Raw genomic sequence first — 144179 nt, 5'->3', positions numbered from 1 at the left:
TCCCAAATCTAGTCCGCTGATGTTCTGAAAGAGCTGCAAAATCTGGACCCCTACAAATCAGCCAGGCTAGACAATCTGGACCATTTCTTTCTAAAAAATTATCTACCGAAATTGTTACAACCCCTATTACTAGCCAGTTCAACCTCTCTTTCGTGTCGTCTGAGGTTCCCAAAGATTGGAAAGAAGCTGTGGTCCTCCCCCTCTTCAAAGGGGGGGGCACTCTCGACCCAAACTGCTACAGACCTATATCTATCCTACCCTGCCTTTCTAAGGTCTTTGAAAGCCAAGTCAACAAACAGATTACCGACCATTTTGAATCCCACCATACCTTCTCCGCTATGCAATCTGGATTCAGAGCTGGTCATGGGTGCACATCAGCCACGCTCAAGGTCCTAAACGATATCTTAACCGCCATCGATAAGAAACAATACTGTGCAGCCGTATTCATTGACCTGGCCAAGGCTTTCGACTCTGTCAATTACCACATCCTCATCGGCAGACTCGATAGCCTTGGTTTCTCAAATGATTGCCTCGCCTGGTTCACCAACTACTTCTCTGATAGATTTCAGTGTGTCAAATCGGAGGGCCTGTTGTCCGGGCCTCTGGCAGTCTCTATGGGGGTGCCACAGGGTTCAATTCTTGGACCGACTCTCTTCTCTGTAAACATTAATGATGTCGCTCTTGCTGCTGGTGAGTCTCTGATCCACCTCTACGCAGATGACACCATTCTGTATACTTCTGGCCCTTCTTTGGGCACTGTGTTAACAACCCTCCAGAAAAGCTTCAATGCCATTCAACTCTCCTTCCGTAGCCTCCAATTGCTCTTAAATATAAGTCAAACTAAAAGCATGCTCTTCAACCTATCGCTGCCTGCACCTACCCGCCCATCCAACATCACTACTCTGGACGGTTCTGACTTAGAATATGTGGACAACTACAAATACTTAGGTGTCTGGTTAGACTGTAAACTCTCCTTCCAGACTCACATCAAACATCTCCAATCCAAAGTTAAATCTAGAATTGGCTTCCTATTTTGCAACAAAGCATCCTTCACTCATGCTGCCAAATATACCCTTGTAAAACTGACCATCCTACCGATCCTCGACTTCGGCGATATCATTTACAAAATAGCCTCACAAACCCTACTCAATAAATTGGATGCAGTCTATCACAGTGCCATCCATTTTGCCACCAAAGCTCCATATACTACCCACCACTGCAACCTCTATGCTCTCGTTGGCTGGCCCTCGCTTCATACTCGTTGCCAAACCCACTGGCTCCAGGTCATCTACAAGACCCTGCTAGGTAAAGTCCCCCCTTATCTCAGCTCACCATAGTAGCACCCACCTGTGGGACACGCTCCAGCAGGGGTATCTCTCTGGTCGCCTCGCCTTCCAGTTCTCTGCTGCCAATGACTGGAACGAACTGCATAAATCTCTGAAACTGGAAAAACTTATCTCCCTCACTAGCTTTAAGCACCAGCTGTCAGAGCAGCTCACAGATTACTGCACCTGTACATAGCCCACCTATAATTTAGCCCAAACAACTACCTCTCCCCCTACTGTATTTATTTATTTATTCTGCTCCTTTGCACCCCATTATTTCTCTCTACTTTGCACTTTCTTCCATTGCAAATCTACCATTCCAGTGTTTTACTTGCTATATTGTATTTACTTCGCCACCATGGCCTTTTTTTGCCTTTACCTCCCTTATCTCACCTCATTTGCTCACATTGTATATAGACTTATTTTCCGACTGTATTATTGACTGTATGTTTGTTTTACTCCATGTGTAACTCTGTGTTGTTGTATGTGTCGAACTGCTTTGCTCTATCTTGGCCAGGTCGCAATTGTAAATAAGAACTTGTTCTCAACTTGCCTACCTGGTTAAATAAAGGTGTAATAAATCAAATAAAAATTGCTTTATGCCTCTCTCTAATGTCAATATGCCTTGTCTACTGCTGTCTTGGTTAGTTCTTATTGTTTTATTTCACTGTAGAGCCCTCAGTCCCGCTCAACATGCCTTAGATAGCACTTTTGTCCCACCCCCCACACATGCGGAGACCTCACCTGGCTTAACTGGTGCCTCTAAAGACGAAACCTCTCTCATCGTCACTCAACGCCTAGGTTTACCTCCCTGTACTCACATCCTACCATATACTTGTCTGTACATTATGCCCTGAATCTATTCTACCACACCCAGAAATCTGCTCCTTATATTCTCTGTTCCCAATGCACTAAACAACCAGTTCTTATAGGTCTTAGCCATACCCTTATCCTACTCCTCCTCTGTTCCTCTGGTGATGTCGAGGTTAACCCCTGTAGCCCCCAGTACCACACCTATTCCCCAGGCGCTCTCATTTGTTGACTTTTGTAACCATAAAAGCCTTGGTTTCATGCATGTTAACATCAGAAGCCTCCTCCCGAAGTTTGTTTTATTCACTGCTTTAGCACACTCCGCCAACCCTGATGTCCTAGCCGTGTCTGAACCCTGGCTCAGGAAGGCCACCAAAAAATCTGAAATTTCCATCTCCAACTTAAACATTTTCCATCAAGATAGAACTGCCAAATGGGGAGGAGTTGCAATCTACTGCAGAGATAGTCTGCAGAGTTGTGTCATGCTATATAGGTCTGTGCCCAAACAATTTGAGCTTCTACTTTTAAAAATCCACCTTTCCAGAAATAAGTCTCTCACTGTTGCCATTTGTTATAGACCCCAATCAGCCCCCAGCTATGCCCTGGACACCATATGTGAATTAATTGCCACCCATTTATCTTCAGAGTACGTACTGTTAGATGACCTAAACTGGGATATGCTTAACACCCCGGCCGTCCTACAATCTAAGATAGATGCCCTTAATCTCACAAAAATGATCAAGGAACCTACCAGGTACAACCCTAAATCCGTAAACACGGGCACCCTCATAGATATCATCCTGACCAACTTGCCCTCTAAATACAACTCTGCTGTCTTCAACCAGGATCTCAGCAATCACTGCCTCATTGCCTGCCTCCGTAATGGGTCCGCGGTAATTTGTAGATCTTTCAGTCGGCAGCCATCTGCACTGTCGAACAAGACCGTTCACTTCGCCTAGCCGAGTTCTGCTAGGACCATACCAAACCTAGTATGCAGACGCCTTAACCCCTACACTTACCCTTAACCATAACCCTTACCTAACTCTAACCCTCACCTTAACCATTTTAAATGTAAACTTCAACGACGTGATGTCAGAGTTGGACATTCCAAGGACCCCGGATAGCAGGACCCGACCGTTAGACCGATGACATGTTTCTGCACATGAGCTTAAATAGGGTGGCAGGTTTCCTCTCAGTTAGAGGGGTGAGCAAGGAACCGGAGGGTTGCCAGTTTGAATTCCGAATTCTGGGGCGGCAGGGTAGCCTAGTGGTTAGAGTCCCAGGGTGTCCAATGTAGCAGCCCCTCGCATTGCTCCAAAACCTGTCTTTCGGATCTGTTAGGTTAAAAACGGAAGTCACATTTTGGTTGAAGACCTTATGTGCTATTGACCAATAAAGTGATCTTAAACATTGCCTTCAAGTGTGAGCTAGGATTTATATTGAAGAAGCAGTTTCTATATATACAGCTCATTTGGAAAATACTCAGACCCCTTCCCTTTTTCCACAGTGTTACGTTACAGCCTCAATCCAAAATTGATTAAATAAATACCAATCCTAATTAATCTACATACAATAGACCATAATGAAAAAGTGAAAATGTATTCAAAATAAATACCAGGTGCATCCTGTTTCCATTGATCATCCTTGAGATGTTTCTACAACTTGATTGGAGTCCACCTGTGGTAAATTCAACTGATTGGACATGATTTGGAAAGGCACACACCTATCTATATAAGGTCCCACAGTTGACAGTACTTGTCAGAGCAAAAACCAAGCCATGAGGTCGAAGGTATTGTCCATAGAGCTCCAAGACAGGATTGTGTCGAGGCATAGATCTGGGGAAGGGTACACAAACATTTATGTAGCATTCAAGGTTCCCAAGAACACAGTTGCCGCCATCATTCTTAAATGGAAAAAGTTTGGAACCAACAAGACTCTTCCTAGAGTTGGACGCCCGGCAAAACTGAGCAATCGGGGGAGAAGGGGGTTGGTCAGGGAGGTGACCAAGAACTCGATGGTCACTCTGACAAAGCTCCAGAGTTCCTCTGTGGCAATGGGAGAACCATCCAGAAGGACAACCATCTCTGCAGCACTCCACCAATCAGGACTTCATGGTAGTGGCCAAACGGAAGCCACTTCTCAGTAAAAGGCACATGACAGCCTGCTTGGAGTTTACCATAAGGCACCTGAAGGACTCTCAGACCATGAGAAACAAGATTCTCTGGTCTGATGAAACCAAGATTGAACTCTTTGCCTGAATGCCAAGCATCACGTCTGGAGGAAACCTGACACTGTCCCTATGGTGAAGCATGGTGGAGGCAGCATCATACTGTGGGGATGTTTTTCAGCGGCAGGGACTGTGCTGTGGAATGGCAAAGATATTTACAATCACACAATAGCCTAAAGTAAGTGAGACAGCCACTGGTGTTTCTGGAGAGACCCACTGTCTTTCCATATCGTGTGCAATCAATTGACTTTACCACAGGTGTAAAAACATCCCAAGGATGATCAATGGAAACAGGATGCACCTGAGCTCAATTTCAAGTCTCATAGCAAAGCATCTGAATACTTGTGTTAATTTATAAAAATAAATTATTATTATTATTTACATATCTGTTTTTGCTTTTATGGGGTATTGTGTGTGTAGGTTGAGGCACTTTCTTTATCCATTTTAGAATAAGGCTTTAAAGTAACAATGTGGAAAAAGGGGTCTAACTACTCTCAGAATGCGCTGTATGTGGTGCTACAGGTCACATTGGAAATTGAGATGAGATATGTTTTACTTCATGTTCTGTATTTGCATTGACTGCCATTGAAATATATTGGTAATAGGAAGACTGTAAAGTTGATATTGTGATGTAGCCTAAACAAGCTGACCCCAAATCTATCATGTCTTGTCCTGACCTATATAGCCTGAGTGAAGCAGAGAATGATCTGTGGATAATCACTTCCAAAGCCTGTATTCTGCCTGGATACAGATGCGACTCTCAAACAGCTCAAATAAACGTCTATACTACACATTCTAGCTATATACTGGAGTAATATCCCGATAGGGATATAGACTACAACCAAACTGGACTGTTGAAAATGTGCATGTTCTGTGGTTGATTTGGTCTTTTAATATAGTACCACTTCTGATATCAACCGTCACAAGTCATTTTTGTGATCTTTAAATGTTTTAATAAAAAAGACAAATTACTATTGTATATTACGAATCCATTCACAAATTACTGTCATATGTTACGGTTTCCTCTACACATATGTTACTCAGTATGTTATACGTTGTCTATTCTTATTCTTGAATAATGTATGTCCTGCAGAACTAGCTTGTGGCCTATCTGGCACTCAATGAGATATCCACAGACGCTGGAGAACAGTGCGTCGCACAGCGAGAGAACAGTGCGTCGCACAACGAGAGAACAGTGCGTCACACAGCGAGAGAACAGTGCGTCACACAGCGAGAGAACAGTGCGTCACACAGCGAGAGAACAGTGCGCCGCACAACGAGAGAACAGTGCGTCGCACAGCGAGAGAACAGTGCGTCACACAACGAGAGAACAGTGCGTCACACAGCGAGAGAACAGTGCGTCGCACAGCGAGAGAACAGTGCATGGATTCTGAGCAGGCAGAAACAATAGTAACTTTAGTTCTCTTTATTGTCCTATTTCTGCTTAAAGCACAAAAGTCCCATAAGTCTAAATGTAGAAGCTTTCACATAGCGCCGAATACATGCTTCAATTAGTATTTAAAATTAGCTTGCAAGAATACAAAACGCCTTGCAGTAACTCCGTAACAGTCTGTTTCCTACGTCTGTACATAAGAAAAGCACAGCAGAAGAATTCAAATACTTCCCCAAGCAATAAATGAACGGAATGCGCCTTAGCATTTGGCATAAAGTTGATACATAAAAAATTGGACAAGATAAATTAGCAATTGATATTTAATCTGCCTGTTAGTGCCTTGGTGGTTGTGTAACATTACATAATATTGTCAAGCATTAGGGACTCATCTAGTTAGGAGCGGGGTCGGGAACTTTGAACTCATGTTCCATTATGGACCAGATAATAGTCCGGAAAAGCAGCATTTCAAGCATGACCAATTAATGAATGACCTAAAATCCTAAGAGCTCATGTGGTCCAGACAGTCGTGAGCTCTCCCAAACTGGGTCACAATCTGAAGAGGAATATGCTGGGAAAAGGGGTCAATGGAAAGAGAATGTGTTCAACATCAAATAAAAGAACACAAAATTCTAGTTTCATAGCGAGTAAACATATGTAGCCTTTTCTCCATTTCAGAGTCCAGAGTTGGAACTCAACTCTTCTTCTACTCCATTAAATTACAGTATGAACAAATAAATATACACAGTGTACAAACCATGTCGGACTGACCAGGTGAATCCAGGTGAAAGCTATGATCCCTTATTGAGGTCACTTGTTAAATCCATTTAAATCAGTGTAGATGAAAGGGAGGAGACAGCTTAAAGAAGGATTTGTTTTACTGTGACTGACTAGGTGCCGAATGTGTTCATTAATGAAATTAGTAGATGTGTAAATGAGTTACATTACAAGATGTGAAACTATGTGCCTACAGAACAGAACTCTACTAATAGGTCCTGTTGTGTAGCGTGCCTGTGTGTTTATTGTCTAACTAACACATACATCATGTACCTCATATGTTAAGCATTCAACAGACTGCCCTTTCTATTATGTTCAGGATTAAGTTAGCTACATGACATATTGATCCCATAAACACACAGTGACACACTCAAAGCTCAGTGCACGTGACTGGGGTGAGACCATGAATCAAGAGGGTTGGGCCTAAACCGTGAGTCACAGCTTCCAACTGACTAAGGTATTGTTGTGATTGGCCAGAGTGAGTAGGGGGGCGTGGTAAATACAGGAAGCGGACAGCAGCCTGAGCACTGTGCTCCATCAGCAGGCAGTTGACTGCAGACAAGAAGTCCTCTGAGAGGGCTGGGGCCGGCCTCGTCAGGCCCAGCTCCCCCAGCTCTGTGTCCTGTGTCTGTTTCTGTCCGTACAGCTGCACCACAGAGTCCCAAGGCACTATCTTGATGGAGGCCCTGATCCTCAGCTTCCTCAACAGCTCCCGGAAGGTCTCCTCTTTAACCACCCAGCCCTGGTCGCTTGACTCTGCCTCCACACACAGAAATATTCTCATTCTGGCATGGCGCCATCTGCTGGCCATGTTGAGGACACACGCCATCTGCAGCAGGAAAAGGCTGCACACGTCAACAGAGGCTGCTGAGGTGCTGCCCGGACGCAGCAGGTTGAGGGGCCACACGTCGATGATCCTCTCAGCCCCGTCCATCTTGGTCCCCATGCTCTCCCCCTGCAGCTGGAAGAAGTAGCGGCCCAGACACACGTTCTTACTCATCTTGATGGCATCCGAGATGATTCCCACATACTCCTCTGGCGTGAGCCAGCGTGGGCTCTCCACATGGCGGACTGGAGGGAAGTGGGCTTGCAGAGAGGGCAGATCTACACCAAAATCATCCCCTCCAGCCTCCTCTGACTCATAGAAGGCAGGGTCTTGGAGGAAGTAGTCCTCAGGGGTGCAACTGTCGTAGAATCCCAAGACCAGAGTATTGGGCTTCATGCCGCCTTGAAGAGGTAAAGAGTGGAGGAGGATAATCAAATGGATTAAAGAGTACATTGCTTGACGGGTTAAACTGTTATGTTCCATTTTCCAAAGTAGTAATATTATTTTTAATACAGTATGTCATTGCTCTTTACGACACAGTTGTGTGTGAAGAGAAGGAAAACAACAAACAATGATCCAGAATGGTAAATAGGAGGTTGTGACTCACCCAGGCCAGTGATGCGCAGCAGATGCTGTGTGCCCTGCCTCACAGAGGAGGACAGAGTCAGGTCCACAAAGGCCTTCACCCCCAGCTTATCCACCAGACTCAACCAGAAGTTATACTGCTGCTGGACAGGGTCAGAGGGCAGGGTGTCTGAAACAGAAGAGAGGCTGGAATGCCTGGATTCCCAAACAAGAGCAGAGACAAACTAGTTTCCCTTAAAGTTTCTATGGGGTCTGAAATGATTGACACACTTGATAAAGATGAGCAAAAATGACTGAATAAAACAAATAATTCATATTCCTACACTGAGTATACTAAACATTAAGAACACCTCTTTCCATGACATAGACTGACCAGGTAAATCCAGGTGAAAACTATGATCCCTTATTGATGTCACTATTGGAGACAGATTTTAAGATATTACAAGGGTCATTTATACAGCTGAAACTTGTTTTAAAATGCAAACAAAACACATTTTATGATTTTTAATAGGTGAAGAAAGTTGGTTGAAAATACACTTGCACTTACGAGTTTAGGTGGTTTTCGAATGAATCAGGTCTCTGCATATAAATACTTAGGGATATGGTTGGATGATGAACTGTCTTTTAAAATGCATATTGATGAACTTTGTAAACAGCTAAAAATCAAGCTAGGCTTCCTCTATAGAAACAGGACATGTTTGTTCTCGGCAAATAAAAGACAAATTGTGCAAGCTACTTTTATGTCTGTTATAGATTATGGGGATATTATTTACATGCTACGGCATCAACACTTACATTGCTGGATGCTCCTTATCATTGCGCACTTATTACGGGTGCTAGCTACAGTACTAACCACTGTGTTCTATATAAAAATGTGGGTTGGACTTCGTTGTCTGTGAGATGAGAACAACATTCTCTCGTGTTTTTCTATAAAGCACTTCTGAATCTTATTTATAATCACTCATCAATATTAGAATTAGAATTCCTAAAACCAGGTCTCAAGCATGGATTATACTTGAGACCCATGGGATTTCCACAGAGTTGGGTATGGCTGCCTTTTCCTGTTACGCTCCTTGCCCATGGAATAGCCTGCAGACTAAAGTTAAACTTGAGACTCTTGTCCCCCTGTCGCCCATTTTAAATATTTAATGGAGGATTTTTATTTTTGTATTGCTTGTAACTGTTTCAGGTAATACAAGTTCTTATGCTGTTAGGGGAATAACCTATGTAAATGTAATAATCTGTTTGTCTTGTTTAGTTTCTTAATCATTGTACCTAAACTGTATGTGTAAACATGTATATACAGGGCCCAGCTGTAAAAGAGACCTTGGTCTCAGTCTGTGTTCCTCGTGGAAATAAAGGTATAATAACTTGTTAAATCCCATTCAAATCATTGTAGATGAAGGGGAGATGGGTTAAATAAGGATTTTTAAACCTCAAGACAATTGAGACATGGATTGTGTATGTGTGCCATTCAGAGGGTGAATGGGCATGATAAAAGATTTAAGTGCCTTTGAACAGGGTATGATAGTAGGTGCCAGGCGCACCGGTTTGTGTCAAGGACTGAAATGCTGCTGGATTTTTGATGCTCAACAGTTTCCTGTGTGTATGAAGATGGTCCACCACCCAAAGGACATCAGCAAATTTGACACAACTGTGGGAAGCATTGGAGTCAACATGGGGCAGCATCCCTGTGGAACATTTGACACCTTGTAGAATCCATGCCCCGACGAATTGAGGCTGTTCTGAGGGCAAAAGGAGTTCCTAATATTTGGTATACTCAGTTTACATTTTATGCTCCCCAGAAAATGTGTAAATTATAGCATTTTAAACTAATGCAATTGCTCAGATGGTAGGGGTCAATATGATTGACACCACTTTTTTCAATGCCTGACCTTGTGACCTTTTCAATGAGCCTTTTCTCAAAATGTTTTATGAGTTGGAGAACACTTTGGAAGGGATCTTAGACCATTCCTCCATACAGAATCCTTCCAGATCATTGTTATCCTTCGTCTGTGCTTATGGACTCCCCTCTTCAATTCAAACCACAGGTTTCCAATGGGTTTCAAGTCTGGCGACTGAAAAGGCCATGGCAAAATGTTGATGTGTGCTCTGGGTTACTGTCGTGCTGGAAGATCCGAAAGCGGTCAAGGTTCAGCCTCTGTCCTGGCACTGGGTAAAGTTTATGATGCCATTGACCTTAACAAGGGCCCCACAACCACATTTTAAAGTAGATATGGGTTTCTTTTCTGTTTATGCATTCTTATTATGAAGCCAAACCCACCACTAGTGTGCGTGGCCTAAAAGCTAGATTTTTATGTCATCTGACTGTTTCCAATCCAAGTGCCAATGTCATTTATCAAACTCCAGGTGTTTACATTTGTTGGATAACATTAAAATAGAGCAGCTCTTAGCATTAGTATAGAATAATGTTTTGGAGCAATATAGCTCAGTATTTGAACTATTTATTTTATACAGTATGTGTTGCACATCTTTTAGCAAGGGTGTCAATCATTTTGGACCCCAGAAATATCACACTCCGATTACTCCTTTTGTAATCAAATAGTGGAAGCTTTAGGTTTCATACAGTCATAAAAATTACAAGCATTTATTGTAAGAATCATATGATACCACTGGTACCAGAACCCCAGTCATTGTCCCTATAATGTTACCCAGATCTCCCAGCTTCACGTGTCCCAGCACAAACAGGCCGCCCTTCTTCAGCTGATTGACAAAGTTGATGAGCTGGCAAGAGGAGCGAGGGTTGGCCACCATCAACAACACCTGGGGCCTCCAGAACTTCACATGGTCCTTCCTCACGTCCAGCATCAGCAGATACTTACGCACCTACAGGAGAGGGGGAATGGGGGAAAGTAGATTCAAAGCACCAAGAATGACAGCGGTGACACACCACAGGGTCCTGTTTAGTGGGGAACACCATAGCAAAATATTTTGCATCAGAAAACCTACATCTGTTTTCTAAACTGAACACCTTCAGATAGTTCTTCACCGTTTCAAAATGTTTCCTCCCTGCTGAACATGACCCAGGAACTGGCCCATGAGCGCATGTTTGCTTTGGTACAAGTATATGCGTGTGGTGTGTGTGCGCACGTCTCCATGTGTGGGTACCTGATGGAAGATGAGAGCCTGGCTGATGTATCCCCAGCTGCTGGTGGGTGATCTGTAGTGCAGGAAGAGCAACAGCAGCAAGAGGAGGATGATGCTGGCTGAAGAGTAGACAGGATTAATGACAAACATCATCACCAGACAGCTCAGAATGCCCAGCAGACATGTGTGCCAGGAGAACACCTGGAAGGTGGGCCTGGGGAGATAGAATGGCAAGGAAAACCGGGGAAAGGTGAAAGACCGGTAAAAACTAGACTGGACAATGAAGGTCAAAAGAATTCCAGATAAACGCTACTTCACTAAGGACAATGACATCCAAACACAAAAAGAGGAACATCAGCGCAAGGTCATTGTCTTCTTTTTTCTTTTTTTTTTAATCGGATTGTACAGCATGATACTAGGATCTGATTACCTGAAGTTGGGGGCTGATGCCCATTCCAGAGCCAGACAGGCCAAATCGACAGCAGCATAGGCCAGCAGGTAGAACACTGTCACAAGGCCAGCTATTGCATTAAGTTGGCCTGCAAACACCACACACTGCAACACAGTCACACCAAATATACTGTCTCAGAGCCTGTTTAAAATGCCCAAAGTAGCACTCCACAGCTCAATACAATACACCCATGCCCTCTCATCACCTGTGCCAACCCCCAGGTGTACAGCACTGCCACCCATGGGTTACCAGAGCTGGAAGTGATAGCAGCAGGAGCCAATGGAAAACCTATGGGTAACATCAACATTACATCAACATTATGCTCCTTATACTGTGTCAGGCCAAAACATGTCCTTTACTCTGTTACTCTTTGCGAAACAATTTCAACAACATCCTTACCAAACAGCTGGTCCAGTGCAAGGGCATGGAGGATCCGGGACGCCCCAATCAGAGAGCACATGGCTGCTGATAGGGCAGAACAGTAGATCCCAATGGTTACAAATGGCGGCCAGATGTTTATACGCTGGAAGAACCCGTAATCCTGAACCAACAGGGTCCTAAACAAAATACGTTAATTAGTTAACTATTTTAAAGTATATAGTAGCTACAGTATGATGAATAGTCAGGCAGTCAGTTATGAGCAAATTAGGGATGACAGAGTTCCCACCACTCCTAGCGTCATCCATTCAGACCTTTCACATGTGGAGCTGGCCAGGATGAAGAGCAGGACATAGACTATGCAGGTGTAGAGGACTGCAATAATGGTGCCTTTGGGAATGGCAGCACTGGGGTTCTTCAGCTCTCCTACAGAGAACAGATTAAGGGAAAGATCGTTGAACATGTCAAGTTTGAGTCTGTATGTGAAGCTTAATAAGATGTTAACGGAGCTAAAATATTCCATTACCTTTAGTCAGAATGCATATGGCACAGGTAAAGTAACAGCTACACTGAGTATACAAAACTTTAAGAACTGCTCTTTCCATGAAAGACTGACCAGGGTAATCCAGGTGAAAGCTATGATCCATTATTGAGGTCACTTGTTAAATCCACTTAAATCAATGTAGATGAAGGGAAAGGGACAGCTTAAAGATTGACTTTCAAGGTTGTGTATGTGTGCCATTCAGAGGGTGAATGGGAAAGACAAAATATTTAAGTGCCTTTGAAAAGGGTATGATAGTAGTTTGAACAGGGTATGATAGCAGGTGCCAGGTGCACCAGTTTGTGTCATGAACTGCAACATTGCTGGGTTTCACCCTCAACAGTTTCCCGTCTGTATCAAGAATGGTCCACCACCCAAAGGACATCCTGCCAACTTGACAACTGTGGGAAGCATTGGAGTCAACATAGGCCAGCATCCCTGTGTAATGCTTTAGACACCTTGTAGAGTCTATGCCCCAACAAATTGAGGCTGTTCTGAGGGCAAAAGGGGGGGTTATATGATGCGTGTGGAGAGTACCTGACATGTTGGCTCCGGCCATGATTCCGGTACAGCTGGTGAACATGACAGCGAACACGGAAGCGAATGACATGACTTTACCAGTGCTATAGTCCACAGTGTAGCTCGCTGAAGAGGAAAAAGAGGAAGAACACTGTTGCTATAACAGCTCTCTTTCAAACCATAAAACTAACAACTCTATACATGTACAGTTTCACCTCCCCATCAAGGCTTACTATGCCTATAATGCATCTGAAATATGACCCCAGCCAGACAGTACTCACAGCCCAGGTTGTCCCTCAGTGTTGTGCTGTTGAAGCCTGTGTAGCTGGCATTGTAGGTGAGGGTATGGTTGCCAGGGCCCTGGTGGGAGATGAGGAAGTTTAGGGGCGTGGTCAGCGCCAGGGGGCTGATGTAGATGGACAGCAAGGAGATGGTCACCACCAGCAGGATGAGAAAGGAGGTGCGGGCGAAGATGTGGGCGCCCACTAGGCAGACCAACAGAACCAGCAGGAGAACTATGGAAGAGTACAGCACTGTGTACCAGTATCCCTGGGGAAGCACCCGCAATGCAGAGGAGGACGCTAGAGTGGGAGGTGGACAAAGAGGACAAGATAAAACACTGGGTGGAATGACTCATTTGAATGCATGTGGCCCCAACATTCTAAGAAATATTATATATCATTTGTTTTCAGCAGAATTACAAAATCTTGGCATGCATGCTTGGAATTTTAAGTATTAGGGCTTAAACTAGTAATTCTAGAATGTCAAGACTAACCTGGATCCTGACCAAATATGTCAAGTATGGCCTCTACCAGACCAAGCACATACACTCCACACGCGCACACCTTGGCAAGGAAGAACATGAGGCCAATGCTTCCTCCAAACTCTGGGCCCAACGATCGACTGATCATGACTGGCAGACATTAGGTCAAGGGGTTAAATATTACTGATCTGGTGTGCTTCGTTAATAAAGGTTAGCAAAGTCACTCTGCTCAGCTGGTTAAATCACATGATGCACACCAGCTGTTGTCATCAGTGTATTCAGATTCTGTAATCCAAAACACTTATCTATCTTTTTGACTACAAAACATAAACACCCGCTGGCACTATGATGATGTTAGGGTGGTTCTGGACATGATGAATATGGGGTTGAAAATTTATGAAATTTCCCGTTAGAGATATAAGGGCTAGAATTGTCTATAAAATAATATGGCATCACGTTTGACTAGTAAGAACTTTTAAAAACTTCACTCATACTTCAGACCAATACACATTTGCAAAATACAATACCTTCAGAAAGTATTCACACCTCTTGACTTTTTCAACATTGTTGTGTTACAGCCTGAATTTAAAATTGATTATATTGAGATTTGTTTTGTCACTGGCTACACACAATGTCAAAGTGAAATTGTTTTTAGAAATGTTTACAAATTAATACAAACTGAAAAGCTGAAATGTCTTGAGTCAATTAGTATTCAACCCCTTTGTTAGAGCAGTTCAGGAGTAAAAATTAGCTTAACAAAATAAGTTGCATGGACTGTGTGCAATAAGTGTTTTAACGTAATTTTTTTATGACTGCCTCATCTCTGTACCCCACACATACAGATAATTGTAAGGTCCCTCTGTCGAGTGGTGAATTTCAAACACAGATTCAACCACAAAGACCAGAGGGCTGCCGTGCTTCTAGCGCTTATAAAAAAATCAAAATACTTTTCTGTGTCATTTCTTACATTATTAACCCAGATATATTTTGGTGTTATTGCATACAGCCGGGAAGAACTATTGGATATCATAGCGGCGGTAACTCACCAGCATTACCAGCTATACGACCAGGAATACGACATTCCTGAATCGGATACTCTGTTCGTAGCCCCCAGGGCAATTGAACTGATTCCAGAGGCCAAAACACCGCTGGAGGAGAATAGGCACTCGGAGTGGTCTTCTAGTCCGACTAAGGAGGCGCACACATCACCCACCGCTTCCGAGTATATTACCCGCTAATGTTCAGTCTGGATAATAAAGAGCTCAGGGAGAGGATTTCATTCCAGAGAGACATAAGGGAGGGTAGCCTAGTGGTAGCCTAGTGGTTAGAGCATTGGACTAGTAACCGGAAGGTTGCGAGTTCAAACCCCCTAGCTGACAAGGTACAAATCTGTCGTTCTGCCCCTGAACAGGCAGTTAACCCACTGTTCCCAGGCCGTCATTGAAAATAAGAATGTGTTCTTAACTGACTTGCCTGGTTAAATAAAGGTAAAATTAAATTAAAATACTCTTTTTCACGAAAACATGACTCTCTCGGGATATACTGTCCGAGTCCGTTCAGCCAGTTGGGTTCACAATTCATCGAAACAGACAGGAATAAATATCTCTTCCGGAAGAAGGGCGGAGGTATATGTTTCAAGAAGAACTACTCATGGTGTGATTGTGATAACATACAGAAACACAAGTCATTTTGTTAACCCGACCTAGAATACTTCACAATCAAATGCCGACAGTATTATCGCCCAAGAGAATTCTCTTCAGTTATATTCACAGCCGTGTATAACCCCCTCAAGCCGATGCCAAAGGCCCTCAAAGAACTTCACTGTATTTTATGCAAACTGGAAACCATATCCTGAGCCCACGTTTATTGTAGCTAGGGATTTTAACAAAGCAAATTTGAGAAAAAGCCTGCCGAAGTTCTATCAACACATTGACTGTAGTACTCGCACTGCTCAAACAAGCAACCACTGCTACTCCAACTTCCGGGATGCCTACAAGGCCCTCCTTTCAGCAAATCTGATCACGACTCCATTTTGCTCCTCACTTACTATAGGTAGAAACTCAAAACAGGAAGTACCTATGCTAAGGACTATTCAACGCTGGTCTGACCAATCGGAATCCACACTTCAAGATTGTTTTGATCACGCAGACTGGGATATGTTCCAGGTAGTCTCCGAGAACAATATTGACGAATGCACTGACGGTGAGTTTATTAGGGAGTGTTTGCGAGATGTTGTACCCACTGTGCCTAATAAAACATACCCCAACCAGAAACCGTGGAGAGTTTGCAGCATTCACACAAAACTGAAAGCTCGAACCATCATATTTAACCATGGCAAGGTGACTGGGAATATGGCTGAATACAAACAGTGTAGTTATTCCCTCTGTAAGGCAATCAAACAGGCAAAACGTCAGTATAGAGACAAAGCGGAGTTGCAATTTCAATGGATCAAACCTGAAACATATGTGGCAGGGTCTACAGAAAATCACGGACTACAAAGGGACACCGAACTCTTGCTTCCAGACAAGTTAACACCGTCGCCCGCTTTGAGGATAACAGTGCCACCGACGAGGCCCGCTACCAAGGACTGTGGGCTCTCCTTCTCCGTGGCCGACGTGAGTAAGACATTTAAGCGTGTTAACCCTCGCAAGGCTGCCGGCCCAGATGGCATCCCTAGCCGTGTCCTCAGAGCATGTGCAGACCAACTGGCTGGAGTGTTTACAAACATATTCAATCTCTCCATTTCCCAGTCTACTGTCCCCACATGCTTCAAGATGTCCACCATTGTTCCTGTACCCAAGAAAGCTTAGGTAACTGAACTAAATGACTATCGCCCCGTAGCACTCACTACTGCCATCATGAAGTGATTTGAGAGACTAGTCAAGGATCATATCACCTTACCTGCTACCCTAGACCCACTTCAATTTGCTTACCACCCCAATAGATCCACAGACGATGCAATCGCAATCACACTGCCCTGTCCCATCTGGACAAATGGAATACCTATGTAAGAATGCTGTTCATTGACTATAGCTCAGCATTCAACACCATAGTACCCTCCAAGCTCATTAAGCTTGAGGCCATGAGTCTGAACCACGCCTGTGCAACTGGGTCCTGGACATCCTGACAGGCCGCCCCCAGGTGGTGAAGGTAGGAGAAAACAAGGATGCGTGCTTAGCCCCCTCCTGTACTCCCTGTTCACCCATGACTGCGTGGCCACGCACGCCTCCAACTCAATCAAGTTTGCAGACGACAACAGTAGTAGGCTTGATTACCAACAATGACGAGACAGCCTACAGGGAGGAGGTTTGGTTTCACCCAACGTCAACAAAACAAATGATAGGTTATTTTGGACTTCAGGAAACAGCAGAGGGAGCACCCCCCCCCCCCTATCCACATTGACGGGACAAGGTAACTGAACTAAATGACTATTGCCCCGTAGCACTCACTTCTGTGAGTGGAGAAGGTGGAAGGATCCTCGGCCATCAGACTGTTGCATAGCCACCACTAGCACATTAGAGGCTGCTGCCCCATATACATAGACTTGGAATCACTGGCCACTTTAATAATGGAACACTAGTCACTTTAACTTCACTAGGGTAGGGGGCAGCATTCGGAATGTTGGATGAAAAGCGTGCCCAAATTAAACTGCCTGCTACCCAGGCCCAGAAGATAGGATATGCATATAATTAGTAGATTTGGATAGAAAACACTCTAAAGTTTCCAAATCTATTAAAATAATGTCTGCGAGTATAACAAAACTGATATGGCAGGCGAAAACCCAAGGAAAATCCAACAGGGAGTACTATTATTTTGAAAGGCTGTTTTTCCATTGAAAGCCTATTCATACAAAGACTTAGGACCCAGTTCACAAGCTCAATGGCTTCTTCTACATATGGCCAGTCTTTAGGCATTGTTTCAGGCTTTTACTCTGAAAAATTAGGGAGATACAGCACTTTCAATCAGTGGCCAGTGGAAATTTCCAGATATCAGCCATGCGCCTGATCGGGAACGCGCCTTTCTTGTTTCTTTTTTTCTATTGATGAAGCTTTTGTCAGGTTGAAATATTATTGATTATTTATGACAAAAACAACCGGAGGATTGAGTTTAAACATTGTTTGGCATGCTTCTAATAACTTTTATTGTACTTTTTAAAAACTTTTTATCTGGACTTAGTGCACGTGCCTTGAGCATTCAGATTACTGGACATAACGCGCGAACACAAAGGACGTTTTTAGTCATTAAGAGGGACATTATCGAACATTATTGTCTAACATGGAGACCTGGGACTGCCACCATATGAAGATCATCAAAGGTAAGTGATTAATTTTAATACTATTGCTGACTTGTGAGCCCTCTCATTGGCTGGAAAATGGCTGTATGGGTTTCTATGGCTAGGTGCTGAACTAACATAATCGCAAAGTGTACTTTCACAGTAAAGCCTTTTTGAAATCTGACACAGAGGTTGCATTTACAAGAGGTTTATCTTTAAGAAGGTGTATAATATTTGTATATGTTTGAGGAATTTTAATTATGGGATTTCTGTTGTTTTGAATTTGGCGCCCTGCAATTTCACTGGCTGTTGTCAAGGTGGGAAGCTAGCTTGTACCAGAGAGATTAATAAGGTTTACGTATTTTGCATTACCCATCTCCAGTGGCGTGTAAATCGTAGCATGTAAATCTTGTTGGTTTCAAGACAAACATTTTGTGGGATGCATGCCAACAAAGCCACTACACAACACGAAACAATACATTAATTGCACTATACCACTGCTACCACCCCAATAGGTCCACAGACAATACATTCGCCATCACACTGCCCTATCCCATCTGGACAAGAGGAATACCTATGTTAGAATGCTGTTCATTGACTACAGCTCAGCATTCAACACCATAGTACCCTCCAAACTCATCATTAAGCTTGAGACCCTGGGTCTCGACCCCACCCTGTGCAACTGGGTCCTGGACTTCCTGGTGGGCCAGCCCAGATGGGGAAAGTAGGAAACAACATCTCCACTCTGCTGATCCTTAACACTGGGGCCCCACAAGGGTGCGTTCTCAGCCCCTCCTATACTTCCTGTTCATGCACGCCTCCAACTCAATCATCAAGTTTGCAGACGACACAACAGTGGTAGGCTTGATTACCAACAACGACGAGACCCTCGGAGTGTGGTGTCAGGAAAATAACATCTTACTCAATGTCAGCAAAACAAAAGAGATGATCGTGGACTTCAGGAAAAAGCAAAGGGAACACCCCTCTATCCACAATGACAGGACAGCAGTGGAGAAGGTGGAAATTATTGTGGACTTCAGGAAACAGCAAAGGGAACACCCCTCTATCCACAATGACAGGACAGCAGTGGAGAAGGTGAAAATGTAAGTTCCTCTGTGTTCATATCACAGACAAACTGAAATGGTCCACACAGACAGTGTGTTGAAGGCGGCGCAACAGCGCCTCTTCAACCTCAGGAGGCTGAAAAAATGTGGCTTGTCACAAAAAACCCTCACTAACTTTTACAGGAGCATAATTGAGAGCATTCTATCGGGCTGTATCACCGCCTGGTATGGCAACTGCACCGCCCACAACCTCAAGGCTCTCCATAGGATTGTGCTGTCCGCACAACGCATCACCGGGGGCAAACTACCCACCCTCCAGGACACCTACAACACCTGATGTCACAGGAAGGCAAAAAGATCATCAAGGACAATAACCCCCCGAGCCACTGCCTGTTCCCCCCGCTTCCATCCAGAAGGTGAGGTCAGTACAGATGCATCAAAGCTGAAAAACAGCTTCTATCGCAAGGCCATCAGATTGTTAGACAGCCATCACGAGCACAGAGAGGCCGCTGCCTACCTACAGACTTGATATAATTGGCCACTTTAATAAATGGAATACTAGTCACTTTAATAATGTTTACATATCTAACATTACTCATCTCATATGTATATAATGTACTGTATTCTTCACTATCCTTTCTTTACTATCTATTGTATCTTAGCCACTCTGTCACTGCTCATCCATATTTTTTATACCTATATATTCTTATCCCATTCCTTTACTAGATTGTGTTTATTAGGTTTTGTTGTGTAATTGTTAGATCCTGCTGCATTGTCAGATCTAGAAACATAAGCATTTTGCTACACTCGCAATAACATCTGCTAACCATATGCATGTGACCAATAACATTTTATTTTATTTGATACACCTGGCTATGAGTGGAGCCTTGTCTGGCAGAAAAACAGTTCATTCAGCCTCATTTATTGCCTTTAAAAAAACATGGCTAATATTGCCGACTTTCTTAATAAACAAACGTGGTTTCTACTGACAATTGAGATGCACAAACTATGTCAGCAGGGGACAACAAGCAGATAAGAGGCAATCCGTCATTTCGATTAAGACAATGAGCGAGCTAGGACGGACGTAGTCAATTTAACTATTTGTTCAGCACTTTTCAAATGTACAGCGACAGAATTCAGAACATGGGCCGTTCTTACAGTGTTCTCCCTGTACACCAAGTCAGAACCGTAGGATAAATTAAGGTGGAATATAAGCAGACAATGAAAGCTATTACAATATTCGATGATGACATTTCTCACAGACAGGTTATAGGCTACATGTACACCACCAAGTCAGAACAGTAGGTGAAATGAAGAGGTGAAATTAGACCAAATTATTAGGTTGAGACACAAGGGATACGAACAGGTTTACTACACAACATACACTTTGTATTACTTTCTTAACTACAGTATACATATCTCCCTGACATATTACATCATTTTTGCAGCAGCATACAAGACATTTTTGGACTCAACTTGTGCTGTGCTCACTTGAAAAGGAAGGTGGTGTGGCGGTCCTTCGTGGGCCAATTTTGTCATCAATGTCTGGCATTCTCTGGATTTATGGTGCTTTCAAGACAACTTGGAACTCTGAGAAAAAAAGTTTAACCATGATGATGTCAATGATCTTCAGGTCGTAGCTCTAGAAAGAAGCCCGGGTTCCGATTTACAATTCCGAGTTGGATGAAAAATCTAAACATATTTTCCCAGTTGTAGCTCGTTTTCCCCCGAGTTCCCAGTTGTCTTGAACTCACTAAAGTCAAACTTTGCAATTCCGAGTTAACAGTTATTTTGAGCGCATCACAAATCATGCTTCATTGACAGCATGGCCAATGTTGAATGTTTATAATAGGAAAATATACCCTTAATCCTTGATTTGGGACAACACAGCCACTCCACTGTGAAAAGCTGGCTAATGATTGCGGCTCAACGCTCCTTACTTTCTGATGGCTTGCACCCCTAACACAGAAAGCACTGAGCTAGGCTGAAACACCTGCATGTTGGAGCTGCCTTACTCAGAAAACAAAAAAAATAGACCATGTTTGTATGCATTAACTATTATATATTTGTAATTGTTTTACATTGTTGGCAAACTGATGTGTAACACGTATTAATGCCAAAAGAACATGCAAAACAGGCAAGACCCCAAACATTTATTATTATTTATTTTTTTAACAAAAAATGTGGGCCTATAACAGAGCCCCACCTGCCCTGAATGATGGGTCGCCACTGCTCACCTCATATGTATATACTGAATTCTATCCAACTGTATCTTAGTCTATGCCGCTCTGACATTGCTCGCCCAAATATTTATATATTCTTAAATCCATTCCTTTACTTTAGATGTGTGTACTGTGAAATTGTTAGATATTACAGTTAGATATTACTGCACTGTTAGAGCTAGAAACACAAGCATTTCGCTACACCTGCAATAACACCTGCTAAACATATGTACGTGATAAATAAAATGTGATTTTAATTTGATTTACAGGCATCCTTCCTAACTCAGTTGCCAGAAAGGAAGGAAACAGCTCATGGATTTCACTGTAAGTCCAAATGGTGACTAAAACAGTCACAGAGTTGAATGGCTGTGACAGGAGAAAACTGAGGATGGATCAACAACATTGTTGTTACGCAACAATACTAACCTACTTGACAGAGTGAAAAGAAGGAAGCCTGTACATAAAAATATTCAAAAACATACATCCTGTTTGCAACAAGGTACTAAAGTAATACTGAAAAAAAAAATGTGGCAAAGAAATTACGTTTTTGCACTGAATACAAAGTGTTATGTTTGGGCCAAATCCATACACTCTCCATATTTTCAAGCATAGTGGTGGCTGCATCATGTCTTGGGTATGCTTGTAATTGTTAAGGACTGGGGAATTTCTCAGGGGAAAAAATTAACAGAATGGAGCGAAGCACATGCAAAATCCTAGCGGAAAACCTGATTGAGTCTGCTTTCCATCAGACACTGGGAGTTGAATTCACCTTTCAACAGGACAATAACCTAAAACACAAGGCCAAAATCTACATGGGAGTTGCTTACGAAGAAGACAGTGATGTACCTGAGTGACCAAGTTATAGTTTTGACTTAAATCTGCTGGAAAATCTATGACAAGACCTGAAAATGGTTGTTTAGCAATGATGGACAATGCATTTGACAGAGCATAAAATAATTTTGACAAGAATAAATGGGCAAATGATGCACAATCCAGGTGTATAAAGCTCTTCGAGACATACCCAGAAAGACTCACAGCTGAAATTGCAGCAAAGGTGCTTCTACAAAGTATTAACTCAGGGGTGTGACTACTTATAGTACCAGTCAAAAGTTTGGACACACCTAGTCATTCAAGGGTTTTTCTTTATTTTACTATATTGTAGAACAAAAGTGAAGACATCAAAGCTATGAAATAACACATATGGAATAATGTAGTAACCAAAAAGTGTTCAACAAATCAAAATATTTTAGATTCTTCAAAGTATCCACCCTCTGCCTTGATGACAGATTTGCACTCTTGACATTCTCTCAACCAGGTTCACCTGGAATGCTTTTCCAACCGTCTTGAAGGAGTTCCCACATATGCTGAGCACTTGCTGGCTGCTTTTCCTTCACTCTGCATATGTCCAACTCATCCTAAACCATCACAATTGGGTTGAGGTCAGGTGATTGTGGAGGCCAGGTCATCAGATGAAGCACTCCATCTCTCTCCTTCTTGGTCAAATAGCCCTTACACAGCCTGGAGGTGTGTTGGGTCATTGTCCTGCTGAAAAACAAATGATAGTCCCAATAAGACCAAACCAGATGGGATGGCGTATCGCTGCAGAATGCTGGGGTAGCCATGCTGGTTAAGTGTGCCTTGAATTGTAAATAAACCATAGACAGTGTCACCAGCAAAGCACACCATCACACCTCCTCCTCCATGCTTCACATTGGGAACCACACATATGGAGATCATCCGTTCACCTACTTTGCGTCTCACAAAGACACGGCGGTTGGAACCAAAAATCTCAAATTTGGACTCATCAGACCAAAGGACAGATTTCCATCAGTCTAATGTCCTTTGCTCGTGTTTCTTTGTTGTTTCTTTGCAGCAGTTCGACCATGAAGGCCTGATTCACGGAGTCTCCTCTGAACAGTTGATGTTGAGATGTGTCTGTTACTAGAACCATTTATTTGGGCTGCAATTTCTTAGGCCGGTAACTCAAATGAACTTATCCTCTGCAGCAGAGGTAACTCTGGGTCTTCCTTTCCTGTGGCGGTTCTCATGAGAGCCAGTTTCATCATAGCACTTGATGTATTTTTGCAACTGCACTTGAACACATGATTCCATGTGTTATTTCATAGTTTTGATGTCTTTACTATAATTCTACAATGTAGAAAGTAGTAAAAAATAAAGAAAAAACCTGGAATGAGTCGGTGTGTCCAAACTTTTGACTTGTACTGTATGTTAATTACATATTTCTGTAATTAATTTTTAATACATTTGTAAACATTTATAAAAACATGTTTTCACTTTGTCATTGCGGGGTATTATGTGTTGATGTGTGAGACAAATAAAATCAATTGAACCTATTTTAAATTCAGGCTGTAACACAGCAAAATGTGGAATAAGTCAAGGGGTATGAATACTTTGAGGGCACTGTATGTTTTTTTGCAGGGTGCGAAAGAACCAGAGTTAAGGATACAATAGGCCCCGCCTCCCTGCACAGCACCATTGGTGGAAATAGCACATATGGACAAGATGGTGAGGGAGATAATGATGTAGGCTACAAGCAGCATCACAAGACCCTGCAAGAGCCCCGCATGACCAACCACAAACCCTATGGGGAAACATCATTATACAGTATTAGTATTGTTACAGGAACACAATACAGTAGACTAATGCATTCACACATACACCTTCTTAAAAAGATGTATCATGGCTTGGAGCCAACAGCAGCTTGACTATCAACAAGCATCACTGTATGTTGCATGGTGAATAATTCCACATTCACAGCCTATATTTGTAATTGTCTGTCATCGATGCTGCACTCACCAGTTCTGAGGAAGAGGACTATGCTGAACATGGAGAGGACGGTGGGCACTATCACCCCGAAGAATGTGTTGAGTTTTCGGGGTACAGCATTAGGAGTGCTGGCCTCCCCAGTGCCCTCTGACCCCCCCATGCCACATACTGCGGTGTCTACAGACAGACCACACACCCCATGGGCGAGGAGGGGTGCGTGTTCATCAGACATGGCCTTCGGGAGAAGCCTATTGTATATTTAGATGGTCTAGACGTCCTTTTTTGTAACCCTGTTAAAATGTTGACATTCTTTGTATAAATTAGATCATAAAAATAAGTTGGTAACAAAACTGACAATTTGACAGATTCTTGAAAACACAGTATAGCTTTATATTTACGAAAAATAGTAGGTTCTGCAAACAAAACAATAACGGGAGGGGGGAGGGTTTTCCATTGGAAAAACAACATCTTTAGACTACGATCCACCAGAAAAAAAGTCAGGCATTCAAAATAAATAGCATACTTCAAAGACGCGCGAGTTAAAACACTTGACTACAACACATCATGCAACATCATATTGCATTTGTTACAATTTAACAAGAGTTGAGTTTACGTTTCTTTCATGTATCCAAAAAGGGGAAGTGGAGCTGGGACACAGAACGGTTTTTGGTGAGGTCATTCAACAATTCAAACTCGCAATTCCGTAAACTTGTTGTTTGACTGATGATAACATTTTTGTTTACTTTGCAATCATGGCTATTGTAGCTATAGCCAGATGAAAACAGCCACTCACCTATTCTCCGTCAGTGGGAATAAGCGCGCGCACTTCCGGTTGTTAAACACTCACCGTCTGCATCTGGCTGCCTACTGTAGCCCACTGCTCCGTTATTTCAGTTTACAGCTGAATGATCTCTGCAAGTTTTCACAAAGTAATATAAAAACATACACAACTGTGCTTTGTTAGTTGATCTAACTAGATTAGAAAACTACTGGCTATAGTTAGCATAGGCTACAGATACATTCTCCAATAGCTCATAAAAGGTAGAAATTATAATGTCGCAATCTGACCAGTTTTCATTCAAATCTACATGTGTATTCTCCCTATTACAATGAACATTGACCTACTTGCACACTCATCTAGTTACTTGCTATTTGTAATGTGCTGGTCACGGGACAGTAAAAACTGTTCATGTGACTGCCAAAAAGGGGAGGGTGAAAATCTGTCTGTAGCTAGGTTTTCATCCAATTGGCGACAGATTTTCATGGGAATATTCAACTGCGCATAAAAACAATATGCGCATTTTCCCACCAGAGATGTATTTCTATTAAATTGATAGAACATGTGCGTGATGACGTTGTGAACATACAAATACCATTTGCGGTTAAATGGGGTTTCCAACTCAACTGATGGTTTTCTCACAAACGTGCGCTCGAGCTAACAATTGCTGCTAACAAATAGCTAATCTGCACACTTTTGGCTAAAGCGCATGTGTAACCTACATGAGATTATTATGGCCAAAAGAGCGAGATGTTATATTTTTCTTAAACGGCAGCAAAACATCGATTATGTCACCAGAATACAATCATCACCTTCACCACCCTGTGAATGTCATCATCATGTATTTAATCTGTAGTGGTGGAAAAAGTATGCCGTCAGTAAAAGTCTAAAAGTATTACATTTTGAACATAAGTATAAAAGTATAAATCATTTCAAATTCATTATATTAAGCAAAACAGACAGCAACATGTGTTTTTATATTTATGGATAGTCAGGGGCACACTCCAAAATTCAGACATAATTTACAAACAAAGCATGTGTGTTTAGTGAGACCACCAGTCAATGGCAGTAGGGGTGACCAGGGCTGTTCTCTTGGTAAGTGCGTGTATTGGACCATTTTCCTGTCCTGCTAAGCGTTCAAAATGTAAAGAGTAGGCCTACTTTTGTGTGTCAGGGAAAATGTATGGAGTAAAAAGTCCATCATTTTGTTTAGGAATCTAGTGAAGTAAAAGTTGTCAAAAACATAAATAGTAAAGTACTGATACCCCCCAAAATTACTTTAGTACTTTAAATGATTGTGACATTCACTATATATACAACATTATGTGGAGGAATAAGCAGCCTGTAAGGTACAAAAAGGAAGGGGAAGGGGAAGAAAAAAGGGGAAGTGGAGCTGTGATGCAGAACGGTTTTTGGTGAGGTCATTCAACAATTCAAGCTCTCTTGATAGGTTTACCTATCAAATTCTAGATTTACAATTACTTTATTTCCCCAAATGGTTTAATGTGAGTGATGTCAATTCAGGTACATACAAATCCATTGTGCTGATTTTACAATATCCTTTTAAGTGAAATACAGTAAATTAGATGTTTTTTTCCACAGATGTGTGGTGTTGCCCAGTCCTCCACCTACCTGTTGGAGTTAAAGACCAGAGAGGTGAATAGCGCAGGTTGGTAGAGAGGAGAGGATGGGTTAGGGGTGCGTTTGACAGAGAGTCTGTCGCATCCCCCCATGTGTCCTGTCACGAGTGCTGATCCACATTGCACAAATAAGCCAAAGTCGGAGAGACACTGTCTGTCTTCAACACATTCCATTTGTTGCACAGAGCAAAGATAGTGCCAAGCAAAGGTTTTCATCCCACCTTGGCGTTTTTCCTATTTTGTTGCATTATAACCTGTAGTTTAAATAGATTTTTATTTGGATTTCATGTAATGGACATACACAAAATAGTCCAGATTGGTGAAAAAAATCACTTGTTTAAAAAAGAACAACAGAAAAGTGGTGCGTGCATATGTATTCACCCCCTATGAAGCCCCTAAATTAGATCTGGTGCAACCAATTACCTTCAGAAGTCACATAATTCGTTAAATTAAGTCCACCTATGTGCAATCTAAATGTCCTGTCACATGATCTCAGTAATTATACACCTGTTCTGAAAGGCCCCAGAGTCTGCAAACCCACTAAGCAAGGGGCACCACCAAGCAAGCGGCAACATGAAGACCAAGGAGCTCTCCAAACAGGTCAGGGACAAAGTTGTGGATAAGTACAGATCAGGGTTGGGTTATAAAAACATGTCAGAAACTTTAAACATCCCACAGAGCACCATTAAATCCATTATAAAAAATGGAAAGAATATGGCACCACAACAAAGCTGCAAAGAGAGGGCCACCCACCAAAACTCACGGAACAGGCAAGCAGAGCATTAACCAGAGAGGCAATAAAGAGAACAAAGAGACCAAAGATAGCCCTGAAGGAGCTGCAAAGCGCCACAGCAGAGATGGGAGTATCTGTCCATAGGACCACTTTAATTCATACACTCCACAGAGCTGGGCTTTATGGAAGAGTGTCCAGAAAAATGCCATTGCTTAAAGAAAAAAATAAGCAGACATGTTTGGTGTTCCCCAAAAGGCATGTGAGAGACTCCCCAAAGATATGGAAGAAGGTACTCTGGTCAGATGAGACTAAAATGTAGCATTTTGGCCATCAAGGAAAACGTTATGTCTGGCACAAACCCAACACCTCTCATCACCCCGAGAATACCATCCCCAGGGTGAAGCGTGGTGGCAGCATCATACTGTGGGGATGTGTCTCATCGGTAGGGACTGGGAAACTGGTCAGAATTGAAGGAATGATGGATGGTGCTAAATACAGGGAAATTCTTGAGGGAAACCTGTTTCAGTCTTCCAGGAGGTTCACCTTCCAGCAGGACAATGATCATAAGCATACTACTAAAGCAACACTCGACTGGTTTAAGGGGAAACATTTAAATGTCTTGGAATGGCCTAGTCAAAGCCCAGAACTCAATCCAATTGAGAATCTGTGGTATGACCTGAGATTGCTGTACACCAGCGGAACCCACCCAACTGGAAGGAGCTGGAGCAGTTTTGCCTTGAAGAATGGGCAGAAATCCCAGTGTTTAGATGTGCCAAGCTTTTGAGACATACCCCAAGATGCTGTAATTTCTGCAAAAAGTGGCTCTACAAAGTATTGACTTTTGAGGGGTGAATAGTTATGCATGCTCAAGTTGTTGTTTTGTCTTATTTCTTTCACAATAAAAAATATTTTTCATCTTCAAAGTGGTAGACATGTTGTGTACATCAAATGATACAAACCCCACAAAAAAATATTTTTAATTCCAGGTTGTATGGCAACAAAATAGGAAAAATGCCAAGGGGGTGAATACTTTCGCAAGCCACTGTACATTTAAATAAGAGTTTAAATGTACTGTAGAGCATATGTGGGAAACAGTATGGATAAATAAAAGGGTATTAATCATATACCAAATACACTTCAAATCAGTGGATATTGCCAAATGCTGAAACGCGTAAAAATATTTTGTTCTCAGTAGCAACCATCATTACAGTTACAAACTGCCTCTGGAAGCAACGTCAGCACAATAACTGTTAATTGGGCGCTTAATGAAATGGGTTTCCATGGCCGAGCAGCTGCACATAAGCCCAAGGTCAACATGCGCAATGCCAAGCGTCAGCTGCAGCGGTGTAAAGCTCACCGCCATTGGGAAAGGGGGATACCTAGTCAGTTGTACAATTGAATGCCTTCAACTGAAATGTGTCTTCTGCATTTAACCCAACCCCTCTGAATCAGAGGTGCGGAGTGCTACCTTAATCGACATCCACATCTTTGGCGCCCGGGGAACAGTGAGTTAACTGTCTTGCTCAGGGTCAGAACAACATATTTTTTACCTTGTCAGCTCAGGGATTCGATCCAGCAACCTTTCGGTTACTGGCCCAACGCTCTAACCAAGTCTCATTGTACTCTGGAGCAGTGGAAACGTGTTCTTGGGAGTGAAGAATCAAGCTTCACCATATGGCATTCCGATGGACAAATCTGGGTTTGGCGGATGCCAGGAGAACGCTACCTGCCCGAATGCATAGTGCCAACTGTAAAGTTTGGTGAAGGAGGAATAATGGTCTGGGGTTGTTTTTCATGGTTCGGGCCCCTTAGTTCCAGTGAAAGGAAATCTTAACGCTACAGCATACAACGACATTCTAAACGATTCTGAGCTTCCAACTTTGTGGCAGTTTGGGGAAGGCTCTTTCCTGTTTCAGCATGACAATGCACAAAGCGTGGTCCATACAGAAATGGTTTGTCGAGATCGGTGTGGAAGAACTTGACTTGCCTCCACAGAGCCCTGACCTCAACCCCATCGAACACCTTTAGGATGAATTGGAACGCCGACTGTGAGCCAGACCTAATCACCCAACATCAGTGCCTGACCTCACTAATGCTCTTGTGGCTGAATGAAAGCGAGTCCCCGCAGCAATGTTCCAAAATCTAGTGGAAAGCCTTCCCAGAAGAGTGGAGGCTGTTAAGGCAGCAAAGGGGGGACCAACTCCATATTAATGCCCATGATTTTGGAATGAGATGTTCGATGAGTAGGTGTCCACATACTTTTGGTCATATAACATACTTTACGCCACTGTTCATCTGTAGTCTAATAAACTGCACGCTTTCCAGACGACTCGTAGTGGGAGGACCACACACCATATCAAGTTTACTTCGATATGATGGTTATTATATCAATATATGCACTTAAAGGCTTTTCCACTGCCATTATTCGCATAATTAATTTTACCGACACAAAGATCCTACTATCTTGAATAAACAAATGATCTGTCAGCATTTATAAAATTGTACTAAAACATCCTGTTTCCATCGCAGCTGTCGTGATTATTTTTTATATGGTATGACTTTACCTGCATAAATACTGTGGATGGAAATGTGGTTTATGAAAACACAACAAATACAGTACCAGTCAAAATTTGGACACACCTACTAATTTAAGAGTTTTTTTCTTTATTTTTTACAATTTTCTACTTTGTTGAATGATAGTGAAGACATCAACACTATGAAATAACACATATGGAATCATGTAGTAACCAATGAAGTGTTAAACCAATCAAAATGTATTTTCAGATTCAGTCTCCTCTGAACAGTTGATGTTGAGATGTGTCTGTTACTTGAACTCTGTGAAGCATTTATTTGGGCTGCAATCTGAGGTGTGGTTATCTCTAATAAACTTATCCTCTGCAGCTGAGGTAACTCTGGGTCTTCCTTTCCTGTGGCAGTCCTCATGGAGAGCTAGTTTCATCATAGTACTTGGTTTTTGCAACTGCACTTGAAGAAACTGTCAAAGTTTCAGGATGGACTATTAGTATTTTTATTTAACTAGGCAAGTCAGTTAAGAACAAATTCTTATTTACAATGATGGCCTCGGAACAGTGGGTTAATTGCCTTGTTCAGGGGCAGAACAACATATTTTTACCTTGTCAGCTCGGGGATTCGATCCAACCTTCCGGTTATTGGCCCAACTCTCTAACCACTAGGCTACCTGACTGACCTTTGTCTTAAAGTAATGATGGACTGTCGTTTCTCTTTGCTTATTTGAGCAGTTCTTGCCATGGTACGGAACTTGGTCTTTAACCAAATAGGGCAATCTTCTGTATACCAACCCTACCTTGTCACAACACAACTGATTGGCTCAAATGCATAAGGGAAAGAAATTCCACAAATTAACTTAAGGCACACCTGTTAATTGAAATGCATTCCAGGTGACTACCTCATGAAGCTGGTTGAGATAATGCCAAGCATGTGCAAAGCTGTCATCAAGGCAAAGGGTGGCGACTTTGAATAATCCTTAATCTAAAATATATTTTGATTTGTGTAACACTTTTTTGCTTACTACATGATTCCATGTGTTATTTCATAGTTGATGTCTTCACTATTATTCTACAATGGAGAAAAATCTTGCTGTTACATGATTGTACAAAACACAGGGCTCTAGATGAGCAATGCCAGACAGCAAGGACGGGTAGTATAGTTATCTGCGTTTTATGATGTGTCGAACATATTGTAATAACTATATTTTATCATGAATAAACTTGGTGTCTTGGGTACTGTTTATGAAGTCATATTTTACTGTAACAATATTAAACAAAATAATCCAATACCACTCCGAAAATGTGACTTTTTTAGGTAAATCAAAAACGTACAACATAAATTCATTGCTGTTCAAAATGAACAGGCTAATGCAAACAATATACAACAGAAGCATCACTTTAAATACATATTTTCCCTTCAGTTTTGGCTTTATAATTATAGTGTTAAACTGTTGATAAAGATCTGCATGTAATACCAACTGAAATACACTATTAATTTCTGTATTGTGCTATCAACTCAGCCAAAGTGTTCTGCATTTCCATTTTACCAGGTGTGTAGTTAATGAAAATCAACCCTCGATGCCAAACTGTTGTGGCCCGGGTCTGTAGTAACACCTCTAGCACCGCGATGCAGTGCCTTAGACCGCTGCGCCACTCGGGAGGCCCAGAAAAGGAAAGGGTAACTAACCACTAGCTTACCTGCAATATATGATTGTTACATGATCAGCTTGTGTACATTGTCAATTAAATAATATTAACTTTGATTAGGGTGAACTTAACACACAAAATGAGTACCATCATATCATGTTTACAAAATATGTTTGTATGAATGTGTGTACCAAATCCATCCTGATTAGGAATCCAGGGACTGTGAGTGGAGGTGTGGCCATGTATAGGAGGGCCCTGCTTGGAGTAGAGACAGTGCCACTACCGGGTGGGGTGTGGTGGGAGCAGGTGAGTGGGTCAGCCTGTGTTTCTTGAGCTGGCCTAGCTCCCTGAAACAGCAGCCACACTGGGCACAGCGGTAGGGCCTCTCCCCAGTGTGGATGCGCTGGTGCTTATGCAGACTGTCCAGGTGTCGGAAACGCTTCTCGCAATACCTGCAGGGATATGGCCGCTCACCCGTGTGAATGCGCTGGTGTGTCTTCAGGCAGTAGAAGCGGCGGAATCCCCGGCCACACACATTGCAACGATGCACCTTATCCGAGCTCTCCCTTCTGACTTCAAAAGCCCCTAGAAGACCAGCGTCCCCTGCAGAGGGTGGGACAGACCCCATGAAGTTACCATCATTGTCACCATCATTATCAATGTGAGCTGGCATCTGTGGCAGTTGTTGTGATGACCCAGGGAGGTGGGACTCCAGCATACTTGGGACCTCAGGGTCATTTTCAATTTTAACTGTTCTTTTAACTTCATCCACCTCATCGAGCACCTGGATCAGGCCCAGGTCATTCACATTGCCTGCTGGGTGACTCTGGCCCATCTCCAACTCAAAGTTGGTAATAGAAGTTCTGTGAGGGTCCTCTGCTGCCACTGTTCCTCCCTCCTGCTCCTGTTGAATTATTCCAGAGTCCTCTCCTCCAGTTGCACGGACTTTGTACTCTGAGATAGATAAATGATATCATCATGATCAGTAGGAGACTTTTCATTTGTTGAGTACGGGAAAATAGGGGAATTCCATGCCAGCATAGCCTGAATATATTTTTGGTATCTCAGATTGTTCTGACAATTATCACATAGAAACTTACTTGGGAAGATGGATGTTTGATATGCTTTTTACATTTGTAATCATGATTTTAAAAAATAAGTGGCAATTTTGGGCCCTTTTAGACCTATACATGGACCCAATGATCCATGAACCGTACATGATACAGACAACAGCGTAATGTCGTTATACTCATTTACATTACATTTAAGTCATTTAGCAGACGCTCCTAATAGAGTGCTCGAAAATATGGAAAATCATCATATTATAAAATACAATTTTACACATGCATTTATTCAACATTAAAACTAATATTAATATTTCAAAAGTACCCTTTTTGATTTGGTACATTTTTAGACATTGTTTTAAACAATATACAAGTATGTCACATTTCCTGAGTGGGAACTGTTACTTTTAAAGTTCTGATCAATGTTATGAAAAATACAGTGAATGAAAAAACGGATTCAAGGGGAACACAGTGGTCCTCTGTACCTCAGTTGGTAGAGCATGGCGCTTGTAATGTCAGGACAGTGGGTTAGAATCCCGGGACCACCCTCATGTAAAATGTACGCATGCATGACTGCAGGGTGAATTGGATAACAGCATCTGCTAAAAGGCATATATTATAACTCCCTCTGATGGTGGGAGGAGGGCGGTGGTTGGTTAATGAACTATAATGTCAATTTCTATGTATAAAAAGTGGCAGAGCCCACTCTGGAAATGTGATGTGTTTGATGAGTATATTGTTGGAAACAATGTCTAAAAAATAAGCTAAATCAAAAAGGGCATCTTATGTTGAATACATTTGTGAATGTCTGAATCGTGTTGTGGTTCACAAATCAGCAGTCTTTCAGGAACCATGTGTCATTTTTTCTCAAATTGTTTGTGAAAAGAGTCAAATGCATGTTAAACATTCTTTTTCCCAATGAAGTTGTGAGAATTGACTATAAAATCTGAGATACCCTAAATATTTTTGGGCTGAGCTGGAGTGGAATCGCCCAGTATAAATGTCTGTGTAGGGCGTAAGCCTACCTTTCTCTGCAACCCCATCGTCTGTAATGTAGAATTGACCCTCTGTATCCTCCTCAATGTGATGAGATGAGTTTCCAACCTCTAATTGTGGCACTTTGGATGTTTGTGAGGGATTGGTAGAAGAGACAGTGGAGGATGTCCGTATTCTTCTCAAGTTTTCGCTGCTCCTGGGCCATTCATGCTGCACTGTTGGTAAGCAAAGACCGACACTGGGGAGTGACTTAGAAAACTGTGATCGTGTGGATGAGGCTCGAAACGACTTGGGGCCACGGGTCGTGAGCATATTGGAAGGACTCCCCGAAGCAGTGGGGGGAAAGAGAAAAGGAGACTCTTCCGAACCAGGTCCTAAAGCACCCGATCTAGGCTGGTTGTGATTAAGAAGTAAACACTGTTTGATGTTCTTCTCGGCTGCTGTTATGTAGTACCGTGTTGCTTTGAGTTCACCCTCTGATACGTCAAGTCTCTCTCTCAAACTTTGGTTCTCACGATGAGACTCAGCAGCAGCAGTCCGAGCTGCGGCCAGTTTGATACTGACTACTCTAGCAGTTTCCTTCAAAACGGCTTCTACTGCACACCTCACTGCCTGTTCGATGGTCGATGCAAGTTCATATTTGAGGAAAGAGACACTGGTCTCCATCGTCAAACTCATGATAGTGATTAGCTTGATGTTATGTTATCAACAGTTCGAAAAAGTTTCAAATGCAAAATAACAGAAGCCTTGGGATTCAGTTCTTGTTGTTTGGTAACTAACGTTAACTGGCCACCGTGTTAGCTAGCTAACGTTGGTTCGATAGCAAGCCGTCTAGTTAGCCTCTGTTTGTAATTCTTAAGAAAATAGCTTTTAAATCAAACAAATAAACAGCTAAACGAGTCAACTTGTTCCTCAAACAATCTCACTCAAAAACGTGATTTTTTTTTCTCCGCCAACTCACCTCCCCACGTATCAGTTTTTGAGTGTCGCATGGTTATGACGTCAAACGGTATATTCTTCTTCCTTAACAGCGGTTGGCATCCAACGTTATGATGCATTACCGCCACCTACTGTACTGGAGTGTGGGGCAGAGACAGGGAGAAACTGAATCCCACCTGCCGGCCCCGTTGCTATTAAAAAAAAGATAACAAAATATTTGAGACTTTATCTAATGACGTTCTACTCAATATACTTTTAAAACTAATTTCCTGTATCCCCTTCTCCCTCATACAAGATCTCAGCCTCTCTTTCTCTGTGATACTGCCCACACTGGGGCGGCAGGGTAGCCAAAAGGTTGCAAGTTCAAATCCTCCAAATTGGCCCTCCATTCTGCCCCTGAACAGGCAGTTAACCCATTGTTCCTAGGCTGTCATTGAAAATAAGAATTTGTTCTTAACTGACTTGCCTAGTAAAATAAAGGTAAAATAAAAAACTGTAGCAATACATGCACGTATGTGTTTCATGTGTTTCACCACACTTTCCTGTTGGATGCTGTCCTATCACATTTAAGGTGTTATTCAACTGGCTGTGTCCCACCCTTAATCTTGTAAAAATAGCCTCCTCTCTTCTGTAGCCATGAAGTGCTTTGAAAGGCTGGTCATGGCTCACATCAACCCCTAGACCCACTCCACCAATCAGATGGATCAACATCCTCCCTATCTTTCTGTAGTATCTCAAAAACTTCTAGATCAAATACTAGCCATGTTGAATTTACAGGAATATCTTGGACTAAACTCCCTTCCATACAGTCCCATCTCCTTCGCTTAGGCATTACCCACCCAAAACTTATGTTCTGCCTTCGCTTATGTACCCAGCATGCCTCTAAAATCCCTTTCACAGGATGAGACACCCCATGTCCCTGTAGGTTGACCCAATAATTCATTGCCAGCTGCTGTCTCCTAATCTGCAATGGCATATCCCCCATCTCCACCTGTAGTGTGTCTCATCACTAAAATGGGCCAACATAACATAGTACACCTCATCTTTCCCAGGTGAAGTTAACCCTGCCTTACCTATTGCCCTTTTCACCTCTGCCATGGTAAATGGTGCATTCAAGGCATAATGTACATTCTCCTTCCTATCCAGCACTCCAGGATGCTTTTCTCTCGTTCTCTCTCTCCCCCTCTGCTCCAGAGCTATTCACTTGGACAAACGCTTAGGCCATCATCTCTGCCTTCTCCTCATCTGTTACTGCCACATCCTTCCCACTCATCAACTCTGGATAATCCCACTCTCTTCTGACCCCACTCATCCTTTTAATCATCCCCAACACTTCTCCCACAGGTGTGTCCTTTTCAGTACTCTAAATGCCCTGTTCCTGCTCCTCACAATATCCCCACACTCCTCCGTCTACCATGGGACTCTTTTCCTCCTCCTCCTCCCCCTTCCCTGAACTCTTAGGTACAGCCTCAGTAGCTGCCTCCATTAATACAGTTCTCACCCAGTTATTCATACTATCCACATCCCCTCTCATATCCACCTGAGCAATCATCTGCTCACTCAGCTCCTGAAACGAATCCCACTTTGCCTACTCCATCCACTGACACCTCCTCCTCCCTCCGGCCTACTGTGCACACTATGGGGTAATGATCACTCCCTACTGTCGAGGTCCAAGGCAGACTTCACCCCCCCAAATCCCCACACCACATTACCTTAATTCTATCTTGGCCCTCCACCTTCTCCAGCACCTCCAGGTCCAATATCTGACATTATAGTAGTTCACTACCAATAGCACCCCTCCTCTCATCCACACCTCCACCATCACATATTCCTGTTCAATTGCACTTGGCAACCAACTTTAAGGTGCCTTACCGCCATCAACTGGACTGGAGAGTGGACCAGAGACAGTGAAGGTCTAAATCCTACCCAATATTCTTGTCTCCATAAGGAAACAAAATACATAATTAAATAATACATCCCCTGAAGATTTACCCAACAGTACACTTAATCCTGGCTCTTCATCCGCATTACTCCTCAAATATAATAACAATCGCTCACTTTCCTAGCATATTTCTGGCACTGAACAAAAACAGGTTCCATTGTCTCCATCTTCTCCTCCCAGTCGGATGTTTTCTGACCAATTTCAATGTACTATTGAGCCTTGTGTGTCCCAGTCTTAGCCTTGTGTTTACACTTTCCTCCCTTCTCTCTTGGCCTGAGGACATCTTGCCCCCACCTCTTCCCGTATCTCATACAGGTGTCTTCCCTTTCTCTCCATGTGCCAAAACTCTTGCCATTTGGTTTTAACCACTGTTCTAATTAACCCCTAATCTCTGCAGCATTCCACCAATCAGGCCTTTATAGTAGAGTGGCTAGAAGGAAGCCACTCCTCAGTAAAAGGCACATGACAAACCCGCTGGGAGTTTGCCAAAAGGCACCTGAAGGACTCTTAGATTATGAGAAACAAGATTATCTGGTCTGATGAAACCAAGATTGAACTCTTTGGCCTGAATGCTAATTGTCAAATCTGGAGGAAACCTGGCACCATCCCTACGGTGAAGCATGGTGGTGGCAGTATCATGCTGTGGGGATGTTTTTCAGTGGCAGGGACTGGGAGACTAGTCAGGATCGATGGAAAGATGAACAGAGCAAAGTATAGAGAGATCCTTGATGAAAACCTGCTCCAGAGCTCTCAGGACCTCCGACGGGGTCAAAGGTCCACCTTCCAACAGGACAATTACCCTAAGCACACAGTCAAGACATTGCAGGAGCTGCTTTGGGACAAGTCTCTGAATATCCTTGAGTGGCCCAGCCAGAGCCTGCACTTGAACCCGATCTAACATCTCTGGAGAGACCTGGATATAGCTATGCAGCGACACTCCCAATTGAACCTGACGGAGCTTGAGAGGATCTGCAGAGATGAATGGGAGAAACTCCCCAAATACAGGTGTGCCAAGCTTGTGGAGTCACAACCAAGAAGGCTCGAGGCTGTAATCATTGCCCAAAGGTGCTTCAACAAAGTGCTCAGTAAAGGGTCTGAATATTTGTGTAAATTGGATATTTTCATTTATTTATTTTTATAAATAACACTGTTCACTTAACCTGGAAGCCAGCCGCTCCAACGTGTCGGAGGAAGCATCATACAACTGGCGACCGTGTCAGTGTGCATGTGCCCAGACCGCCACAGGAGCCACTAAGGCGCGATGGGACAAGGTAATCCCGGGCCTACCAAACTGAGATGCAGTACTTGAAAATTAACCCAATAAAATAAAAAATAACGAGGCTATATAAAGGGGGTACCGGCACCAAGTCAATGTGCGTGGGTACTGGTTAGTCGAGGTAATTTGTACATGTAGTTAGGGGTAAAGTGACTATGCATAGATAATAAACAGTGAGTAGCAGCAGTGTAAAAAACAAACAAATAGTCTGGGTGGCTATTTGATTAATTGGCTTGGGGGTAGAAGCCGTTAAAACCTCTTAGGGCTAGGGGGCAGTGTTCGGAAGTTCGTATTAATGATTTGCCCAAAGTAAACTGCCTGTTACTCAGGCCCAGAAGCTAGGATATGCATATGATTGGCAACATTGGATAGAAAACACTCTGAAGTTTCTAGAATTGTTACAATAATGTCGGTGAGTATAACAGAACTGATATCGCAGGTGAAAACCGAAAGAAAATCCATCTGGAAAATTATTTTTTTGAGGTCACAGTCCATTTCAATGCTTGTCTATGGGATATACAAATAAATAGCTCCCAGATTGCAGTTCATATGGCTTCCACTAGATGTCAAAAGTCTTTAGAAAGGGATTCAGGTTTGTTTTTTGAAAAATGATTAAGTCGTTGTAGTTTTTCCAAGGTGTCTCTCATTAGAAATATAGTTTTGTTGCGCGTGAATGAGGTGGACGCTCTTCGTTATTTATCTTCCCTATTGAAAATAATATTGTCCGTCTTAAATTTGATTGTTTATTTAGATTAGAGTACCTGAGTTTTAATTAGAAACATCATTTGACTTGTTTGGACGAACTTTACTGTTTACTTTTTGGATTCGTTTGTATGCAAGTTGAAAGAGTGGATTACTGAATCAAGCGCGCCAACTAAACTGACATTTTTGGGATATAAAGAAAGACTTTATCGAACAAAATGACCATTTGTTGTGTAGCTGAGACCCTTTTTGAAATCTGACAAAGCGGTTGGATTAACAAGAAGTTAAGCTTTTAAACGATGGAAGACACTTGTATTTTCATGAATGTTTAATATTACGATTTTGTAAATTGAATTTGGCACGCTCCAGCTGAACCGGATGTTGTCAATTTTGAACCCGCTAGCGGGATCCGTGCGCTAAGGGGGGCCTTTTGGACCTAGACTTGCTTTGAGGTAGCAGAGAGAACAGTCTATGAATAGGGTGACTGGAGTCTTTGACAATCTTTTGGGCCTTCCTAGTATATACAGTTGAAGTCGGAAGTTTACATACACCTTAGCCAAATACATTCAAACTCAGTTTTTTTGACATTTAATCCTAGTAAAAATTCCCTGTCTTAGGTCAGTTAGGATCACTACTTTATTTTAAGAATGTGAAATGTCAGAAGAATAGTAGAGATAATGATTTGTTTCCACTTTTATTTCTTTCATCACATTCCCAGTGGGTCAGAAGTTTACGTACACTAATACACTAATATTTGGTAACATTGCCTTTAAATAGTTTAATTTGGGTCAAACATTTTGGGTAGCCTTCCACAAGCTTCCTACAATAGGTTGGGTGAATTTTGGCCCATTCCTCCTGACAGAGTTTGTGTAACTGAGTCAGGTTTGTAGGCCTCCTTGCTCGCACACACTTTTTCAGTTCTGCCCACAAATGTTCTATAGCATTGAGGTCAGGGCTTTGTGATGGCCACTCCAATACCTTGACTTTGTTGTCCTTAAGCCATTTTCCACAACTTTGGAAGTATGCTTGGGGTCATTGTCCTTTGGGAAGACCCATTTCCGACAAAGCTTTAACTTCCTGACTGATGTCTTGAGATGTTGCTTCCATATATCCACATAATTTTCCTACCTCATGATGCCATCTGTTTTGTGAAGTGCAAAAGTCCCTCCTGCAGCAAAACACCCCCACAACATGATGCTTTGTGGTTGGGATGGTGTTCTTCGGCTTGCAAGCCTCCCCCTTTTTCCTCCGAAACATAACGATGGTCATTATGGCCAAACAGTTCTATTTTGTTTCATCAGACCATAGGACATGTCTCCAAAAAGTACGATCTTTGTCCCCATGTGCAGTTGCAAACCTTAGTCTGGCTTTTTTATGGCTGTTTTGGAGCAGTGGCTTCCTCCTTGCTGAGCGGCCTTTCAGGTCATGTCGATATAGGACTTGTTTTACTGTGGATATAGATACTTTTGTACCTGTTTCCCCCAGCATCTTTACAAGGTTCTTTGCTGTTGTTCTGAGATTAATGTGCACTTTTCGCACCAAAGTACGTTCATCTCTAGGAGACAGAATGCGTCTCCTTCCTGAGCGGTATGACGGATGCGTGGTCCCATGGTGTTTATACTTGTGTACTATTGTTGTACAGATGAACGTGGTACCTTTAGGCATTTGGAAATTTCTCCCAAGGATGAACCAGACTCGTGGAGGTCTACAATTTCTTTCTGAGGCCTTGGCTGATTTATTTTGATTTTCCCATGGTGTGAAGCAAAGTGGCACTGAGTGTGAAGGTAGGCCTTGAAATACATCCACAGGTACACCTCCAACTGACTCAAATTATGTCAATTAGCCAATAAGAAGCTTCTTGAGCCATGACATCATTTTCTGGAATTTTCCAAGCTGTTTAAAGGCACAGTCAAATTAGTGTATGTAAACTTCTGACAAGGTAGATGTCCTAACCGACTTGACAAAACTATAGTTTGTTAACAAGAAATTTGTGGAGTGGTTGAAAAACAAGTTTTAATTACTCCAAATTAAGTGTATGTAACTTCCGACTTCAACTGTAGGTCCTTGTTGGCAGTAAGCTTAGTCACAGTGATGTACTGGGCCGTACACACGACCCTCTGTAGCGCCTTACGGTCAGATGCCGAGCAGTTGCCATACCATATCACATACACATGGTTAGCAGATGTTAATGCAAGTGTAGCGAAATGCTTGTGTTTCTAGTTCAACAATTCCCCAACAACTACCTAATACACACAACTCTAAAGGTGTGAATTAGAATGTGTACATGTAAGTTGATGGATGAGCGATGGCTGAGCGGCATTTACAAGGTGCAATAAATGGTCTAAAATATAGTATATACATGTGATATGAGTAATGTAAGATATGTAAACATTATTGAAGTGGCATTATTTAGTGTGCATTATATAAAGTGATTAGTGATCCATTTATTAAAGTGGCTAGTGATTGGGTCTCAATGTAGTGATTGGGTCTCGAACTAGACACTAATGCACTTGTCATCTTGCTCAGTTGTGCACCGGGGCCTCCCACTCCTCTTTCTATTCTGGTCACCTCCCTGACCAAGGCCCTTCTCCCCCAATTGCTCAGTTTGTCCAGGAGGACAGCTCTTGGAAGAGTCTTGGTGGTTCCAAACTTCTTCCATTTAAGAATGATTTAGGCCACTGTGTTCTTGGGGACCTCCAATGCTGCAGAAATGTTTTGGTACCCTTCCTCAGATCTGTGCCTTGACACAATCCTGTCTCAGAGCTCTACGGACAATTCCTTCAACCTTATGGCTTGGTTTTTGCTCTGACATGCACTGTAAACTGTGGGACCTTATATAGACAGGTGTGTGCCTCTCCAAATCATGTCAAATCAATTCAATTTATCAAGTGGTAGAAACATCTCAAGGATGTTTCATTTTTTTTATATACATTTGCAAAAATGTCTAAAAACCTGTTTTCACTTTTTCATTATGGGGTATTGTGTGTAGATTGAGGAAAAAATGCATGTAATCAATTTTAGAATAAGGCTGTAACGCAACAAAATATGGAAAAATGGAAGGGGTCTGAATACTTTCCGAATGCACTGTATATGGAATTGTTTTCAATTGATTTTGAATTTTAAGACCTCTTAAGGCATAAAATAAATATATACAAAAATGATTTGATACATATTTTGGGTCCGTTACTGCTATTAGCCAAAGTAAACGCATTGAATAACAGATTCTCTACATTGAACAACAGATATCCCCCCAAAGCAATCTAAAGGAAGTTTCTATCCTATATCTGATAGATATTAAAAAAAGATCAGGAAACATTTTATTCATTTTTTTTTTTACATGTATGTAACCCCTTATTTTTTACACAAAACAGTCTCCATAACTTTCCATATTTTTTTTGACTGGTTACCGGGAGACATTCAGACAACTGTACGTGTTCGTGAGAGAGTCTCACCTTTACACAGATGGGTCATTTTAGTGTGTAGTAGCCCAAACTGTTCGGCCGCTACAGGCAGAAGTTGGCAGATCGGCTGTACCGACTTCAGACGAGTCCCAAGACGCTTGTGGGGGTCGTAGACTTTAGAGCTGTTATGTAAAATAGATTTTTTTTTAAATGCTTGATTATATACAAAGTTCAATTTCTGAACCATAAATTATCTTTCCTGGTCAATTTCCAAATGTACTGTACTTATGTATTTCTTCTTCTTAGAATTAGTTCTCTCCCCTATAACACAGATGCAACTTCAAGGGGCCAAGGGGTTGAATACAAGTAAGTGAAGCATTATTCATGACAAAATCCATTGGAGGATGTATTCTCTCCTGCTAAGTACTGAATGAATTTCAGAGGTGAAACAAGCCCCTTTATTGTAATCATTCTTTCAATTAGGACAAGCATCATATTCCCCAGCATCATATTCACCACAGCAGCATGTGGAGGACAGCCATGGATGTAATTCATTCACTTTTCCCAGATGACTTATCCTATCTGTTCTTTTGTGCACAGTATTTCATTTCAATGTACTGTTTCAAACAGGGCCTACATTGAGACACTTCAACGTGCCAAATTATGGCGGTAGACATGAAGGTAAGAACATGAAAGAAAACAGAAAGAAAACAGAGCCCTTAGGGAAGTAGTTAAGGTGTTAAGGAGTGGGCAATCAGTTGAGAACATAACTTGCATATCTACTTTTGGTGTATAATTGTTTTTAGGGGTGTGACAGTGATTAAGTGCTTATTTTTTTCTATAGGTCCGGGTTGTATTGGACCGATGGGCCAATGGGTCGGTGGGAGATTTGTCCTTGCCTGATGATTTCAATCTCCCGATGGGGGACCGACAAGGACTGGAGTTGCTGGAGACCAGGCTGAGCCAGGACACCGAGCTCCAGGAGAGACTGTGTGCTCAGAAATGTATATAGCCATTGCTTTTTCCGGGAAGGAGCAAGAGACGTTGAACTTTGACCCTGTTGTTGCGACCGTTGTCTCGGATTTACATTTACTATGTTACTTCTACCCCTAAGTCCAGGTTGGAAATGTACATTTGTGACTGCACTGGGCCATTAAGGGTAGGTTTAGTGTAGCTTAACTTCTTCCTGTGAGAAGTAATTGGTAGCTTGGTAAACTATATTTTCAGAGTAGCTTCACCAGCACTGTTCCTATCCTACTCTTACAGTCAGTGTCATTAGGAACTGGGCTTCATATTGATGTGACCCAACAATGTATCCAAGGACTTCATGGCCATAGTAGGTGACATTTTCATAAAATAGGAATACATTGCATTTTATGAAAATGATGGTCTCTGTTTTGTTGAATGTTCACTGCCACCCACTGTTTAAGCAAAGAACTGAGCATCAAATCAGCATCAGCCTCTCTTGCTTGCAAAAAATAATGGAGAGTGAAATGCACCATTGTGTTTATCTAAAGGTTTAATCAAAGCTTTATGGTGAAAAGATAAGAGCGGTCACCTGGTTTTGGAATTTAATCCAGTTAACAATGCCCTTTTAAGTAAAGCATATTAAATGTGGACTTTGCTCTGATTAGGGTAGACCCTATTGGAACAAAAACATCTGATAATTTATGCTTATGTGTAGTTAAGGAAGAGATTTTTAGTGGCATGTATAATATTTGCATGCATGTGTATTTTCAATCTGTGGATGTATGGCTCCTTGTGTCCATCTCTTTGCTCAAGCCCTTGCTGTTGCTAGGCAACCTATCCTCATTTACTACAGTCCCTTATGGCCTGCAGAGGGACAGGGCAGGTGGGATATACCATTGCCTTACTTTGTGTAGGGGATGGATGCTTGTCCCTGCCTATAATATTGCAGCCTCGCTGTTTCACTTCCTTGGATGTCCAAGCCCTATCACCCCTTTGTCTGACAGAGTGCACTGCAGCCAGATCCAGAGATGGTAGAGTCTACTTTATTCTGTTGAACTTCAAAGTACACCTTTCGACTTTTCCAATGACCTTTTGCAATACACTGACACACAGAGTGTCAACAAGAGCAAATCATGCATTCTCTTTAGATGTGTGTTGATCATTTACCTATCCACAGACTATGGCAGATCCTGACTCCCATTCAACCAAAACCAGTCACTAGATTTCTGGGGTCAGCCCCCCAAATCAGATTATGAGTTAGCTTTTTTGACTGATCGAGGGCCTAGGTAATCCCCCACCCTAGGGTCATTATTATAAATTATCATTAATGGTATGTTTGGTTAAAAAATGGTCTGCTCTAGTCAAACCATGGGAATATATTTCTCAGGCCCATATGGCCATTTAGTACCAGCTGTTTGGTTCTGGTTTACTCCTGTCTTATAAATGCATTAAAATATAAGAATATAATTATTATGTATATATTGTGTGTGTGTGTTATGTGGGTCTCTAAGTTTAATGACAGTTTAAAAATGCATTAGATATAAGAATACTGATTATGCATACTATGTATTGTGTGTGTGTGTGTGTGTGTGTGTGTGTGTGTGTGTGTGTGTGTGTGTGTGTGTGTGTGTGTGTGTGTGTGTGTGTGTGTGTGTGTGTGTGTGTGTTCATGCACAGGCCTCTGACCTTTTTATCACACTGTAACCTTCACACAGTCTTTTGACAGTAAATAAAGACCAAGGTTTTAAAAAATCTGGACAGACAGAGGATTTAGAAATGAGCGGATTACTCACTATCATGAATATAAAACCATGGCTTGATAAAAACCCATCTCTCACCAGCCTATGGCCTTGCTCTCTCACACCCACATCTGCTAATTATTAAATAATCCTTAGGTGTATAGCCTACATCTCCTGGGATAATACAGTGCTTCAGAGTAATTAGTCTACTATGAGGTATTAATTACACAAGTAGTTTAATCAAAACGTGAAGGGGACGAAGTAAGAAATCTGCTATGAGTGATGAATTGAGGCCGATTGGAGCCACTTCAACAGTTATTTTTTTCTAGGTGGGTGGGCTCTTGTAGTAATTTTCCTACACTAGAAGTAGTTAACGCTATAAGTGCACACTGTACTGTGAGATATAGTCGTAGGCCTAATCAATAACTAAGACACGAAAGGGGTTCTCATAAAGGAGACAAATGCGGCCCTGTGATGTTCAAGATCTGCAGTAGATCGAGGACCATCTGAGAGTCATCCCACCCGTAGCCTATCGAGTAGACATCAGAGGGGGGTTCTAAAATGGTACAGTCTCTCCGAAATGGGTGTGGTTGAATCGTGTTTACGAGATCTAACGTTAGCAAGCGCAGACCGGGTGATTTAATCTGAAACTACGTTATTTTATTATAATACTGCAATTTAGAGCTTTGAATACAAAAACACCTCATGCGAATATGCATTAGGCCTATTGCATGTTTAAAAAAAAAATTGTGTACCAATGGGTGGGTTTCCTGCTCCTCCGGCAAGATAGCCCAGTCGCTTTTAAATTATAATTTAAAAATTTCTCTCAAGAGTTTAAGACTCTGTGTTTGGCAATTTATTTAATAATTCATTTTTTGACGAGGAGGCGACGGTCATTACGAAGCGAGGGAGTGAGGGGAGAGAAGGAGGAGGAAGATATCCGCGAACGAGCAGAGGAGGAAGGAAGCGAGGATCACGAAAACCACAATCAAGAGAAAAACTGAGTCACAAAAAAGCTATTTACTAATTTCATATGGTTCAATGCATTTTCTTTGATGCGTGGACAGATTGCAATTGTGTTCAATCGGCTCCAACAAAGATGTTTTCGAGTTTATGAAGGTCTCGGGCGTAGAAAGGCAAACCATTCTGAAGAGGAAACGGGAACACAACAGCAGAACTCATCTTTTCAAGGGGTCCAGTCAAACGGAGATATGGTGTCTCTGTACTTCGATCTAATATTTATTTGATGTGTAGCCTACATTGGAGATTCACTGAGCAAAAATCTAGAGAAGACAAGGAGCCGAGAGGATATTGAAAATATCTGCATATTTCTGTCCCTATATTGTTTTATTTTCTAAGGAAAAAGGGGCCAATAAACATCCCCAGCCTTTTTGAAACATTAAATCCAGACTGTATTCGAGAAAGACTACCAACCTCATCGGAAACATTACCTAACAGGTAGCCAGCCATCCATTATAAAATGCTGTCAGAATTGTCATGGATGTAAGATGGCTGGATGATGTAGCCTACCAGTGATGGGCCTATTCATGACTAGGCTCATCATTTCGCTGAAATTATATTTCAACTGTATGTTTTGGTAGCCTAAATATAGACATATGGACGAACATCCCCACTGTACCAAATGTTTTTCTATTTGCATATAGCATAGCTTGCTGTACATTCTTGCGATAACCTATATTAACACAGGCAACCCCGTAAAGTGTTTGCATATTTAGCGGCTTGGAAAAATTACACGGTTGCCAGGGTGTCAGTGCCATTAACCACGAATGCCAGGGGTTTACTGCTATAATCGTGGAATTATGGCCTTAAATTCATCAAGTAGCTTAACAGCTATCTATATCAAGTAGCCTCCATACATTTGTGGGTACTGGGTAGGCTACTGTTGCTTGTAGTGAGGGAGTAGCCTAGCCGTCTGAGCTGCGCCCCAAGGCCGATGTAAGCAACCTATTTGTTGATGAGGGAGGGCTATTCTACAGTGTCTATGCTGCAATTTGACCTTAAAATGGATTTGACATTTTATGCAAGGAATTTATTTAGAATTATATTATAGAAAATGATGCTGCAATGCACTCAATCCAATAAGGCTAATATAATGTGCTTATTACTTTAGCACTCTTGGTTCGCTGTGAAATGTCAAGCGACTAGACCAAGCAGGCTATAGTTTACTGAGCATGAACATAAGGGGTGGGGCCACACTGTATTTTGCATTAATTTTTTCCAAATGAGAAGCAAGTCTTTGACCTATAGTTTAGGTAGCTTCTGTCTGTCAGTTGTCATGGGTAATATATTGTCTTTGATCTATAGTTTAGGTAGCTTCTGTCTGTCAGTTGTCATCTGTAATATATTGTCTTTGACCTATAGTTTAGGCAGCTTCTGTCTGTCAGTTGTCATGGGTAATATATTGTCTTTGACCTATAGTTTAGGTAGCTTCTGTCTGTCAGTTGTCATGGGTAATATATTGTCTTTGACCTATAGTTTAGGTAGCTTCTGTCTGTCAGTTGTCATGGGTAATATATTGTCTTTGACCTATAGTTTAGGTAGCTTCTGTCTGTCAGTTGTCATGGGTAATATATTGTCTTGGAGAAAATGCTTAATAAGCTATTATGGTGACATTGATGGCCACCTATTCAGCACAGGACATGTGCTGAGGTCCACAACCACATATAGTCAATAAGGATCATTTACATCCAGCACTGCCCTGTGCTTTGCATCATTTTATACATCTTTCAAAATGATTTTACTAGTGGACAAACACTTCTTGAACCAATTCTACCAGAAATGCTCCCTTAAAATGATGTTCTTGAGGGAGGGTTAGGAACTGGAACGCATGTCCAGACAACAACAGAATGGGTTGGTGACTGCCTGGCAAGGTGGATTGCATTGCACATACTGTCCAGAAAGCATTGGGGAAAGGAGGAAACCAAAAAAGGGCCATTTCATGATGTCAGTGGGCGATGGTGTATCATCCCATCCCATGATGCCCAGTCCTCTCTTCTCCCACCCTGGTATCTGATGGTGATGCACCACCACCAACCACTCAGTGCTTTATTGGCTAAATGAGCAGCTGCGCCAGGAGACTGGGACCCACCAATTTCCCCTGGTCGCCTTCCATTAGTGCTGTGTGATCCATCTGGTTGGAGGTTCCCACCGGGAACAATGACCCAGTTAATTTCTCCTCTCCCTAGCCTAGTAGATGGTGATGATGTGGATGTTCCTGTTTGTTTGTGTATGTGGAGTTGGAGGCCTTTAATAACATGGCACATGTGATGTGAGTGTTAGGTAATGTTAACATTGAGGCACTGGGATTAGAGGAAATATGTAAAATGTGAACACTAAATGTGATAGTACCTGACACTGCTGCATGAGCACCTGTCTGTGAATGCATTTTATTTTTTTAATATGTGTTTTTTTACAAGTACCGGTACGCCGCCACCGAAAGAGGTACAGTATCGACAGTGATGCAAATCAAATGTGCAAAGCAGAGTACAATGGTCAGAGGTATTTCATCGGTGTCTTAACGGATTTGAATAGGCCCACAAACTCATGCAAATACTAGTGCCAATTTTTGAGTAGGATTTGAATGTGAAACCTCTCTCTCTTCGAATTCCCTGTGCATGTGATCAAAAACATGTCTGTAGTGCTAATCATGTTGATATGGAAGTGTATGGTACAACAAATAATGTTTTGGTGAATTTAAATAATACAAATAGGCCTACCATAGTATTTTCAGTCACATTCAACTGTGACGGTAACAATCGAGGTCTAGCAGGGGAAAATGTAGTAATTTGGAAATGTAGTTTGTGATAATGCTAGTGTCAGCCATTTTCAGTGTATTTCACTAGATTATCGAGATCTTGCTGTAAAATAGTTTTCATTCGTTTTGATACTGCAGCTTGAACAATGACATTTTGTGTCCACTCGAATCGACCATAAACGCAGCAATGTTGAATCATTAACAAGTCCTTGTTAAAACATAGTAATAGCCAGATAATAACATAGTAATTATGCTAATATCCCACTGGCAAATTCCAAATGTAACGATAGCTATGCTAAATAGAGATTCAAAATGTCATTTTTATTTTATTTATTCAAGTAGGCAAGTCAGTTAAGAACAAATTCTTATTTACAATGGTGGACTACCCCAGCCAAACCCTAACCCAGACGACGCTGGGCCAATTGTGCACTGCCCTATGGGACTCCCAATCGCATCTGGTTGTGATATAGCCTAGAATCGAACCAGGGCCTATAGTGACACCTCTAGCACTGTGATACTGTGACTTAGACCGCTGCGCCACCCGGGAGCCCCCTTTTAGAACACAACACAAACACGCATACATTTTGTTCAATGTGCTTGTAATGAATGATAAATGCCTGCCTGCCTGCAGTAATCCTAATCTTGTTTCTGTGCATTAAGTGGTTTGTGGATATCAGAGAGAGCCCATTAAATGATGAAGCTGTCTCTCAGATTATGCCAGATTAGAGATTATTCTCCACAGTTAAACCAGACAAGGCTGTACTAGCATAAATATACAGATTACAGAGCTTTACGTATTTTAGATGTGCTATGTTAGTAAACCGTGCACTTAAAATACTGAATTAAGAATTATTTTATATGACCAATTTACTCTGATTCTTGCTGCCGCTCTGCAGCCATGTTTGTGATGGTGTTAAACAACTAGCCTCCAGGTGAAATATGCCAAAATGATTAGGATCAGATCAAACCCATTGATCAGGTTGAGACCAGCAGAGGACCACGAGACCTCTGATGTAGTTGGAGTCGATTACTCACCATGATAACACTGCAATCAAATCATGCAATCTGATACGCATGCCATGTACAAACATAGCGCATATTACATTACAAGCAGATTGGTTTGTTCTGACGCAGGCACTGTCCATCATTCTAATTGGACATTTCTGCTCTTAGATGGAGTCCTAATTTTGAACTTGATATCTCAGTCTGGGCGATCTACATGAATGTTTTAAGTTTAAATTCTCATGCTGTTTTTCCATCCTTTGTCCCCACCAGGTGACTGACTGAGTGACAGAGGACTTCGACGAGGCCAGGGACCAATCCAAAATGAGCGAGCTGGAGCAGCTGCGTCAGGAGGCGGAGCAACTTAGGAACCAGATAAGAGTATGTGTGTCAGAGAATGTTACTGATCTGGGCACACATTTACAAAGAGTCCCAAAGGCTTGGCATGCTGATCTAGGATCAGTTTTGCCTTTTCGATTACAGGATATATCCTAGATCAGCAATCCTACTCTGAAATGCTTTATGATCTCAATGAAAGCAGTAAAACCATTGGGTCTAGAAGAGAAGGGGGTTGGTGGAAAAGGGAGTAGGTCTCACACACCATATTGAGAGGTGGTATATTTGCCTGGGTGAGATTGAGAGAGATTGCTGATGCTTGTCTAACCACTCTCTGTCTCTTAGGATGCCAGGAAAGCATGTGGGGACTCAACCCTGACACAGGTATGTATCACAGATACCCACATAAAAGAGAGTATGGCTGTGTTCTGACAGCCAGCCCAATTCTCATCTTTTTTTCACTAATTGATATTTTGCCCAATCAGATCAGCTCTGTAAAAGATCTGATGTGAAAAGGTCTGATGTGCGAAAAAAGATCAGAATACAGTGCACTACATTGACACAGTAACCCTGTGATGAACTTGTCTTCTTTACATTGCTTTTCTGTGTGTTTGTGTGTCAACCAGATAACGTCAGGTCTGGATCCCGTGGGGAGGATTCAGATGCGGACGAGGCGCACTCTCCGTGGCCACCTAGCTAAGATCTATGCCATGCACTGGGGCACAGACTCTAGGTGGGTGTAACGTTATGCCAACCCATGAGGGGGCTTCTCCCTCTCTTCACACTCTCTCACTCATATACCACACATGGCGGTACAAGCAGTGCTTTTTCTGATGAGGTATAACACAATGGCTCTTTGTCTCCGCAGGCTCCTGGTCAGCGCCTCTCAAGATGGAAAACTGATCATCTGGGACAGCTACACCACTAACAAGGTGAGAGCTGCACCCAAATAACAACATCTCCCCTGGTCTCACCAAGGTCCTGGAAAGGTTGACTCACTCTCAGCAAACTAGGCAGCTTTCAGGGATTGGAAATTAAATGGGAGCCAACTGTGTGTTTTGTCTCATCTCATACTTCTACTTACATCATAACCTACCAGAGTCACTTTGCCATTCAAACATTGTAAATTATATTATGCAATGGCTCCCCCTGAAAAGATTCCACAAATTCAATACAGAGGAAGCACAATGAACTACTATTCTGCTCCTGCTCTGTCTGGATGTGGACTTGGCTCTGGACACCTGCCTGGCCCCGTTTACGATACTACGCTCTCCTTGTCCATGGCCATGCCTTTATTCTGTGACACACAGTGACCAACTCTTATCCCCCCCTCCAGATGCATGCTATCCCCCTGCGCTCCTCCTGGGTGATGACCTGTGCGTATGCCCCCTCTGGTAACTACGTGGCCTGTGGAGGTCTGGACAACATCTGTTCCATCTACTGCTTGAAGACCCGCGAGGGCAACGTCAGGGTCAGCAGGGAATTACCCGGACACACAGGTGAAGAAGAATTACTACACACAAATACCTATGTGACTAAGCTTGAGTCATTTTGTGTTCATTTTTATTGAGAAATCATGGAAGTGTCTTAGCTAGGTTATGTGAGTTTATTTGATCCTCCCTGATTCTAACTTCCCCAGTGACACTACATATGGTTGTGTATGCAGTTCAGTTGAGTAGTCCTACCTGTTCCCTGTTCCACTGGGATCCCCAGGTCCCAAACCCCTAAACAAGGAAGACTTTAATTCACATGGCTAATTAGTCACAGGGCAACACAATTATAATGAGCTGAGACATCAGCCTGAAAACCTAGTGAGTCCCTTAGCTGTGTTACAGCGCTAGCTCACCTGGGGCTTTTAAATTACCCACATTCGGGAGGACGGGTATTGTTGAAATGAAGTCTTCCTCCTCGATCACACCTACAGCATCATTTCGCAAAATGGTACGCAGCATCATCTGGATATGTGTGCAACGAAAGTTCCAACATTCACGTTCTGCTACCATTTCTGTCAAGCCGTCTACGCATACAGTCTGACGCACGTACACGTTCAATAAGTCCAATGTATGCACAGCACAGAACGCACTGCAACTGCCTCTGCAACTCAATGCTGCAAGGCAAACGCAGCATTCCATTGGAAATGAATGTACTTCTGGTGTACCAAAATGTAATGAAGCTGTTGGTGTGATGGAGGCGTTAGTAGGAGCACCATACATTGATATGGTGTGGTCAGTGTTCTACAAGATGTTTTTATTTGTGCTACAGGTTACCTGTCCTGTTGCCGTTTCATCGATGACAACCAAATCATCACAAGCTCAGGAGACACTACCTGGTGAGTCCTGATGGATCGGTAACCAAGGCTGATGGAGAATGCAAATATAAATATACGTAACTTGCTATGAACTAGCCTAACCTTACACTCAAAATGATCTGATAGCAGTTGTTAAATCCAGTGGGTCGCGCTTCTGTTCTCTTACCCAGTGCACTGTGGGACATCGAGACAAGCCAGCAGACCACGGTGTTTTCGGGCCACAGCGGTGACGTCATGAGCCTGTCCCTGTCTCCAGACTTCCGCACCTTTGTGTCCGGGGCCTGTGACGCCTCCATTAAGCTGTGGGACATCAGGGACAGCATGTGCCGACAGACGTTCACAGGCCATGAGTCTGATATCAACGCAGTCTGTGTGAGTGTGCTGACCTGCTTTCTGGTTCATGTCATGGCAGTAAGCCAGGAAACCATACTCTAAGACATGTCACCTTTCCCAAAGTCCCTCATGTTAGCTGCACTAGCTAATTCTGAGTGTCTAATGTACCTAATGCTGATATAACCCATGGCTGTCACTCCCTCTCTCTCTCTCTCTCTCTCTCTCTCTCTCCTCTACAGTTCTTTCCCAACGGCAGCGCCTTTGCCACCGGCTCCGACGACGCCACCTGCAGGCTGTTTGACCTGCGCGCCGACCAGGAGCTCAGCCTGTACTCTCACGACAACATCATCTGTGGCATCACCTCCGTGGCCTTCTCCCGCTCCGGACGGCTGCTGCTGGCCGGCTACGACGACTTCAACTGCAACATCTGGGATGCCATGAAGGGAGATCGAGCAGGTCAGTGGGTTGTGGTGGGGTGGATCAGGAGCGAGCGGCTGTCATTTAGCTGGCAGCCATTGTTGTATAGTTGTGTCTGGCTATGCATCAGACCCGTGACTGAAAACAACTGATCAAAAAGGGAATGTTATATCTTCTGATTTCATTGAGATGTTAGACTTCAATTCACAAGCTGATCTCAGTCAAATGTAAATCAACCCTGTCTCCGTGTCACAGTTCAGGGGAATTTCAAGATGGTGGATTGATGAGATCGCTAACCAGGACACCATATGTTAACACTTGTTTGTCCCTCTCTGTGTCAGGAGTGTTAGCCGGCCATGACAATCGCGTGAGCTGTCTAGGTGTGACTGATGATGGCATGGCGGTGGCCACTGGGTCCTGGGACAGCTTCCTCAAGATCTGGAACTGACAAGTTACCTGAGCCATGCACACATTACACACACACACACACATACACATACCCACACGCAAACACAATATTGATCATACAAAGTATTCACATCTCACATTTTGGTACACATAGTTTGCACTGTATTCACACTGTACGTAAAGATGTACACATACACACATACACATTAAAACATTGTACATAATATATATATATAACGCCAATTAGGTATGAGTTTACACAGACACACAAATGCCACTTGCAATTGTACATGTTACCAATCACATTGTATGCAGGAAGAGTCCACCAGAATTACAAACAAATGCCCACACTACCCACAACAGATATATAGGTACACAGTACACACACACAGTTATAATACATTTGTAATTCGAACTACCATTAAAGACGTGACCAAATTCAATAAAATCCTGACATATGCTAAACTAAAACACGCATTTGAAATGTCACAATTTACCAGATTTTTCAACACAAATGTGTTCACACACACACACACACACACACACACACACACACAAACACTCAAACTTTAAGTGCATGCACACATACATGCGCACACAAACATACAAAAATATATACATGCACACACATCTACAGTACATTATTTCTGAGCGAAACTCCAACTCTTGAGCTAAATGGGGGAGACAATTCTGTTTTTCGTTTGTTTACTCTGAAGTCCCAAATATCCTTAAATCTGATTTTCTGTGCTATAGTAGGTTTGTGTGTCTCTGTAACAGGGTGAAAAAAGTCACAGTTGAAGGAATAGAGAGTGATGGGCTGGAAAAGCATGGTAATAAGTGAATCCAACAACACTCAAGACACTACAGACAGGGAGATAGAGAGCAGAAAGAATGCCCAACTTTCCACAGTGACACTGTTAAAGGAAAATCAAGATAAACCATCAATTCTTAAAGTTTCTTCTGGCTCAAACAAAATGCTATCATGTAGTTACTGTTTTTATAGATATGTACACCCACATATATAAGTAAATATATGATAGTTTTGATTTTGATGTTTTTGTTGTATTAATTTTTTACGCCTATTTTATTCATGTTTTCCCTGTGTGCCTCAGATACACTTTAAGGATAATTAATAGAGAATAATGATGAAATTAAACTAAATGAAATCAATAAAATGAGAGATTCATAAGGTGAGCGAGATTATCAAGAGACAACTCTCAAATAAGCAGGGGGCAATATTCATACTTTGACTTTGTCAATATATTATGTCAACTTTATGATGGTATACATTGTACATACTATTAATAAATACACGTAGCCTCTCTTGCCAGTTTTGGCCAGTTGTGTACTTCTTTTTTAACATTGTAATTTGTGTGTCTAAAACCATGCATGGTAGTTTTCAAGGGAGATATATGGGGATCCTGTTCAGCACAACTTCAACATAAACAGTGAATTTTACATGCTTTGATGACCCAATTTAACCTTGATGAAACCTACCTGATGTCCAGATTTCTGCTCTATTTTCTCAACACACTACTTACTATAGACTGATTAATGATATAAATAGTTACTGGTCATTTTTAGAATGCTCAGATAATGTATTCATGTTTCGTTCCGATTCTTTACCCTTTTTCCAGAAGTGTGCACCCGTTCCCTCCCCCACATGGGGATTGGATTGGTGCATACCAAGACCAGAGGGAGTTCCCAACAAGTTTATATATACACTAGATGATAACCTGTTTTGAAGCCACTGTACCTCCATCTTGGCACACCCAACCGTTGTAAAACATATTTTGGAAGCTAAAAAAATGCATTTATTTAACGTCTAAATTTGTATTGACAAGTTTATTATATTAGACGCTTTAATTCATACTTATATGTGAGCTAAACATACAAATAAAATAAAAATATTCAAATGTTTTCCTTAAAGTATAATTGTTTAAAGTTCTAAATGTTACTGTCCCCACTACAACATTATTTAAATACATGTAATGTTGTCCTTGAAACATTTACTTGAAATACTGTAGAATTCCATTCATTAATTTGGACTCCTTCATCCGGAGTGCCAATATGGCCGACCGGTGGCGTCAAAGCATCTCATTCGCCAATACATAGCATCAGCAATCCAGGGTTTATATACATCATTGGTTTCCACCATGTTCTCTTAACCAGTCTATTCCTTTTAATTCCACAAGGTGGAGTATAAATCCACACTTCAGGGAAATGGTTGAATATTGGACAGCAAGCATGATAAATGTGTCTGTTGGAGTGAAGTCCTGCATGATGGTGGTTGGGAACTAGAGGCCATTTATACAACACATGCTTAGCCCATTCTCTCATTGGATGCATTGTTCCTCATGCTTTACACCCAATCTATGAATACGGATACTATTATAGACCGTTTAAGATGAGATCAATATAGTTTTATTTTTCAAACAATTCTTCATCAAGACTTTTACAGACTCATGAGTTCATTCAACACAATATTTTAAAATATTAAAGTTAATACAATCTGAAGTTAACCCCTCAAAACAGAAACACTAAACAAACATGGTAAAAGACATTTCATTTCTCAAAAACAAGAGATTGAAAAAAAAAAAAAGTAGAAGAAATTATAGACCCATCCAAAGAAATCAGCCTTTCAGCTTTCAGACGTTCACCTGTACTGGTTCCCACAAGCACCTATTAAAAATCACAAATCCATTCATACTTTAATCTTATTCTACAAGATCCAAGATTATGTTGTACAGCAGGGATTCCCAAACTCGGTCCTGGGGCACATTTTGGTTTTTGCCCGAGCAGTACAGAGCTGATTCAAATAACCAAACCATCAAGCTTGGATTATTTATTTATTTTACCTTTATTTAACTAGTTAAGAACAAATATCTTATTTTCAATAGGAACAGTTGGTTAACTACCTGTTCAGGGGCAGAACGACAGATTTGTACCATGTCAGCTCAGGGGTTTGAACTTGCAACCTTCCGGTTACAAGTCCAACGCTCTAACCACTAGGCTACACTGCCGCCATCTATTTGAATCAGATGTGTAGTACTAGGGCAAAAGCCCTGTTGTACAGTATTACTATATAATATATGTGAATGGAGTGTCTGATTAGTGTGACTACATTGGGTGGAGCAGGTCATTGCCTCAATAGCAAGAGGCAGGTAATAAAACACTACACAGAAGCAGGAAACCCACCCAACTGATTATCATGTATTATTTATCATTCATTTATTCATCCTCCTCATAAAGGCAATTACTGGATAAACGCATCAATGCAAAACTAGCATCACAACTGTTAGTGATGTTTGTGTATTATGCTAACTGTGGATTACAAAGTAGATTTTCTTGGGATTAAGACAAAAAAAACAGATTAAGCAGTGTATGGGTATCTCTCAATTATGAGACACAGACAAACAGTCCATCTTACATTCAGTTTGCTAAAGGCCACGATAAACACCCTCCCACCAAAGTCACACAGACAGAGACAGCAGAGAATTCAATTTAACACTCATATTGCTTATGAAGGAGAAGTGTCAACGTTTGATATGGCAAGGACAGCCTTCGTGATGTGCTTCTGTTTTGTGGGGCTGAAAAATTTGATTCATGTAACAAAAAGCCCATTTTACTGTTACAACTTTGTCGTGACACTACACTTGACTGATACTTTATATTCAGGATTGACAATAGAAACGTTGCTATACAAAAATTAGATGGCTCACTTGATGACAAATTGTTGACCCTCTCCATCCACCCACCTTTCTGTCTCAGCTGGCTACTCCTGCATCGAACAGTACATGTCCTCAATAGACTGGTCACTCCTAACTAGTAGTCATAGCATGACTACTAGTTAGGCTGTATCAAGAGGAATCTGTACTTCACCTGGAAAGACATCCAGCTCAGCCATCACTCTCATGCATCTGTCACACCCCCCAAAACAGTCCAAACATTCAGTCTTAACATACACTCACATTCATAGCTTTCCCCTCACTACTGTAGATTAGAATACATTGTGCTTAGATTCATTAATATACCAGACAGTAAAGTATGTTATAGAAATCTGTTTTATAGATATACATTCATTTATTTAAATCTCTCAATATAATTTACATATCCTTTAATAAAATAGTCCTTTCAGAATATATTAAGTTGGTTACTTTCCCACTGCATCTCAGCCAGTCCACACACTTGACCACCAGCAAAAAGCTGCTTCTTTATCACCATGTTTCTAGCCCCTCTAACACCACACAACAAAACCCAGGTCACTGGCTTCAGTTTCATTTGAACATATGAAATACTATTAAACTATTCGCAACAAATGTTAAGTAGCATATGGCTTTTCTATGGTATTTTGCCCCCCCCCCCCCGTCTAGAGGACCATCAAATCAAGAGATGCATTTTTATAGGCATATCATTTTCTACATTCCAAATTGGTTTGCTGCCATCAACTGCACATTCTCCCTGTGCCTATATTGTAGTCACATGAATGTGTCATACAAGCAGATTGTATGCATCTGAAATTAACGATGGTTGAAATTCTCTAGAGAATGTTCCCTCTTCCACATGGTGGCAACAGATACAATCCCTGTAACTGGTGAGTCCATTCAATGTTTAAAGAGCAGTAGGTAAAACATTGCAGTTATTATTACAGAATGAAATATATAATCATTGACAATGTAAAACATTAAAAGTTGTTGAAACGTATTGGGACGTTCTGGTTTCTATTTAAGTGCACTTAATTGGCACAGAACACCATTCTTAACGAGGGAGGCAACTATTTATGATGTTATTCCGTCTGTCAGTAACACCTCTTCTTCATGAAGTTCAGAGTTAGAAGATTGAGTGGGGGGTCATATTCACCCCTCCCCCAACACCCATCTCCCAGTCTCTTCCCTACTCCAAGGCACTGCTTAAACTGTAAACATGGCAGTTTGGCTAACTAAGATATGAGGACTTTTTCACAGCTGCCAGAGGTACTTGTTGAGTGTGTGTAAAATGTGATATTTGCGATATCAGTCACAAATGGCACACAGCTGATATTGAATGCACTAGGCTAGCGAGAAACTCATCTAAGAATTGATACGCAATTGTGATACAGGATAAATGGCTCAGATATGTGCCTGCAAGCATGCTCACATAAGAGTAAAATAGACAAATTGTAACTGAACTAAAAAGTGTGTCAATCGATTCTGTTCTTTACTTCCTTATATATTTTAATATATATTTAATGTTATAATATATATAACATTAATTTAGCATAAACTACATAACATACCCACAGCTTAAGCATTTCCCTTGATCTCTAAAAGAATCAAAGCAGATTCATGTATGTCCAGAGGACAATTGGGAACTTTGGTAGGGAAAACAATAGCAATTACACTATATTCAACAACTTGTTGCCTTACAACTAGTTTAGTAAGATGATAAATGAAAGTGCCCAATGAGTTTGAGTCCTCTGGTTCAGTATTGCAGAGACAAATATGACACAAAACTGGGCCTGCTAAAGCATCAGTGAGTGGATTTCAACACTGGCTCAAGAATCACACAGCTATTGCTTGGAACCACACTGATAGCTCAGTATTACCCACTGCAGCCCTATCCCTACAAACCAACATCTGAGTACAAACGTAACAAGATCCATACCAATGAACATAAAATACAACAATAACAGAGGTTACAGACAGAGTAGATCTAGCAAGAGGGAACTATTTTTCACTGGATTACAGCCGCCAGATGAGAGCCTGAACCCCAGTACTATCCCCCAGGTAAGGATCATGGACACCTGCTGCCATTATAATATTCTTACAAGCACATCACTCGCTCACCCAATTCCTATGTCCTCTATATTACGGTCACATCAAAACCTTCATACTTCATCACCCCTCGACCCCCACATCTTAAGTCACCTCACTGCCTACCTCTGGTACATTTTACACACAACAAATTAATTCAACCTAAACTCCCCTCTCGGAACAAGAACTGCACTAGAACAGCATATATATTGCAATATAACGGCAATATAACAGTAGAGAGTAAAAGTAAGAATGCCAGTTAGGCTAATACCAAAATACAGAAACAGTACAGATAATATCAATTGTTTGCAGCGATATTGTTTAAATTCTTAACAAGAGAAAAGTTTAATATCATAAGTCTGTTCGATAGGCTCCTAAAATGGTAAATAGCTCCATCCCTGATATGAAACACGGGGAGAATAAAGACTTATGAAAGCATGACGCTAGAACACAGCAATATGTTCCATTTTTACCAGGGACTAGAATGTTACTATGTTCACATGATGGATAGTCTGTCTTCCGAGGAGTTAAAAAAAAAACTCCTTCCAAAAAAACCCCATCAAAATAAAAACAAGTTTTAATCAAATACCTATTTTTCTTTTTGAATGATGAGTTGAATAATTAAACCATAGGGAATCTGAAGCATTTTGAGTGTTGCAACAATACCTTAGGGTGTGCCAGTGCAGTATATATATATCAGGTCAGCGGCCACACCCTGAATGGAGGCGTTATATACACGTCTGCCGGTGACTTCAATCTACCCATGTTCTCTTCCATTTAATCATGTTAGATACCGTCTATTTACAATTCAATCTGGACTTCTATTGGTTGAATCTTGCTTTCTTTAAAATGTATTTCACCAGGAAGGAATGTTATTAACATACCCCTAATAAGAAGGAACTAACTACGGTAGTTTACAACTAAAACACAGGCGCACCAACTGACTGAGGTACAACAATACAGGACAAGTATATACAGTACAAAGTAGAGATACTACATTAGAAGCCTGTAGTGACGTCTCATAGGTAGCTACCATTCCAGAGGGAGATCAATCAGACCAGGAGAATCAGAAGATGGCAGGTGAGATGGACTCATTGTCGTGAAGATTCCGGATTTACAGTATGCTTGTGTGTTGGCGAGCGCGCGTGCGTGTGTATATATATGTGTATGAGTGTTTTGTGTCTGTGTATGGGACTATGTTGCTTCACCAGTTCATGATGCAGTTCCTGTTCAGGGTCATGAAGTAGACCTGGCTGCTGCCTCCGGAGCGCACAGAGGCAAAGAACACCTGAGACACACATTAACAAGACATGAGGCTTATTACTCATATTCAATGAGACTCCAGTGCCTACAGCTGTACGTACCGGAGGCATAAACATAGATCACTTAAGTAATATTTTGAATACCAATGTGTGTGTGACCCACCTTGTCATTCCTCTCACAGAGGAACTTGAGCCTCTGGGCTCTCTTGTGCATAAAGACTCCGTCCAAGTGGCCCGTCTCTACAGCTCGGATCTCTATGGCCTTTTCTCCCCAGCCCATGATCTGGTTAGAGCAGATATGTGCTGCATACAGGGAGAGAGAGAGAGACAGAGAGAGAGAGAGAGAGACAGAGAGAGACAGAGAGAGAGACAGAGAGACAGAGAGGGAGAACTCAGAACATGCCAATTTCAAGAGAAAGAAGTGTGTGTGCCTGTGACTGCGTGCAGGTACACATGTGCCGTACCAACGGAGGTGGGCATCTCGCCCCACTGCAGCACCACATCTTTGATGATGCGTCCGTAGGTGTTGACGTAGACTCCCTCGTCCTCGTAGCACAGCAGCATCTCCATGCCGTCTGAGCTGGGCAGGAACACGATGGCATGTGGCATTATCTGGATCTGGATCTGGGGACACACACAGGGGCGAAGGACTAGAATCTTGTTTTACCTAACAGTTGAATGCACTGATTCTAAGTCACTCTGAATAAGAGTGAAGTGACTAAAATATTAAATATATGTCAATCTTGAAAGAAAGTGTTTGAATCTGTGAGGTTTTCACATCAATACCTTTCAGGTCTGGGCATCTAATCAATGAAACGTATCATTTTTCATGTTTTATAGATATTTTAGGTGTGAATTAATTCCAAAGCTTTATTTGATTTGGAATAATTTGTCTGCGTGCATCTTGTTCCATGAGGAACTCCTCCACTCACATGCACTGGGATGTATATGTCATAGTTGTTCCCAGAGTCGACATCGATAGCGTGGAAGCCAGCACTGGAGCCGTAGATGACCTTCAACCTCTGTCCTTCCTCCACTGTGAGGTCAACCAACTGGGGCCTGTGGGGCAGGTCACCAAAGGACTAGAGGAGAGTGAGAGAGGCAAAGAGAGAGGAGAACATGGGGTGTTTTGAATGTTGTTCTGGTCGACTGGCTGAGGGGAAATAGAACTCCTGGCATTTAGAACAATGAGGCAGGAAAGGTGAGACCTACCTTGAAGGCCATGAATTTGTGATAAGGCTTGGGAGCCCAGGCGTATACCTCCACCGCGTTCTTCATAGCTATCACCAGGAACTTGATCCTCTCATATTTCACTAGACACATACAAAGCGGGATTAGAGCCATTATGTGCCACTATAAATAAAGTGCCAAAAAGGCAAAACCAAATGTGTAAATATACATTGTTAGAAAAACAGAATGCATTGATAATAGATACACGTTTCAATAACGGGTCACATGTTACTCCGTCTCCTCCCTTCCTTTACTCACCCACTTTGTAGTGGACACATCCCTCCATCTCCCCTACAGTGGTCCAGCCCTGCTTCTTCTCCACCTCCGGGTCATTGTGGAGGATCTTGTTCCTCAGCCAGGCCAGGTAGTACACACGCACCTTGTTCTTCTTACCTGGGATGGACACACACACACACACACACACAGTTATATAGTGGATAAAGGGCTTAGTAGAAACAGATGGAGTTTGTGATGCACAGGTGCTTTTCCACTGGTTTATTAAATGCAGTGAAACGTTCAGAACGTCGCAGATAGAAATGCTCAAGTCAGAATCCTGTTAGCTCTCGCTGAAGGTTTTGTGACGTTGCACTCTCCCAAACAGACCCCAGGTGAGTGCAGAGCAGTGCTAATCAATCACCTGATATGGTGATGAGCAGGTTGAGTCCCTCCAGGACGTCCATCTGTTGGAACCTGCGGGAGTTGATGAGGGAGTAGACCTTCCCCTGACCACTACGGTCCAGCAGCTTCAGACCGTTCTCCGTCCCCACCAGCAGGTTCACACCTGGGGACCACACACGCTTAGATACAAATATCCCTCTTAATGCAATCAACCAGGACGTACAATGTGTGAAAAATGTGATATTCAAGCTGGGTGGAACAAAGCATGTTACATGTGGTCATTGAAATGCATATCATTCTATATTTCATTTGAATTCTGTGGCTCATATGACTAGAGTGTGGGCTATAGCCAAGACCAGTGTGCCGTCTGTCTCACCCCAGAGAGCAGCACAGAGGATCTCAGAGTTGAACCTCTTCTTGTACTTGCGGATCTCGGGGGTGTCGCTGTGGGGGCGTGTGTTGGTGGGGTTCACATTCACCATGGAGCCTTTCCTCACCTCCATTTTCAGCTGCTCAAACCTGGAGCCCAGGCCTGGACACAGCAGGAGCAGAGTTTAGAGAGAGGAGAGAAACACAAGCGTAGTTCTCTATGAATGCTAAAACTTCCTCAAGGGAATGGGCAGCTACTGTGGGCAACTGCTGCCCTCCTGCATGTGAGACATTTCCATGAGTTAGATTTACCAACAGCAGTAAGTAAGAGATGCTGATGATTGTGAGCAGAGTACTGAAAATAGAGGGACTAGAATAGGAAACTAGGTAAGTGAAGGTATATAGGGGAACCTCATTAAACCCCTTATGATAATGACCAGTTCTATTGTCTGTACTTACTGCCCACAGAGATGGCATCCACAGGGCCTGGTGGTTGGTACATGCCCAGGTCGACAAAGGTGGTGAAGGAGGACTTGCCACTTGACGCCTTGACTAGACCCCTGGACTGATACTGGGGGAAACAAGAAGGGAGTGAGAAATACCACTGGGAATGGGGTTTATGGCAGAGAAACATGTACATGGAGAGACAGATTAACAGTCAGAGACAGACAGTCAGTCATAGAGAGACAGTCAGAGACAGACAAATGGTCAGACAGAGAGACAGACTTACATCATAGACAGAGTCTTTCCCAGGGGAGGAGTGGGAGGCGGAGTCAGTGGGGGAGTGGGAGGGCTGCACCACGTCAGGCAGGTTGGTGTATCCATTGTGGCTCCGCTTCTCTGGTGTCTGCCAGGGAATGGGGACAAACCAGTCAAATTCCCAACACAACTGCTACATAAGAGTAAGCTAACCACCCACATCAGTCCTATAGGTGTGTGTTTAATACAGATTATTCCAGTAGGCTACTTCCTGAGTGACAGATGACTCACCCTCTGCACCAGCATGGTCTGGTCCCCGTAGCCTCCAGCCTGCCCCTCCTCCCCTCCCTCCCCCTCCTCCTCATGAACCACCATGGTGTTGACTGAGTCAGAGTCTGCATCCCGGGGACTAAAGAAAGACAGGAGAGGAAGTCAGGGAGGAAGACGGGAAGGAAACAGAGGAAGGTGACAGAGCAGAGGGCAGTGGAGGATATGGAGTGGACAGGAAACTAAAAAGACAGGGAATGGTCAGGGTGGCGGTAAAAGTGGACAATGGGCTTTCAATAACATTAAGTAGCTATGTCTCTAAAAAGCAGTTCCTTTTTTCTTCTTCCTGTTTGTCTGTGTGCCTCTCCCACCCTGGTACTGACCGGTCTGTGGGGCTGTCCTCCTCCTCATTCCCCTCTCCACTCTCACTCTCCTCACTGCTCTCACTGCCTTCGGAGGATGAAGAGTAGTCGTTGGCCTTCACCGGAGGTCTGGGCTGCTCCTCAGGGCGTTCCTTAGCATACAGCCCATGGTCCTGAACACAAACAGGCACACACGCAGACGACACAGACACGCAACAGACATTAGGGAATCATAGAGCTGGGCGTTTCCTCAATAGTTAACATACTTTGCCAGCATACCAGGACTATGGCAGGCTTGTGTAACGTTTAACACAGCAGCCTGACATAGTGGAAGCAAAAACATATCACAGCACACACAGAGATACTAACCTCTCCTATTGCTCTCTTGTAACTCTGTGCATTGGGAGAAGCAGTGGACAAACAGGGAAGTGAGTGCAGAGGAAAGGGTGTGATCAACAGGTACAGAAAATAGGATCATAAAAAGAGAGCAACTGTTAGTGCAGGTGTCAATATCCAGGTGTAGGGATTGGGGAGTGAGTGCAGATATTACAATAGTGCAGAATAGTCAGTGAAGAGAGCAATATAGATTTCTACAAGTGATAAGCTTAAAAGAAGATGAGTGCGATAAGGGTGTATAAAGTGTTGTCTGATTATCCATCACGCAGTGTTCAGAGTGAGGGGAGGGGTTTACAGGTGAGGGGTACTTACAGCAGGGCGACTGGGGCGGGACGAGGTGCGAGACTCCCCTGGCTTGTGCCCCTTCATGCACCCGTCATGGCCGAGTATGGGGGAGTCCATTTTGGAGGAGCCTGAAACCAACACACTAAATATCACATCATTGTTGGGGTTTGCTTTCATTTCGTAAGAGGGATCAAGAGATGGAGAGAACAGCAGAGTCAGCAACAGTGTGATTTACTCACTGAGTATGCGGTGCCTCTCCAGAGAGCCAGTCTGGGGCAGATTGGATACGAGGTGCATGCTATCTCCTCTCTCCCAGCGGTCGTTGCGGCTGAGGTCTGGGTTGCTGTTAAGGAAGACACCAAATCAGTTATCTGGCCTCAGCAGTCAATATCATAACTGTGTCATGATCTACCATCATTCATGTGTCATCATTAGAATCAGAATAATCTCCCCTGACATGCATCTAAAGGCAGATCTGTGAGACAGAGAGTAATACAGTTTCTGATGGGTGTGTTGGAACACCGTCAGCTGATTATTTTGACGAATCACGATAAAGCAGATGTGTTGCTTGTAGTGGGAACAGGGATTTTAGCCACAACTCTAATAAACACGGCTTACCTGTGAAATATTTGTGGGAAATGTCAGATACCTCCATTAATAAACATAGGTGGACTTTCTGGAGAAGGAAGGAGGGACTGGGCTTTGGCAGAGGGAGGCTTTGTTGAGACAGATTGTGAAGTGTTTTCCTCCAGAACCTAAATCAAGTCGTGGGAAATTGTGCGTTCTTGACACCGAGATTAGACAAGAGTAGCTCAAACGTGTCCGCCTGAGTTACCTGGCTCTGACTGGATGCCTGATGCCAGACGAAAGGTTGGTGTTGAGAGCTGTGGCAATGGAGGCTGTCCTCTGGGGAATCTGGGAAAGATACAGTGAAATACCACATTAACATATAGATATATATATATACCCTTTAGAGAGCTCCAGACTGCGACCATTTAGTACCATTTTGTGACCCCTCAACTTGGCTGTGCGAGTACATTTTTTTAAATTCTACATGGTCGCTTCTCTCAAAACATCTAAACCCATGATTTGGTCAAACAGTAAAGCACATTATCCTTATGATTCCTGTCATTAGTGTCTGCCTTCCCCTGTAAACTGTAAACTGGGGCCTGCTGCTGTGTCGAGGGGGGAAAAAATGCTGCGGGACAATTTTTCTTTCTGATTGTATAAGATTTCAAAATCCAACTGCGGAGAAAACACAGCTATCCGGTTGTCACGGTCAAAGAGGTGGTTCTCATCTTTCTCTAGTATAATTTATATAAACAAGAGAAAAAAGTAACAAGTAATTAATGAGCAGCAGTAAAAAGTAACAATATATACAGGGGGGGCACAGAGTCAATGTGCAGGGACACCGGTTAGTTGAGGTAGTATGTACATGTAGGTAGAGTTAATTAAACTACCCTCTGTAGCGGCTTGCGGTCGGAGACTGAACAGTTGCCATACCAGGCCATTGCAAAAATCAGAAGCTTTCTGTCCAAAAATGACGTAGAAAAATTAATCCATGCTTTTGTCACTTCTAGGTTAGACTACTGCAATGCTCTACTTTCCGGCTACCCGGATAAAGCACTAAATAAGCTTCAGTTAGTGCTAAATACGGCTGCTAGAATCCTGACTAGAACCAAAACATGTGATCATATTACTCCAGTGCTAGCCTCCCTACACTGGCTTCCTGTCAAAGCCGGGCTGATTTCAAGGTTTTACTGCTAACCTACAAAGCATTACATGGGCTTTCTCCTACCAATCTCTCTGATTTGGTCCTGCCGTACATACCTACACGTACGCTACGGTCACAAGACGCAGGCCTCCTAATTGTCCCTAGAATTTCTAAGCAAACAGCTGGATGCAGGGCTTTCTCCTATAGAGCTCCATTTTTATGGAATGGTCTGCCTACCAATGTCAGAGACGCAAACTCGGTCTCAACCTTTAAGTCTTTACTGAAGACTCATCTCTCCAGTGGGTCATATGATTGAGTGTAGTCTGGCCCAGGAGTGGGAAGGTGAACGGAAAGGCTCTGGAGCCACGAACGGCCCTTGCTGTCTCTGCCTGGCCGGTTCCCCTCTTTCCACTGGGATTCTCTGCCTCTAACCCTATTACAGGGGCTGAGTCACTGGCTTACTGGGGCTCTCTCATGCCGTCCCTGGAAGGGGTGCGTCACCTGAGTGGGTTGATTCACTGCTTCTACACCTGCATTGCTTGCTGTTTGGGGTTTTACGCTGGGTTTCTGTTCAGCACTTTGAGATATCAGCTGATGTATGAAGGGCTATATAAATAAATTTGATTTGATACAACCAGATGCTCTCGTTGGTGCAGCTGTAGACATTTTGAGGATCTGAGGACCCATGACAAATCTTTTCAGTCTCCTGAGGGGGAATAGGTTTTGTTGTGCCCGCTTCACGACTGTCATGGTGTGCTTGGACCATGTTAGTTTGTTGGTGATGTGGACACCAAGGAACTTGAAGCTCTGCTCTCAACCTGCTCCACTCATCCGTCGATGAGAATGGGGGAGTGCTCCGTCCTCTTTTTCCTGTAGTCCACCATAATCTCCTTTGTCTTGATCACCTTGAGGGAGAGGTTGTTGTCCTGGCACCACACAACCAGGTCTCTGACCTCAGCCTGTAGGGAGGTCTCGTTGAAGTCGGTGATCAGGCTTACCACTGTTGTGTCATTGGCAAATTTAATGATGGTGTTGGAGTCGTGCCTGGCCGTGCAGTCATGAGTGAACAAGGAGTACAGGAGGGGGCTGAGCATGCACCCCTGAGAGGCCCCTGTGTTGAGGATCAGTGTGGCGGATGTATTGTTACCTACCCTTACCACATCCTTAGCTTAGTGATGAGCTTTGAGGGCACTATGGTGTTGAACGCTGAGCTGTAGTCAATGAATAGCATTCTCACATAGGTGTTCCTTTTGCCCTGGTGGGAAAGGGCAGTGTGGAGTGCAATAGAGATTGCATCATCTGTGGATCTGTTGGGGCGGTATGTAAATTGGAGTGGGTCTAGGGTGTTGATGGTGTTGATGTGAGCCATGACCAGCCTTTCAAAGCACTTCAAGGCTACAGACGTGAGTGCTACGGGTCGGTAGTCATTTAGGCAGGTTACCTTAGTGTTCTTGGGCACAGGCACTATGGTGGTCTGCTTAAAATATCTTGGTAATAGACTTGGACAAGGAGAGGTTGAAAATGTCAGTGAAGACACTTGCAAGTTGGTCAGCGCATGCTCGCAGTACACGTCCTGGTAATCCGTCTGGCCCTGCGGCCTTGTGAATGTTGACCTGTTTAATTTTTTACATTTTTTTAACCTTTATTTTACTAGGCAAGTCAGTTAAGAACAAATTCTTATTTTCAATGACGGCCTAGGAACAGTGGGTTAACTGCCTGTTCAGGGGCAGAACAGCTCGGGGATTCGTCAGCTCGGGGATTCAAACTTGCAACCTTTCGGTTACTAGTCCAACGCTCTAACCACTAGGCTACCCTGCCGCCCCAGGGTTGCAAGTTCTTACATCGGCTGCGGAGAGCGTGATCACACAGTCTTCCGGTACAGCTGGTGCTCTCATGCATGTTTTAGTGTGATTTGCCTCGAAGCGAGCATAGATGTAGTTCAGCTCATCTGGTAGTCTCGTGTCACTGGGCAACTCTAGGCTGTATTTCCCTTTGTAGTCTGTAATGGGTTGCAGGCCCTGCCACATCTGACAAACGTCAGAGCCTGTGTAGTACGACTCGATCTTAGTCCTGTATTGACGCTTTGCCTGTTTGATATGGCTTTGAGATACGGAGCGCAGGAGATGCGCATAGGCCACTGCACAGGCCTTATGTTTATTGGGACATTAATGTTAGATTATTATGTGGCTACTAGCAGTGGGTATTATATTTAGAGTTAACGATCTAGCTAATGTGTTTTGAGTTTCCACATACTCAGGCAGTGAACTAGCCCCAAATAAATTAAAATATTGATAATTATGTAGCCCTGTTTTAACAGTAAAATATAACAATAGCTTAATTGTCAACCCAAAATGCATGACAATCACTGGGTTAGGTTGCACATTAAAATCTTTTGAATCACAACATGAAAAGATGATGAAAAAGTATTTCTTGAATACTGTCTCAGTAGTCTATTACACTTAAATAACGCACTGAGAGTGACTTTATAAGATGATCAAAAGAGATATATATATATATTACGTAACGCTGTCAAAAAAATTGGTGTGACCAAATCCTGGGCTGGTGCCACCAACTGAAAAATGTAGTGGCACAAGCGCCACCAGGGAAAACTTTAGTCTGGAGCGCTGTCTTTAGTCAACATCTAAAGACTAAAACCCAGCAGGTGGTCTCTGACCTTGGGCGGCTGCTCCATCTCTGGCAGGCGGATCCAGGGGCCGCGGTCCTCCCTTGTGCGAGGCTGTGGGGCGGGGCTCTCGGAGGTGGGGTCGGAGTTCTGTCGGACCAGCTCCCTGGAGTGGACAGGGCGGGGGGTGGGGGTAGGGGATGGGTCCTGGGTGGGGAAGGCGGACATGGTCTTAGTGGGCTGGTCACACAGGGACTGGGAGCGGGGGACAGGGGCAGCGTAGGGCTTCAGCGGAACCAAGTGGGCCATCTGGAACTGCAAGGGGGCAGCGGTGAGGAAGGAGGGAAGGGAGTGTGAAGGTAGAGGAGCGGGCAGGGTAAGGCAGTGAGAGCAGGCAGGATAGAGTGGGACAGGATTGTGCATGTTGAGGATTGAAGATTGTGCACGTTTTAAGATGGGGAATAGAGGGATTTTTGCCATTTTATGAAATGGCAATAAAACAATATGAAAGCAATAAGAAGGGGAGAGGGTGGGTCCAGGAGGAGAAGGGAGAAAAGGAAGGTAAATAAGATTGGAAATAAATAAAGTTCAAAGAAGCATTATTAGACAGGGGGTAATGCAGCTCAAGAAAGAAAGACAACGCAGTCGCCACTATGCTAAACCAGTATTTGACCAAAATGTCTGCAATGTTGTAACACGGGAAAACATACAAATAAAGTACACACTGACTAATACATTTCCAGATGAACACCAACACACCTTGCCCTGTCCCCCCTGAGGTTCAACAGGCCGCTGCATAGGCGGGGTCTGAGTAGCCTGGCCCCCTCCGGATTGGCTGATGGAGTCGGAGCGTGATTGGATGGCAGTGTCAGAGACAGTGGTGCAGATTTTGGGTGAGCCCTGCCTGTTGAGCTTACTGCGCTCCTCCACCTGAGACAAAGGGAAAGAAGGAAAGGGAGGCAAAGACAGGGACAGGAGACAGGGAGAGGGAGGAAGAGAGCATATCACACAGAGATGTCGATTCAGACTAACTTTCAGGAAAAAAAGATGACACCTAAGGTGATACTACATAACTGCTTGTATATGCTAGCTTGTTACAGGGAAATAGCTACATGTATTCTACTGGTATTACTCCAGGTTATAAAACACTATGTAATGAAAGGTGTGGTTCCTAGGGTTATCTAGGAAGTAAGAGCATGTTCCACTCTTCCTGTCTGTGTGGTTATTGTACCTCTCGGGCCCAGGCGGGCTTGTTGTTGGGCTCCAGGTTCTTGCTGTAGTGGTATAGGGGCTGGGGCTTCTTGTCCTGTTGCTGCTGCTGCAGAGACACCAGGTAGGCATGCTCCTGCTGCAGCTGCCTCTGCAGACGCTCAGACTGCCTCTGCTCCTCCAGCTGCTTACGTTTGTACTCCTGCACACACACCATGATACGGTCAAAGCAGACTTACTAAGGACTGAGCATGGCTAGTACACAATGCTTTGACATGCCCCCAAAACAGACACAATCCCACATACAAAGATGGGGACATCATGCAGGGTACACATAGACAAGGGCTGATTCTCCACTTCTCTCAAGAAACGTTCTCATCAAGTAAAAAGCAACATACAGAACATGGAGTGTTTGATGCCTCTAGTGGTGAGAGGTGTGAAGTGCAAGAAGGAGGAGGAGGGTGAGCAGTATGCCCTGCAGGCAGAGGTAGGGGTAGACTAGGGCTGAGGAGAGGAGGTGACTGCAGGATAAAGGAAGGAAGAGAGTTACCATGAGCAGTGCCTGCTCCTGAAGCAGCTGCTGCTGAAGGATTTCTAACTGCCGCTGTTCCTCCTCTAACTTATTTCTTATGAACTCCTGAAGAGAGGTGGAGGAGGGGTGAAGAGGGAAAGGAAAGACAATGGAGAAGAGGATAGATATAAATAGACCACGATGTAGGGGGGGGGGGGGGGATTTATGACTGTCATACACTAGTTAGTATACAGCCCTAGTGATTTGTCTTGGCTTTAAAGTTATACATTCACACTAAAAGCTAAAATGGTATTAGCTATTTTCTATTGAATATCTACTGTAAAGACTACAATACAGTTCCATATAGGCTAGATGCAGGTTAGTTATCGTGAAGAAATGGGCCATGGTAGGAGAGTTAAAGGTTGGAGAAAAGAAGACTAGGAGAGTAGATTATAAAACGTAGGTTGACTGTGATATAATGCCAGTCACTGTGTGGTAGAGGTAGAGCGGAAACGGAGCAGCAGAAACTGAGCTCTTGCACAGAAAACAGAAAACACACTAATTTAGATCCCAGCTGCCATGGCAACCAGCACACGGACATTCCACAGCTAGAATGGCTTGCAGTAGGCTGCAGAGTAGGCTACACCCACACCTCTCCCCAATTGGCTGATTGTGCTCCTGTGCTTCTCGTGGTTGGTTACCTGCTCCCTCTCAGCCAGCCTCCTATCCTCCTCCCTCCGTATATCGTCAAGTCTCCGATGGGGGCCCTTTTCTTGCTGTCTCACCATCTCTCGCTCTTTTCTCTGTTGCTGAGAGGGATGACAGGAGAGAGAAATTTGTGTGGAGGCCACATTTTTTTACATTAGTTGTGGTTATAATGGATGTCTTGCATAAACCTTTAGTTTTTTTCCCCCTCCACCGTGAGAGGAAATGGAAAGAGAGAGAGAGGAAATGGAGAGCGAGAGAGAGCAAAAGAAAAGAGAGAGAGCAAAAGAGTGAGCGAGTGTGAAAGAGAGAAAGAGCATGTTAGGTGTGAGTCACTGCCAGCCCCCGTTGCCAACAGCCACTGCAGCCCTGCTCCTCTGCTGAGGCTGCACAGCTTCCTGATTCAAACACTTGGCCAGTTGTTCTTTTAATTGTTATCACCCTGAATAGTTTTAAGCCGCCTTCTGAAAAGACACTACAGCCTCCCTATTAAAACAACTCCCTTAAGAGAGGATGCCTCTTAGAATTAAGATAGCACTCTTTAATGACACGTTTTACATTTAAATGTCCGTCTTCTCTTTTGTTGTTGAGAATTAATGATTAACAATCTCGAGACAATATTGAGCTATCATTTTTAGTTCTCTCCCTGACGCTAAGTTGCTTCCTGAACTTGTGATAATCAATTCCCATCGACTCCACACTGTATGCAGGTAATCCAACATTAATTGAGATTTAAATACAGTGGAAGTATTTTAATTGGCACAGAAATTATGTGCAATTATTCATAATTATCATTAATAAAAAATGTATTATAGATATTGTCAAACCGTTGGGGTTACCAACTTGCTAAATTAGCAAGCTTCATATCCTGCTGTATTACGGTATCTCCCTAAACAGTGGCAATGTACATAACAGCTTAGTACAATCCCAGTAAACCGGTCTACTGTGAAAGCCTTAACTTGGAGTGACATAAATAGCTAGATAAAAGGCTTGTGATGATTCATGCTTTGTAAGGTGGGATCAAGTCAGCTGAACCATGCTGGTCACAGGTTTTACCTCAAAGGGTAAAAACGTGGTTTGATTAAGCAAGATAAAGAACACAAACTGCAGTTGATAAGGTTGTCAGTGAGTCTGTATATGTATGTATGTATGTATGTATGTATGTATGTATGTATGTATGTATGTATGTATGTATGTATGTATGTATGTATGTATGTATGTATGTATGTATGTGCGTGTGTGCGTGCGTGTGTGCGTGCGTGTGTGTGTGCGTGTGTGTATGTGCGTGTGTGTATGTGCGTGTGTGTATGTGCGTGCGTATATTAGAGGTCGGCCAATTAATTAGGGCCGATTTCAAGTTCATATAACAATTGGAAATCTGAATTTTTGGCCAATTTTTTATATATTTTTTGCACCTTTATTTAATCTTTATTTAACTAGGCAAGTCAGTTAAGAACACATTCTTATTTTCAATGACGGCCTAGGAACGGTGGGTGGGTTAACTGCCTCGTTCAGGAGCAGAACGACAGATTGTCACCTTGTCAGCTCAGGGGATTCAATCTTGCAACCTTACAGTTAACTCGTCCAACGCTCTAACCACCTGCCTCTCACTGCACTCCACGAGGAGATTGCCTGTTACGCGAATGCAGTAGAAGCCAAGGTAAGTTGCTAGCTAGCATTAAACTTAACTTATAAAAAACAATCAATCATAATCACTAGTTAACTACACATTGTTGATGATATTACTAGTTTATCTAGCGTGTCCTGCGTTGCATATAATCGATGCGGTGCGTATCGTTGCTCCAATGTGTACCTAACCATAAACATCAAAGCCTTTCTTAAAATCAATACACAGAAGTATATATTTTTAAACCTGCATATTTAGCTAAAAGAAATCCAGGTTAGCAGGCAATATTAACCAGGTGAAATTGTGTCACTTTTCTTGCATTCATTGCACGCAGAGTCAGTGTATATGCTACAGTTTGGGCCACCTAATTTGCCAGAATTTTACGTAATTATGACAAAACATTGAAGGTTGTGCAATGTAACAGGAATATTTCGACAAATGAATGCCACCCCTTAGATAAAGATAAAGGAACGGTTCCGCATTTCACTGAAAGAATAAAAGGTCATTTTCGAGATGATCGTTTCCGGATTCGACCATATTAATGACGCAAGGCTCGTATTTCTGTGTGTTATTATGTTATAACTAAGTCTATGATTTGATAGAGCAGTCTGAGCGGTGGTAGGCAGCAACAGGCTCGTAAGCATTCATTCAAACAGCACTTTCGTGCGTTTTGCCAGCAGCTCTTCGTTTTGCATCAAGCATTGTGCTGTTTATGACTTCAAGCCTATCAACTCCAGAGATTAGGCTTGTGTCACCAATGTGAAATGGCTAGCTAGTTAGCGGGGTGTACACTAATAGCGTTTCAAACGTCACTCGCTCTGAGACTTGGAGTAGTTGTTCCCCTTGCTCTGCATGGGTAACGCTGCTTCGAGGGTGGCTGTTGTCGTTGTGTTCCTGGTTCGAGCTCAGGTAGGGGCGAGGAGAGGGACGGAAGCTATACTGTTACACTGGCAATACTAAAGTGCCTATAAGAACATCCAATAGTCAAAGGTTAATGAAATGCAAATGGTATAGAGAGAAATAGTCCTATAATAACTACAACCTAAAACTTCTTACCTGGGAATATTGAAGACTCATGTTAAAAGGACCACCAGCTTTCCTATGTTCTCATGTTCTGAGCAAGGAACTTAAACGTAGTTTTCTTACTTGGCACATATTGCACTTTTACTTTCTTCTCCAACACTTTATTTTTGCATTATTTAAAACAAATTGAACATGTTTCATTATTTATTTGAGGCAAATTTGATTTTATTGATGTATTATATTAAGTTAAAATAAGTGTTAATTCAGTATTGTTGTAATTGTCATTTTTATATAAAATCGGCCGATTAATCGGTATCGGCTTTTTTTTGGTCCTCCAATAATCGGTATCTTACCTATTGCAGATTCAGTCTTCCCAACCTGGTGCAGGTCTACAGTTTGATCTTGGCCATAGGTGGAGTTTGGAGTGTGACTGTTTGAGGTTGTGGACAGGTGTCTTTTATACTGATAACAAGTTCAAACAGGTTCCATTAATACAGGTAACGAGTGGAGGACAGAGGAGCCTCTTAAAGAAGAAGTTACAGGTCTGTGAGCCAGAAATCTTGCTTGTTTATAGGTGACCAAATACTTATTTTCCACCATAATTTGCAAATAAATTCATTAAAAATCCTACAATGTGATTTTCTGGATTTTTTCTCTCTCATTTTGTCTGTCATAGTTGAAGTGTACCTATGATGAAAATTACAGGCCTCTCATCTTTTTAAGTGGGAGAACATGCACAATTGGTGGCTGACTAAATACTTTTTTGCCCCACTGTATGTGTGTGTGTGTGTGTGTGTGAGTGAGTATGTGTATATGTGTGTGTGAATATGTGTGTATTACCTCTTCCAGGCGGCGGCGCTGTTCTTTCTGCTCTTCGATGCGTTTCTGTCGGTCGTGCAGCAGCTGTCTCTTGTGTTCCTCTGGGTCTCTACGCTGGGCAGCCAGCTGGGCCTGCTGTCTCTTCAGAGCCTCCGAGCGCTCCTTGTTCTCTTGCTGAAGACGCAAGAAGTCCCGCCTCAACGTCGACTCACCCGGCACATTCAGGATGGAGGTACTGGAGGAGAGAGAGGTGGAAGGGTTAGAAAGGAGGATTTAGATATGGAGGAATATAGCAGGATGAGGTGATGAGAGATCATAGTAGAGAATCAGGAGATTGTGTCATTAATCTCAGGACACTATATTATTATATTACGGGGGTAGTAATGTTATATGGGTAGTGTTGTGTTACCTGGACTCCCTGTCTTCCCCACGGTTCTCATCCTCCTCATCACTGCCACTGTATTCATACTCTGTCTCCTCTGAGACAAAGGGAGTGAGAGAAAGAATTAACAGAAATGAGAAAGTATATCATATAGTAGTGAAAACATACTAGGTAACTGCCAAAAAGGAAACACATGAGTAAATGAGGGATACAAAGTATATTGAAAGCAGGTGCATCAACACAGGTGTGGTTCCTGAGTTAATTAAGCAATTAAAATCCCATCATGATTAGTCATGTATAAAAATGCCCAGTTGCCCATTATTTTGGCTACTATGGCTGGACGAGATGTCAGTGACGTTGAAAGAAGAGCCTTAAAGGACCGCAGGGGGTTTAAAGGGTGTGTGGTTGTGTCTCAGTCACCAGATCTCAACCCAAATGAACACTTTGGAGCGGTGCCTGAGACAGCATTTTCCACCACCCTCAACAAAACACCAAATTATGGAATTTCTTGTGGAAGAATGACATCACATCCCTCCAATAGAATTGCAGACACTTGTAGAATCTATGCCAAGGCGCATTGAAGCTGTTGTGGCCCAATGACCTATTAAAGACACTATTTTGGCCGTTATCTCTATGTACATATAATGACAATAATCCACCCAATCTTCTCAGTCAACCTCAACCCTCCAACCATTATGCACACAGACATGTGCAAAACACAATATCTCATGCCCAACCCAAACAGGCCTCAGTCGGGCCCAGGCCGGCCCTTCCCTCGCTCACCCTTCTCGCCCCTCTTCTTGCGTGTGCGGTCGATGTGATCTTTGAGCTGGATGCGGACCTGGCGCTCCGTGGGCTGGTCACGGATGAACGAGTGCTTCAGGAGCTGCTCTGTGGTTGGCCGGCTGGTGTACGTCTTCACCAGGCAGCCCTCTATAAAGTCTATAAACTTCTTAGACCTGGAGGTGGGGTGGGTGGGTCAGGTGAGGAAGAGGGGAGTGTTGAGTAACAGGTGTTTGGTGGAGAGAGATGGGAGAGCTGGTGTGAGTGGGAATTTTAGGAGGCCTGGTATCTCCTGTAGGTCGCATGTATTTGGGAATGAAAACTATTCCAAGATGAGTGTTCAGAAAGAAAGGAGAAGAACAGGGAAGGTCTGTGTGCGTGGGAGTGAAAGAGAGACAAAAAGACAGTCCGAGTATCCATACATTAAATGTACAACAGTGCCTTTATCGGTAGATTTTTCACTGCTATTTTCATTAGGATGTACTTGGGTGTATCAATTGCAGTAAAGTTGTCCACATGACTTGTCTGGAGGCCAATAGCTATCACTAAGGTATGTACTGTAGGTCAACCAAATGAAACATGTGCATTGAGCAACAACTTCATTCAATACAAATTATTCAATGGCTAAGACAAGAATGTATGAGTAGTTTAAATATGTGATTTGCAGATGACTCGCTTGTTTGAGGTCTAAGAATGTCTTCCTACATGCCTGGTTTGTCAGGGAAAGAATAATGCAAGTACAAAACAGGCTACGTTAGTTTAAGTTAGGTCTGTTGTGGTGACCGTATTACGGCCACACCGGCGGCCACAAGTCAGGAAGGCAGTCAAATTCTACATGACCGTTCAGTCGCGGTAATTAGGCTTCTCCAAGAACTGCTGCTGGTCATTAGTAGCCTACCAAACTTACTAACTGCCTGGGACTCAGCACTATTGTAACTCTAAAATCAATTCAAATTTTATTTGTCACATGCGAATACAAAAAAGGTGTCGACCTTACCGTGAAATGCTGACTTACAAGGCCCTTAACTCCATTTATTGAACTGCATTTTTGATTAAGAAAATATTTACTAAATAATGTACATTTAAATTCAAAAAGTAACAAGAAAATTACATAACGAGGCTATTTACAGGCGGTATCGAGCCAATGTGCGGGGGGTTAGTAGAGGTAATTTATAAAGTGACTATGCATAGATAAACAGCGGGTATCAGCAGTGTAAAAACAGGGGGGGGTCAATGTAAATAGTCCAAGTGTTAATTTCATTAATCGTTCAGCAGTATTATGGCTTGGGCGTAGAAGCTGTTAAGGTCCCAAACTTGACTCTCCGGTACCGGTTGTAATGCGGTAGCAGAGAGAACACTCTATGACTTAGGTGACTTATGTCTTTGATTTTTTGTGACCTCCTCTGACACCGCCTTGTATAGAGGTCTTGGATGTCAGGAGGCTTGGCCCCAGTGATGTACTGGGCCGTACGCATACCTTACGGACAGATGCAAAACAGTTGCCATAACAGACAGTGATGCAAACAGTCAGGATGCTCTCGATGGTGCAGCTGTAGAACGTCTTGAGGATCTGGTGATCCATGCCAAATCTCCTGAGGGGGAAAAGGTGTTGTCGAGCCCTCTTCACGAGGCGGTGTATGCAAATTGGAGATGGGTCTAGGATTTCTGGGATAATGGTGTTGTGAGCCATGACCAGCCTTTCAAAGCACTTATTGATGAAGCCAGTGACTGATGTGGTGTACTCCTCAATGCCATGGGAAGAAATCCGTAACATATTCCAGTCTGTGCTAGCAAAACAGCCCTGTAGCTTAGCATCTGCGTCATCTGACCACTTTTTTATAGACCTGGTGCTTCCTGCTTAATTTTTGCTTGTAAGCAGGAATCAGGAGGATATAAATATGGTCAGATTGGCCAAATGGAGGGTGAGGGAGAGATTTGCATGTGTGTCTGTGTGTGGAGTTAAGGTGGTCCAGAGTTTTTTCCGTCTGGTTGTACATTTAACATGCTGGTCGAAATTAGTTAAAACAAATTTAAGTTTCCCTGCATTAAAGGCCACTAGGAGCGCTGCCTCTGGAAGAGCGTTTTCCTGTTTGCTTGTGGCCGTATACAGCTTGTTGAGCGCGGTATTAGTTCCAGCATCAGTCTGTGGTGGTAAACAGACAGCTACGAAGAATATGATAAACCCTCTAGGTCGATAGTGTGGTCTACAGCTTATCATCTACAGCTTATCATGTACGCCTGAGGTAGAGTAAAACCTTGAGTCTTCCTTAGATATCGTGCACCAGCTGTTGTTTACAAATATACATAGACCGCCACCCCTTGTATTACCAGAGGCTGATGTTCTATCCCGCCGGTACAGTGTAAAACCCGCCAGACCTATGTTTTTCATGTCGTCGTTCAGCCACGACTCAGTGAAACATAAGATTACAGCTTTTAATGTCCAGTTGGTAGGATATAGGTGCTTTTAGTTTGTCCACTTTATTATCCAGCGATTGTACGTTGGCCAATAGTATCAATGGCAAAGGCAGATTAGACACTCGTCACCGGATCCTCACAATGAACCCTGTGAGCAATTTTCATTCATACGAGACGGTAGCAGCAACATTATATACAAAATAAGTTAAACAATGCAATATATATATATATATATATATATTTTTTTTTTTTACACGGTTGGTTAAGAGCCCATAAAACGGCAGCCTTCCCCTCCGGCACCAATACACATTACACTTCACAACGGTCTTAGTGTATTCGGACCATGAGACCTATAGTCCACGATCAATGCAAATGTATTTGAAAATATAAATCAAACAATTAATGAGAGCCCATGAGCTCATGTTGCAGAACATTTCTATCCCATTAGCTTTCTATAGACTAGGCAATATTTATTCCTCAGCTTTCCTAATATTAAACACATTACTTATATTTACAACAGGATTACAGCCTCCCTGGCTGGCCTGAAGAAAAAAGAAACAGGGAAAAGCATCCTCCATTCGCTATTTAAGTACATAGATGACATGTATTTTTCCCGCTGACCGTTTCGATACAGGTGCTTGATAATGGTCCATTATAAAACAAAAGTGACATTATTTAGTATATGTGAAGACAAGATTAAACAAGTGTAGTCTGATGGGTGATAATATTAGCCTATCACTTATGAATGATATATTATCACTTGAGAATGATGCCCAGCATAAGAAACAATGCCTTTTTCTTTGCCACTTGTTTGAATCATAGCCCATAGGCCAGAATGTTCTAACAAGGTTTGTAGCACAACTAAGGTGGTCAAATAACTTCTTAGAATTAAGCAGATTAAGCCGCTTTACAAGGGTTGTAGAGCCTAACTGGCATATACAAAAAATAATTATATCTTGCACAGAATAGGCTGACTTTTGTACTATGGGGGACAGTGGATTGACATAGGCTAGTGCTTTTGCTGTTCGTTAGGCCTACTCATCTTGTTGGCTGATGAAAAGTACATTTTGGACAGTTCTTCCAATATCTTCAATATGCACTTCGGAATTGGAGGAGGACGCGGGCAGTTGTGCCTGTCTTAATTTATAGCCTATGAGAAAGAACCGATCAGGTGATGGAGAACCGTGCGAGTGAGAAATGCTTCGGATTGGGCAGCACACTCAGGGAGAAGGGCACAACGCAGCACTCCGGGCCGCAAAAGGAATGGATTTGTTTAGGCTGCATTACAGCCACAAAGGGGATGCCACCGTGAAATTCGAGGCAATATCAAGTGCTTGTCATATTGTGAACGGAAGACTATTGGAGTGTGTACAGCCTGCGCTTGCCTTTCAAACAACTTTTTTCAAATCATCATTAGAGTCGCATTATGCAGCCTTACAATGTATTAAAAATCAAAACATATAGTAGCCCAAAGTTCGTAGAACAACTAAAGTTACAATAATAACTAAATTAAGCACATAGGAGTACCTAAACTCAGCAACAACAAAAAAGAAACGTCCTCTCACTGTCAACAGTGTTTATTTTCAGCAAACTTAACTGAGACATAAACTGAACCAGTTTCACAGACAAGGGGGGGGGGGGGGTCAAAATCAAAAGTAACAGTCAGTATCTGGTGTGGCCACCAGCTGCAATAAATACTGCAGTGCATCTCCTCCTCATAGACTTCTCCAGATTTGCCAGTTCTTGCTGTGAGATGTTACCCCACTCTTCCACCAAGGCACCTGCAAGTTCCCGGACATTTCTGGGGGGGGAATGGCCCTAGCCCTCACCCTCCGATCCAACAGGTCCCAGACGTGCTCAATGGGATTGAGATCCGGGCTCTTCGCTGGCCATGGCAGAACACTGACATTCCTGTCTTGCAGGAAATCACGCACAGAACGAGCAGTATGGCTGGTGACATTGTCATGCTGGAGGGTCATGTCAGGATGAGCCTGCAGGAAGGGTACCACATGAGGGAGGAGGATGTCTTCACAGCGTTGAGATTGGACTGCGCTTGTCATTGCAGACGCTGTGACACACCGCCCCAGACCATGACGGAACCTCCATCTCCAAATCGATCACGCTCCAGAGTACAGGCCTCGGTGTAAAGCTCATTCCTTCGACGATAAACGCGAATCCGACCATCACCCCTGGTGAGTCAAAACTGCGACTAGTCAGTGAAGAGCACTTTTTGCCAGTACTGTCTGGTCCAGCAACGGTGGTTTTGTGCCCATAGGCGACGTTGTTGCCGGTGATGTCTGGTGAGGACCTGCCTTACAACAGGTCTACAAGCCCTCAGTCCAGCCTCTCTTAGCCTATAGCGGACAGTCTGAGCCCTGATGGAGGGATTGTGCGTTCCTGGTGTAACTCGGGCAGTTGTTGTTGCCATCCTGTACCTGTCCCGCAGGTGTGATGTTCGGATGTACCGATCCTGTGCAGGTGTTGTTACATGTGGTCTGCCACTGCGAGGACGATGAGCTGTCCGTCCTGTCTCCCTGTAGCGCTGTCTTAAGCGTCGCACAGTATGGACATTGCAATTTATTGCCCTGGCCACATCTGCAGTCCTCATGCCTCTTTGCAGCATGCCTAAGGCACGTTCACGCAGATGAGCAGGGATCCTGAGCATCTTTCTTTTGGTGTTTTTCCAGAGTCATGCCTCTTTAGTGTCCTAAGTTTTCATAACTGATCGTAATTGCCTACCGTCTGTAAGCTGTTAGTGTCTTAACAACCGTTCCACAGGTGCATGTTCATTAATTGAATATGGTTCATTGAACAAGCATTCCTTTTTTTGCTGAGTTTACTTCTTTGATAACTGCTCAACACAGAATAGTTGCATGTGAGCACGCCCTCAAATCATTGAGAAAATATTTATATTTTATTCAACTTTGTTCAGTTGTAATCGTCATACTATAAAATAATGCCACAGAATTATAGCAAATATTGTCTGCTAAATGAACTAGTGTAGCCCACAGCTATTTGTCATAGCCACATCAGGACCTAACATGGATAACTCAGAGTATGCTATTCTGCTCTTCTGAAATAAACTATGTTGTTTTCTTCATATCATACTTCTTTAGAACTGTCTAAAATAAATAATGGATTTATTGTGAAGGTGTATGCTATATCACATGGATTTATTATGTGTGGAAACTAGGAGATGCTAAATGTGTTTATGTTAATTAACTGTCAACTACCTTAAGATCGACAGTTACTTGCTTGACAATCACCAGCTGATGAAAGTTCGTGACCACCACAGCCCTAGTGATAACATTTCTGTCATGCCACTGTACCATGGCCAGCTGGTGTTGGACGTAAATAGCTCAGTAAAGCACAGCAGGGCTATGGTAAGGAAGGAATCTTAGCACTACAAAAGGCAGGGCAATAGAGGGTGGGGAGCCAAGAGAAAATAGCTATGTTCTAAAATAAAACTGAAGTTTTAGGAAAAACAACAGCAGAAACCAAACCGCACACTCACCACTTCTTGGACTTAAGTTTGGGAGGGGGGTTCCTCGGGATGAGGAATAGAGCTCTCATAGGGTGCATGTCACACAGAGCTGGGGGGAGAGAGAGAGAAAGGGAGACAATGATGGATTGGTACAAAGCTTTTGAATCAAAAGAGCATTAAAATATTGCTTGTACACTACTAGTATAAACATGTAATGATCACATAATCCTTATGCATACAACTGTAGTCCCAATCAATATAATGTGCTCTTGATAAACCCGATCCTTATCCTTTCTTTGTTGCCTCACACCTATTGCTCCATTGTCTTGTTTGAGCAACACGTACGTATTGTCTTCCAAGCATAGCTAGCTTAACCTGTCTGGTTAGGTTATCAGCACAACAATAAAATGCCCTTTGTTAGGATGAATACATTGACGTTAGTTCTGATACTGCCCAAGGCATTCAGTACTTTCAGTGACTACACGTGGACTTCAGGAAACAGCAAAGGGAGCACCCCCCCTATCCACATCGACGGGACAGTAGTGGAGAAGGAGGAAAGTTAAGTTCCTCGGCGTACACACCATGGACAAACTGAAATGGTCCACCCACACAGACAGCGTGGTGAAGAAGGTGCAACAGCGCCTCTTCAACCTCAGGAGGCTGAAGAAATTTGGTTTGTCACCAAAAACACTCACAAACTTTTACAGATGCACAATCGAGAGGATCCTGTCCTCTCGATTGGATCCAGGCTGCATCACCGCCTGGTACGGCAACTGCTCCGCCCACAACCGCAAGGCTCTCCAGAGGGTACTGAGGTCTGCACAATGCATCACCGGGGGCAAACTACCTGCCCTCCAGGACACCTACACCACCTGATGTCACAAGAAGGACAAAAAGATCATCAAGGACAACAACCACCCGAGCCACTGCCTGTTCACCCCACTATCATCCAGAAGGCGAGATCAGTACAGGTGCATCAAAGCTGGGACCGAGAGACTGAAAAACAGCTTCTATCTCAAGGCCATCAGACTGTTAAACAGCCATCACTAACATTGAGTGGCTGCTGCCAACATACTGACTCAAATCTATAGCCACTTAATAATTAAAAATTGGATGTAATAAATGTATCACCAGTCACTTTAAACAATGCCACTTTATAGAATGTTTACATACCCTACATTACTCATGTCATATGTATATACTGTATGCTATACCATCTACTGCATCTTGCCTATGCCGTTCGGCCATCCCTCATACATATATTTATATGTACATATTCTAATTCATTCCTTTACACTTGTGTGTGTATAAGGTAGTTGTTGTGAAATTGTTAGACATTACTGCATGGTCGGAACTAGAAGCACAAGCATTTTGCTACACTCGCATTAACATCTGCCAACCATGTGTGTGTGACCAATAAAATTTGATACATGGTGATTACACGACCAGTTTAGGTATGTCATTCTTGACAATGTTTGTGAAGTATAAAAACAGTTTATGTACATCTGTGGGAACTTTTTATGGGGATACATGTACCAACGTGCACACTTCACCGTTTGGCACATTTAGTCACATGAGTTAAATCAGTCTGCTCATGTCAGACCAGAGGGTGGTTTTATCAGGTTTTGAAAAACAACAGCAATGCTAGCTAACAATTAACCAGTAGTCTCCCAGTCACTAGTAGAAACTCAGTGTTGGTGAGAATGTGAGAAAGTCCGTATTGCATAATTCATTGACAACAGGCATCTGACGACAACAGGCATCTGACGACAACAGGCATCTGACGACAACAGGCATCTGACGACAACAGGCATCTGACGACAACAGGCATCTGACGACAACAGGCATCTGACGACAACAGGCATCTGACGACAACAGGCATCTGACGACAACAGGCATCTGACGACAACAGGCATCTGACGACAACAGGCATCTGACGACAACAGCCCTCGACAGTCTGCCTGTCTGGGCTGTGTCACGCATACTGGGTGGGTACAGCAACAGCAGGAGCTCCAAGGAGAGAATCCCTTCTCCAGGCAGGCATCCCACTTCAAAGCTGCCTACGGTGGGAGCAGTGTGCAGTGATATGTGCTTGTGTTATGCGGTTTGATATAGAGAAGGCTCTCTAACACCACAGATCAATAGCCCCCTCACCTCGTATCTTACATGAGCAGCACAGTGGTGAATGAGCCATCTCAAACACATGGCTTGATTTATGAGCCAGTGACGAGACAGGAGTTTCATAATGTGGGAGATGATTAAATCTCTCCACTGCAGGCTTATGTTATGCAGAATGTGCTTTTGAGAGTTTAGAAGATAAATATCAGCTGTTTGAGTGTGTGGGTGAGTGTGGAGGAAAAGGGTAATAAAGAGGAGATAGATGTGTGTGGGTGGGTGTGGATGAAAAGGGTATAGATGTGTGTGGGTGGGTGTGGATGAAAAGGGTGATAAAGTGGAGATAGATGTGTGTGGGTGGGTGTGGATGAAAAGGGTAATAAAGTGGAGATAGATGTGTGTGGGTGGGTGGGTGCACTGAGCTGTACTTACGAGGAGCTCCCTCTGCTGTCTCTATGGCTGTGATCCCCAGGGACCAGATATCGCTCTGTGGAGACATGTGAGATTTACTACCCACTCTCACACACAGACAGACACGTTAGGATGGAAAGGGGTCATTACCCTGTAGTCATAGGTAGAGTCGGGGTTCTCGTCACAGGCGATGACCTCAGGGGCCATCCAATATGGTGTGCCAATGAAGGTGTTCCTGCGCCCCACGGTCCTGTCCAGTTGAGCACTCACCCCAAAGTCCACTGCACACAGTGGAGGACAGGGACTCAGTATTACTGGCTACATTTACATTTTTCAAGTCTTGATTAAGTTAAGTTGTAGATAAAACCATAATACAAATATGTAGTGTGCTTGATGGTGAGACAATTGAGCACTTTATTCAGACTTAGGGAAGCTGCTATAAAACACAGACTGGAAGATTACCTATGGAAACAAAGAGCAGGAATACATATTCATCACAACCAGGGGTTGGACCCGGTTCAGGGAACAGAACCAAAATATAACTAAAATGTTTGAGGAACGGTAACAGAACTGGGAACGAAAGTGATCTCTAGTGTTCTGGAACAGAACCGTTATTTTAAAATCTTGAGAACCGATTAATAATGTTATTTTTTTGGTACAAAAATATTCCTGTCTAGTATATAATTGTCATTTGGTATAGTTATAATACTAGTAATAGCTTAAACACAGTCCAGTTCAAATGAAGTCATGATGTTCAGCGCATCAAGCCAAGCCCCCTCCATGTCCACCCTACTCCCTCTCGAGCTCTCCGCACCAGTGAAATTCCAATCGCATCTTGCGTCTGCACTTTTCTGACCAATTAAACGTGTAAACAACTAGCTTACGCATTCCATAGAAAGCTTCTCTATCTGTGCTAATGGGTCGAGTAAATTAATGAGCCATTTTGTAAAAACGATGTTGATTTCACAGGTTCAAAAAAAGAACGAAGATGTACTATGAACAGTCACGTTCTCTTGGTTTGAACCAATTTTATAAATGTATTTTCTGTCCGGAAACACTGGAACGGAAAACATACAAATGTTTGATTACAACAAGCCCACACACAGTACAGAAACACATGTAAACAACAAGCAGCGGCAGAGCAAACACATTAACAGTTTAGAATCAATCATCTCACCGAGTTTGACCTCTGCGTTCTCTGTCAACAGCACGTTCTGGCCCTTGATGTCTCTGTGGATGACCTTGTGTTGGTGGAGGTGCGAGAGGCCCTGGGTATTCGAGAGGGGTCAGAGTTCAGTCAGGGGTTTGAGGCCCTCTGGAGGGCGTCTGTCATGGCACTTTTCCAATGCAGGGATTTACACTAGTGCTTGGCCTAAAAACTGTTTTGTAATGGTTCTGTAGTGGGTGCACTGTGGTTCCTCACCCTGAGGATCTCTCTGCAGATGTAAGCGATCCAGTCCTCCTTCAGAGAGTTGCCCTTGGTGTTCTTTACCAGGTCTGTCACTGAGCCCGCCCCACAGAACTCCATCACCAGCTACACACAGACAGGAAGGAACTTAGCACATATAAATACAATGTTCAGTGTGTCTGTAATAAATAATATATGCTGCATGCAATAACCCTAATCTAGTTTCTGTGCATTATGGGGTTCATGGATATCAGAGAGAGCCCTATAAATGATGAAGCTCTCTCTCAGATTATACCACCAGACAGGGACAACAGCCATCAGACTGACCCAGAGCTGGTCATCATGTCCAGGTGGGCTCTTCTTGACGAAGGCTCCGTAGTAGGTGGCAATATTACGGTGATGGCTGTACTTCTTCAGCATGTTGATCTCAGCCTTGATCTCTTCCTCTTCCTCCTCAGTCACGTCCATCACCTTGATTGCAGCCAACTGGCCTGTCTTCACGTGACGCCCCTGATTAAAGGCAGAGCAGACTTGATCATCTTATCTGGTCAATCGAAAACGAGAAAATTAAGTGAGTACAACAGATGTCTACTCTAAAAATATATATCCTACATTTGAGCCAAAAATCTCTAATAGTTCAACAAACTCCTACCCTGGTTTAATCTGTTTTGAGAGTGATTATGCTGTGTTTCACCACATCATTTACTCTTCTTCTCTCCCCTCTACTTTTTAGTTCTCTCCATATTATCTCATTACCACTACCTGTCTCCTGGGCTCCTCAAACTGACAGGCTTAGTGTGGTCCAGCACAGGTGCACTAATCTGGCCTAATCTCAGATTTACTACCACAGCTGGAGTTTGAGACACTCAGGAGAGTAACTCAGATAGCCTCAATCTGAGTTTCAACCAGCTCAGTGGTTCATCTGACTCATCCCCTCAGTGTCTCAACTGGGTCGCTGGCCCAAACTCATCTTACCTTGTACACCTGTCCATAGGTCCCATTTCCCACCACCTCCACCAGCTCAAAGATCCCTGCTGGGTCCTTGAAGAAAGAGTGATAGATTCATTAAGATTGGTTGCTCTCTGGCAGACTGAGACCAGAACACCAGGCCAGACACACTGGGAGACAAGATGCAGAGACAGACATGGTACATTTAAATAGACTGACAAATATATAGGCCTAGACCACACAAGCAAGGAGGCCTGAGCGCTATTGAGATGTTTTGAGACACATAGAAGCTCTAGACATCCATCCACCACTTATGTTATAGAACAATTTGCAAGAATGTTTATATTTTTCCCTACCATAAGATAAAACCACAGGTGATGTTCATAATGGCTACTTCTAGCTAAATGCTAAAATTATCCAACGCTTTTTTCCCTGGATAGGGCAAAAAGACACCCAGTTCCACTTTCACAGTGTGATTCATTATTGCCTGTGTTGGATCTGTGGGCGTTGGGGCTGCTTTGGGATGGAAGCATACAGCGTGACCATCCTGCTTTCATCTGGTTCCAATAATGGGTCTGTCTCCTGACTTATTCAAGTGTTTGTCTTTAACAGAGAACGCATTTAAGGAGAGGAGAGAGGTGTACAAGAGAATGAGGCATAGATAGATGTGAGCATTAGGGCTAAGGGGGTTGAGAGAGAAATGAAATAAACATAATGGGAATGACAAATCGTCCAATTAGTGCATCTATGCTGTGTGTAAGAGGAGCAAATCGAGAAAAACAACTGTCTGCAAAGGGGTCGGTCGCTCAAGAAATAGCCTAGAACAGATTTGGAAGTTAGAAGGTAAGCGTTGATTCAATGTGTGTTGACACTTGTCCTACCACCTGACATTTGTTGATATGGGGACTCAAAGAATCCAAGGGATCCCCCAAAAAATCCATCACACAAAGCCTGTTCTACTAGCTAACGTTTGAGTCTCCCACAGAAAACAGTCATGCACTTGTACTAGCCTAGATTGTACTTGTAGGCTATGTGAGTGTATGTGTGTGTTTATGTGTAGCAGGGAGAGTGGGTGTTATATAGGACAGCCATCAAACAATGAGCTCTAGTGAATCATCCCTCTCAGAGCTCTCTCTCACATCCCTCTTCTCTCAGAATGGAAAATTAAATAGCATTGCCTGGAGAGGTCTGGCCTGTAACTCGCTGTACTGAAATCACAAAAGTGTGTAGGTGAGATATACCGGTAGATATTAAATCTCCCTTTCTCAAACTAAAGTGCCTCTACTCTGTTGTTACATGCCACTAGTCTTTGTTTTGATGATATACTGACACTGGATCATGGTATCAGAACGGTCAACCTCCATGACGGTCCACATTACAAATAGATAACTTGAATATCTATGGTCCTGGAGAATGAGCTCCCAGGTCTGGGTTTATTAATTATTTTTGTTCAACTTCTAATTTTGATGGTTTTGGAATATGCAAAATGGGAGTTTCACAATACACTTGTGGACCATTGTGTGCATATCAGAGAGAGAGTGCAGTCAAAAACTCGGTGAGGTTTTGAATTCCCACAAATCCATTTCAAATCATGCTTTGATAGCTCTTGGAAGAAATGTTTGAGATTACGTTTGTATTACTTCTAATGATACAAAAAAGAAAAGCCTACGAGGAAGTCTTGTAGCACACCACACTGTGGTAAATACGCTTGTCAACACCTGTGTGTTGTGGTCTGTGAAGTTGTATGATAATATACGGGTAAAAAAGTACACAAGATACAGTTCAACCGTTTGATAGATAGACTAGAAATCGATCAATGTGGGCTAGTTTTAAAATAATAAATGCAACTGAGATACAGGCCTGTTTTAAAAGCCATCGATCAAACGAATCAGGCCTTTATCCTACTCACCCAAGCATTTACAAAAATGGACTCAAGATTGACCAAGGTGATATGGAAAAAAGCAAGATAGTGGAGTCAGTAGTGACACCCAATAGACTCAAATCTCGCAACCCTCTCTGTGCGTAACCCACAACTAGCCATTTACCTAAATATAACATTAGGTAGTTAACGTTAGTTAGCTCAAGCAAGCACCTCAAAACGTACAGCTCTAGTTGTTGCAAGTTTAAAAATAAAAAAATTATCAGTGAACTTTTGTCACGCGCATTGTGACAACTGGCTGCAGCTTTGAACTAACCTATCTAACTAGATGTACAGTAGCCACTTACCCTCAAAGCTGCGAGGTCTATGTCATCCAAGCTTCGTGTGGTGGCGTTTTCAGACATGCTGGCAAAAGTCGTAGCTAACGTTAGTTAGCTAATAATTTAGCTACAAAATAAAAGCAGCAGCCAGTAGAAAATCCAGGTGGCCCAATGTTTAACTTAACTGTGTCCTGAGCTGTCAAGTCCCGCTCAGAACATCAATCCCTGATGAGACTCGACTTGCTAACTTAACGAGCCAACATAAACAAATGGTTGCAAAAATGGCAAGGTAAAACGCAGTTATCTAGCTAGTATACTAAGTTCAATTGCGTTACAGAGACCCAATCGTGTGCGGCACTCTCTTACTGCGTTCATTCTGGCAATAACGTCACTGCGTATATGCTGTTTGAAGGTCGTCGACAGATCATTTGAATGCTTCTAACTACAAATACAATGTTAATGTTTGTGAGATTAAACATGTAGATAGATAGCTTGCCAAGTTAACAGGCTAGATAATAACAGCGTAATACAAAGGTGGTCCGCAGTAGAGCTGTCACTTTTCAGTCTGCCACAACATGAACGCTATTCGCTAGCTAGCTAGCTACCCACGCACAAATCAAAAATAAGATTTATTGTACTTAAACATGGATTTTAACTACTCGCAATTCCCATCCTACAAATACTTAAAATGTTCCACAAATGAAGTAGCAAATGGCGAGCCGCACGATCAATGTGGAATGTACGGCTAGCCACGTCAAATGATCGATATCCGTACACAAACTTTCATTCCTTTCGCGTTGACAGCGATCGCGCCTTGCACTGCCTGTACCGACCGTGAAAAAACAAACAGTTTCTGAGCAGTCCCAATTGACCCTCGATCGATAAGCGTCATGGAGCTGATTCGTACTTCTACAATAGATACTTTAGCAAGGATAGTTGGTACCAATGATTAGGCAATTAATTTTCCGACAAATATAGTGCATAAACTTATTTCCTCGCCATGTTTTGGTATGGCCCATATGGATAGTCAGAAGACTCAACATTGTATATGTTCTATGGCGTCTGTGATCGCATGGGCAGTGCATTCTTCTTCTATGGTATTATGGGGATCCGTAAACAAATGTTAGAGGTGCATGCCGCCGCCAACTGGACGGAGGTGAATAAATACACAAAAGAAAAGCAAATTCGTGACAGGAATGGGGAAAACCATGGATCTCTAAAAAAAACTACCCAACAATGATCACTAACAAAAATGTTCCCACTCCTTCAGATAACTCATTCTTCCCTACTCAGGCTCTAGTGCCTGAGAGGGTGGGACTGCTCGAGACAGTACTCCAAGCTGCTCTTCAGATGTAAAATATTGTCATATTTTCCACTAAGCTATATGGTATTGTTTTAAATCATTTTGCTATTTGATTTAATTATTTGAACTTTGATTTTGAAGTTTCCATTTATATATATATATATATATATATATATATATATATATATATATATATATATATATATATATATATATATATATATATATATATATATATACACACTATTGTACAAAAGTTTGGGGTCACTTCGAAATGTCCTTGTGTCTTAAAGAAAAGCAAATTTTTCGTCCATTAAATTAACATCAAATTGATCAGAAATACATTGTAGACATTGTTAATGTTGTAAATGACTATTGTAGCTGGAAATGGCTGGTTTTTAATGCAATATCAACATAGGCGTACAGAGGCCCATTATCAGCAACCATCACTCCTGTGTTCCAATGGCACATTGTGTTAGCTAATCCAAGTTTATAATTTTAAAAGGCTAATTGATCATTAGAAAACCCTTTTGCAATTATGTTAGCACAGCTGAAAACTGTTGTTCTGATTAAAGAAGCAAAAAACTGGCCTTTAGACTGGTTGAGTATCTGGAGCATCAACATTTGTTCGATTACAGGCTCAAAATGGCCAGAAACAAATAACTTTCTTCTGAAACTCGTCAGTCTATTCTTGTTCTGAGAAATGAAGGCTATTCCATTTCAGAAATTGCCAAGAAACTGAAGATCTTGTGAAGACACGGTGTACTACTCCCTTCACAGAATAGAGCAAACTGGCTCTAACCAGAATATAAATAAGAGTTGGAGTCCCCAGTGCACAACTGAGCAAGAGGACAAGTACACTAGAGTGTCTAGTTTGAGAAACAGATGCCTCACAAGTCCTCAACTGGCAGCTTCATTAAATAGTACTCGCAAAACACTAGTCTCAACGTCAACAGTGAAGAGGCGACTCCGGGATGCTGGCCTTCTAGGCAGAGTTCCTCTGTCTAGTGTCTGTGTTAATTTGCCCATCTTCATCTTTTCTTTTTTATTGGACAGTTTGAGATATGGCTTTTTCTTTGCAACTCTGCCTGTTATATTCAGCGCATGTGACAGATACAATTTGATTAGATTTGATTCACACAGTCTCCTCTGAACAGTTGATGTTGAGATGTGTCTGCTACTTGAACTCTGTGAAGCGTGAAGCTGTGAAGCATTTGGGCTGCAAATTCTGAGGCTGGTAACTGAAATCATCCTTTGCAGCAGTGGTAACTCTGGATCTTCCTTTCCTGTGGTGGTCCTCATGAGAGCCAGTTTCATCATAGTGCTTGATGGTAGATGTAGTATCAAATTAACTTTTAACAAGGCACACCAGTTAATTGAAATGCATTCCAGGTGACTACCTCATGAAGCTGATTGAGAGAATGCCAGTTCTCACCCAGTTGACTATTTCAAAATGGTGAAAGTGCTCAATGGCGCTGCCCTGCTCAAGCATGCATTTGGGCACTAAAATTCCTTTATCGCTGTTGTACAGCCCTTTTCATCTGTGTTGTCGGCTATTTCATCCCTTTCCAGCAAGTGTGCATACAACACCCTTTCCTTTCCACTCTTATTTGTTCTCTCTTCCCACTCCCCTCTGCCTACTGACGAGTCCTATGGTACACCATCAGGGACAAATTACCTGAGAGGTGATCAGTAATGCATACTAGTGCGTTGTTCCTGTAGGCCCGGCTAGCCTACTGTTTACCTAGCTGACTAGGAAAATCAGATTGACACGAGACTTCAAAGTCAAAACCAGGGGCAAGTTAACTAATACTGTTCATACTAAAACTTTAAATGTTTAAATGTTAGGATGTTTATTAAATGTTACAAAGATACATTCTCACACATGATCATTGAAAAAAATAAAGCAGAGGCTATAACCTAGTAATTATAATAATTAAGTGATACATACATTTGATGCACATTAAACGGTTTTAAAACATAGTGAAAGGTAGGCCTACACTGTTTAAAAGGTGGCAGACAGGTTTGTGAATAGACAGTAAATCTTTAACATTACCATCTATAAATGGGGTTTAGACTCAGCATAAAGTATGCATGAATATAATAACCATTGATAGAGTTGAGAAATTACACATTTTATTTGGTGAAATGAAAATATGAAACCAATGCCAAAATCTAAAACAAAATTAGTAGTAGTTGTAGTAGGCATAGTATCATCAAATGAAATCAAATGTTATTGGTCACATAGACATATTTAGCAGATGAAACAGTAGCAGTAGTAGTAGTAGTAGGGGGAGGAGGAAGAGGAGAAGTAGTAGTGGTGGTGATAGATTAAGTAGTGGTAGAAGTAGTATCACTAAATAAACATGACCATTTCAGTTAGTCTAAATAACTTGGTAAAATAAATTGGTTAAGCCTAATAATTGTATTATGCTGAGATAGGGACAACGTGCTAGATTTCAGCACATATCAATGGAAACATAAAGCTGTTACATGCATATAAAGACTATAGCAGAAAATAGAACATCCCTGCTCCTTGTTCACCTGTCACTTGATTCCTCCCATCCCAGATTAGAAACGGTGCTTTACAAAAACACTATTTCCTTGCTCCCCGAGCTCAAAATGAAGTGGAATGTTCTGGACCACAGACAACCGGGTAAGTAATGGAACAATAATGTACTTGGTTTCCATGGTGACAGCAAAAACACGCAACAATTAAAGCACGCCGGGTGCACCCCCTGAATATCTTTTTCCTCATTCCCCTCTATTCATTCCATGACTCTCTTATGGTCCCTTGCCTTCCTCTTTTGCCATGGGCTCTCTCTCACATCCATGTCTTCCATATCACCTTCAATCTTTTCAGAAACCTGTTTGATTCAGTCCATAGCTCATCGTACTCTGCCCCTGTTTAGGTCTCCTTTCCTCTTTGGCCACAATCTAGTCAGCTCTTTGTAACCATCACCATAACAACCACAAATGTTCTGACAGATTTGCTGGTACTGCATTGAGAGGGTAAGAGAGAGAGAGGCAGAGAGAGAGAAAGAGGCAGAGAGAGAGAAAGAGGCAGTGAGAGAGAGGAGAGCTATCCACCCACAACCTTGCAACAACACATGTACTCGATGTTCTTCAACCATCTGAGACTCTTGACTTCTGATCTCCATTCCTCCCCCTGCCTATCATACAGTGGCATCCTGTTCCTGTTGTGTTCTATAATGGCAGGCCCATACCTAAGCCCTTTGAAAAAAGAAATACTCAGGTTCAGTATTATATCAACAAACACATTTGGTCAGTTGAGTACAGCAATGATCCAACATCGTAAAAATTTACTTTTAACATTACAAGAGTGGAAATCCTTCAAATAGCTGTGTCTCAAAGTCACTTGGAGCACATACAAGGCTCATAATGCATTAGTATAGATTATCATCTAGTGTGTAATTTTTTCTTCCTCCATTTTAACAGAGTTCAAATTCACTCTGTATCATCTATGTAAACATCCTAAATGCCTTGCATTTATTTGCATTCTTCAAAGACACATCAGTTAGTGGTTTTTAGCTAGGTGAGTTGAGTATACATTTTGTTACAATCTTTTGATTTACAATGGAGTGGAATCTGGTCAATGCGATACAAATCTATAAAGCTCTCTCCTGCTGCACTGGGCTTTTCCAGTGTCATCTTGGTCCTTGTGGCTGGTAGCCTGGTACTCTTATGTCCAGAGTTCTGTTGGAGCCATGCCCTCCTTGCTGCCCAGTGGGGGGAGCAGATTCTCCTCAGACAGGAAGTTGAGGGGGAAGTGGACCAGTAGCCCCCTGACGGCCTCCAGCTCCTCTTTAGCCTGCTGGGGGTGTGTGTCACACAGGCGTTCCAGGCCTGAATGCTCCTTCAGCTCCCTCATGTTGTGGACAGAGTTGCATGGGAGGCAGCGGAAGACCTGTTCCGGGTAAAGGAACGGAACAGTCCATAGGGAAGGTGAGCAGCAGAGAGGACAGGGAGAAGGGAAAGAGAGAGTGGATGTAATTGAGGATGCACATAAAAGAGAACAAAAATAGCTTTTAGTTCTATTCATACCTTGTCATAAATCTTAGCATTCAGTTTTGCCGTCGTGTTCCACCCCACAAAGAAGAACTGGTCACTGATCGGGTCATCGATGTCGATCTGGGGTTCAGAATCGGCTCCTAAAAGCACCCTGGGAAGTACATGCATATAGAGTTGTAAGTCAGTTACTGCCAAGCAGCTATGTTAACTGCACATTCAAACTGTTGCTAGAGTGACAGTTCGTATTACAGTATCTGAGTAGAGGTTGATGCAAAAATTCATATTTAAAAAAAATAAAAAAGATTTCCTTCATACAGAGAATGATGACCACGCCTGCGCAAAATTGTCGTCTGAGATGGTTCCCTTGGAAACTAGAGGATATACTTGGTAGCTGCTGATTTGAAATGAATAGCTCTGCTGGCATAATAGGCTGCAGACAAGCTCTGTGAGAAGTATGCATATTCTGTCTAGGATCTTTAGGGACAGTGTCAGTGCATCACAAATGCCAACAATTGCTAATCAATAGATTCATCCACTAGCAATGGAGTCAGCGTTATTAGTATGTCAGTGCAGGGACCTTGGTTACAACCTCCCTCGCTAATATAAGGACGGCTATGTGAGAGTGGTTCATCTCGTTAGAAACCTTTCATGTCCAAACACCCCAGATTCAACACAGACACACTACATGACGGCAGTGTAGCCTAGTGGTTAGAGCGTTGGACTAGTAACCGGAAGGTTGTGAGTTCAAACCCCCAAGCTGACAAGGTACAAATCTGTCGTTCTGCCCCTGAACAGGCAGTTAACCCACTGTTCCCAGGCCGTCATTGAAAATAAGAATGTGTTCTTAACTGACTTGCCTGGTTAAATAAAGGTAAAATTAAAAAAAGAAAATGACCAAAAGTATGCAGACACGTGTTTGTTGAACATCTCATTCCAAAATCAAGGCCAATAAAATTAATTTGGTCCCCCCTTAGCTGCCATAACAGCCTCCACTCTTCTGGGAAGGCTTTCCACTAGGTGTTGGAGCATTGCTGTGGGGACTTGCTTTCATTCAGCCACGAGAGCATTAGTGAAGTCGGGCACTGATGTTGAGAAATTAGGCCTGGCTCGCAGTCAGCATTCCAATACATCCCGATGGGGTTGATGTCAGGGTTCTATGCAGGCCAGTCAAGTTCTTCCACACCGATCTCGACAAACCATTTCTGTATGGACTTCACTTTGTGCACATTGTCATGATGAAACAGGAAAGGGCCTTCCAAACTGTTGCCACAAAATTGGAAGCACAGAATCTAGAATGTCATTGTACGCTGTAGTGTTAAGATTTCCCTTCACTGGAACTAAGGGGCCTAGCCCAAACCATGAAAAACAGCCCCAGAGCATTATTCCTCCTCCACCATACGTTACAGTTGGCACTATGCACTGGGGCAGGTAGCGTTCTCCTGGCATCCGCCAAACCCAGCTTAGTCTGTCGGTCTGCCAGATGGTGAAGGGTGTTTCATCACTCCAGAGAAAGCATTTCCACTGTTGCAGAGTCCGAGTAGTTGTTGCTCCTAGACATTTCCACTTCACAATAACAGCACTTACAGTTGACCGGGGCTGCTCAAGCAGGGTAGAAATTGGAGGAACTGACTTGTTGGAAAGGTGGTACCCTATGACGGTGCCATGTTGAAAGTCACTGAGCTCTTCAGTAAGGCTATAACGAGTGCGCTGAGAGTCGGGAAGCAAGTTCAGGGAGTGAGTGTTTTAATAAATAAACGAACCACGTAACACAAACAACACACCAACATGAGAACAGAGTGAATAACACCTGAGGAAAGAACCAAGGGGAGTGACAGATATAGGGAAGATAATCAAGGAGGTGATGGAGTCCAGTTGAGTGTCATGAGGCGCAGGTGAGCGAGACGATGGTGACAGGTGTCCAAGATAATCAGCAGCCTGATGACCCAGAGGGAGTATATGTGACAAAGGCCATTCTACTGCCAATGTTTGTCTATGGAGATCACATGGCTGTGTGCTTGATTTTATACACCTGTCAGCAACGAGTGTGGCTGAAATAAACACATCCACAAATTTGAAGGGGTGTCCACATACCTTTGCATATATAGTGTATATCATTCCCATACCACTCAACCTCAGTAAACCTCTATCAGTGAACTGCCATACAACTCTCCTTCTGTGGCCTCCAACTGCTCTTAAACGCAAATAAAACTAAATGCATGCTATTCAACCGATCACTGCCCGCCCATCCAGCATCACTACTCTGGACGGCTCTGACTTAGAATACGTGGATAACTACAAATACCTAGGTGTCTGGTTAGACTGTAAACACTCCTTCCAGATTCACATTAAGCATCTCCAATTAAAAATTCAATCTAGAATCGGCTTCCTATTTCGCAACAAAGCTTCCTTCACTCATGCTGCCAAACATGCCCTCGTAAAACTCACCATCCTACCGATCCTTGACTTCGGCGATGTCATCTATAAAATAGCCTCCAACACTCTACTCAGCAAACTGGATGTAGTCTATCACAGTGCCATCCGTTTTGTCACCAAAGCCCCATATACTACCCACCACTGCAACCTGTACGCTCTCGTTGGCTGGCCCTCGCTTCATACTCGTCGCCAAACCCACTGGCTACAGGTTATCTACAAGTCTCTGCTAGGTAAAGCCCCGCCCTATCTCAGCTCGCTGGTCACCATAGCAGCACCCACTTGTAGCACACGCTCCAGCAGGTATATCTCAATGGTCACCCCCAAAGCCAATTCCTCCTTTGGTCGCCATTCCTTCCAGTTCTCTGCTGCCACTGACTGGAACGAACTGCAAAAATCACTGAAGCTGGAGATTCCCCATCTCCCTCACTAGCTTTAAGAACCAGCTGTCAGAGCAGCTCACAGATCACTGCACCTGTTCATAGCCCATCTGTATACAGCCCATCTATCGACCTCATTCCCATACTGTATTTATTTATTTTGCACCACAGTATCTCTACTTGCACATCCATCTTTTGCACATCTACCATTCCAGTGTTTAATTGCCATATTGTAATTACTTCGCCACCGTGGCCTATTTATTGCCTTAACTCCCTTATTTGCACTCACTGTATATAAACTTGTTTTTCTATTGTATTATTGACTGTATGTTTTGTTCATTCCATGTGTAACTCTGTGTTGTTGTATGTGTCAAACTGCTATGCTTTATCTTGGCCAGGTCGCAGCTAGCTCACCTGGTTAAATAAAGGTGACATTTCAAAATAATTTTTAAAAATAAACTAATTTAATCTAAAATCACAGACAGTGCAGAAGTGTATGGACTCTTTTCCTGAGTCCGAACCTGAAACACTCTTTGCGCAGGGCCAGAGTGAGGGGTCCAGCCTGGTACTCCTCTCCCCCCATAATGGAGGGGATCCTCTCCTCATCCTCCACCAGCACAGCCAGCTCACTGTCCCGGCTCCCCAGCATACTGCGGTCATTGATGTTAGCTGAGCCTGGATGGAGGGAGCACAGAGAGAGTGGAGGGAATAGAAACCGGAGAGGAGAGAAAAAGGAGAGACAGAAAGAGAGAGCAAAGAGGAGCGTGTTGTGGCACTAATATCAGTGACGATGGCCATAGATGCTGCAGCGACTTGCTTACAACAAAGTATATGAGTTGGTAGCAGCAAACGTTCCAAGACAGGGAAGATAGAAGTTTAACAAAAAACATTGTTTATAACACACCTTTCCTGTGTTTCAAGGACTCATCCTTATCTAGCTGACAGAAGCATCTCAATTATAATGTACCCTACCCAGTCCCAGTGTAATCATAATAATATCATAGCATGGAGCCAAGCAAGCTCAAGAGTTTCAGTAGGTTGTACCTACATTACACAGTGTGAAGCATGTTTTTATATAACGATTCCAATACAATCTACCTCGGGAAAGAATGCATTCATCTTCAATGAGGGAGGTGCCGTTTAAGTTCCCCTTTCCTCCCTCCCCTAAAATCCAGTATGTTTTCATAGCTGAATATTTTATTAGCTCTGCATATCATTCACCTTGTGATTATTATGCAGAGACAGTAATTAGCAGCCTGTGATTGATCCCAGTGATGAGTCACAGTCACAAGCTGTGTCGGAAATGGAACCCTATTGCCTATATAATACACTACTTTTGGCGAGAGCAAAGGTAATGTACTACAGTATATAGGGAAATAGGGGGCCATTTTGGAAACAGCCACAGTGATGCCCCATCCCGTCTCATCTGTAAGTGTGGCTGTGATGACAGTGACTCACCGATGATGTAGCGGCGGTCGTCAGCTATGAGAGTCTTGCTGTGTACGTAGATGAGCTCTGTGACCAGGGACTGGGAGAGCTGGGAGTGTGTGCGCAGGCCACACAGGGTGATGTACTCGCTCCACTGGTCCTCAACTGGGGGTAGGGAGACACTGATTGGCTGACACATTGGCATAGAGCTGAAGCCAATAAATAAATGAACGCTAACGAAACAGGACCACAATTTAAACATGAGAAGACAGATGGGCGTTATAGGAAAAGAGGATGAAATGATTAAGTATGGGGAGAATGGAGAACTATACTATAGATCATATAGATAGTGAAGTTAGATACCTAGTATGAGCCTTCAGTTTGTGGAAGGGTAAGCCCATACACAGGAGAGAAAGAAAAGCAGAAATATTATCAGAGATGAGACAGAGAGACGGACAGTAATTCCAGATATTAGGTTGAATTGGAAATAAGGAAACAAAACTCACGTTCTCTCAGTCTCATCAGTATGGAGTACTCTCCGCGGCACATGGTCCTGTCGTGAAAGATACATATTACTTACACCATCAAATCGACAACAATCTTTAAAGTTGTTTTCTTAAAACACAAATCACTACACAAAATGTATGTCTTAAAATTATGCAGTATGATACTGTAAGTGATTGTGTGCTACTTTTTACAGTGGGTGTGGGTGTGGGTGTGTGTGTGTGTGTGTAGGCCCATAAGGAAGGGTTCTGACCTGTAGGTGAAGTGTAATATGGCCTGGATGGCTTTCCCACCCCCCTCGCTGATGTCTCCTTCAAACCCAGGAAGCAGGGGCACCACCACAAACACCCTGTACTTCTTCTGCTCACTGAGGAACAGCAATAGAGTTAGGGAGTGTGGTAGAAGAGGAGAGGGGGTTATACATCATTTAATTCAACATTGTTTTCAGGGAATATTCCATGAGTATGGAAATCAGCTCTCCATCAGGGCAGGGATAGTAGTGATCTTAATCATTATCGACCCATTTCAAGGCTCCGCGTCTGGCTAAGATTCTTGAATCCTGGGTAAATGTGCAATTTATCTTTTTTTTTTTATCTGCAAAATGTATTTTAAATGTAAACCAATCAGGGTTTAAGCCTGGGCACAGCACTATTAAAGAAACAGCTTTAGTTGTTAATGATCTTGTCAATCCTTTCGACACTAAAATGAAATGTGCTACTTTGTTTGTGGACCTGTCAAAAGCTTTTGATACTGTTGCCTGAGCTCTGACGCGGGGTTCATAGTTTCATGATTATCCCAGTGAAAGAACTCAGGCCATCGTGATACAATACCAGTCAGAAATTCAGACATACCAACTAATTCCAGGGTTTGCATTTCAATTAACCGGTGTGCCTTGTTAAAAGTTAATTTGTGGAATGTCTTTACTTCCTAATGCGTTTGAGCTAATCAGTTGTGTTGTGACAAGGTAGGGTTGGTATACAGAAGATAGCCCTAATTGGTAAAAGACTAAGTTCATATTTTGCCAGAACTAGCTCAAATAGCAAAGAGAAATGACAGTCCATCATTACTTTAAGACATGAAGTTCAGTCAACCAACTCGCAGCACGCGCTCCAGCAGGTATATTTCACTGGTCACCCCCAAAGCCAATTCCTACTTCGGCCGCCTTTCCTTCCAGTTCTCTGCTGCCAATGACTGGAACGAACTGCAAAAATCACTGAAGCTGGAGACTCATATCTACCTCACGAGCATTAAGCACCAGCTGTCAGAGCAGCTCACAGATCACTGCACATAGCCAATCTGTAAATCCAACTACCTCATCACCATATTGTTATCTATTTTATTTATTTTGCTCCTTTGCACCTCAGTACCGCTACTTGCACACTCATCTTCTGCACATCTATCACCCCAATGTTTAATTTACCATACTGTAATAATTTTGCCACTGTCCTATTTATTGCCTCACCCCCCCTTATCCTACCTCATTTGCACACGCTGTATATAGACTTTCTCTATTGACTGTAAGTTTGTTTATTCCATGTGTAACTGTGTTGTAGTTTGTGTCGCACTGCTTTGTTTTGCTCTATCTTGGCCAGTCTTCCCTGTTAAAATACAGGTTAAATAAAACATTTAAGAAATATAAAAACAAGCAACAATGTGGTATTTGTGACATTAACAATATTGAATCATGATTATTTAACTTGACTCGATACAGACCATCAACTAACAAGCAAGTATAAAACATGTATAACCAGGGGTGTAAGTAAGTAGATACGGTAAAATAAATAGTGCGGGTACGCCATACCGGTAAAATATCAGCCTATCACATTTATTAAATCAAAATGTATATCAAACTGGAAGCTATTACACCACTTTTTATCATTACCGCGTGTCAGAGGCATGAACAATTTGAGAATGGACTTGAAAACAGGTGGTATAGCCTACCGTTCAAAATGCAATGTGGTTAGACGTGAACACTGAGATTTTGCCAAGGCAGAGTTGAGTGGCTGACACAGATCTACGTGAACAGCAGTGGACTTCTGGCCTAATGGCAATCGTCAAATGTCAAGACACTTTGTGGTGTTTTGTGTAACAGATGTCCCTTTCCATTCACCACTTTGTTTGGAGGCTGGAAATATGTTGTGAGTGGAGGAAGGTGCGCGGGGAGCCTAGTGAAGGAGTCCTTTGATGTGACTACATCAGATGAAAACATCAGGATCGATTGTTTAAGCCACAACAAAAGGTAATACTTTTTAAAAGTTAAATGACAAGCATTTACAACTAGGCCCAAAGAGGTGCTATTGAATGAAAAGGGATTCTGTATGTAATTCTATGATTGGGCGCAAGCACATATAGGAGGTCCCGAACCGGGAAGAAATTAATGCTACTTTCACCCCTGTGCATAACCCAGTGTGATGATCAGTCCAAGTAAAATCATGTTATACAGTAAACCCTGCCGTGTGCTGACTGATTAAACCCAGACAGAGAGCGAGAGACACGGTGGTAGAACCACACCTGTGTGCACGTAGTATCCTCTTCACGATTGCGTCACCGATGCCATTGTGCACGTTCTTCCCATCAGCACAGCTGATGAAGAACTGGTTCTGAGAGCAGAGAGGGGGACATTTGAGAATTTATACCACAACCCATACTTTCAATTGGACTTGATAGGACCATGTGGACTGTGAAGGCATAGGGGACTGCCGTTATCACAACCTTGAGCTCCAAGTTGACTTTTTTACAGAGATACAGTCACAAGACAGCATGGGGGAGGCCAGGGCACTGAATACCGTCTTGCATTACAAAAAACAACCTTGTCTCCTGGTTGATTTCTATGCTTTTACAGCAATCAAACAGATAGATATGGCATAGAATTAGCATGGGTTTGACTCTGGTAAATTGGTGCAATGAGTCTGGTAAGAGTCTGAGTCAGAGTCTGGTAAATGGGTGCGATTAAATGATGTATGTAGTGTGCTGGTAGCAGAGTTACCTCGATGTAGATGAAGTGTTCGCTGTTATCAATGGTATGGATGTAGGCATTGAGGATAGAGCTGTCACAAGTTCCGGCGGACCAGCGATCCACAGAACGCAACACCTGAGAGACAGAGAGAAGAAAATGAAAATCAATATACAATTGATCATCAAAAAAAGGAGAATGAGAGACATTTCTGTGAGCTTTTATGTGTCCGAGTGAGTTTGTTCACTCTTATGTGTGAGCATGTGTACCTGCACGGAGGCCTTCCCAGAGCCAGGCACAGTGAATGGCAGTGCATCAGCAGTACTGTGAGACTTGGGAAGAAGGCAGGGAAAAAACGTGCTTCTAATGTTCTTGTACTTAAAGATCTGTAGGCAGACAAAACAAAGATAATAAGAGCCAGATGTCTCTATCACATAAACCCTAGTTGTGTCTAGGGTTGTTCTTTGGAACCTAGTTTAGAAGTAGTGTATGTACATCCAAGTAAAGCCATGAAAGAAAGATCCTTAGGAACCTCTCATTTGACCTCTGACCTTGGCAAAGTTCCAGCGCTGGATGAAGTGGCGGGCCACATCCCTGGCAGCTTTGCCATGGAGGGCAGCAGACAGGTCACGCCATGGCATACGGGGCACCTCAGTGCGGTCAATGTTGTCTGAGAAAACAAAACACATTAAATTTAAGGATTATCCCTCCGGTGTGTGTGTGTGTGTGTGTGTGTGTGTGTGTGTGTGTATGTTAGTAAGTTACAGAGAGAGTGGTAGTGGGTGTTATGAATGGGGGTATAATGTGTGTATGCTGCACCTTCAAATGGGCGGTCCAGTTGGACCCAGTCTCTCTTGATGAAGTTGCTGTAGTCCTTGCCAAGCCACAGCTGGGTGTTGTTCTTCAGATCCTCAGCATTGACCTCTTCCGGCTCTGGAGGCTTTGGATCCTGGGCTGAGTTTGACCCATCCACCTGGTCACCTGCCTAGGAGGCAGAATAGGACAGTCTGGCAATGAAGTCACTGCTTAACACCAGGTAACAATATGAACTATGGATTATCAGAACACAGGAGAAAGAGATTAATCTTGACTTTGTCTTGAGATGCATCACCTCTGGCTCAGAAATTGGAGCCTTTGGCACTTCTTCAGAGATGTGATTGGCTGTCTCCGTGGGAACTGTATCAGTCAACCGGTACTGGCTGTCGTCCCATCTCCCAAAGGCCAGGTCCAAGCCTCCAACAAAGGCCACTGATTGGTCGATGGCCACCATCTTCTCATGATGGGCCCAGAAAAATACCACAGCGGACATGTGGTTGGGGTGTCGCATCACCTGTTGGAGAGACATCAGTGAAGCTAAGGACACAAATCTAATTACGTTTTTTGAATTTTAAATAATGACACAGTATAACACCAGCAATGAAAGCATGATGATGCTATGTGGGTTGGTTTATTAGGTGTATAGCACCACCAGATTGCAGAGCAGAGATTAGTGTCTCTGACAGACCTTGATGTTGGGGTGCAGGTCCATCAGTGTCTTCTTGCTGTGGCCACTGTTTATACCCAGTGCCATCTCCACCTCCTTGTACAGGAGCACACACACTTTGACACCTTGTTCCTGCACAGAGAAAAGAAAGGATAGATATACACAAAAGGTGGGAAGGAGGAAAGGACCCAGCTAGAACATTTGGTACCTTGGATGTTGCGGGAAAGTATGTTTTTGGTTTCAAATTGGTTGTGGGAACGAAGCCCAGTAAAACGGAATGTTTTTTTTATTTTATTCTGCGGACAGAAGTGAATTTAACCTGTTCTGGGATTGTTTATTTTTAAGTTGCAGGGAGGTGTGCAGAAAGCTTTACTCAAGTTCATTGAACGTTTTATTAACGTTCTGAGATCTGAAAATATAGGTTATTTGAAGGTAATTAAATAACATTCTGAGAATATTCTCTAAATGCTGTGAAAGTTTTGTTATGGTTATTATTGACTCTAAGAACTACATTTTTATGTTATTTAGAGGTTTTTGAATAACTTTCACTGAATGTTTCAATAAGACTTAATAACACTGCTAGCTTACTTTGGGTTAACTCTTTTCTAAAATGTTCTGAATGTTACTAAAGTTCTCTTGTGTTTTTTTATGGAACGTTTTCTTCATGTTCAGTTAACGAAATGTAGAGCTTATTGAGATTAATGGGTACAATACATTTTTTAGAAGATTTCCAGAATATTTCCAATAACATGCATAAAAAAGAACCAACCATACATTCTCTGAATGTTCTGGGAACATCCCTTAATTAAGTCACAATTGTTTAGAACATTCCCAGAATGTGGTAAAAAAATGACATAAAATAGAGCCGCATGGGAACTTGTGTGGTGGAATGATCTGTTAAGTACTGAAATTCCCACAGAAGAACATTGTTTATTAAAGTTCTCTGAACTATTTGAGAACACTCCCAATGTCAAACCATTTGGAGAATGTCCCTAGAACATTAACAAAAATTGAATTAAACGTAGTGATGTTCGACTTTTTTGGAAAACGTATACTGTTAAATGAAATATCAAGTAAATAATGTATTTTTTTGTGAAGTTCCTTAAATGTGCTGAGAATGTTCCAAAGTCAAGCAATTTTCCTGCACCATTCCCAGAACATTGTAGGAAGGTTGTATGCAAAATAACCAATAGGATAACTACACTCTCAGCAAGCTCTAAGAAACAAATGGTTCTAAGAACATTATGTGCTGGCTGGGAAGGGATTAACCTTCAGTGCTTTCAGAGGAGAGGGGGGAGGAGGACAGGTATAAGGGAGACTATAGACATACAGTGGGGAGAACAGGTATTTGATACACTGCCGATTTTGCAGGTTTTCCTACTTACAAAGCATGTAGAGGTCTGTAATTTTTCTCATAGGTACACTTCAACTGTGAGAATCTAAAAAAAAAAAATCCAGAAAATCACATTGTATGATTTTTAAGTAATTCATTTGCAGGTCATTGACCAGGTCCTGCCGTGTAGTTCTGGGCTGATCTCTCACCTTCCTCATGATCATTGATGCCCCACGAGGTGAGATCTTGCATGTAGCCCCAGACCGAGGGTGATTGACCGTCATCTAGAACTTCTTCCATTTTCTAATAATTGCGCCAACAGTTGTTGACTTCTCACCAAGCTGCTTGCCTATTGTCCTGTAGCCCATCCCAGCCTTGTGGAGGTCTACAATTTTATCCCTGATGTCCTTACACAGCTGTCTGGTCTTGGCCATTGTGGAGAGGTTGGAGTCAGTTTGATTGAGTGTGTGGACAGGTGTCTTTTATACAGGTAACACGTTCAAACAGGTGCAGTTAATACAGGTAATGAGTAGAGAACAGAAGGGCTTCTTAAAGAAAAACTAACAGGTCTGTGAGAGCCGGAATTCTCACTGGTTGGTAGGTGATCAAATACTTATGTCATGCAATAAAATGCAAATGAATTACTTAAAAATCATACAATGTGATTTTCTGGATTTTTGTTTTAGATTCCGTCTCTCACAGTTTAAGTGTACCTATGAGAACAATTACAGACCTCTACATGCTTTGTAAGTAGGAAAACCTGCAAAATCGGCAGTGTATCAAATACTTGTTCTCCACACTGTATGTTGTCAGGAGAAAGGTGGGAAGAAGATTCGTACTGCTTTGCGTTTGAGGATCTGGTCCAGACGCCAGTATGTTCCTGTAGCTGGCCTCTTCAGGAAAACCTCTGGACTGAGCCTTGGAGGGAAATAAATATTCACCATGCAATATTAATAATGAACATATTTACACTGTGTCCTGCTGCTTACAGACTAATTAGAAACAAACCTAATAAATGTTGGAAAAAGTGGTCTCCGTTGTTATTGAGAGAGTGAAATCAAACATTTGCTTTGTTTGCTGTATGCTCTAATTTAGCTAACGGCAGGGCAGAGCCATGTATACAGTATACCATATAGGGCTCTGGATAACCTCTCTCTGTAACTACGGAGAGCACTGTGCTTACTGTACATGACATTTGGAAAACAGAGTATTCCTACTAGCCATCAAGATATAGTGTATAATAATATAACGTTCTATTCTATTTCGATTGTGCTCGTTCTGCTCCTCACCACCAGTCTGTGATGAAGATCTCCTCCTTGGCCTGCTCCAGAGCATCAGCCAGGTCTGCAAAGTAGCCACTTCCATTTACATACCTTTAATACAACCATCATAAACAGAGACATTACATTCAAGTTAAGGGAGCACACAGGTATGGATGTATACAGTATGTACAAATACCACATCATCATTTAATGTGAAGCAACACACACACACACATCTGACCATTTAGTGAGTGTGTTCTCCCGTGGCGGGGCAAAGCCCCCAAAGCGTTGGACCTGGAGGAATTCACAAGGCTCAGCCAGCCTGTTGATCTCATGGCTCCACCAGTGAGCCTGTCTGTAGCTGTTACACTTGATGACCAGATTCCTAAAACACACAACGCTCATGTAAGAACACACATACGAGGCAACACAGCGAGGCAATAGGGGAGAGTGGGATATGTTGAACCAAATTATTATTCAGCCACCCTAATTGTTTCTAGAAATCCATACACAAAATGAATCATGTGGCCAAATATTTAGGAATAGTTCATCATTTCATAGAGTCTGTGAAGAAAGAAGCCATATGGGGAAAGTGGTAAGCAAGTTATGTCCAAAAAACTGATTTTCACAAAGTCAAATTAATTTATTGTGTTATAGGTTTCATGATGCTTGTATCTAAACCGAAGTATATAGTTTAAATAATGTTTTATACATCAGTTGAGACTATAAGCTAAAATATGAGATCCTAAACATAGCATGAAAGTGTATCATTTTAGATGTGTGGGCTAATATAGTCAACATATTTGCTTTGGGGTAAGTTATGCCAATGGCCATGGGGTAAATGGAGCCAATCTCCACCATACCCCATACACATTATCATCACATTTAGTCAGTTTCGTGCATAATATGCATAGTATTTTTGCAATGTGTCCTGTATGAACTCAAGAAGCATATTTTAGTGTTACATAGCAGACATCTTCATGCCCCCTGTATACACACATAAAACAAGCAGGGGTCTGGCCCCCCTTGAGATTCTGGAGAGAGCAGCGAAGGAAGAAGTCCATTTGAGCAGCAGCAAGGGATGAAAAAAATAGACTGAATGACACTGAAGACGTTCAATGAAAAAAACCAAAATGAACATGTCCCTGTGCGAATGAGGCTACGATAGAGTAGCAGAGGCACACAAGGTCTTATCTGACGACATGGAGTCTGAGCTTCCTAAACATATCAAGAATCTTGCGGGTCAGTTTTATGGGTTTTGTAGCCTCAAATGCAGAGAACTTGCCTACTAATTGACACATTGAAACATCCCTGTCCCAGACAACTGGTCAAGAAATGGAAGGTTAAGTGATATTGAACAGAAAGATCTATATCTGAATGTAGGCATACATTTAAGATATACAATACACCACATTAATTAATTAAATGTTGACCTATCAGCACCATTACCCACTGTCACAGGACACCATCAACCACTTTACCCCAAGATGACTCAACCTACCCCAAGTTGTGCCAAGAGACCACTTTTTTTGGACAAGCTATGTTTTCAAAACTGTTATGTTTATATGAATTCAGATTTTTTTCCAGGGATACACAACATCCTGAAATATATGTAGATATCTTTGTGAGAAATAATACTGTATGTGACACATTCCAGAAATCTATGTGTATGTTGCACGTCACTACTACACAGGAGAGGCATTTTAACGTTTATTTACATTTTTTTTATCAAAATAAGTTCTGGGGGAGAAATGCCTTCTTGAACATGTGGACTGTCATTTGCCTTAATAACAAATGTGTATGCCATCTGTAAATAAATCAAATTAAAATAAGAAATTACAAGCCTAGTTGGTTTAACAACGAAAAAAGACAGGAACCTTCCTGCTAGCCATGATTGGCTGAGATAATGAATGGGCTGGATTGGTCTCCCATGTAGTATTCTTCTGTTTATAACACAAGTTGCTCATTATGTGTAGATAATACTTTCTACCAAGGATTTTTTTGAAAGATATCATGAAGAACTGAAAAAGTGTTACTACTGCTCAGTGGGAAGAAGTTGTGATGGACTACCATTTGCATTGCTAGTTATAGCCTAATGTTAGCTAGTTAGCTAACATTGAACCTAGTTGGGATTAAGGGTCTAAACAAAAGACTCCACTATGCAAGTAATCATTTCACTGTACTGTTTACACCTTCAGTATCCTGTGCATGTGACAAATAAACTTAGATTTAATTTAATTTAGTGTGTGTTTACCAGAGATGGTAACGAGAAGAACAACATGACCTGAACCAAAGTCAGAATAGGATATAGGCCAAGGACTAGATAAAGTATATTTATACTCATACTTTTTTCTACTACTTTTACCACTTTCAGTCTTAATCTTTGGTTGTTTACTACAATACCTTACTCACTCTGTTAAGTACATGGCCTCACACGTGAATCCTTAAGATGGGCGGGGCTAAGGCTTATATGGGTGATAACGATGCTGAATGGGTGAAGAAAAATAAGAGCTCTCCAGTTGGTGTCACAACATTTTCTCAAAAGTAGTGTTACAAGTTTATCAACTTTCAAAGCAGAATTACTTTCCCATTGTTCCTCTACTGCAGTGTATGATATACAATGTTCAATCTCTGAGTCTCTACTTTTATCCAATGTAAAAAAACAAATTCAAATTTTGCTACATAGGACCGAATCAAGGAGGTGGGTCACATACTGTATTCCCCTTGACACAGTGACGCCGAATGTAAAAAAAAAATCTCCATTTACCACACTCTCCTCTTCCTTCCTGCCTGCACGAATACACACACAGCTAGGGATTGACTCATAAATAAACAATTAGGTATACAAATGTGTACTTCACAAGTGTGATCTGTATTTGAGTGTACACTTTATGGGTGTGTCTGCCTACAAATAGATAATAATATTTTGGACACCACTGTGGACTTACCTGGTGAAGTTCTGAATACAGACCCCATACTTGGTATCAGTGTATGCACGGCCCACTTGAACTTTGAACTCTGGGTCAAAGACCAGTACAAAGCAGACGACCCCGTTTTCTCGGTTCATATAGAGCAGGAAGGAATCCTTGACCACCAGCCAGCGCTTTGACCAGCGGAAACAGAACTGGTGATGACCAATACAGTTCAGCCCCTGGATACGATGACCTCCTGACCTTTTGAAGATGGAACCTTCCCTGAAATACAATGACATCACTAACATTGCTCACACGGACAGAGAATTAGTCACATTAAAATATACTGAATCACACTCACTCTCACTTTCTCGTATACCATCACACACTCTCATAGACAATTATTATTGCTTACAGGCCTTTGGGTCCAAGCTCACTGACAAAAGAGAGAGCACTGACATCAAGGAATTCCAGCTGGAATCAGAACAAGACAGACAGTGATGACAGCTCATCCTGACACTGAATGAAAATTGGTGTGTGTGTGTGTGTGTGTGTGTGTGTCATCTTCACTCACCATGCCGTGGAAGTTCTTACAAAATGAATTCTCCAGAAGGCCATTTAGATATTCTTCAAGGTATTTCTACAACAGAGAAATCAGAAATCAGGACTGATAGCCTACTAGCCCGCAGGGGGTTCTGAGAAGGAAAAAAGTATATACATACAGTTGAAGTCTGAAGTTTACATACACCTTAGCCAAATACATATAACTCAGTTTTTCACAATTCCTGACTTTAATCCTTGTAAAAATTCCCTTTCTGAGGTCAGTTAGCATCACCACTTTATTTTAAGAATGTAAAATGTCAAAATAATAGTAGAGAGAATGATTTATTCCAGCTGTTATTTCTTTCATCACATTCCCAGTGGGTCAGAAGTTTACATACACTTAATTAGTATTTGGTAACATTGCCTTTACATTGTTTAACTTGGGTCAAACGTTTCAGGTAGCCTTCCACAAGCTTCCCACAGTAAATTGGGTGAATTCTGGCCCATTCCTTCAGACAGAGCTGATTTAACTAAGTCAGGTTTGTAGGCCTCCTTGCTGGCACACACTTTTTCAGTTCTGCCCACATATTTTCTATAGGATTGAGGTCAGGGCTTTGTGATGGCCACTCCAATACCTTGACTTTGTTGTCCTTAAGCCATTTTGCCACAACTTTGGAAGTATGCTTGGGGTCATTGTCCATTTGGAAGACCCATTTGCGACCAAGATTTAACTTCCTGACTGATGTCTTGAGATGTTGCTTCAATATATCCACATACATTTCCTCCCTCATGATGCCATCTATTTTGTGAAGTGCACCAGTCCCTCCTGCAGCAAAGCACCCCCACAACATGATGCTGCTGCCCTCGTGCTTGCCGGTTTGGATGGGAGTTCTTCGGCTTGCAAGCCTCCCCCTTTTTCCTCCAAACATAATGATGATCATTATGGCCAAACAGTTCTATTTTTGTTTCATCTGACCAGAGGACATTTCTACAAAAAGTATGATCTTTGTCCCCATGTGCAGTTGCAAACCGTAGTCAGGCTTTTTTTATGGCGGTTTTGGAGCAGTGGCTTCTTCTTTGCTGAGCGACCTTTCAGGTTATGTCGATATAGGACATGTTCTTCTGTGGATATAGATACTTTTGGATCTGTTTCCTCCAGCATCTTCACAAGGTCCTTTGCTGTTGTTCTGGAATTGACTTGCACTTTTCACGCCAAAGTACGTTCATCTCTAGGAGACAGAACGCTTCTCCTTCCTGACTGGTATGACGTCTGCGTGGTCCCATGGTGTTTATACTTGTGTACTATTGTTTGTACAGATGAACGTGGTACCTTCAGGCATTTGGAAATTGCTCTCAAGGATGAACCAGACTTGTTGAGGTCTGCACTTTTTTTTCTGAGGTCTTGGCTGATTTCTTTAGATTTTCCCATGATGTCATGCAGAATCACTGAGTTTGAAGGTAGGCCTTGAAATACATCCACAGGTACACCTCCAATTGACTCAAATGATGTCAATTAGCCTATCAGAAGCTTCTAAAGCCATGACATAATTTTCTGGAATTTTCCAAGTGTTTAAAGGCACAGTCAACTTAGTGTATGTAAACTTCTGACCCACTGGAATTGTGACACAGTGAATGATAAGTGAAATAATCTGTCTGTCAACAATTGTTGGAAAAATTACTTGAGTCATGCACAAAGTAGATGTCCTAACCGACTTGCCAAAACTATAGTTTGTTAACAAGAAATTGAAAAATTAGTTTTAATGATGAAGTCAAGGATCGATAGGATGGTCAGTTGTACGAGGGTATGTTTGGCAGCATGAGTGAGGCTTTGTTGTGAAATAGGAAGCCGATTCTAGATTTCATTTTGGATTGGAGATGCTTAAGTTCTTATGGCTGCAGGGGCAGTATTGAGTAGCTTGGATGAAAGGTGCCCAGAGTAAACGGCCTGCTCCTCAGTCCCAGTTGCTAATATATGCATAGTATTAGTACATTTGGATAGAAAACACTCTGAAGTTTCTAAAACTGTTTGAATGATGTCTGTGAGTATAACAGAACCCATATGGCAGGCAAAAACCTGAGAAAATGTTTGTAGTTTTTGAACTCAGCCCTATCGAATACACAGTGGGATATGGTTCAAGTTGCTTCCTGGGGCTTCCACTAGATGTCAACAGTCTTTAGAAACTTGAATGAGGCTTCCACTGTGATGTGGGGCCGGATGAGAGCTCTTTGAGTCAGTGGTCTGGCAGAGAGCCAGGTCCTGGTCACGCGCATTTCACATGAGAGCGACCTGCGTTCCATGGCATTTCTACAGACAATGGAATTCTCCTGTTGGAACGTTATTGAACATTTATGATAAAAACATCCTAAAGATTGATTCTATACTTAGTTTGAAATGTTTCTACGACCTGTAATATAACTTTTTGAACTTTTTGTCCGACGTTCGATTGGACCTGCACGAGCGTTTGGATTTGTGTACTAAACGCCCTAACAAAAGTAGCTACTTGAACATAAATAATAGACATTGTCGAACAAATCAAACATTTATTGTGAGACTAGGATGCCTGGGGGTGCATTCTGATGAAGATCATTAAAGGTAAGGGAATATTTATAATGTTATTTCTGATTTCTGTTGACTCCAACATGGCGGATTAAAAAACAAATTCTGAGCGCCGTTCTCAGATTATTGCATGGTTTGCTTTTTCCCTAAAGCTTTTTTGAAATCTGACACAGCGGTTGCATTAAGGAGAGGTATATCTATAATTCCATGTGAAACACTTGTATTTTCATCAACATTTATGATGAGTATTTCTGTTAAATTGTTGTGGCTATGCAAAATCACTGGATGTTTTTGGAACTAGTGAATGTAACGCGCCAATGTAAACTCCGATTTTTTAAAATAAATATGTCCTTTATCAAACAAAACATGTATTGTGTAACATGAAGTCCTATGAGTGTCATCTGATGAAGGTCATCAAAGGTTAGTGATTCATTTTATCTCTATTTGTGCTTTTTGTGACTCCACTCTTTGGCTGGAAAAATGGCTGTGTGTGTTTTTGTGACTTGGCTCTGTCCGAACATAATCGTTCACAGTGTCCTATTTGAAATCGGACACTGTGGTGGGATTAACAACAAGATTACCTTTAAAACGGTATAAGATACATGTATGTTTGAGGAATTTTAATGAGATTTCTGTTGTTTTGAATTTGGCGCCCTGCACTTTCACTGGCTGTTGTCATATCGATCCCATTAATGTGAGTCTGGAAGGAGAGTTTACAGTCTAACCAGACACCTAGGTATTTGTAGTTGTCCATATATTCTAGGTCAGAACCATCCAGAGTAATTATACTAGTCAGGCGGGAGGGTGCGGGCAGCAATCGGTTAGCACTTAGTTTTACTAGCATTTAAAAGCAGTTGGAGGCCACGGAAGGAGTGTTGTATGGCATTGAAGCTCGTTTAGAGGTTTGTTAGCACAGTGTCCAAAGAAGGGCTAAATGTATACAGAATGGTGTCGTCTGCGTAGTGGTGAATCAGAGAATCACCAGCAGAAAGAGCGACATCAGATATATACAGAGAAAAGAATCCTGAATCCTGTGGCACCCCCATAGAGACTGCCACACTGAACTCTGTCTGCAAAGTAGTTGGTGAACCAGGCGAGGCAGTCATTAGAAAAACCAAAGCTATTGAGTCTGCCAATAAGAATGCTGTGATTGACAGAGTCGAAAGCCTTGGCCAGGTCGATGAAGACAGCTGCACAGTACTGTCTTTTATCGATGGCAGTTATGATATCGTTTAGGACCTTGAGCGTGGCTGAGGTGCACCCATGACCAGCTCAGAAACCAGATTGCATAGTGGAGAAGGTACAGTGGGATTCGAAATGGTCGGTGATCTGTTTCTTAACTTGGCTTTCAAAGATTTTAGAAAGGTCAGGCAGGATGTATATCGGTCTGTAACAGTTTGGGTCTAGAGTGTCTCCCCCGTTGGAGAGGGGGATGACCGTGGCAGCTATCCAATCTTTGGGGATCTCAGACGATACGAAAGAGAGGTTGAATTGGCTAGTAAACAACAATTTCGGAGGGTGATTTTAGAACTAGAGGGTGCCGATTGTCTAGCCCAGCTAACTTGTAGGGATCCATATTTTGCAGTTCTTTTAGAACATCAGCTGTCTGGTTTTGGGTGAAGGAGAAGCAGGAGGGGGGGGGGGGGTCACGTAATACGGTCACGGTAACAGTCCTATGAGCGATCTCTTAATAACTAATTCTCCATGGACTTCACAGTGTCCCAAAGCTTTTTGGAATTAGTGCTACAGGAAGCAAATTTCTGTTTGAAAAAGCTAGCCTTAGCTTTCCTAACTGCCTGAGTATATTGGTTCCTGACTTCCCTGAAAAGTTGTATATCACGGGGGCTATCCGATGCTAATGCAGAACGTCACAGGATGTTTTTGTGCTGGTCAAGGGGTCAAGTCTGGGGTGAACCAAGGGCTATATCTGTTCTTAGTTCTACATTTTTTGAATGGGGCATGTTTATTTAAGATGGAGAAGAAAGCACTTTTGAAGAGCAACCAGGCACTCTCTACTAACGGGATGAGGTCAATCCTTCCAGGATACCCGGGCCAGGTCGATTAGAATGGCCTGCTCGCTGAATTGTTTTAGGGAGAGGTTGACAGTATTGATGGGTGGTCATTTGACCGCGGACCCTGTACGCACGCAGGCAATGAGGCTGTGATCGCTGAGATCCTGGTTGAAGACATCAGAGGTGTATTTAGAAGGCAGGTTGGTCAGGATGATATCTAAGAGGGTGCCCATGGTTACGGATTTAGGGATGTACCTGGTAGGTTCCTTGAAGATTTGTGTGAGATTGAGGGCATCTAGCTTAGATTGTAGGACGGCCGGGGTGTTAAGCATGTCCCAGTTTAGGTCACCTAACAGTACAAACTTACAAACTTATATCATCATTGGTTAACCTATTTTCAACATAGACAAACCTTTTATAAGATATGTTCTATTTGTACCTCTATTTGAACATCAGATCTTCAACGTTATATTCACTATCATTATCCCAGGATAATTGATCTACCTACAGCTATCCATTTGGTCTCCCATCCAGGGTTTAACTAATCCCAGTCCTGCTTAGCTATGACATGTGTCACTACTACCATGTAGTCTATTTCAGAAGAACAGAAAAGCATATTCTGGATTGTCTTTATGCTAGGCCCTAATCTGACTCTGCCATTGGGCTGTGGGCTACACTAGTTCATTTAGCAGACAAGATTTGCTTAGAATTCCGTGGCATTATTTTATATTGTTTTATAGTATGAAGAATACAATTGAACATAGCTGGAAAAAAAATAGAAAGGATATTTTCTCCAAATGATTTCAGGGAGTGCATACATGCGGCTATTCTGTGTTGAGCGTTGTGATAAAAATGTTGGGCTATATGTTTTGATTTTTAATACATTCTAAGGCTGCATGATGTGACTCTAATGATGATTTGAAAAAGGTTGCATGAAAGGCATGAGCTCTGCGTTGTTGTTGTTTGCACAGGATGTACACACGTCATCAGTCTCTCATTCACAATTTCACAAGCACTTGATAATGCCTTGAATTTACCGGCTGCATACCCTTTGTGTGGCCGTAATTCCCCCTAAAAAGAATCCATGCCTTTTGCGGCCAGTGGCCATTGTGCCCTTGGGCTGAATATAACAATTATAAGTCCCTTCTCCCGGCTGCACCTCTCACTCACATGGCTCTCAGTCAAGTGATCGGGTCTTTCTCACTGGCTGGAAGTGAAGACAGACATATTGGGGATGCAACTGCACGCATCCTTATCCAATTTCGAGGTGCATATTGAAGATATTGGAAGAACTGTCCACATTTACTTTTTGTCAGCCAACAAGATGAGTAGGCCTAACGAACAGCAAAAGCACTAGCCTATGTCAATCTACTATCCCCCATAGTACAAAGGTTTACCTATTCTATTCTGTGCGAGAATTAAATATTCCATAGTCCGACAGAACACCATTATCCAAAGTAACCACAAATATGATTATGCATATAATGCTTTTATTATAAAAGTGCATTTTTATGTTGAAAATTATCTTCCCCAAACTTGAAACTCACGCGCTGCGTATGCATGCCAGTTAGGCTCTACAGCCGTTGGAAACCGGCTTAAATTTGAAGAAGTTATTTGGTCACTTTAGTTGTGATACAAACTTTACGAAAACATATATTCCAATGTGCTAGGCTACATTAGGTGTGTGACTATGATTTGAAAAAGTCACAAAAAAAGTGATTATATACAATTCCCAAGTGATAAGCTAATATTGTTACCCATCACACTATTCTTGATTTAATCTTGTCTTTACATATACTCAATAATATATGTGTGAAATGTGTTTTGATTTAGAATGGACCATTTTCATGCAGCTGTCTCAAAACTGGGGCACCGGGGGGAAAACAATACGTCAGCTATACAATTAAATAGCGAATGAAGGACACTTTTCCACTGGTTAATTTTCATGCCAGCCAGGTAGACTATACTCCTGTTTTAAAGAGAAGCAATGTGCTCAATATTAGGAAGGCTGAGAAATAAATATACTAGACCTAAATGTACACATGGAATTTGACTGCCATCATGACTCGTGACCGCCAGTGTGGCGGTAATACGGTCATGGTAACAGTCCTATGAGCGATCTCTTAATAACTAAATAGATTCCCTGTTGCTATTGACGTCATTCCAAAGGTTCAGTTCAACAAAGAAAAATAAAATGTAACCATACTTTATAAGTCATATATCATCAATATTTAGGCCTGTATAGCATTTGCAAAGTCATCAACAACTATCGTTTCAATTCAACTCAGGGTTCAACTAAATATAGACAGTACATATAGGCCTAGGGTTTAAAGCTTTGGTTGTTTTTAAATTGTATCTTCAAGTTGTTAATTAATATGCTGGATTCATGTCTCCATCTCAACCAAAAAATCTATGTTAAAGAATAGGACTAAATCAAACAAACTTTAAATAGACTTTAATTAAGGATTGATTTGATTTAGTGCTATTATTTAACTTCGATTCTTGGAATACAAAATATAAATTATTCATTTGTAGACAAACTGGAATTAAAGCCAGACTAAGTCAGTGGAACAAAAGATACAAACTAATGTAACCGTTTTTATTCAACCTTAAAATGAGTAACACACCCATGGTCACATTTTGAGATTACTGTATCTATAAATGTATTATGTAATCATAGAAGGTGTGCATTGTGCATGTCCAAGATATCACGCAAAATTTGCAGGTCTGTGGAGATATTCACAATAATGCTATAATAATCTGTCTAGCATCTTGCACTACAGGTGTAGGATCACAATTTTTCTGCACAGCAGGAAATGCAAATTTGTAATATATTCATTGGCTTAAAATGTATGTAATTTCCACTTTAAAATGACAGACTTGATTTGCCCTACTGAAAAATGTATCAACCCCTACAAAAAATTCCATGAATTATAATCCACATAATAATTCACATTTCCTGTTGCTGCAAGATTATTTTCCTGCTGTAGCAAACTTCCTCAAATTAAGATCCTACATCTGTATGTACTTTTTATGTCATCTCAACTGCAAACCAGGTCATTTAGTTGTGCTATTATATGAAGCACATTTTATTCCCATTTGAACTTTGTTGTGCTTTTCAACGGTTGAAAGCAAAGTAATAACACATTGGGAATTCAACAAACTTCGGTCTGTCTTGAGTGGATGCATAAAGGTGGAAATCTCATTGATCAACATCTCAACCAAATATTACCCACATTTCCATGTTGAAATGACATGGTGTGCCCAGTGGAGTGAGCCTTTATGTGAGACTGAGTTATGTGTGGGTCTCTGTCTGCGTGTGTACCATGGTGTTTATCAGAGTCTGTCTTTGTGCATATTGTATACAGTTTGGGTGGGTCAATGAATGTAAGAGTGATACCGGTTTACTGGAGGTTTGTCTCATCCTCTCAGTGCCGTGTAGACTTGGCATCTCCTCTGTCATAGCCCTCAGCTGCGCTCTCTGGGCTGCAAATCTAAAAAGAGATATTTGAATATTCTAAAAATGTTCCTTCTTAAACTCACACAGAAATCACAACAGGCCTTCACTCTTATTTGAATTGCATCCCCTCTAAACAAATTATTCTCCACTCAGATAATGGGTTGCTTTGCATGTCTGAGCTTTGATTGGTGCTCTGAGTCTGACCTTCCCAGAGGCAGGAAGTGAGCCATCATCTTGTGCTTGTAGAGGTCACGATGCAGCTCCTGGAAGTGCTTGTACTTCCTCTTGACCGTCCAGGTGAACTTGCCATGGGTCAGCTTCACAGTGTACAGAGAGCACACACTGACCTGACAGAGAATACAGTTCATGTCATACACCTACAGTTGAAGTCAGAAGTTTACATACACTTAGGTTGGAGTCATTAAAACTCATTTTTCAACCACTCCACAAATTTCATGTTAACAAATTATAGTTTTGGCAAGTCGGTTAGGTCATCTACATTGTGCATGACACAAGTCATTTTTTCCAAAAAAAGACATTGTTTCTTATTCCAGGCATCATTCACAAGTGATAGGCTGACATTGTCACCCATCAGACTATTCTTGATGTAATCTTGTCTTTACATATACAGTTGAAGTCGGAAGTTTACATACACTTGGGTTGGAGTCATTAAAACTCGTTTTTCAACCACTCCACAAATTTATTGTTAACAAACGATAGTTTTGGCAAGTCGGTTAGGACATCTACTTTGTGCATGACTCAAGTAATTTTTCCAACAATTGTTGACAGACAGATTATTTCACTTATATTTCAATGTATCACAATTCCAGTGGGTCAGAAGTTTCCATACGCAAAGTTGACTGTGCCTTTAACAGCTTGGATAATTCCAGAAAATTATGTCATGGCTTAAGAAGCTTCTGATGGACTAATTGACATAATTTGAGTCAATTGGAGGTGTACCTGTGGATGTATTTCAAGGCCTACCTTCAAACGGTGTGTCTTTTTGCTTGACATCATGGGAAAATCTAAAGAAATCAGCCAAGACCTCAGAAAAAATGTTTTAGACCTCCACAAGTCTGGTTCATCCTTGGGAGCAATTTCCAAATGCCTGAAGGTACCACGTTCATCTGAACAAACAATAGTACACAAGTATAAACACCATGGGACCACGCAGACGTCATACCAGTCAGGAAGGAGAAGCGTTCTGTCTCAGAGAGATGAACGTACTTTGGCGTGAAAAGTGCAAATCAATTCCAGAACAACAGCAAAGGACCTTGTGAAGATGCTGGAGGAAACAGATCCAAAAGTATCTATATCCACAGAAGAACATGTCCTATATCGACATAACCTGAAAGGCCGCTCAGCAAAGAAGAAGCCACTGCTCCAAAACCGCCATAACAAAGCCAGACTACGTTTTGCAACTGCACATGGGGACAAAGATCATACTTTTTTGTAGAAATGTCCTCTGATCTGATGAAGCAAAAATAGAACTGTTTGGCCATAATGACCAACATGATGTTTGGAGGAAAAAGGGCGAGGCTTGCAAGCCGAAGAACACCATCCCAACCATGAAGCACGGGGGTAGCAGCATCATGTTGTGGGGGTGCTTTGCTGCAGGAGGGACTGGTGCACTTCACAAAATAGATGGCATCATGAGGAAGGAAATGTATGTGGATATATTGAAGCAACATCTCAAGACATCAGTCAGGCAGGAAGTTATAGCTTGGCCACAAATGGGTCTTCCAAATGGACAATGACCCAAAGCATACTTTCAACGTTGTGGCAAAATGGCTTAAGGACAACAAAGACAAGGTATTGGAGTGGCCATCACAAAGCCCTGACCTCAATCCTATAGAAAATTTGTGGGCAGAACTGAAAAAATGTGTGCGAGCAAGGAGGCCTACAAACCTGACTCAGTTACACCAGCTATGTCAGAAGGAATGGGCCAAAATTCACCCAACTTATTGTGGGAAGCTTGTGGAAGGCTACCCGAAATGTTTGACCCAAGTTAAGCAATGTAAAGGCAATGCTACCAAATACTAATTGAGTGTTAGTAAACTTCTGACCCACTGGGAATGTGATGAAAGAAATAACAGCTGAAATAAATCATTCTCTCTACTATTATTCTGACATTTCACATTCTAAAAATAAAGTGGTGATCCTAACTGACCTTAGACAGGGAATTTTTACTATTATTAAATGTCAGGAATTGTGAAAAACTGAGTTTAAATGTATTTGGCTAAGGTGTAGGTAAACGTCCGACGACAACTGTATATACACATTTACAGTTGACACACACACACACACACACACCTTGGAGCGTGTGGTGTATCTCTCAGTGCTGTCCACTCTGCATATGACCTGGGTCCCAGGCAATAATACCGGCACACCTGCCTCTTTTACATCCAGCAGATGATGGACCACCAGGAAGGGACGCTCTTCTTCTGTGTGGGGGGGGCAATCCATCATCAGAGATTAATAAAACACCACAACTGGAGTCTCTCATCAGTCTGATGTGATGTAAAGGTATTTGGATGGAGGGAATAAAAAGATGTATAGGCTATATCAACAACTTATGTCTGTGTTTCCTCACCTCCTTCCTTCATGAGACCATCTAGCTCTTCTTTGCTTAGCTCATAGTTGTCCGTGATGAAGCGCTTTGTCGTTTGGGTCTCCACCACTCCCCCCTCTGGACTGGAAGGGGTTTTGCAGCATGCTGGTGCTGGACTGGCCATGGTGGTCTATCCCTTTTATCACACAGAAAAGGAGCACTAAATATGAATCACAGTCCATCATCATAATCTTCAAGACATCTAGCTATGGTGTCCAAAAATGTAAAAGCACAGGTGTCTCAACAAAAGTGTTGTTGAAGTTTGACTAGGTTAGGACTGCTACTGCCAAAATATTTCTTCAGAGGCTACACTGTTTGCAAGATTAGTTGGAGTATTGTTTTTCTCTATGAGAGAGGGGAACGCAAACATGGTTAAATAACAGGCCAATAGTGGGACTCTACAACACTACGACAGAGTCATTTAGACTAATTTCAGGCCTGTGCCAATAAGGCAGAGAACAATTTTTCAGACACGTTATGTAGGGAGTACAGTACTGTAAAGGATACATAACACAGCTAAGTAATAAATAGTGGGAACATTGATCTATGAACTAGGAGAAACTGGGGCTTCAAGTGTGTCTAAATATAATCCTGGGACCTCTCAAGTGCCCCAGGCACCGCAGTAAACCAGACAGTTCACACCAATCAAACCACAGCAGCAAGCAGGTGTAGAGGGACTAGTGTCAACAGCTAAATATGATGTGTGCACAATGACATATGGGTGGGTACTGAGGAGCTGAAGAGGGAAAAAACAAGAGATAACAGCTTTAAACAGCAAATACAGAGAGCAATCACCGCAATCATGTGTTGGTGGTGTTTACCTGGTTTATCATCGACAGTGTGATACATAAGAAGGCTGGGACACAATGAGAGAAGAAGGGTGTGTGCAAATGCATGTGGGTTGAGGGATCCGATTGGCTGACAAGATTTGTTTCTTGGGCAACCAGGTTCCAGGTGGAACACAATCCAGAGAGAGAGGGGGGGGTGAGAGAGAGAGAGCGGGGAGAGAGAAAAAGAGAGAGAGGGGAGAGAGAGAGGGGGGAAGAGAGAGAGAGAAAGAAAGAGAGGGGAGAGAGAGAGAAAGAGAGAGAGAGAGGGAGAGAGAGAGAAAGAGAGGGGGAGAGAGAGAGAGGGGCGGAGAGAAAGAGAGAGGGGGGGAGAGAAAGAGAGAGGGGGGAGAGAAAGAGAGAGAGAAAGAGAGAGAGGGGGAGAGAGAGAGGGGAGGGGGATAGAGAGAGGGGAGGAGGAGAGAGCGAGAGGGAGAAATAGAGAGGGAGAGAGAGAGAGAGAGAGAGAGAGGAGAGAGAGAGAGAGAGAGAGGGGGGAGAGAGAGAGGGGGGGAGAGAGAGAGAGAGGTGGGAGAGAGAGAGAGGCAGACATGGCTCTCAAGAGAAGACAGGCTATGTGCTCACTGCCCACAAAATGAGGTGGAAACTGAGTTGCACTTCCTAACCTCCTGCCCAATGTATGACCATATTAGAGAGACATATTTCCCTCAGATTACACAGATCCACAAAGAATTCGAAAACAAATCCAATTTTGAAAAACTCCCATATCTACTGGGTGAAATTCCACAGTGTGCCATCAGAGCAGCAAGATTTGTGACCTGTTGCCACGAGAAAAGGGCAACCAGTGAAGAACACGCACCATTGTAAATACAACCCATATCTATGCTTATTTATTTTATCTTGTGTCCTGTACCATTTGTACATTGTAAAAACACTGTATATATATATAATATGACATTTGTAATGTCTTTATTGTTTTGAAACTTCTGTATATGTGATGTCTACTGTTAATTGTTATTGTTTATTTCACTTTATATATTATCTACCTTACTTGCTTTGGCAATGTTAACACGTGTTTCCCATGCCAATAAAGCCCCTTGAATTGAATTGAGAGAGAGAGGGGGGGGGAGAGAGTGGGGGAGAGAGGGGGAGAGAGAGAGAGAGGGAGAGAGAGGGAGGGGGGGAGAGGGGGAGAGAGAGAGGGGGGAAGAGAGAGAGTGGGGGGAGAGAGAGAGAGAGGGGAGAGAGAGGGGGGAGAGAGAGAGAGTGGGGGGAGAGAGAGAGAGGGAGAGAGAGAGAGAGGAGGGGGGGAGAGAGGGGGGAGAGAGAGAGAGGGGGAGAGAGGGAGAGAGAGGGGGGTGAGAGAGAGCGAGAGAGAGGGGTGAGAGAGAGAGAGAGAGAGAGGGGGAGAGAGAGAGGGGGGAGAGAGAGAGAGTGGGGGGAGAGAGAGAGAGGGGAGAGAGAGAGAGAGGAGGGGGGGAGAGAGAGAGGGGGGGAGGGAGAGAGAGGGGGGTGAGAGAGAGTGAGAGAGAGAAAGCATTGGCAAAATGTGCACCACCGTCTCCTACAAGTCTCTTACTATGCAGAGTATCATTTCTAAAGAAAATATGTACTTTTTACCCACATATATTTTCCCTGAAAAAGTACTAGACTTTTATCTCCCTCACCAACTTCAAACATCTGCTATCTGAGCAGCTAACCGATCGCTGCAGCTGTACATAGTCTATTGGTAAATAGCCCACCCATTTTCACCTACCTCATCCCCATACTGTTTTTATTTATTTACTTTTCTGCTCTTTTGCACACAAATATCTCTACCTGTACATGACCATCTGATCATTCCAGTGTTAATCTGCAAAATTGTAATTATTCGCCTACCTCCTCATGCCTTTTGCACACAATGTATATTAGACTCCCCTTTTTTTCTACTGTGTTATTGACTTGTTAATTGTTTACTCCATGTGTAACTCTGTGTTGTCTGTTCACAGTGCTGTGCTTTATCTTGGCCAGGTCGCAGTTGCAAATGAGAACTTGTTCTCAACTAGCCTACCTGGTTAAATAAAGGTGAAATAAATAAATAAATAAAAACTAGTTACAATTCGAATGCTCAGGCAGGACAGCAAATGGCCCAATTCACACACACCTATCAATATAGCACGTTGTCATCCCTACTGCCTCTGATCTGGCAGACTCACTAAACACAAATACTGCATTTGTAAATTATGTCTGAGTGTTGGAGTGTGCCCCTGACTATAAATAAATAAAAACAATAACATGTTGGTGTCTGGTTTGCTTAATATAAGGAGTTTGATCTATAGCATTTACTTTTTACTTTTACTCAAGTATGACAAGTTTTGACACTGTACTTAAGTACTGGGTGACTTTCACTTGAGTCATTTTCTATTAAGGTACTGTATCTTTACGTTTACTCAAGTATGTCAATTGAGTATTTTTCACACAACTGGTGGCTCCATAATTACTGTAAAACAACCAGTACTCCCATGGAACCAAAATCTATGATCAGACAGATATTTGCTTCATTTATTACATCATAATCAACACTTTCTAAAAAGGTTATATATTCTAGCTAGTTTGTCATTAAAATGACTGACTAGCTCGAAGATTTCCCCGCTTAAGCCATAATTCTTCATAGCACCTTTATAGTCTATGGAAAGTTTTTGTCATAGCCTCCACCCATCCCAGTTTCACCATTGCAGTTACAGAGTTCCCAAACATTCCAGGGAAAAAACTAAAATCTTGGCATGCGAGGGTAGGAGCAGATTTGGCAATGTCAGACAATAATGAAGGTTCCCGTTGAAATGTCGCATAGGCCCTTTGTAGCTGGCCTATTTACGTGTTGTTTAAAACAATTTCTAAATCACCGTAGTTCCCTTTAAAAAGTTAGAGGGGGTAATTTGGCAGAGGCGTATGCTACTTACTAAAGCGTTACACAGAAAACATCTGAAAGATGATGGTCAAAATCCAAATAATTCCGTATTGTTGAATCAAAAAATCAATGAACTTCTATCGTTTTTCATTCTAGTTCCTCCGTCCTAGTACACTTAACAGTAGTTTTTTTTAAGTAAAAGAGAAGAAGGAGACACGCCTGATACCGTAATCACTCTAAATGATGCACGCGTAAATGTTTCTTCTGGCTACATGGTATGTTCATGCATTATTCATGATATCATTCACCGAGACTAGATACTACTGTAGCCATAATTAGTCATAAAGGAGTTTCAATATGATACAATAGCGCGCGATTAGTTGTCCTCATAAACATTGCATTATTGTATCAACAATGTATACAAATGACATATCCATGATCACAGAAAATGTTGTATTGTGGCTGGCATAGGAGACAGCAGCGCTCCTGTTGTAGCCAGGTTGTCGGTGATTGTCAGCACACAACATTCGCCTGCATTGCGATTCTTCTATTAAAGGTCCAATGCAGCCGTTCTTATCTCAATATCAAATTGTTTACTGTGATGGTTTTCTATTAAAATGGTGTAAAAAAAAATAAAATAATAATAACTTCTTAGCAAAGAGCAATTTACCGAGCAATAATTTTTCTCAGACTATCTGGGAGTGATCTGAGTGGGGAGGGGAAAACTGAAAACTAGCTGGCAGAGAGGTATGGCATTTGGAAATCTCTTTCTTATTGGTCTATTAGCAAATTTACCACTTGGTGGTGTCACCAGGCAGGCAAAAACTCTACCCCACCAAAACAGCTCTTTTCAAATAGCTCCTACACTAAAAGTGCATTATCATAATTATTTTTACAATTTTGCAGTATTATTCCAACCTCATAGTGTGTAAATATATATAAAACACAGGGAAATCATGTTTTTGACTGAATTAGGCCTTTAACATTTTGAAGTAACAACTACTTTTAACATAAAATCTTTGGGTGGAGACTGCAAATTAGGCTGAACCAGCAGACATTGTCCAGCCATAGTGCTCACATGATGGTCAGTCATTCAAGGTCAGACGGACTGAGCACACCCTGTACACTCAGTGGAAGTAGTAAAGAAAATGTGTTCAACCTGAAAATATTTTTTTATCTCAGGTTACATTGTTTTAATATTGTAAATACAAAAAAAATTGATCTTAAAGGTCTGTAGCCTATTCTTATGTCACTCAAAAGTTTCATAATTATAGTGGTGTGAAATGTCTCAGACTTGTAGAGCCTACCCCTATAGGCTAGCACCCATGTGTACTTTCACCGAACACACTACACGCACTGATCAGAAACTGTATCCCATTAATAGTGATTTAATCCCTGGGAAAGTGGGGTTGTGCTTGGATTCCCATGTGTTTTAATCCCTGGGAAAGTGGGGTTGTGCTTGGATTCCCATGTGTTTTAATCCCTGGGAAAGCAGGGTTGTGCTTGGATTCCCATGTGATTTAATCTCTAGGAAAGCGGGGTTGTGTTTGGATTCCCATGTGATTCTAATCAAGACTTGGACTCAGACAAGCAGTGTTTTGGAGGTGGTCTGGAGCTACCTTAATCTTCAACATTGTCTGATATTTCAAAACCATCTCAAACTGCCATTTCAAGATTGAATAGCCACATCTTGTATGTGCACCCTCTCTACAATGATCCCAACAGTCTTTCGATAAAACATTTATTAGATTTAATTATTACAGTATTAATAACATAAAATACTAATAACACTCATTATACAGTATTTTTTGTTGTTGTCTAAAACAAGTACAACACAGTACTTTTAAGTAATGGTTTGAATCTCAAAAGTTTGTACTGACTCTATGTACCATCCAACATATCCTCTTAATACTAAAACTCAATATATTCAATGTCCATAATGTTAAACCAGGTTGTATCACAACCGGCCGTGATTGGGAGTCCCATAAAGTGGCACACAATTAAACCAGCGTTGTCTGGGTTTTGCCGGTGTAGGCCGTCATTATATATAAGAATTTGTTCTTAACTGACATGCCTATTCGAATGCTCAGTTAAATAAAGGTTCAAATTAAAACATAAAAATAATTTTAAAAATACACAAATTATTATATGCATTGTTGTTCATGTTGATTGCATAGATTTCATCAGCAGCACAGGGGATTTAATTGTGTAGGATTGTAATTGTATACAAAAAATAAATGGTATATTTACATAACATTTTAAAAATGAGGCACAAATTGGACAGAAAGGAAGGCAAGGCCTCTGTTTCTAACTTTTAATTAAGTCTCTGTGTCATTGTGTCATTCTTAGATGTTAAACAGAACAATTCACTTAACCATGTAAATGTACTGTGTGTAAATTAAAGTAACTAGTTAAATCAAATATTCTTACAGTATATGGTCTTCTTACATTGCATTGTATCCATCAGTAAAGACCTGTGTCACATATACACTGAGTATACCAAACATTAGGAACACTTTCCTAATATTGAGTTGAACACCCCCCTTTTTGCACTCAGAACCGCCTCAATCCGTCCGGGCATGGACTCTACAGGGTGTTAAAAGCGTTCCACAGGGATCCTGGCCCATGTTGACTCCAATGGTTGCCACAGTTCTGTCAAGTTGTCTGGATGTCCTTTGGGTGGTGAACCATTCTTGATTTCTTGATACACATGGGAAACCGTTGAGCATTTAAAACCCAGCACTGTTGCAGTTCTTGACACAAACCAATGTGCCTGACACCTATTACCATACTCCTATTACCATACTCCTATTACCATACTCCTATTACCATACTCCTATTACCATACTCCTATTACCATACTCCTATTACCATACTCCTATTACCATACCATAAGTCACTTACATTTTTTTTAAATTCACCTTCTGAATGGTACACACACACAATCCGTGTCTCAACTGTCTCAAGGCTTAAAAATACTTCTTTAACCTGTCTCCTCCCCTTCATCTACACTGATTGAAGTGGATTAACAAGTGGCATCAATAAGGGATCATAGCTTTCACCTGGTCAGTCTATATCATGGAAAGAGCATGTGTTTTGTGTGCTGAGTGCACCATACAGTGAGATACAAGAAAGACAAGAATTCCGCAGGGTATAGGTGATCTGCAGCGTCCTCCTAATGTGGTGTGTAAAGACTAAGGTATGAATAAGGTTGAAGGCTAAAACAGAGATCTAACTTTATGGTGCACAAAAGCCCACAGCAGACTTGTTGAATTAATTTCACAACTGCTTTGCCACTAACTGTTCGAGGTTTTTGGCATTTTCATGTCACAGGCCTTATAAAAAATAAAATGCACACATGTAAATCACACATAACAAGAAATGGTTAAGCTAAAACTCAAAACACAGTATGAAATATTTATCAAAAAGGATTACATCATATCAAGACGATACCATTTTCAGTCATCTACTGCTAAAAAGACAAATAAGTAAGTAAGAGTAAGAAGTGAATAAATCTTAGCTCTCAATGATATGAAGACGATGATGATGTGCCCTAAAACCTGTGACCAGGTTAAGGGGGGGTTGCCTTGCCGCCCTAACTGGGGAGGTATCGTTTGTTTTCCCCAGGGAATGGAAAATCTGGGACAGAGTTGAAATGTCCCGTGAGGAAGATGGCAACCGTTCCAATGGAGAAGAGAGCCATGGCCACCCAGAAACAAACCTTGTCAATCATCTTCCCAATCAATACCCAGCTCTCCATTTCCTATGGGACAGTTAACAGTGAGTCAGAAGGGGGTAGAAGTGGGGAGATAATAACCCACAATGTTCTATCAGGATTTCTCAACTCTCAGCTCATCGTGGGCCAGTATTCACAAAGTGTCTCAGAGTAAGCCTTTTAATCATAATTATTTATTTTATCACATTAAATCTGGATTAGCACTCTTTGTGAACACGGCCTTGCACTGGCTGAATTCAGATGAAATTGACCCCTGATCCCCAGAGTAAAAGCAATACTTACTGATCCAATGTCATTGGCTTGCTTTGTGCTCTCAGTGATAAAGTTACAAGCATCCACACATTCCTTGATTTCAGGAGCAGCTTGGGCGAGGCTCTTGTACAGGCTGGCTGTGGTGCTCACATCAATCCCATCCACTAGAGAGTAGCAGAGACACATCAATACCATCCACTAGAGGGTAGCAGAGACACATCAATCCCATCCACTAGAGGGTAGCAGTGACACATCAATATCATCCACTAGAGGGTAGCAGAGAGACATCAATACCATCCACTAGAGGGTAGCAGAGAGACATCAATACCATCCACTAGAGGGTAGCAGAGACACATCAATCCCATCCACTAGAGGGTAGCAGTGACACATCAATATCATCCACTAGAGCAGGGGTGTCAAAGTCAAATGGACGGAGGGCCAAATAAAAAATTTAGCTACAAGCCGAGGGCCGGACTGTTCGAATGTTCATTGAAAATTTTTTAAATGACGCATATAGTCTAGTGAACCTAATTGAACCTACTGAAAACCTAACAAATATATTCCAATATGATCAGATAAATAAAGCAATATTTTCTTATGGCTCTGTCAGTAATCTTTAATTTTCAACAGACACAAAAGACAAATTTCCTTTATATAAAAATCCCCATAACATGAACATTAAATGAAAGAAACCGGTATTCAAGGCACCATCAGTAGCCTATATTTTCTATTTTAGCAAAAGTGGGCTAAATTTACTTCAAAGAAAAAAACAATAATAGCAATTTTCTATCATCCACTCAACTGAAATATTTTTAAAATATAATTGGATTGAAATACAATAAAATAAAGTGCAAAAATCTATTAATCAAAAACAACACTTTGTTTAAGGAGAAGTAACATGCAGTGAAAACAAATATTAAACTTTAACTTTTAAACTTGAACTGAGTAAAAACTCTAAATATGTGATTGCACAGTAATGTTCACTTGTTTGAGGTTGAGGGTGATACTTGGTGGTGTCCCATCTTTTCCACAAGTTCATCAATGTTCGGGGTAAGGCTCTGAGCTGAGGAAATCCTCAGAATTGAGTGGAGGTGTTCAGCAGTAAGTCGACTTCTGTGTGATGTTTTGTTCAGGTTCATCAAAGAAAAAAGTTGTTCACACAGGTATGTGCTGCCAAACATAGACAACGTTTGAGCAGCCTGGATGCGCAGCTGGGGCATTGTGTCGGGGAGGAAACGGGCGAACTCCGCAGCACCCACTGCCGCATATTTTGCCCTCAGTGCATCATTGCATTGGAGGTCAATCAACTCCATTTGGAGGTTTGGTGGTGAGCTTTCCACGTCAACAGCAAATGGGTTACCGAGCAGTTCCAACCTGCTTTTTGTGCTTCAAAGTCAGCAAATCGGCGTCGAAAGTCAGCGGCAAGCATACCTATTTTATCAGCCAACTGTGCGCTCGGGAACGCACTGGTAGAGAGCTTCTCTTTCATGGTCTGGCAGCTGGGAAAGTGGCTCAAATTTTCTTTCCGCATCTGCGTCTCCCACAGAGTCAGTTTGGTTTTAAATGCCTTCACTGTACTGTACATATCAGAGATGACATGATCCCGACCCTGCAGCTGCAAGTTCATTGCATTCAGATGACTCGTAATGTCACACAGAAAAGCCATTTCACACAGAAACATTTCGTCTCGGAGTTGTTTTGTGTCTTTCCCTTTGCTGTCCAAGAACAGACAAATCTCCTCACGAAGCTCGAAACATCTTTGAAGCACCTTTCCCTGGCTTAGCCATCGCACCTCTGTGTGATAAGGCAAATCACCATGCTCCGTTTCTAACTCCGTCAGAAATGCCTTGAACTGGCGGTGATTCAAACCTTTGGCTCTGATAAAGTTAACTGTGCGCGTGATGATGCTCATTACATGCTCCATTTTCAAGGCTTTACCGCACAACGCTTCCTGGTGTATGATACAATGATAAGCTGTCAGCTCACCTGTCGCGTTTTCCTCTTGCATCTTTTCCCGTATCTTCGCCACCAGTCCGCTCCTGTGTCCACACATCGCAGGTGCTCCGTCGGTTGTCAAACCCACGAGTTTTTCCCAAGGCAGCTCCATCTCATTTACACATCTTGACACCTCTTCATACAAATCATGCCCCGTAGTTGTGCCATGCATAGGACGTAAAGCCAAAAACTCCTCTGTCACGCTTAGGCTGGAGTCCACTCCGCGGATGAAAATTGACAACTGGGCAATGTCAGAAATGTCGGTGCTCTCATCCACAGCCAAGGAATATGCAATGAAATCTTTTCCCTTTTTCACAAGCTGCTCTTTTAGATTGATGGACAACTGGTCTACTCTCTCGGCAATGGTGTTTCTGCTCAGACTCACATTTAAAAAGAGTTGCCTTTTTCTGGGCAAACTTCGTCACAAACTTTAATCATGCAGTTTTTGATGAAATCCCCTCCGTAAATGGCCGGGCTGATTTAGCGATCTCTTCTGCCAAAATAAAACTGGCCTTGACAGCAGCCTGGCCTTGTGATTTGGCTTTTTTGAACAGAGCCTGTCGAGATTTGAGGCCTCGTTTTAATTCCTCTGCCTTTTGTAGCCTTTGTTCCATGTCCATATTCTTGTTTTTGTCCGCGTGTTTCGTTTCATAATGTCGTCTCAGATTATACTCTTTCAGTACCGCCACACTTTCTCCACACAGAAGACACACAGGTTTTCCAGCTACCTCCGTGAACATATACTCCGACTCCCACCTTGTTTGAAACCCCCGGTTCTCAGTGTCCACCTTCCGTTTTGCCATTTTTGATGGGTATCTGAAAGTTAATTTTACTGTGATGCTGACGACTGCTGTGCCAATAAATATTGAAATGAAGCAGCCTACTGCTCGGTGCGTCACCGTTGCATTGTGGGAAATGTAGTATTGGTGCATGTAAAAGATTTGCGGGCTGCCGGCTTGCTGCGGTCTGCGGGCCGGTTCTAATAATAAATCAAGATCATCCCAGGGGCCGTAAAAAACCTTCTCGCGGGCCGGATGTGGCCCGCGGGCCTTGACTCTGACATATGTGCACTAGAGGGTAGCAGTGACACATCAATACCATCCACTAGAGGGTAGCAGAGAGACATCAATATCATCCACTAGTGTAGCAGAGACACATACAGTTACCTAAAGGTACGCTGATGATGGACCACAGTGCTAATCTTTATCCCCTCTCCTTTTCCCATTGATTGTGATTCATATTTATAATAGCAAATACAACCAAAATTATTTTTAAAACCAATTAAAATTGAGCGGGGCGGCAGGGTAGCCTAGTGGTTAGAGCGTTGGACTAGTAACCGCAAGGTTGTGAGTTCAAACCCCCGAGCCGACAAGGTACAAATCTGTCGTTCTGCCCCTGAACAGGCAGTTAACCCACTGTTCCCAGGCCGTCATTGAAAATAAGAATGTGTTCTTAACTGACTTGCCTGGTTAAATAAAGGTAAAAATTAACTTGTAAGTCGCTCTGGATAAGAGCGTCTGCTAAATGACTTAAATGTTAAATGAGCCAGACACATCTATTCAGAAAAGTGGCTTGCTGGATAATGCACATACATTCCACTCCGTATTTATTTGGACAGTGAGGCTAAAACGTTTAATTTCGTTCTACACTCCATAATTTTGGATTTGAGATCAAATGTTTAATATGAGGTGATAGTACAGAATGTTACCTTTTATTTGAGGGTATTTTCATACATATCTGTTTTACCGTTTAGAAATGAAAGCACTTTACGTATTTAGTCCCACAATTTGAAGGTGTCATATTTGGACAAATTAATTTATAGTGTATTAATGTAGTCAAAGGTTTAGTATTTGTTCTCATATTCCTAGCACACAATGACTACATCACGTTTGTCACTTTACAAACCTGTTGGATGCCTTTGCAATTTGTTTAGTTTCTGTTTAGGATTATCTTGTGCCCAATAGAAATGAATGGTATATAATGCATTGTGTTATTGTGGAGTCACTTTTATTGTAAATAAGAATATAATGTGTTTCTAAACACTTTTAGAATAATGTGGGTCCTACCTTGATTACAGGGAATCATTAATGAATCGTGAATAATGATAAATGTGAAGAATTTACAGATGCACAAAGATCATACCCCCAAAATATGCTAACCTCTCACCATTACCAATAACGGGGGAGGTTAGCATTTTCGGGGGGGGGGGGGGGGGTGATATTTATGCTTCTGTAATTTACTCACTCATCATTATTCACAATTCAACATAATCCAAAAACAAAATAAACTGCAAATACATGCAGCAAGTTTATAGAGTCACATGCTTGATGTAGTCATTGCATGCTAGGGATATGGGGCCAAATGCTACACTTTTTACTACTTTAATTAATATACTATAAGTGCATTTTTCCAAATAGTTATGACACCTTCAGTAGGGGTGACTAGATACATAAAAAGTGTTCATTTCTAAATGGTACAACAGATACAGCATGTATGAAAATACCCTAAAATAAAAGGTGACATTCTGTACTGTCGCCTCAAATAAAGATTCCCCCATGTGCTACCCTTCACTCCCTACCAGTATCTCTTTCCTTAATCTTACCAACGGATCGTGTGAGGCCATGCCTCTCTCTCTGTTTGTCAAACATCATCTCGCTGCGTGGTTGTTTTAGCACATACTCCTCCGCTCTCTGCATCAGGCCGAACGAGCTACGCCGGCGCTCCCTCACTCCATTCACCTCCGCCTCCGCCTCTCCATCGTCCACCAGAGGGTCCATACCCAGGAATCGAGGGACAAGCTCCAGGAAGACCTGAACAGAGGAGAGGAACGGTGGAATAGGTATTAGTTTGACAAGAAAAAAGTTGAATATTCGTTCTGATAAATTAGCATTTTATCATATCGTATTGTTTCTTAATACAGATGACTTTTACTTTGTCTATGTCTGTTTGGGCCAGTGTTACAGGAGCCTTGACTTTGGTTTTGATTTCAACCTACCGTGTTATTACACAGTTACTGTAGACATACGTGTTTGATAGTGTGAGACATGGTGTGGGTGTTGGGACTGCGGAGGGAGATGTTGAGCACCACGATTTGGTTGGTGGCGATGAGCGTTGTCACAGACATGACAAAGATCAGGTACCTGGGAAGAGAAGAACAGACAGATGTGGATGGAGAGGGGATTGAGCTCTCTTATGGTGTTACAGAAATACTGTGTATGGAGGAAGGCGGTAAGCAAGAGACTGTAGAAATTCTTACTCACTTGCCAATGAGAGGGACATTGAGAGATGTCTCAGGGACCTTCTGAGCAATAAGAAAGAGGAAGACAGTCTGAGCCAGCAGGACAGAGATGGACACAGTCAACTTCTGTCCCCCAGCTGTGAAGGGGACAATGGAGAGTCAGAGAGGTACAGAAAGGAGTGCAGTGCTTTTCCCATCATCATCCTCATAGATGACAACGGGCATATTATACTGTACTCTAGCAATTCCAGACATAACATGAGAGTATTCTAGTGTTTCCAAATGCTTCCAAGTGCTTTAGTTGGGATGCAGAAACCTATTGACGTTCTATCGCACAGGCTAACCAAGTCCAACTAAAGTCCAACAACATACAGTGAATTCTCTAGTTTGAAACTCAAAACCATTATATCTGTGTTGGAGCATTTCTTAAATATAAATAATTTGAAATAATAGTCAATATACAAAGCAACACTAGTAACACTAGCGGACAACTGCTAACTTCAGTTGGTGATGGCATACTGCATCATCTTCCCGTTTCACTAACCCTAAGTTACACCCTTATACCACTGACCAATCAGCAGCAACGTTGCCACTGACCCTGTGCAGGTAGGAAGTAGGCCAGGACGACCAGGGAGGAGATAAGTGAGCAGGGCAGAATGATGTTGATGATGTAGAACAGAGGTTTCCTCTGGATGACCAGGTTGAAGGAGATCTCCTGGTACTCCAGGTCATCAGGAGTGTAGCGTGAGTTGATCAGCTTCCTGGCTGGCCGGTGCTTTATGGCCCACTCACCATTCTCTAACAGGTTGGAAACAAAGACACTGGGATGAGTAGAAACCATTTCATTAGGATTGGACCAGTTGAGGGGTTGTGTCAGTTGTTTGCAGATAGGTGTAGGCCTACAGATTGATTTTGAGGAACTACAAAGTTTCATATACTGTATTTTGGTCACACATGCAGGACCAGAGTAGCGGTGGGAAACTATCAAGGTGGGGTAGTAGGTTTTGAAATAGAATGTATTCAAATCCATAAAAACAAAACATTGCAACATTAGTGTGTGTATACCAGTGAAGGCCTCAGGATCAATGTCCACCCACTCAATGGGCTGTTCAGTCTCCGTGTCAACAGCCAGCATGATTTCCAACTCATTTGCACTGTATGTCTGGGACCTAAAGACTAAAGTGCAGTTCTGGTAGTCAAAGGGGAAGTAGGTGATTTCTATGGCACATGTGCTGCGGTAGATAGCTGGAGGCAGCCAGTACATGTAGCCACTGGAGTAGATTAACACATTGGCATAGTAGGCCACGTCAAACTTGCCATCGATGCTGCAGAGGAGGAGGGAGAGAGGAGAGGGAACGGAGGAGGGGAAGAGAGGAGGTGGAAGTAAAGGGTAGAGAGGGCGATGAAAAGAGTTCAAGAGTCTATTGGTCAAAACATAGCAGTGCCACAGAAGGGGGGAAATCAGAATGAGGAAAAAAGGAAAAAGAAGTTGAAAGCCCTCCTCTACTGACTCACTTGTTCTCAAGGACAATGTCAGGAAGCCACACTGTGTTGTAAGGCACACGGATAACCTCAATGCCAAAATACTCAGAGGTGTTCCAGGCCAGGCGAATATCATTCCATTGCTGTAGGAGGGAGCAAAGGGTGTAGACAAAGTAGAGAGCGTGAGAGGATTAGAGGGAATAAAAGACACACAGCTAGAAATCAGGTAAAAGTAGGAGAAAATAAAAAAAACTGAAATAATCTAGTCAAAGACGTATGCAGGAAACACATGTTAAACTAATTGAGAAGATACAATATCAACAAAAAAAATGGTTTACAATGAGAGAAACACTCACGATCTCAATCCAGACATTAGTCGTGAGAGTCTCTTCCTTTTCGTTCTGTAACAGAGGACATATATAATGGTCTGATGCAGACATTTGTCTACTTTATTTCGGTAGCCTACATAACCTTACAGGAATACATGTGGAGGTGCAGTGAGATTGTGAAAGGGTAGTTGGTAACTGTGGCAACTCTATGGGATTATGCGGGACAGTTTGATATGTGATAGTATTGTAGTGTACCTAGGGCTGTTGCGGCCACATTGTTGCCACCATACCAGCGGTCACAAGTCATGAAGGCAGTCAAATTCCACGTGACCGTTTAGTCACGGTAATTAGGCTTCTCCAAGCTCTGATGCTGCTGCTGGTCATTTGTAGCATACCAAACTTGCTAACTGCCTGGTACTCAGCACTCTATTGTCCCTCTAATCACTCTGACATCCATTCAAATGTATTCAAAAATATAATCAAACACTTCATGAGAGCCCATGAGCTCATGTTGCGCAACATTTATATAGGCTAGAAAACACAGTGATGACCACTAATAAAAAGGATGCCATCAGCTTTCTATAGGCTGGGCCTACCATATTTATTTCTCAACTTTCCAACTACAGATTGCGCCGGGGAGGATAGCTGCCATTTCGTGGGCTCTTGACCAACCGTGCTTTTCTGTTAGTTTTTCGCATTTTTTGTCATTTTTTTGTAATGACATAATGCTGCAGCTACCGTCTGTTATGACCGAAAAGAGATTCTGGAAATCAGAACAGTGATTACTCACCTTGAACTGTATGAAGAATTTCTCTTTAATTAATCAGATGAATGGGATTTACTCCAGACACCCGAACAGGCCCTCATCCCCGTCATTCGGAGGAGAAAGAGACTAAAAAGATATCGCGGAAAGAGATCGGGGTGCCTTTTGAGGATCCGGTGAGGAGTGGCTAATCTGCCCTTGCCATCCATACTACTGGCCAACGTACAATTGCTGGAAAATAAATTGGACGAACTAAAAGCACAGATATCCTACCAAAAGGACATTAAAAACGGTAATATCTTGTGTTTCACCAAGTCATGGCTGAACGACGACATGAATAACATACAGCTGGCATTAAAGTAGCCGGGGACTTTAAGTAGGGAAACTTAAAACCCATTTTACAGTGCCTTGCGAACAGTTCTATAGCTTAGCATCTGCTTCATCTGATTGCTTTTTTACTGACCGAGTCACTCGTGCTTCCTGTTTTAGTTTTTGCTTGTAAGCAGGAATCAGGAGGATAGAATGATGGTCAGATTTGCCAAATGGAGTTCGAGGAAGAGCTTTGTACGCATCTCTGTATATGGAGTAAAGGTGGTCTAGAGTTTTTCCCCTATTGTTGCACATGTAACATGCTGATATAAATGAGGTACAGTGCCTTGCGAAAGTATTCGGCCCCCTTGAACTTTGCGACCTTTTGCCACATTTCAGGCTTCAAACATAAAGATATAAAACTGTATTTTTTTGTGAAGAATCAACAACAAGTGGGACACAATCATGAAGTGGAACGACATTTATTGGATATTTCAAACTTTTTTAACAAATCAAAAACTGAAAAATTGGGCGTGCAAAATTATTCAGCCCCTTTACTTTCAGTGCAGCAAACTCTCTCCAGAAGTTCAGTGAGGATCTCTGAATGATCCAATGTTGACCTAAATGACTAATGATGATAAATACAATCCACCTGTGTGTAATCAAGTCTCCGTATAAATGCACCTGCACTGTGATAGTCTCAGAGGTCCGTTAAAAGCGCAGAGAGCATCATGAAGAACAAGGAACACACCAGGCAGGTCCGAGATACTGTTGTGAAGAAGTTTAAAGCCGGATTTGGATACAAAAAGATTTCCCAAGCTTTAAACATCCCAAGGAGCACTGTGCAAGCGATAATATTGAAATGGAAGGAGTATCAGACCACTGCAAATCTACCAAGACCTGGCCGTCCCTCTAAACTTTCAGCTCATACAAGGAGAAGACTGATCAGAGATGCAGCCAAGATGCCCATGATCACTCTGGATGAACTGCAGAGATCTACAGCTGAGGTGGGAGACTCTGTCCATAGGGCAACAATCAGTCGTATATTGCACAAATCTGGCCTTTATGGAAGAGTGGCAAGAAGAAAGCCATTTCTTAAAGATATCCATAAAAAGTGTTGTTTAAAGTTTGCCACAAGCCACCTGGGAGACACACCAAACATGTGGAAGAAGGTGCTCTGGTCAGATGAAACCAAAATTGAACTTTTTGGCAACAATGCAAAATGTTATGTTTGGCGTAAAAGCAACACTGCTCATCACCCTGAACACAACATCCCCACTGTCAAACATGGTGGTGGCAGCATCATGGTTTGGGCCTGCTTTTCTTCAGCAGGGACAGGGACGATGGTTAAAATTGATGGGAAGATGGATGGAGCCAAATACAGGACCATTCTGGAAGAAAACCTGATGGAGTCTGCAAAAGACCTGAGACTGGGACGGGGATTTGTCTTCCAACAAGACAATGATCCAAAACAAAAAGCAAAATCTACAATGGAATGGTTCAAAAATAAACATATCCAGGTGTTAGAATGGCCAAGTCAAAGTCCAGACCTGAATCCAATCGAGAATCTGTGGAAAGAACTGAAAACTGCTGTTCACAAATGCTCTCCATCCAACCTCACTGAGCTCGAGCTGTTTTGCAAGGAGGAATGGGAAAAAATTTCAGTCTCTCGATGTGCAAAACTGATAGAGACATACCCCAAGCGACTTACAGCTGTAATCGCAGCAAAAGGTGGCACTACAAAGTATTAACTTAAGGGGGCTGACTAAATTTGCACGCCCAATTTTTCAGTTTTTGATTTGTTAAAAAAGTTTGAAATATCCAATAACTGTCGTTCCACTTCATGATTGTGTCCCACTTGTTGTTGATTCTTCACACAAAAAATACAGTTTTATATCTTTATGTTTGAAGCCTGAAATGTGGCAAAAGGTTGCAAAGTTCAAGGGGGCCGAATACTTTCGCAAGGCACTGTACCTCATTTATATCAGCATGTTAAATGTGCAACAATAGGGGAAAAACTCTAGACCACCTTTACTCCATATACAGAGATGCGTACAAAGCTCTTCCTCGAACTCCATTTGGCAAATCTGACCATCATTCTATCCTCCTGATTCCTGCTTACAAGCAAAAACTAAAACAGGAAGCACGAGTGACTCGGTCAGTAAAAAAGCGATCAGATGAAGCAGATGCTAAGCTATAGAACTGTTTTTCTAGCACAGACTGGAATATGTCCCGGGACTTTTTCAGATGGAATTGAGGAGTACACCACATCAGTCACTGGCTTCATCAATAAGTGCAACGATGATGTCGTCCCCACAGTGACTGTATGTACATACCCCAACCAGAAGCCATGGATTACAGGCAAGATCCACACTGAGCTAAAGGGTAGAGCTGCCGCTTTCAAGGAGCAAGATTCTAACCCGGACGCTTATAAGAAATCCCGCATTAACCTCCGACGAACCATCAAACAGGCAAAGCGTCAATACAGGACTAAGATCTTTTCAAAATATCATTAGTCACAACCTTACAATGAATTAAAAATCAAAACATATAGCCCAACGTTTGTAGAACACTTAAAGATACATGAATAACTCTAAATGAAGCATATAGGATAACCTATTTCTTTGTTAACAGCTCAGCACAGAATAGCCGCATGTGTGCACTCCCTCAAATAATTTGGGGAAAATATCCTTTCTATTTTATTCAGCTTTGTTCAATTGTATTTTTCATACTATAAAATAATGCCACAGAATTCTAGGCAAATCTTGCCTGCTAAATGAACTAGTGTAACCCACAGCCATATGGCATAGTCAGATAAGGGCCTAACATAAGGACAACTCAGAGTATGCTATCCTGTTCTTCTGAAATAGACTACATTTTCTTCATATCATGCTTCTTTAGACCTGTCTAAAATAAGACATTTAATGATTTATTGTGAAGGTGTAGGCTATATTACATGGATTTATTAGACTTGTTTTAAATGTACACATTCCAATGGTTTGTGTGTGGAAGCCAGAAGATGCTAAATGTGTTTTTGTTAATTAAAGGTCAATTACCATGAGACCGACAGTTATTTGCTTGACAATCACTGGCTGACAAAATTTCGTGACCAACACAGCTCACATGGTTGAAGCACAGGACTGTTTGGTAATGTGTATGGAATGTTGTTGGGTTGCAGCAGGTGTGTAATATGTGTGTGTAATATGTTTGGTATATGTTGTGTGTTGTTATATGGCATTGTTATGTTGCAGCAGTAAGTCAAGTCAAGTTTATTTGCATATGCACAGCAGAGGAGGCTGTTGGAAGGAGCTATAGGAAGACAGGCTCATCGTAATGGCTGGAATGGAATAAATGGAACAGAGTCAAACATGTGATTTCCATATGTTTGATGTGTTCCATGTATTCCATTCTAGCCTTAACAATGTGCCCCTCCTATAGCTCATTCCACCAGCCTCCTCTGATGCACAGGATACACAAGGTAAGCAGGACAATGAAATGCTTGGTACAATGAAATTCTTATTGAGATGCGTAATGTGTGTATTGTGTGTGTACTATGTGTTGTTGGCGTTATACTGCATCAGGTGTAGTCTGTCTCTCACCAGGGAGATGAGGTTGGTGAGGATCAGCTTGACCTGCACCTCCACCTTGTCAGTGGGGTGCGCCGCTGGACGGATGTTCTTGTTGTAGCCTCTGAACAGATCCCCAATCAGCTTAGACTCCTCATTACAACTCACTGCACAAGGCAGTGAGAGAGAGAGAGAGAGAGAGAGAGAGAGAGAGAGAGAGAGAGAGTGTGTGTGTGCGAGCAAGAGGACACAGCTGAGTGCCATGGCAATATATGATGAGATATGGGTAGAGTAAAACCCATAGGGACTGTAACACTTACCATTTCAAACGACCTATAACACTTAAAGTGCAAAATGACCTTAAATGGTCAGTGACCGATTGCTTTGCTAAAATCACCCATTGAACCCTTTTCAATTAACATGTTTGACATTTAGGCATGTCAACCCTAACACCAAAGTTGTAACAATGTTTGTGAAAGTTTTTACAGCGCCTATAAAAACATGAACATGACATCTGCCTCACAGGAACAATAATAACAAGCCCATAGAAACACCAAAACAACAGTCGCAGACACATTTGGCATGGAGATCGGAATTAATAGTCAAAACACCGAGAGGTGCCATTGCCAAGAGCCTTGATCCTGGCCATGAGAAAAAAATAATCAATATACGCACTTACCTGGTATTGTCACACCCCAGAGTAGGCCTGCAGTTGCAATCAAACACGTCCAAAAGGAGTGCCTTGCCATCGCAAAGTTCATTGCTCTTTACGCACAGTTCCAGATTTGAGTGAAGTGCAAATTCAAAGAAAGAGAAAGCGAGAGGTTATTTCCGAATGGCTCGTCGTCTCCCTTCTCCCGCTGCCCCTCGTCTCGCTCCTCCAGCTGTCGCTACCCTTGGCTCGGGTTACACACCAACCGGGAAGCGCTAAACTCGGTCTTAAAGTCACACTCGGGTCGTTCATAATAATACTCATTATCATTATTCTATGGGGTAGTTATGACAATACTCCGATTATGAAGGGGACCTTTTCTGCTTGATATGTCAGCGGGTATCAAACTAGTAATAGCCCACAATGTTCTGAACGTAGGATGGAATGGGATAGTGTTCATTTAACAAAGTAGCTTATCTCTGTTTTACAAATATTGCATCTAGAGGCCCATTATGCCTAGACCACAGCTGACCACTTCGAAAACGTGTGTATGTGTGTTGACGCTACTGGTGAGCAAGGTGAACAGGTGACGGGGATCCAGTTTGGAAGCCATTCCATTGCACTGCCCCCACCTTCTACCCGGGGAGGGTATAAATAAATAGTGTCTATGCTGCGCTCCTTGCAGTTTGCACTGCGGGGCTCTGGTGAAAAGGGAACAATCTCTGGGGGATTGGGGTGGGGTGGGGTGGGGTGATTTTGTCACGATGACGGCTGGTTATAGACGACAGATAGGACGGGGTCCCGTGAAGATGAATTATGTACCAGGGCATGTGTGTGTTTTGTTTGTGTGTGTGTGTGTGTGTTTTGTGTGTGTTCAGATTGCAGACGCCGGATGCGCCTGTTACATTTCGTTGAGTGACAAAACACCAGCCAGTGGCAGCAGTCGAGAGGTAAGAATCCAATCATCAGCATATCAGCATACAATTGTCGTTGGTATTTGATAACGACGTCAACCAACGTTAATTAACATGTCCATTGAATAAATAAAATTAAGGTCTAATGAACATTTATTGTCGATACCGGGAGGTATAAACCGAAATTTGTTGCAGCTTTTGATCAATTCGATTTTTTGATCATGCAGCTGGCTGGATGTTAAGAAAATGTTGATGAAGTTGTCTATGTTAAACAACAAGACAACAAAACAATGATGTCTTGTATAATGTGTTCCGTGTGAATTCCGCCGTCTGCGAAGTACCTCTAAAAATACATGAGTGAAACGGAGATGCGCTCCTTTGAGGTAACCGGGACCTCTGTATCTGGGAGACCGATACGTCTCTCACGGTCGCAGAGTTCACAAATTCAAGCCACAGAGCAGGACACATGTCCCACATAACATAGACTATTATCATGCACACCTACCTTCAATGTTGCAATTGTCTAAATTATATTTATACTTTGATTGACCCCACACCCTCTCTCACACACCCCATCTCTCTCTCTCTCGCGTGCGCTCACACACACACACACACACACACACACACACACACACACACACACCAACACCTAAGACTCATCTCAATTGGTGTCTTCAGCTAAGTAGTCTTCACATGACCCACCCCTCCTTCCTCACATCCTTCCCCAATGAATGCCCTTGCTTTCACTTTTCTCTCCACCAACAAATGCACAATTGTGCCTCCCCCATCCTCTCCTTAGCACATGAGTGTGATTAGTCTCTAGTTGTGTTCGAATACTCATACTAACCACACTAACGTCAATTGAGTATGTAGTATGCTTATTAGTCACAATTTGGATATAGTTAGTATGCCAAAGGTTCCCAGATGTTGGGAACATTCGCCGAAGTTTGAAGTATACAAGCAATGGACACTATTTCCGTGCTTTTAGGGCCCATAATGCAAGGTTTCAGAAAATTGGCATGGCTTCACAACGTTTTCAGATTTGAAGAGTATGGTTGAAAATATGCAGCCCAAGTCCGACGAGAGCGGACACAAATCTGTTGCTTTAAGTAATCATGACAAATGTTAAGAAAATGTTCAGCAATGTAATAAAGTAATGACTTTTCAAATAAGTTACGTTGCATGTTATGTTGGCTGACAATTTGTTAGCTATGCTGTCCTTACGAACTGCATTGCATATCATTACAGCAGTAATGTACCGGGTATGTTAGCTACCCACTGTAACGTTAGTTGGCTACTAATACGTCGAACTTGCCAGAGAGCAGACTAACTGATGACTTTATGAACGCTCAACACCCGTTGAACGTGGCCGGTGCAGTAAATGTCGGCAAAAAAGCGTAATTCAATTGTTGCCAGAAGCACAGTTACAGTCACAACGGTCTCATGAAAACTGCCTAACCAGCTCTGCTAGGGTGAGTAAAATTGTCAGAGTGCAACTCCGACCGCAAAGTGCTACGGCCCAGTACATCACCGTGGCCAAGCTTCCTGCCCTCCAGGACCTCTATACCAGCCGGTGTCAGAGGAAGGCCCTAAAAGTTGTCAAAGACTCCATCCACCCTAGTTACAGACTGTTCTCTCTGCTACCACACGGCAAGCGGTACTGGAGCGCCAAGTCTCAGTCCAAGAGGCTTCTACCCCCAAGCCATAAGACTCCTGAATAGCTAATGAAATGGCTACCCAGACTATTTGCCGCCCCCACGCTGCTGCTACTCTCTGTTATTATCTATGTATAGAGACTTTAATAACCCTGCCTGCATGTACATAATTACCTCAATTTTTTAAATTTTATTATTTCACCTTTATTTAACCAGGTAGGCTAGTTGAGAACAAGTTCTCATTTACAACTGCGACCTGGCAAAGATAAAGCATAGCTGTACACATACAACAACACAGAGTTACACATGGAATAAACAAACATACAGTCAACAATACTGTAGAAAAGGTTTATATACAGTGTGTGCAAATGAGGTAAGGGAGGTAAGGCAATAAATAGGCCATGGTGGCGAAGTAATTGCAATATAGCAATTAAACATTGGAGTGATAGATGTGCAAAAGATGAATGTGCAAGTAGAGAAACTGGGGTGCAAAGGAGCAAGATAAATAAATAAATACAGTATGGGGATGAGGTAGTTGGATGGGCTATGTACAGATGGGCTATGTACAGGTGCAGTGATCTGTCAGCTGTTCTGACAGCTGGTGCTTAAAGTTAGTGAGGGAGATATCAGTCTCCAGCTTCAGTGATTTTTGCAGTTTGTTCCAGTCATTGGCAGCAGAGAACTGTAAGGAAAGGCAACCAAAGGAGGAATTGGCTTTGGGGGTGACCAGTGAAAAATACCTGTTGGAGCGGGTGCTATGGGTGGGTGCTGCTATGTTGACCAGTGAGCTGAGAAAAGGCTGGGCTTTACCTAGCTAAGACTTGTAGATGACTTGGAGCCAGTGGGTTTGGCAATGAGTATTAAGCAAGGGCCAGCCAACGAGAGCGTACAGATTGCAGTGGTGGGTAGAATATGGGGCTTTGGTGACAAAACAGATGGCACTGTGATAGACTGCATCCAGTTTTTTGAGTAGAGTGTTGGAGGCTATTTTGTAATTGACAATGCCGAAATCGAGGATCGGTAGGATGGTGAGTTTTACGAGGGTATGTTTGGCAGTATGAGTGAAGGATGCTTTGTTGCAAAATAGTACGCCGATTCTAGATTTAATTTTGGATTGGAGATGCTTGATGTGAGTCTGGAAGGAGAGTTTACAGTCTAACCAGACACCTAGGTATTTGTAGTTGTCCACATATTCTATGTCAGAACCATCCGGAGTAGTGATGCTGGACAGGTGGGCAGGTGCGGGCAGCGATCGGTTGAAGAGCATGCAATTAGTTTCACTTACATTTAAGAGCAGTTGGGTGCCACTGAAGGAGAGTTGTATGGCCTTAAAGCTTGTCTAGAGGTTAGTTAACACAGTGTCCAAAGAAGGGCCAGAATATCAACCTATCCCTTAATGTAACAAAGACTAATGAGATGATTGTGGACAACAGGAAAAGGAGGACCGAGCACGCCCCCATTCTCATCGACGGGGCTGTAGTGGAACAGGTTGAGAGCATCAAGTTCCTTGGTGTCCACATCAACAACAAATTAGAATGGTCCAAACACACCAAGACAGCCGTGAAGAGGGCACGACAAAGCATATTCCCCCTCAGGAAACTAGAAAGATTTGGCATGGGTCCTGAGATCCTCAAAAGGTTTTACAGCTGCAACATCGAGACACTGGTTGCATCACTGCCTGGTATGGCAATTGCTCGTCCTCTGACCGCAAGGCACTACAGAGGGTAGTGTAAGGCCCAGTACATCACTGGGGCTAAGCTGCCTGCCATCCAGGA

The 144179-nt window shown here is 42.3% G+C and overlaps 6 protein-coding genes across 13 annotated transcripts; 1 reads left to right on the top strand and 5 right to left on the bottom strand.

Moving 5' to 3' along the window:
• Window positions 1-5777: 5777 nt before the first annotated feature.
• LOC135548516 (solute carrier family 12 member 9-like) lies at window positions 5778-25217 on the bottom strand. Of its 4 annotated transcripts, XM_064978209.1 has the most exons (15): window positions 25172-25208; window positions 24840-24958; window positions 24077-24336; window positions 23727-23861; window positions 13713-13850; window positions 13219-13518; window positions 12956-13063; window positions 12192-12303; window positions 11899-12056; window positions 11705-11787; window positions 11479-11603; window positions 11070-11262; window positions 10613-10787; window positions 7963-8109; window positions 5778-7756 (listed from the first exon to the last, which is right to left on the bottom strand). In XM_064978209.1, exons 3-15 carry the CDS (start codon window positions 24276-24278, stop codon window positions 6900-6902), a joined length of 2733 nt encoding a protein of 910 aa, XP_064834281.1. In that variant the 5' UTR covers window positions 24279-24336; window positions 24840-24958; window positions 25172-25208; the 3' UTR covers window positions 5778-6899. The 4 variants fall into 4 exon arrangements, with proteins under 4 accessions (XP_064834281.1, XP_064834280.1, XP_064834282.1 ...); XM_064978208.1 differs by having other exon boundaries at window positions 24840-25217; XM_064978210.1 differs by having other exon boundaries at window positions 24894-25217.
• Window positions 25218-31022: 5805 nt separating this feature from the next.
• Window positions 31023-34413, bottom strand: LOC135548515 (Krueppel-like factor 6). Its single transcript, XM_064978206.1, has 2 exons — window positions 33462-34413; window positions 31023-32326 (listed from the first exon to the last, which is right to left on the bottom strand). The coding sequence occupies exons 1-2, from the start codon at window positions 34108-34110 to the stop codon at window positions 31578-31580; spliced, it is 1398 nt and encodes a 465-aa protein (XP_064834278.1). The 5' UTR covers window positions 34111-34413; the 3' UTR covers window positions 31023-31577.
• Window positions 34414-44977: 10564 nt separating this feature from the next.
• On the top strand, window positions 44978-54309 carry LOC135548514 (guanine nucleotide-binding protein G(I)/G(S)/G(T) subunit beta-2-like). Its single transcript, XM_064978205.1, has 10 exons — window positions 44978-45858; window positions 49451-49558; window positions 49859-49897; window positions 50140-50246; window positions 50382-50445; window positions 50850-51012; window positions 51776-51842; window positions 51992-52193; window positions 52394-52610; window positions 52913-54309. Exons 2-10 carry the CDS (start codon window positions 49502-49504, stop codon window positions 53017-53019), a joined length of 1023 nt encoding a protein of 340 aa, XP_064834277.1. The 5' UTR covers window positions 44978-45858; window positions 49451-49501; the 3' UTR covers window positions 53020-54309.
• A 1071-nt stretch (window positions 54310-55380) lies between these two features.
• On the bottom strand, window positions 55381-89722 carry LOC135548513 (misshapen-like kinase 1). 5 transcript variants are annotated; one of them, XM_064978200.1, is made up of 31 exons: window positions 88663-89720; window positions 86464-86529; window positions 85816-85998; window positions 85504-85614; window positions 85258-85348; window positions 84231-84361; window positions 84102-84156; window positions 81585-81663; window positions 75656-75831; window positions 74900-74969; window positions 74512-74725; window positions 71018-71125; window positions 70356-70442; window positions 69828-70007; window positions 69356-69526; window positions 68648-68911; window positions 65095-65174; window positions 64499-64602; window positions 64287-64387; window positions 63600-63751; window positions 63241-63358; window positions 62981-63097; window positions 62710-62821; window positions 62258-62413; window positions 61901-62044; window positions 61522-61656; window positions 61246-61346; window positions 60966-61115; window positions 60498-60657; window positions 60197-60336; window positions 55381-60059 (listed from the first exon to the last, which is right to left on the bottom strand). In XM_064978200.1, the coding sequence occupies exons 1-31, from the start codon at window positions 88717-88719 to the stop codon at window positions 59976-59978; spliced, it is 3897 nt and encodes a 1298-aa protein (XP_064834272.1). In that variant the 5' UTR covers window positions 88720-89720; the 3' UTR covers window positions 55381-59975. The 5 variants fall into 5 exon arrangements, with proteins under 5 accessions (XP_064834272.1, XP_064834274.1, XP_064834273.1 ...); XM_064978202.1 differs by having other exon boundaries at window positions 68648-68803; XM_064978201.1 differs by lacking the exon at window positions 70356-70442.
• Window positions 89723-91772: 2050 nt separating this feature from the next.
• LOC135548512 (phospholipase D2-like) lies at window positions 91773-123720 on the bottom strand. The gene is made up of 24 exons (XM_064978199.1): window positions 123566-123720; window positions 119821-119974; window positions 119541-119671; window positions 117432-117574; window positions 117168-117261; window positions 109230-109295; window positions 109071-109129; window positions 108692-108937; window positions 105985-106128; window positions 105771-105854; window positions 105321-105399; window positions 103170-103280; window positions 102777-102995; window positions 102485-102650; window positions 102217-102335; window positions 101935-102051; window positions 101699-101803; window positions 101224-101312; window positions 98966-99079; window positions 98715-98761; window positions 98239-98373; window positions 97302-97455; window positions 94004-94121; window positions 91773-93866 (listed from the first exon to the last, which is right to left on the bottom strand). The coding sequence occupies exons 2-24, from the start codon at window positions 119960-119962 to the stop codon at window positions 93642-93644; spliced, it is 2907 nt and encodes a 968-aa protein (XP_064834271.1). The 5' UTR covers window positions 119963-119974; window positions 123566-123720; the 3' UTR covers window positions 91773-93641.
• Window positions 123721-125268: 1548 nt separating this feature from the next.
• Window positions 125269-140121, bottom strand: chrne (cholinergic receptor, nicotinic, epsilon). The gene is made up of 11 exons (XM_064978197.1): window positions 139863-140121; window positions 139217-139350; window positions 134573-134617; window positions 134250-134359; window positions 133800-134059; window positions 133332-133532; window positions 132757-132871; window positions 132522-132636; window positions 132099-132306; window positions 127532-127665; window positions 125269-127276 (listed from the first exon to the last, which is right to left on the bottom strand). The coding sequence occupies exons 1-11, from the start codon at window positions 139942-139944 to the stop codon at window positions 127109-127111; spliced, it is 1572 nt and encodes a 523-aa protein (XP_064834269.1). The 5' UTR covers window positions 139945-140121; the 3' UTR covers window positions 125269-127108.
• Between the last annotated feature and the right edge of the window lie 4058 nt (window positions 140122-144179).

The sequence above is a fragment of the Oncorhynchus masou genome, chromosome 11 (genome assembly GCF_036934945.1).
Source record: "Oncorhynchus masou masou isolate Uvic2021 chromosome 11, UVic_Omas_1.1, whole genome shotgun sequence".
In the NCBI taxonomy this organism is placed as follows: Eukaryota; Metazoa; Chordata; class Actinopteri; order Salmoniformes; family Salmonidae; genus Oncorhynchus; species Oncorhynchus masou.
This window is presented reverse-complemented; position numbering and strand designations above follow the sequence as displayed.

What these genes read in the sequence shown, in the direction of transcription:
- LOC135548516 (XM_064978208.1), bottom strand. Translation starts at nt 24,278, where the DNA reads ATGTCTGATGAACACGCACCCCTCCTCGCCCATGGGGTGTGTGGTCTG. An exon ending in ACTGAGGGACAACCTGGGCT is followed by an intron (nt 13,064 to 13,218) that starts GTGAGTACTGTC and finishes TTTCCTCTTCAG; the next exon opens with CGAGCTACACTGTGGACTAT. An exon ending in AGGCTCTCATCTTCCATCAG is followed by an intron (nt 10,788 to 11,069) that starts GTACCCACACAT and finishes CCTCTCCTGTAG; the next exon opens with GTGCGTAAGTATCTGCTGAT.
- LOC135548515 (XM_064978206.1), bottom strand. Translation starts at nt 34,110, where the DNA reads ATGAGTTTGACGATGGAGACCAGTGTCTCTTTCCTCAAATATGAACTT. An exon ending in CGATGGGGTTGCAGAGAAAG is followed by an intron (nt 32,327 to 33,461) that starts GTAGGCTTACGC and finishes TATCTATCTCAG; the next exon opens with AGTACAAAGTCCGTGCAACT.
- LOC135548514 (XM_064978205.1), top strand. Translation starts at nt 49,502, where the DNA reads ATGAGCGAGCTGGAGCAGCTGCGTCAGGAGGCGGAGCAACTTAGGAAC. An exon ending in AACTTAGGAACCAGATAAGA is followed by an intron (nt 49,559 to 49,858) that starts GTATGTGTGTCA and finishes TCTGTCTCTTAG; the next exon opens with GATGCCAGGAAAGCATGTGG. An exon ending in CATGAAGGGAGATCGAGCAG is followed by an intron (nt 52,611 to 52,912) that starts GTCAGTGGGTTG and finishes TCTCTGTGTCAG; the next exon opens with GAGTGTTAGCCGGCCATGAC.
- LOC135548513 (XM_064978200.1), bottom strand. Translation starts at nt 88,719, where the DNA reads ATGTCTGAAAACGCCACCACACGAAGCTTGGATGACATAGACCTCGCA. An exon ending in AAACTTAAGTCCAAGAAGTG is followed by an intron (nt 75,832 to 81,584) that starts GTGAGTGTGCGG and finishes CCCCACCTCCAG; the next exon opens with GTCTAAGAAGTTTATAGACT. An exon ending in ATGTGTCCACTACAAAGTGG is followed by an intron (nt 61,347 to 61,521) that starts GTGAGTAAAGGA and finishes GTATGTGTCTAG; the next exon opens with TGAAATATGAGAGGATCAAG.
- LOC135548512 (XM_064978199.1), bottom strand. Translation starts at nt 119,962, where the DNA reads ATGGCCAGTCCAGCACCAGCATGCTGCAAAACCCCTTCCAGTCCAGAG. An exon ending in ATCTTCATCACAGACTGGTG is followed by an intron (nt 105,400 to 105,770) that starts GTGAGGAGCAGA and finishes TTTCCCTCCAAG; the next exon opens with GCTCAGTCCAGAGGTTTTCC. An exon ending in CTCCAATTTCTGAGCCAGAG is followed by an intron (nt 102,651 to 102,776) that starts GTGATGCATCTC and finishes TCTGCCTCCTAG; the next exon opens with GCAGGTGACCAGGTGGATGG.
- chrne (XM_064978197.1), bottom strand. Translation starts at nt 139,944, where the DNA reads ATGAACTTTGCGATGGCAAGGCACTCCTTTTGGACGTGTTTGATTGCA. An exon ending in TCACCAACCTCATCTCCCTG is followed by an intron (nt 134,618 to 139,216) that starts GTGAGAGACAGA and finishes CCTCTGTTACAG; the next exon opens with AACGAAAAGGAAGAGACTCT. An exon ending in TGGCCTCACACGATCCGTTG is followed by an intron (nt 127,666 to 132,098) that starts GTAAGATTAAGG and finishes GCTACTCTCTAG; the next exon opens with TGGATGGGATTGATGTGAGC.